At 31.0% G+C, this 117691-nt stretch overlaps 5 protein-coding genes across 16 annotated transcripts; 2 read left to right on the forward strand and 3 right to left on the reverse strand.

Moving 5' to 3' along the window:
• Positions 1-332: 332 nt before the first annotated feature.
• Positions 333-18302, forward strand: LOC113394513 (uncharacterized). Of its 2 annotated transcripts, none has more exons than XM_026631849.2 (7): positions 333-496; positions 4522-4711; positions 7390-7560; positions 7948-8048; positions 13685-13846; positions 17069-17283; positions 17789-18302. In XM_026631849.2, exons 2-7 carry the CDS (start codon positions 4531-4533, stop codon positions 17985-17987), a joined length of 1029 nt encoding a protein of 342 aa, XP_026487634.1. In that variant the 5' UTR covers positions 333-496; positions 4522-4530; the 3' UTR covers positions 17988-18302. The 2 variants fall into 2 exon arrangements, with proteins under 2 accessions (XP_026487634.1, XP_026487635.1); XM_026631850.2 differs by lacking the exon at positions 333-496 and adding an exon at positions 4055-4313.
• Positions 18303-21038: 2736 nt separating this feature from the next.
• LOC113394511 (rho guanine nucleotide exchange factor 7) lies at positions 21039-35495 on the reverse strand. 7 transcript variants are annotated; one of them, XM_064220724.1, is made up of 11 exons: positions 35243-35396; positions 34789-34999; positions 34539-34701; positions 34169-34387; positions 33867-34065; positions 33444-33665; positions 32841-33053; positions 29854-30118; positions 29168-29368; positions 28374-28449; positions 27414-27640 (listed from the first exon to the last, which is right to left on the reverse strand). In XM_064220724.1, the coding sequence occupies exons 2-11, from the start codon at positions 34970-34972 to the stop codon at positions 27613-27615; spliced, it is 1770 nt and encodes a 589-aa protein (XP_064076794.1). In that variant the 5' UTR covers positions 34973-34999; positions 35243-35396; the 3' UTR covers positions 27414-27612. The 7 variants fall into 7 exon arrangements, 4 of the variants coding, with proteins under 4 accessions (XP_026487632.1, XP_026487629.1, XP_064076794.1 ...); XM_026631847.2 differs by lacking the exons at positions 27414-27640; positions 28374-28449 and adding an exon at positions 21039-21346; XM_026631844.2 differs by lacking the exon at positions 28374-28449 and having other exon boundaries at positions 21546-27640; positions 35243-35397.
• Positions 35496-36179: 684 nt separating this feature from the next.
• Positions 36180-42525, forward strand: LOC113394512 (ankyrin-3-like). The gene is made up of 9 exons (XM_026631848.2): positions 36180-36373; positions 36456-36942; positions 37014-37171; positions 37256-37431; positions 38377-38527; positions 39049-39173; positions 39257-39386; positions 39683-39866; positions 41636-42525. The coding sequence occupies exons 1-9, from the start codon at positions 36292-36294 to the stop codon at positions 41991-41993; spliced, it is 1851 nt and encodes a 616-aa protein (XP_026487633.2). The 5' UTR covers positions 36180-36291; the 3' UTR covers positions 41994-42525.
• LOC113394514 (ankyrin repeat domain-containing protein 39) lies at positions 42380-45504 on the reverse strand. 4 transcript variants are annotated; one of them, XR_003368584.2, is made up of 5 exons: positions 45258-45504; positions 44972-45075; positions 44689-44871; positions 44138-44261; positions 43814-44027 (listed from the first exon to the last, which is right to left on the reverse strand). XR_003368584.2 is itself a non-coding variant. In XM_026631851.2 (3 exons), exons 1-3 carry the CDS (start codon positions 44247-44249, stop codon positions 43300-43302), a joined length of 519 nt encoding a protein of 172 aa, XP_026487636.2. In that variant the 5' UTR covers positions 44250-44261; the 3' UTR covers positions 42380-43299. The 4 variants fall into 4 exon arrangements, 2 of the variants coding, with proteins under 2 accessions (XP_026487636.2, XP_026487637.2); XR_010309978.1 differs by having other exon boundaries at positions 43814-44036; XM_026631851.2 differs by lacking the exons at positions 44689-44871; positions 44972-45075; positions 45258-45504 and adding an exon at positions 42380-43484 and having other exon boundaries at positions 43815-44036.
• LOC113394516 (uncharacterized protein) lies at positions 43814-44691 on the reverse strand. 2 transcript variants are annotated; one of them, XM_026631854.2, is made up of 2 exons: positions 44138-44691; positions 43814-44027 (listed from the first exon to the last, which is right to left on the reverse strand). In XM_026631854.2, exon 1 carries the CDS (start codon positions 44634-44636, stop codon positions 44325-44327), a length of 312 nt encoding a protein of 103 aa, XP_026487639.1. In that variant the 5' UTR covers positions 44637-44691; the 3' UTR covers positions 43814-44027; positions 44138-44324. The 2 variants fall into 2 exon arrangements, with proteins under 2 accessions (XP_026487639.1, XP_064076797.1); XM_064220727.1 differs by having other exon boundaries at positions 43814-44036.
• Positions 45505-117691: the final 72187 nt, after the last annotated feature.

The raw sequence follows: 117691 nt of genomic DNA on the forward strand, positions 1-117691 counted from the left end.
GTTTATTTTCCATTGCTAAATAAGCAAATAATCAATTTTATCAAGAACATGTTTGTCAAAAATAAAATTATATTGACATTTAAATACAAATACATCACTTCCATTGTAGTCAAATTGTAATAAGACAGAGATATATTAAGTGTTAATATATGCAGTAGACCCACAAACTTTGGAGGCCATTGTCCTATTCAGACATCTATACTGTATTTAGTGTATTCATCGTTCTCTTTGTCACTAACAAATAAATGATTAGTAAATGAAGTTGATATTGATATTAACATAAAACAAATATTATAACGGACCATTTTGTCTGTAAAGTCAACGATAAACGTCAGTGTTCAGTGTTGATTTGGTGTTGTTGTAGGTATAACGTGCGATACGCGTGTTTTAGTGATTGTTTGCGCTTCTTAACGATGCGATCTTAGCGGGCAAAGTTATAATATTTGTCCGGTTATAATAATAAAATTATATAATAGATACCTACTGTAGGTAGCATGTGAGTATAAATTATTAAAATTAATATAATTATATTATTATCAGAGACGATCGATGTTCATAATAAAGTTTATGGAAAAAATAACTTCGATATTATTGAAGGTTAAATAAAACAATAAACGTGTCGCCTGTTTTTGTGAATTTGTTATCTTCTTATATATTTTTCATCGTGGGAATCTAAATGTGGTTATTTATGGATTAATGATCCATTAAAATGAACAGTTCTGTTCGTATTTCGTTTGTATATAACTTTTATTATTTATACATATGATACTATCGCTTTATTCAATATATCATTTGCATTTAAAATTATGTCAAATAGTATGTTAGGTACTTTAAATGGTGCTTGTATATCGTTTATAAACTAGTTGTCTTTCAGTGATCGGAATTCGGCCATAAACATTATTGAATGTTTGTAGTTATTTTGCAATAAATATAAAGCATTATGAGGGATCGCCTCTGCTCATCTTGGTACTTGAGCGCTCAGGTGGATGTCGAGAGTCGAGACATTTAAAATATTGCCTTCACAAAAAACAATATTTTAAGTCTGAAAATATTCCGCCTTTTAACAGTAACTTTCGTGTGCTATTCTAGTACTGATTTATGTTTTATTAAGGCATTTTTATATATTTTCGTCACTTAAGTATACAGTAAATAAAGCGAAAGTATCCTGAGAAATAGGTAACAAAATATTTTAAAAAATTCTGCATATCTAGATATATTTAGAGTCAATGTTACGAAAAAATCTTGTAGGGTCATGAACATGTTATGAGAAAAATAACCTCGACGACCTTTACGTACAGCTACACTATTAGTTTATGAATTAATATAAACAACCATAATGTAATGTCATCTCATGCTAGCTGTACCCAACTGGTACAGCTAGCACGTGATGTTACTCGAGTTCAATTTAAATTATATACACATATGATGAGTACAGAACCAATATAGCATCTCATTAACTAAATACCACAACAGTAAGCTAGATTAATTGATATGCTATTGCTATGTTTGTTCCTCAGGATTGTAGCGTGAAATTTTATAGCCCATAAATTGACTCAATAAACGGGCTATGTAATGTCTATGACAAAAACAATTTATTATTTAAATGTAACTGATAATTCCTGAGGTGAGCGCTTTCAATTATACAAAGTCTTCATTTATAAAGAAAAGCAATTGAAAATAGACTAAACTACCGATAGAATACTTACCTATATAACAGACGAAACAGAATTTCAAATAAAACTGTAATAAACATGTGTCGAAACGCCACCTAAAAATAGTAACATTAAATTGAATAAGGCTACAAGTAAATCTTACACGTTCACATATTTCTAATAGTTAATTACATTTTTGTTTTATTATTGGATTAAATTTGCAACAACGAACGTCGCGTCGGAACGTTGATTACTCTGGCGGTGCCGACCTTGTGCACATTCAACTAATAACGGCCTTTGTCAATGAAAGCGCACCCTCCGCCTTCCATTCCATTTCAGAACCCGTAATGATATTGATCGCATTACTCCGTGAGAAGAAACTTGGGAACATCTCAATATTTCACGTTTCTAATTAACGGGGCTTCCACAAACCGATAAAACTATCGCAACATATTATGAATAGCGAATGTAACTATTTTTTTTAAGAACAATGAATAATTTTGAATGCTTTTTAAGTAGAATATTATAAAAACTTTTATAATTAAATTAATAATTGATTGTTAAATTCAACAGTTTTAATTTTTTTATTTTATTTATCATATCAGGTAACTTTATATAATTTCGCGACTAAAACAAATATTACATTTGTGATTTTGTATTTTTTTTGAAGATTTACAAGAAACTGGTACATATTAATGTTGTTATTACAAAAGTCGACGATCAATAAAAAATAACTTTATTCAAGGAGGCTCCTACACGCACATTTGAATAATCAATTAACAATATTATTTAATAATCAAATGTAAACATATCCACCGGTTTCGAATGTAAATTCTACCGCGAATAACTGGCAACTTAATATGTACTCTTCTCACCCATCAAATTATTAATAAACATAAAAAAATTACATTTATAAATCGAAACGATTCTACACTTTAGTATACTAATATAATAAAGGACTGTTGTAAAAAAACGTTAAAGCAGCGAGGAATGCGAAAAGTGGAAGTTTTGTAGAGATTGAATTTTAAGATAGCAATCATAGCGAGGGTTGAAACGAACGAAAGTTTAATGTTTATTATCTGACGAAATAGATTTAACGTAAGTAAATCGATCTCGTCATTAGTCGTAACAGAAACAGAGCGTATTGATTTCATTCGCTACAATCATGTGATCAAAATTTTTTTTATTCGTTGCCTTTTGAAGTGTACTCTTAAAACGTCTTTTGATCATTAATATAACTATAGTTTAACGTTATCGGCTTTCGTATATTGATTCGACTTAAGTAGTTTCTTATACGGTGAACATCATATTTATTGTTCATAAATAAATTCATTTCGGAGCTTTTACCCCCGCGCTGTCCCGATGTGGGTGTACACATGGCAGATGTATTGCTATCCCGTCGTGCACTAGATGAATTTTAAACACAAATTAAGTACATGAAAACTTAATGGTTTGCCCCGATTTGAATCCGTAATCTTCTGTTAAGATTCACGTATTCTAGCTACTCCCCTCGCCCCCTTCACAAGCCCAGCTTTTTAGCTTCTCTGCAGGAACGGTTACTGCTGTTATTAAATAAACTGAAATATCGATGAACTTGTGAAGACCTAGTTTTTTCAATATAAGTCTCAAAGTTATTTCAATAGCTATAACATAAAAAAAAAAACATCTAAACGACTTTATTTTTGAATTTAATACCTTGCTCTAGGAAAGATGAATTGAATTTGCAAAGTCGGAATGTTGGTGATACTTTATCTTTACTTCTCGTATTTATATTCTTTTTTTTTTTATGTTAGAGGTGGCAAACGAGCAGGAGGCTCACCTGATGGAAAGTGACTACCACCGCCCATGGACATCTGTAACACCGTATTATTATTATTATTCTTTTCGTCACATTGTATATCAATATAATTAATATAATATGGAAACATAAAAGGTAGTTTAAAAATTAAGGTGTTGTATTGTATGGTTGATAGCAACAAACTATCATCGTACCTATATATGTATATATAATTCGAAGTGTTAAATGTCATATTACAAAAAGTTATTAGTTATATTTACGTACAATTGTAATTGAAAACCAGGAAAAGATAGAGTAAGTAAGACTGTAAAATATGGCAATAATTAACTGAGGATATGATTATAGAAGCACGGAAGGAGAAACACCCATTGCGCCGAACACAACTTAATCAAATAAGAACAAGCGACTCATAGAATGCAAACAGATACCATCTGTCAACAAGCAATCTTAAATGATATTATTGAATATAGTTAATAGTACATAAGAGAATACACACACATCATTATTTGATTACAATATTGCTTTAGGTATATGTGTGTAATCGTCGTTTATCGGGGTTTTGAGTAGAGCTGCTGATAAGTAGTCGGGTGACAACTGTGCGCAGTGCTGCTCATTGTCAGACAAACACGTGTCTGTTTCGCACGCGCTTGTACTCCGCGTGTTTGAACAATATTCATAAGTTGAGATAAATTAGTATGCATTTTAATATTACTAGATATTTCTCATGTTTTCTCCTCGTGAAATTAGCTCATAAATAATCATTTTTATAGGAAAATGTTCGTATTATATCAACAATAATTACACCCAGCGTTGATCTTTATCGTAGCGATACAATAGCGTACTGCGGTAACAGACATTAGTTGGTAAATATATGCACAATAAAATAGTGGTGATACTAATAAAACCATTCCTTAAATACACGTTGTTCAATTGGAAGTTGAGTCACACTTAATTAAAATTTAAACAATATTTAAATTAATGTAAAGTGTAAACAATAAAATTTATGTTATGTTTTATTTAAACCATTTAAGTGCTAAGTAAATTAATAAAACTAAAGCTTAATTGTTATAGATTTGGATCATGTCTCCGATAAATGAAGACGGCTTAGAGCCTCCACATATAGATGTTTTGGACGGCGGATTCTCCACGCAACTTTCTTGTCACGTAGGTCACGTCATTGACGGTGACCCTCTTTGGAGCGCCCGCTTCTTGCATACACACCCCAACGAGGTCGTGAATACTCATCTTGACTTCCTTAGAGGTGACCGTTTTAAATATTGCATGGTAAATAAAGCAATTATTAATGTTTTTTTTATTACTATGACCTCTCTGCGATATATCTTTGTTATTTACGTATATTTTTATCTAAAAACAAATGTCATCGGTACGTTGAGGTCGCAATCGCTTTGTAAAGTCTAACAATTTATTTTATATATTTTATTGGCTCGGTAAAAGTATGACGTGGCCAAGAAAAATTGCGTTGTTTATGTCTCGTAAATGAAGTGAAATGTGTCGTTGAAACCAAAACAATGATAAATAAAATAGGTACATTTTGTTAGTATAAGAAAAAAAGTTAAGCGTATCACTTCAATTATACATTCTCTTCTAGCAAAAGAAAACAAAATACCTATAGGTTTGTTTTGTTGTTTCCAAAGTATTTCTAAATACTTTGTTCATAAAAAATAACGAATTATAAATAATATATTAATAACCCTATTTATTAAGCCATTTAAAGAGCTATTTTAAAAATATACAAGTTTAAAATACACATTGTAGATATAAACAGAAAATTTTGATGTAGTTTCTATTTTACAAGCCTCTGAATTATTTATTATAATTCGTTACACGCTTTATATGGGTATGGTGTTTATTGTGGGTGTACCACTAATACCTTGAATACCTATTGTAGTGTTATTTTTCTAATGGCAAAATTATACGAGAAACTTGTACGTGTGTTCTATAATGGTGGATTTTGTTTGCGTATATCTCAGTTGTTGGCTAATAATAAAGCCATTCACAGTCCATTGTTTTGTTAAAATTTAATCAAATTAAAATATTTTCTATTATATTCAGATTTAATTATTTGTTAAGCTACCAGCGGTTCGAAATCTAGATTCTATCGAGAAGTACCGACAAGAAACATTTATAAACTTTTTCTTAAATGAAAGTGTATAGTATATAAAATATAAGTATATATATATTATAAAATGTTTTGAGTGATATGTCTTATCTATTAATGTTTTTTTTTATTCAAATTATTTTTTTGATTAGCGAAGTTAAAAATATCTGCAAAAAGTAATTATAGAATGAAGAGTCGGAAATTTGGTATTTAAAAATATAATCTTATTAAGAGTATGGTGTTAAATACACATTTATTACTTCAAAGTGATAAAATTATTCCTCGTTACGTACTTAATGGAATCAAATTTTAGATTCAATATATCACCGCTCTCACGTCTGTCTTCTAATTCGGTTAGTCTCATTCAGCAAGGCTTCTGAAGTACAAAGTAATTGCGTTGTTCCCTGTTACAAAGGCGCTGTGCGAATGAATATCTAGACACATTACACAAGCTCGCTGTTGAATACACATACACATAGGCCCAAGTGATCTGTAAGTACGTAGACACATACGTGCATGGCTGTTTTGACGAATTACACGTTAGGTCGCTTTTAGCTTGTCATTTCCTTGCATCAGAGGGTGAGAGTGCGACCCCGTCTCGTGTCATCGTCCTATGAAAGCGCTTTTCTTCGCCACAAAACGGACCGTTTCTTTTCATAAGGAAAAGCTGAAAAGTGTCTGCAAGCAAATAACTCCCTGGAGGCGAAAAGCCTACTGCCTTGCTTTACCGCCCGCCTCTGTTGGGGAAATGATACGAATAAATATAAAAAATGTCACCGTTCATTGTGGAAATATTATTACATCGCTGAATGTTAAAACAGTTATTGATGTAAGCGATCTTAGGACAAGAAAAGAGACATTAAATTTAGTTATTTTATACTTAAGAATTCAAGTTAAAATTGCTATTTGAGGAAATTATTAATCGTACTGTTTAATTATGATTGCGGCTATGTAGGTTACCAAGAGTAAACGCCACTGTTGTCTGTTCGTAAATATACCTAGTAAATGTCTTACATTTGCATAGCAGAAGAGAAACAAGGCGCAAGTACCTAGCCGCGTTTTATAGTAGGTGATCGTCGTTGCTTTAACGCCGAATACATGACGCCAGCGTCATTAATCACCTTGTCTCTCTAATACGTTTCCATTCGGAGCCCGTCTACTGTTTATTACAAAATTAATTTCTTCAACCCAACAAATATTGTATTTTCAGTCATGGTTCTTACTAAACTAAAGGATCGTGTTGCGTTACTAAGTTTTAATAACATTAATTGTTTACGTCTCCAAACCGAACCCTTCTCCTCGTTAATAATAGTAAATGAGTCAAAAGTTTAATTATTGAATTAGTTTATTATACAAATTACACTGTAGTGAAGTTCATCAGAAAATATGACGGAATGAAATGAAGTTACTAATTAAATTAGTTTCGTTAAAAATTTCCTACATTATGGAAGTGGATGTGACTGCACTTTTTGGTCTTGTAACTAGCGTATATGGTTGCAGATCTCGAGGTCATAAGTTCAAATACCAATTTTATTGAATTTTAATAAAATTGGTATTTCAACATTTTATTGAGTTTTTGTGGTAAGATTTCGCACTAGCCGGCAAGAGGTTGGATGTTGCCAGTTTTTATACTCTCGTACTTTGAAAAGCACCTAAGCGTTGGTCTTGCGCTCAATTATGTCTTGTATCAATGACTTCCTTCTCATCTATGAGGCAAGAGAAAAAAGAGTGAACCTGTATTTGTGCACTATAGTATTTCCTGTGTTGTGGATATTATCAAATACTGGAAATGTGTTTTTAAGTGTATTTTTATTTTGCAGCTGGTGCAGATTTAATTATTACGAATACGTATCAAGCGTCAGTTGATGGCTTTGTTGAACACTTGGACGTGACGCCTGAGCAAGGATATGAGCTCATCGTCCGCGCCGTAGACCTCGCCAAACAAGCGAGAACCTTATATCTAGAAGAATATCAGGATTATATTCAAAACGGTAAATACTATCACTATTTAAGTAGGTACTTCTCATCTTAAATAAAATTTTCAAAGTCATAAAATTCTTAACCTTCGTATGAGTAATTAATACAAAACAATAGTCAACTGTTCGTTTGACATAAAATAATAATTTATTTCCTCTTATTTACATTCATACTTAGCTTTATTCTTTTTTATAAATATTTCAGTAAATCACGTGACCCAAAAAAAACCTACTCATAAAATAATAAAGTCCTTTGCATTTTGGTATTAACGAAACGGGTTCGTGTCCCACAAGGGACGGGTGCAAGCACGCATTAATTACACTACGTGAGGGCTTAAAGTAATTATAAGCATAGAAAATGAGCTGTCAGCGATGATCTTATTACGTTATTTTTTTATATAGAACACATTCCACTAGTTGTGGGATCAGTGGGACCATACGGGGCTCATCTGCACGACGGATCAGAATACGACGGCAGTTATGCAGATACAACATCCGTTCAGGTAGGCATAGCTTTCGCTTAATCTAGTGCTCTTAATCCCAATAGACAAATAGGCCATGAATATAGAGAACACCGACCACTACATATATATTTAATGATAAATAGACTTCAATGTTAATCAAGTCTTTGTCTGTTTCTATTTATGTCTCGCCGGGCACTTTTAGACGGTCAGGTCGACCGATCGATTTTGCATTAAAGCTTTTCTTTTGACAAAGGCTATAAAACTTGAACATGAAATTTTTAGTGTTTCTATAAAATTTTCTATACTATATATTATATTATATTGCCACTAAATTATATGGTATACTTAAACCGTTTTCCTAACGAAATACCTTGGAGTAGGTAATAACAGTGAATCATTTTTGAATCTAAAATCTTCAAGTTCCGAAAAGCGTAGGTTAAAATTACAATATATATTATTGTCCGGATATATTACTCTGTATTATCTGGTGGTAGATCTTTGGATACAATCCTCTAGTGATGGGTGAGTGAGAGAGCCAGTATAATTACAGTTCTGAAGGATATAAGTAAGTAAACTGTAAAGTATGATCTTAACTAACTGATATTTAATTTTGTTTTTATATTTCAATTCAATTAAATAGGACATAATCATAATTCTTTATCCTCTTGGTGGTAGGGCTTTGTGCAAGTCCTACTGGGTAGTTACCACCATTCACTCATCACATATTCTACCGCCAAACAACACTACTTAAAATTATTGCGTTCCGGTTTAAAGGTGAATTAGTAAGTCAGTGTAAATACAGGCTCAAGAAAGAATACATCTTTCATCTCAAGGTTGAAAGGCTATTATATATTTATTTCAATACCGATGGACAGTAGTGTTGTATAACATATCTACACATAGATATTGTTTGCTTTTATTTAACACTAGTTACGTTAAGTATTCTAATACAACAAAAATATTGATACGTTATTTAAGTGACAATTTATATGACTAAATATTCCGAGCATCGTGACATTTCATTTATCAGTAACCGTGTCACTATAATACTATATAATTATATACGAGTATCATTGCTCTTATTTTATCTGCTCACGTAAATATGTACATACATAAACATTATCATCATGTTAGGTATAATCACTCCTTTTACGTTTAATAAAGTATGAAAATATTTTACCGAAATGTGGATTATTATATTCCTACAGAACCCTCTGGCTAGATGAATTCCAATACAGCGAAGTAAAGGTTAAAAGCGTCGGCTAAATCGTAAAGAGGGTCGTAAAGTTGCCGGCAAATTAAAATTTACATCGGCTATATGAAAACTCCCTTTCCATTTCTATCGTCTTTTTTCTCTCGACCGATATTTGACTCGGGTGGACGGTTAATTAATTAAAATTTAAATAATAGAAATAAATGTAATATTCACTTTTTGTAATTGTTATTATTAGTAAATTATATTCGTATATATCGGCAGATTTTTAAAAGATTTTTTTTACTAAATGGTGCATTTGATACGACCCAAGAGTCTGATTCTGTTTTTGAAAAGTTTTCTTTACTTGTGTATGTAGGTGTCTTTGCTTTGGGTGTGTGTGTGTTTATCTTGAGAACAAATTACAATTTCAACTGAAAACTTATTTCATTCGACGCGTAATAGCATAATGAACACCTTATTACGTTTTTATTAAATTGGTTTCAGCAATGTTTTAACAAGTTTAGCAAGGGTGTTCTCTTGTTTCCAACATATACATATAGTACATAAAACTTATACATATACAAATACTTCTTGTATTTGTGCCCGATTTATTCGGATACAAAGCGACAATTTTTATGATTCTTTCATTTGAATATGTATATTAATGGGAAGCCTTTAATATATTAAAATTACTTAGATACTAATCATAAACCAAAACATATATGAAATTGTGTTTAAATTTTCGAATATTTAATGAAAATAGTACAAAACCAAAACTGCGTAAAAAGTAGATGTACATAAAGAGATCAGATCAAAGATAGTAAAGACTTGTTTAAAAAAATGACAAAAAATAATATTTGAAATATGGCGACCATATAAACATTTCGAGGAACCAAACATTAGCGTGATTTCGATATTTACTTTTATCATACAAAATGTATACAAAAAAAGTATTACATTCCAGTATGACAGTATATGAATGTTCTATCTAGAGGGTCAAATGATCCGTTGATAGCATGGGCAGGTCAACCGCAGTAGTACAACATTATATTTAAAAAAAAATGTAGGCTTAGTACTTTAGAGGAGTTTAGGTACTAGTACCTACACCGTGACGAGTTGACTTAAATTTAAATCGAATTAGTTCGGTTGTATAAATCATTGTAGTATGTAAACAATTAAGTCATTATATTTCTATCATATTTCCTCTTATAACCTGGGTCCTTATTCCTGGTTTCCTCTTATGAACGAGACTGGAAGAGAAGTCTTGCACGGCACGGCGAGGGCGGCTAGTGCAGTTCATTCTCCCTGACTGTACTGGCCGTTTTCGTGTTTGGACTCCAATTCCACTTACCATCAGGTGGAGTGGAGTCACATGCCTTGCCTGCATTACATTTACATACATATTATAAAAATAAATAAAATAAAAATAGCGTTTATTCTACCACAAGACATGCTCACAATATTAAAATTATATTATATCCAGTATATATATTTCCATTTTATTTAATATCAATTTCATTAATTTAATTTCATATATATATATACATTTTTTAAACATACATATTATAAAACTTTAAATGCAAAGGGTAGAGATATTCTGTTTAAATAAATCGAAACTCAATGAAACTGAATGCGGTACGCGATGTCTGAAAATAATACGTGACGTTGACTAAAATAATTGTGATATTTCAAGTATTGACGCATCAACATAGTGTATCATTGTAAGTCGATTTTCAACATTTCGAGAGTTATGTGTGCATGTACATATGTATTTCATATCAATATATACATATATATAATTTACGATCGTTTTTGTTTGCGTTCGCGTACCGTTCATCCGAATGAATTAAATTGTGTAGTTGTTGTTGGCACTAACTTGACTATTTCTATTATAGTATCATCAATGTAAATTTTATGTTTGCGACTTGTATCAGATAATTGTTTATAAGAAAAATACATTCTAAATACTAACAAATACAAATTACACTATAAAAACTATCGAGTATATAAGTTCTATAACTGATATAAAATATACCAACGCTAGTAAATAACCGTCGAAGATTTATAGATTTATTTACTAGACCTCGTAAATTTACGTATAAACTTGTATTGATACTACAGTGACAGTCCATGTTTCAAAGAGAATTACATATTAAAATCCTTAGTAAGCGAGTCTACAGCACCTTTATATGTGTATAGATATATATCTATTCCAATATGAACGAAATTTCAATTCTGTAGAGTGAATTCGATGAGACGAATTCGTATTTTAATTAACGAGCGACACTGATTTAAGGCATGTAATCAGTAATCAACGTTAATGTATTAACCGCGTTCATTTTATTAATGTCACTGCCATTATTCCGGGATTTGTTTGTAAGTTTGACTACAATTTTATTTGTAATTGTTGAAATGTATTTATTTCGTAATAATAAATAGGCTTTTTTTTCCTTATTTGCTCTTAGAAATCAATGTTCAAAATTGGATTACTTTTCGCTATACATTTGTAATTTTGTTGTCGAATTTTGTATAGCAACATTTAAATCAAGTTTCAAATATTTCCGTCTAGTAGATTATGAGAAAATAGTCTATGACAGAGAGATAAGCAAGGGAATAATCCTATAAGGGTTTGTCTTATATCATCGTATGTACGAAACCTTGTAAATTACATTGTGTACTTACTGCAAAATTATAAAAAGTCTAAAGATCCAAAAATCCAGCCCATTAACAATAGCTGATCATTAATACGAAGCTAAGATGCTTAACTTACAACCATATAATAAAACTATGTCGGAGGTAATTAAGAGAGATTTCCTACAACTAGAAATATATATAACTCTTACACTAGCAATAGTGATAATAGACTGTCCTCCTGCAATGAACCCAATAAGCTGCCGCTATTTCCTCTCTGAAAAGGGAAATTCAGTCTTTGAGCTAGGTAAGCACCAGCTCTTGGATTACAAAAAGTGTGAACAGTCTCGCAGATAAGTCTTTTGAATATTTTTTCTATCCAAAGACCACAGACCAAGCGTTTCAAAAGCCATCAACCTAAATTGATATCCTTTAAATTATAATGTTTAGAATTATTTTTTTATTTAAACGAACAAATCTCCACAAAGGTGTCAGTCTTTTTGGTGTTTATCTCTATTATTTCGATTCGCTTAATTATTTATATGTCTATAGGTTTTTGCACAATATACTAAGTATTTAAGGCGCTTCAGTAGTAACATATATTAATTTATGAACTAAAATGATTCAATGTTTTCATTTTGTTAATCAAACGCGTTGCAAATGGGACGACCACGCTTTGACATAGCTGCGTTATTGGAAGAACTAGGTTAGCGCACTGCTGTATCTAGATATGAAATTCTAAGCGATATAAAAGAAATAACCTGGAATAGATCTACAATCAAAATAAATGTAGAAAACAAATGTTACATTCATATTATTCATAGTATTTTATCAAAAGCATAGTTGAATAGCAATTCGCCTTAACTATAAGTACTGACGAATTATTTTGGTAATTGAAACCGATTAATTTAAATTATATTGTGTATTATTTCTATTTAGCATTGTGGTTTGTTTTAGGCAGGTTTGATGGTCAAAAATCTTTTATCTAGTTTGAAAGACTATTTCAATTAAATATCAAAACATCAATCGTATTCTTCTAATAAAAGTAAACTAGCTATTTAAAAACGGCGATTATTTTAAGATATACCAATTATTTTTTTTAAAAATATAAGTGTTTAAGATAATCTAACATAGACATACATTGCATACTTTTACTTACTTTTTTTTTATTATACACTTATTGATTACATGAAATAATTGACCTACAGATTATTACGTCATTGTAATATAGTATATATCTATTTAGCTAATAAGTAATAATTGTATTAATTTATCTTCTAATATAGTCTGAAAGAGAGCTATCGGCCTTACGTATATTGAAAGCATAATATAATTTCATATAAGTACCTATTTTGCTCTATCTCATTACTCTCGTAATCATATTTACACTCGTCTTACTTTTCAAGTAAGCGTATCAAGCCATGTCAATGTGTTAAAATACCAAATTACAACATCAATCCTTTTATGTCTAACTAATTATATACGTGGTTTATGAACTGGGCTTTTGCGAACGTAATATCTACTTACCAGATAAAAGCTACTAAATATAAATATTATTTAGCTATTAAATATGTTCTAGATTGTTCGAATTCTAAAAATTTGGCAACTGAAATTAAATTATTTTTTTAATAAAAACGTACAGTTTATTTGCTTGCATCTTATAAATAAATAGACGTGTTTAATCCCTAATTAACTTTGTACATATTTGGTAATGCTGAAATACGTTTTATAAATAAATTGAACTGACTTTTAAATTATTGATTTGATGATTTTTATAAGTAAGATTGAAGAAGTAAGGTAAGAATATTTTGCAAATGTAATATTATAAGTTTTTCTAAACATTTTACAGACAATGCGGGAATGGCATAGACCCCGAATTCAGGCCCTGGTGGAAGCAGGAGTTGATTTATTGGCGCTAGAGACGATACCGTGTCAGGAAGAAGCGGAAATGTTATGTGACTTGTTACGGGAATTCACTCCTATCAAAGCTTGGTTGGCTTTTAGCTGCAAGGTAAGCTTATATTAATAGCTTGAATACTCGACTTTATTAACATAGAATAAGGATGATATTAGGAATTACATTGAAGTTTAACAAATGAATTAATAAATAAGGATTTTTAACATACTGATTTGCATCTAATACCGCGCTTAGTCGATTCAATTTCAGTCTATCAAGTACTAAATTGGGAGCGAATTGAACCCTCTGACTTTCAATTAGAACTCGATTCAGCTTTCCTTCTGTTAGGAATATAACAATAAGTAAAACTGTCTATGTCTAAATCTCATTGTCCGCGATTAGTTAATGATTTTTTTTATTTGTTATCGATTCCACCCGTTTGTCTGTACCTGAGTCATGATGTCGATATTCGTAATATGCGGTAATCAAGAATGTTAAATTTTAGCACGGTTTCGTATTTTATAATAATTAAAATGATCCATAACATTCATAGTATAATACATTTTAAACACTCAAATTCTTTTTTAATTCATCACGTATTTACTTGTCTAGATATATATATTAAAATAACGTCAATGTTCCTTCGTAAGCTACTAATCTAGAGGATGCAAGTCGGCTCACGTTGAATATGAAGATCACGTTGAGATGAGTATCTCTTGATAATACAAACTGTTAATTACTTTTACAGCTAACTCCTTACTAAATATCAATAAATCTGTGATGAAATAAATTTCTTGTGACGTTTGATTTCCGAATTATGTGGACTTTCGGAAACGTACTTTTTTTAATTTACTAAATACCTAATTTTATATGTTATACAAACCAATCGCCAAAGGTGTAAATTGTAAGCATAAACAAATAAAAATCAAATAATAGTAAGTATCTATTTAAAAAAATGATATAATTCATTAATATATTGCTTATATATTTATTTTTACTTTTTAACTAAGTCTACGTTTTATGCTGGATTAGTTAGGTGACAATAACCCCAGAGGTCATCTCCATTTATACGGTTTGGTAATATTTTTCTATGGATCTAAATTATATACATATAATGTATATTAATTAAAAAAAATAAACATAAAAATGAAGTTGCAGCTAAATACATATAGTTGTCTAAGCTTATACGAATACATAAAAAAAGTGTTAAAAAAAGTAAAATAGATTTACCTTGTAGCCAAATAATAAAAAAATGAAATTGAAAAATGTCCTATTAAATTCGATTTTTAAAATTTGAATAAAAAATTATCTTAAAAAAAAGTTTCTGATCGTATAGTTTGTTATTATCTATGCGCACGCATCGTTCATCCGATTGAGTTAAAGCTGTTTAGATGATGTTGGCAGTTTCGTTAAGATTTCTGGCGTAGTACCATCGACGTACAATAGGAGGCGCACGAGTTGTATTTGAACATTTGTTTAAGAAACATTGTAATACATGCGGGCATTAGCTAGTAGGTATTTAATATAATTATGTTTATCAATACTAGTTTGTCATTGTGTTGACTTTAATTAAGACTTTTTATCATAAACAAAGAGATTAGCGTTTATAAACATGTTAATTACGTGATAAGTGTAAGGTCAAAGATACAAGACAGGTCTGGACAATTTTTTATATTATAAACCCGTCCAACATTTATAATACCTTATATAACTATTATAACTGGAGGACGGGTTTGGGTAAATTTGAGTCGCTTCTTTTCGGGAAAAATCATGAACACCCATTTAATTACAATCAAAATAGTTTTGATAAATTCAAATTAATTATAAATCTTTAAAATATGCAACTTACCGACTTGCATGCCTAATAGACATTGACAAAAAACAAGCTACTAATAAAATTTATGGATAATATGTTTAAAATGGATGGATTGATATTTATTATCTGTGGGTCTTTCATCTTAAAACCTAATTATAGATTTTGTGAATGAAAATGTTTACCGTACCCAGTACAGCTGTCTCGTAATTTCCATATTACTTGGCTTATTTTGAGATATGCTTAATCCCAAACTATAAGAATTTAATATAACCAAAAACCAAAACCAACTAATAATTATTTCCATAAGAGAAAATGCCAAAAATTTCATCATTAATTTATTAAATTTAACCGATTTATTAAATTAAAAAGTTGATGTTTATTCCAAAATCACCATTCTCTACGTTAATTGTAATATATATAGGTACTCACATCATTTAATTTTACGTGACAAAGAACAGTGGCTAATTTTAAAACGTTTTTCTGTATATACTTACACTAATCGATGCTCTTGATACTGTGGAAAAATCTAATAATATCATAGGAAGTCGCCCATGGCCGCTTTTTATAAATACCTTTGAGTTCTACGTTCGTTCAATCAATCCTAAGCCATCAAAAATAGGAAAGACTTTAAAATAACACGTTTAGAAAAATTAAACACAATAAATTAAATTAGCTAAATATCTTATGTAAGAGCAATATATATTCGTAATCTCGCAAGTTATTCATAAACCATTATAAAATTGTATGAGAATTATTTAACCTTCCTCAGGTTAAATAATTCTTTAACAAGTATATACAAATGAAAAATAAAAATAACTACTGCACAATCATGACTGGCGTGGAGTGGTAGCTATAATGCTAGCCGCGTTTCTCAGTTGAATCACAATTCCGATTCTTTGGGCGAAAAATGAACGAACTCTTGTCACCAGAGGAGGCAATAAGACGGCGTGATATAAGTTTTTGTCATATTAATGGTAGTTTTTTAAAAGCAAACGGTACAAAATATAATATGGAATATAATGAATATCTATTGCCGTAGTTTGTCACTTCAACAATTGTATTTGTTAATAAATATTTATGCTAAAAATGTATTATGATAATAAATTGTAAACACTAAATTAATATCATTATAATTTTAATTATAGAATCATCGTAACACTTACGGTTTGAAATTACGTAAAAATCGTGATATATTCAATTGATGGTAATAAAAAATCATCAAAATCATGTTGCTATAATACTAGCTTTTATAAATTTGTTATTTAAGTAATTAATGGCTAGGAATTTGAATATTAGAAAGTATTAAAATTTTCATTGTAGAAGTTTCATTGTCTCTGATTAGATGGGTCTATGCCGAATGTGTCATAATAATTACGAATATAACGAATAAATAGTTGATTACGATTATTAACTTTGTGGTAATAATACTTTTTTCTTTCGCAGACTATTTTATACAACCAAATACATACAAATGATACTGTATTTGTTCTGTACGACATAACATTTCTTTTTTATTACAGGATAACCAAAGCATCGCACACGGAGAGAGCTTCCAAAAAGTAGCAAAAAAATGCTGGGAAGCAAATCCGGATCAGCTAGTTGCTGTGGGAGTGAACTGCTGCGCGCCATCGTTTGTGTCGAGTCTCCTAAAAGGGATCAACGACGATCGACCACATGCCCCTATTCCGCTAATCGTTTATCCGAATTCAGGCGAAAAATACAACCCTCAAATTGGGTACGATAATTTTCAAATTGTGTTTAATTTGTTTTGATATTTATATATTTATTTAGTGACTGTTTATACATCTCAACAGGAGTATAATCAGTTATATAAACATTAATATAACATTCTATATCATATTTTCGTAAATGATTTGACAAAGGATGATTCAAACATATCCTACAAGTAGTTTTTGAAGTAGATTTACGGTAATTTAACTGATTTAAATTGATTAGATTTCTTATAAATTGCCAAATTAAAACATGCAATCAAATAAAATTCATGCAATGAAAGCATATTTTTTACTACATATAGAATATTTTCTGCAATTGTCTTAAACTAGCAACTCTAAAGAGAACTATTTCGTCGCGCGGCTGAAAGCGCTCACTGTTGATTATTGTAGCTAGCACTAGCGATTTAGTCGCCATTGTCTTTATATTGTGATATAAACGTATTTTATATCAAAGTACAAAGCATAAAGTTTTTATTGTAGTCCTTAAATTTATAACATCTGTTTTAGATGGATCGACCGTGATAAATGTGAACCCGTAGAAGTGTTCATCCAAGAATGGTTAGATCTCGGAGTGCGGTACGTCGGGGGATGTTGTCGCACGTACGCCGCAGATGTGTCGCGCATTCGCAACCAGGTGCACTGCTGGCGTGACCGCTGGCGGTTCCAGCATAAATATGATGCAAACACGTCGCCAAATGCCAATTGAACTTTACATTTTGATAAATTCTGGACGAAAGCGATGAGATGTTTTAATACGGACGCTAATAATAATTATATTCAATCGCTATTTCGTATATATCATGACTATTAAAATGTACAAATTTTTTGTTTATTTCGTTCGTAGATATTTAAAATATATTTGTACGAATAAAACATGTGAAAACTTAACTTTATTTATATTGTAAAGTTTTTTTTGTCGAGTAAATAACTACAAACAATACTAATAAGACTATTTAAGATGTTAATTTGTCGATACTGAGGAATTGATTTGTAAATATTTATATTTTAATTAATATACATACATTAAAATATTATGATTGTTTTATTGGTGCTTTCTCTATTTTTGAAGAAATAGAAAACTAAACTTAGTAGCTTTTGTTTTTCTTCAAAAATGGAGAAAGCTATATGAAATATAGATCTGTTAATAAACATCTAAAATATTTCATTTACTAAAAAAGTATTTTATTAAGGCGGTATTTTTACATTACAAGATCTAGGTATCAAAAGACAGTAAAGAAAAATATGAATAACATTTATACTCGTGAAAAAGTCGAGCGAACAGCGATAAGACAAACAATAATGTAGAACCGAGCTGACATGTAGACGACGGTCGACATTCGGATGTAACCTGTGTACATATAACAAATATTTATCCCCAGTTGATTCCACATACTCTTCGGTTATTACATTTTTATACAATACATAAATAAAATAATACGAATACCTATCGAATCACATTATTCAAATATTACTCAGAGGTATTTATGAACGTTCAGATATTTACCTCGAAGCTAAAATACATCGTAAATATATAATTTTGAAATATTCAGAAATTAATCTCAGCAAATACCTTTCTAAAGCGCTATTAATGTAGCATCTTTGTCAAGTTACTTTTTTTTTAAACGGTTTTAAAAATATTTTGATACTATTTTAAAATGCTTGTTAAGTACCTACTAGTAATATTTTATTCAGAACGATGTACAGTTCCTTTCAAACTAAACATAATAGTTTAAATTATACAATCAGTTGTTTTGTCGATGGTCGTAATTTAATTTTGGCGGGAGGCTGAGAGCCGTCAGTAAATTGAAATTTAAAATATCAACATTTGCTGTTCCCAATACACCGCATCCAGTCGGACGACGCGATCGACCCAAATTTTCATCGTTATGAAAGCAATAAAACCATCTATTTATTTTGATGTTTTTCAACAGAAGTTGAAAATGGAGAATCAGTAATTGAAGTAAGTGAAAATCACAAAAAAAGAGTTCTGTTTTAACGTTTCGTCTGACTATATTAAACTTTAATATTAATAAGTAGGTACTGCAAATATCTATATTTATTTTATAGAAGATGAACTTTTTCTTTATGGTACGAATAAATTTTAATTTATGCGTACATAAAACACCTGTAAATCTTCAGTAAAGTTAATTTCGCTTTGATTAGTGAGTATAAAGTACGTGAGGAGTACTAGAGACTTAATTACTCGAAGCGTCGTAGTACCTAGTATGTTTAAGAGGAATTTTTAATACATACCTATTTTTTTAATTGATATTTAATTTATTTAGAAGAATTTTATGTAGATTCGGAAATAAGTCTGACTCTTCGAGGCAATGTTCGTAGTGAGTGATATTTCATATTTAATTTGAAATCTATATAGTTATAATCAATAATAATTTGCATTACACTGGGTTTGATTCGTAATAAATTTGCATGACTCTTAACTTATAGACGTTGGGTAGCGGCTTTTTAGTACAACAATGATTAACTAATGACCCCCTAAGCAACATTTGTAGATGAAGCTTAATATTTGTAGTATTACCGTTTACCTAACCCAAGTATCTAGACAAATTACATGTAAGTACTAAGGGATTGGTTTGTACAAAATATTGAAAAAAAGTATAGATAGGATATGTCACGTGATCTAAGATTGTCGGGTGAAAGGCGATAGAAATCATTTCGACTCAAATCGAATGCCTTTGTCCAAACCCGCATTATACCGATACACCTCATTCAAAGTGCTGTTCAGATTGATAGTCAAGAACAACAAAGGAAGTAAGAACATAGATGTCTTATACTTGGTTTTGTTTTGAGAATACAAGTAATTACAAAATACCATACAATGAGTTTGACCATTTACTGTGGCACTTGGACTTGTTAAAATTTGTGGGCTTGTTTAAATGCCTACGGTTAAAAATATATATCATATCTACTCATACATAGCGCGTCCATTCGCATAGGTATATGTTATATATTATTTATTTTATTATATTGATGTCATTCTTATTTTTATGTTAAAAGATATTTTAATCTAATTGATTAAAAGTTTACGCTACAATAATATAAAACTTTATTATACTTACATTTATTTAAGAAAAAATCTTATACAATTTTACCTGTATTTTTCAATATTTTCTTTTGCTGCAATGGAACAGTCGTTTGCAGTGAACCAAAAGAAATTGTGGGCATTTTTATCTCGCCCACAATACTCTGTTACCCTTTGCCTTACACCTACATGTGGCGCATTGGCTATTCGCTTGAATGAGCAGCCAGTGAGTCGGGCCAGCCGCCAGAGCCCAACGTACTCGTAGTTTAGAATAGTTGAAGTTATATATCGCCTAGTACGATTTCGCTTTATGAATTGCCATAAGACGGGCGCAGTTTCATTACGTGTGCATTCAGAATTATAGTAGCATTGTGGGCGGATTGGGTGAGCTTGATATAGTTTGCTCGTATATAATCTGCGCTTTGAAGCTTACCCGAAATCTGTTAAGATTAAACTAAACCTGACCCCATTTGGTGGAAACATTTTAAAGTAAAGATTTATGTACGGCGAGTCCAATTGTTGCACTTTTTAGTTTAAACCGCAAATTATTTTACCTCCATTTAAGTGAAATATGTATATAATTTTTTTTCATTAAGTTTTTTTAATTTAAATATTTAATACTTAAAGATAGAAATAGAATACAGCAATAATAGACAATATTTCATATTTTATTTGCTTTAGACATGACTTGAGTATTAAATGAGACGCCAAGAATGAAAATAATAAAACAAATTTATTATAATAATACTTTTTCGAATACAAATTACTCAATTAACATTTACTTTCTTTAGCGTCCTTAAAAATATTGCGCGACTGTAAAGCGGCGAAGGCAAGAGTTCGATCGTGTTTCTCTTCGTTCAATTGCACTTGTAAATTTTTAACGTCTAATTTCAAAGTTTTTATTTCGCTTTGTAGTCTCATGACAATAGTCCACAAACTCGGCGAGCCGTGATTAGATGTGGAGTGGATTGGCAGCGACGGCGATCTAACCAGGGCTTCTATTGGCGAATCGTCATCACATTCTGAAAATTAACATTATATCAAACACGAATCATGTACGATTTATAATAATATAAGTATGTTCTCATCTAAAATACCAACCTTGTTTAGAAGTAAGGCGGTTTTGTTTTCATGTGTGCTAAGTTTGAATAGTTTCGTTGTGTTTGTGATTGATATTTGTAGGTTAGTGAAGTGCCGTCGTTTATGTATATAAAAACTATATATTGGTTTATAATATTTATTTTAAATACTTATACATACAATCTACAATAATTTTCGTTATAAAAATAAATATACGTATTATATTATAACACACGTAATATTTGATATATTAATAGTATTAAACAACTAGACACTGAATATTATAAGTATATATACCACCTCCTTTTCACTAAACATAGCTCTTCAAACTCTATAAGATCAAATTATATGGCTATTACCTACATTATAACACATTAAATTTACTTGTTAGTTTAAACATTTTACAAATTAATATTTTGTTAAATAATTCAAATATTTCATTTCATTATCACTTGACATCATTCATTTCTCTTCATCATTTACCTTATCCTATATACTTTGACAGTAAACAATTTATTAAAAAAAAAAAAACAAATGACTAGATAATTAAAATAGGATTTTACAATGATTTTGTAATATCAATTACATGTTTCCATTAAAACAAATGTTACTACCGTTGAGGTATTAAATAATTTAAATCAAATTACAAAACACGATTAATACTCGACATTCGAACAATCGTGATAAAGCCAGTGAGGAACTTTGATAATAAAGTTATTATGATAAAAATAAACGACAAAATATTATGTTCATATATGAGTACGAAAAGGGTTAAACAATAGTTGCACAGATTACTTGCAGATCCGTTACACCTGTTATTAGGAACTCGTTGTGTTACGAGGATCGCTCAGTAGTACCGATTACAAAACCTCATTAGTTTATGTTCGTTGCAAGTTGAGACCATAGCTAAAGTTCACTAAACCATAATATGTGTTATGGATATTAAGGGAAATGTTAAACTTTAATTGTTAATACTTCATTCGTTGTAATATAGTTTAACATAAACACAAGTTTTGTTTTTTGTATTATTTTAACATATGTTATGTTACGTGTTATTAATAATAATAAATTAATAATGACTGTTTCTATGTATTCTATATATCTTAGTTGAAAGACAAGTGTGAGTTTTTTTTTTGTAGTATATATTAAATCTTGTTTTACATGTGAATTCAATTTTAATCACTTCTTATATTAAATACAGATAAAAAGGCTAAATATTTCAATGAAAGATATGACACCTTCCATTTGTATAAATGATTTAAATTAACAGACGAATATTATATAACACTAGTTGCCCGCTCCGGCTTCGTCGGTGATATAAGAATTCTATTTACTTCCCGTTCATAGCGCCACCTACCGGGTCCAGTCTAAACCATCTGAACTAACTACTAACTCTCCACTCAAATACATACAAAATATCCAACCGTTTAGGATTTCAGTTACATATACACGCACAGAAGATTTATATAAAGTGAAATAAAATCATTTTGTTTTTAATAAACAACGATACAAAGCTTATTTTATTTACAACTGCTAACTAGAATGATACAGATGTATCATCACTATAAAATTCTTTAATATTTCGGAATTAAACGTATTACAACGAAAAATGTACAAGACTTTAATCGTAGGACAAACGAGCGGACAGTTATAACGTGAAAAAACGTTCTTTGTTTGACTTGGAATTCAGAGTGTTTTTTTTTTTTCACTTAGGAATACTCATTAAAAGTGGAGGTATCTTTATATAATATAGCGAAGCCGTCGCACGACTCTTTACATTAACTGCTCTAGATTTATGGAAACCGTTTCAACGCGACGCGACGCATTAAATAAGTAACCAGGTGTAAAACGGTTGGAATACCCACATTCACTTCTTTTAGAACTTTTAAAAGAAAAGTTATATATTTATAAGTATTGAAAAAGTTAAGTAAAGAAACAGAATATAATTACTCTTTTTTTTAGGGGATTCTTACTCTACCACGCTGTTTTATGCATCAATACATGCAGGTTTCCTCACATTTTTTCCTTTACCGAGCACAACATGAGTTATAAACACAAACTTAGGACGTAGGAATTCAGTGACACTTGCCGGGGTCTGAACCCGCAATCATAGGTTAAATTTCATGTGTTCTAAACACAGCTGTCTTGGCGTTTACAAATATTACTCATACAAAATCGGTTCAAGTTCTTACCGAGTACTTTTTGTATAGAAATGAATAGTAAATTTACTAAAAATTTAGTTAAGTATTTATAAAAATATATACGCAGTGCCAAAAACTTGGAGTATCGGGCTGTTCTTGACTCTCAACTATACCACAAACTTTAAATTCTTCTATCCATTCGTAGTTCATTAGCCGGAAAAAAGGGTCTCATCTCATCATCATCATCAAAAAGGTATATACCATACCATAATATATTTGTTTTCTTACATAATCCAATTTATTGGTAAAATAAATGTTAAATAAATAAAAACCGATATTTCGCTAATAATTAATGCTCAGATTATTTTTTTATTATTCATGTAACATGAGTGAACTGAACGTGCAATTTTGAACTTACCGAATTGTTACTTTCGTCAATTTATATATAACAATAAAATTGTACTTGAAATATCTAAAACTCTTAATAAATATATATATTTTAGTTCTGTAAGAATATAAAGAAGAACATCCACGACTACTACGACGCCATTATGCATGTATTAAATATGAATATCTAATACATTCATAGAAATCAACCGCATTGTATACAGCACAGATAATATATACAAAGACACGGTCAAATAAAAAATTCGAGTGTTCGACTCAATTTTATAAAAAAACTTTTCCATGTAAACTAAAAGCAACATATGATTTTACAATATAATTAATTACTTTTATTATTTTTGTCGTGAAACCGTCACTCGTATGTTTGTCAAAGTTTTTTTAGGATATATACATGCTTTCACATTTACGATGATTTTAGAGATCATATATTTTTGTTCATCATGTTTTAACAATGACATTATATGTCTAGACTCTAGACATACTCAAAAACATTAAGGACGTTTAAGCCGAAACGAATGTTCCTTTTTCATTTGCAAGTATGGTGTCGTACGTGTTCATGCATATGTATATACTGCAATATTTTACTATAACTATCCTTTATGTATGAATAATCGATTATACATATAGTCTCAAAATTAATTTTATTCGATCTCAACTCGTCTAAATACAATAAACACATTAGGTATATATATACGACATACATCATTTCAACACTAGCAACCATTCCATTTATGCACAAGGAATACGTTGGAAATTAAATTGTATTTTCATGATCGGCCCAATTTCCTAACTAATTTCGAATTTAATTATAGAAAAGGCAAGTCGCATATGTTACCCGAATACAATTTACAAACAGCAATCCGGTATCGAAAGGCAGATAACTAGGTTTTATATACGGGATAAGTTGTTTGAAGTAGACGGCTAATGTGAATTCAGTTTAGGTACAAAACGTTCCGCTTCAAGTGCGCTAAGGTTATTAAATATTTAACTAATGCACCCGACGGCTGTACCCACGCCGTCCGCTGTGATTACCTCATGGGGCACACGAGTAGCTACCGTCACTCATTTCTATTTACTTTGCCTCATTTTCTACTATGATACAAATTTGATGTGAACAACGTAAATACACTCGTGTTTAAATATTGTACATTGAAGCATTATTAATTGGTAATGGTAATAAATAAACTACTTTGATTTATAATGTAGAGTAAAAAGCCAATATTGTCTAATGGTTACATTACGTGAATTTTAACCGAAGATCAAGGGTTTAGAACTGAACAATGAATTTTCATGTCCTTAATTAGAGTATAGACTCATCTCGTTCTCAGCGGTAACGAAAAACTTCGTAAGGAAACCTGCATGTGTCAAACGAAAATCTACAATTGTATATTTCAAACATCTTAAAAAAAAGGCTTTAGTCCAGCAGTGGGATATAACAGGCTGTAGAGGCTTACTTACAATGTAGAGTTTATTTTTCAACAGAAATCTATTGGGAAAATTATTTTCTAAAAACAAAACGACGTAAGTATAATAACGTACGTATTCACGGGGTATTTATAAGCTTTTTTTAATATATATTTTGTAAGAATGAAAATAAATGTCGAAAGTAAAAGTAGAATGACTGTTAAATTAGAAAGATATCATCTGTAACATCACAAATGCTTCTGCTTTTTTAACCACGATTCAATGTAAGATGTTATATTGTTAAAGTGAGACGTCCCAATCAGAGGCCGAGCTCATTCAATAGGAGACTACTTTTATATCTGCTTTCTTTGGAACGCTGACGTGAATGAATATCAGGGAAAAAAAATATTTCATATATTATTCCTATATTTTTTTTATACATTGTATACAATTAATGAAAAAATGATTGAAAATACATCCTGAGTTTCTTTCGTCGGTTCTTATCAAGTCTGATTTATTTCCGAAACGGTATTAGATTTTTCCAATCAATAATAAGTAATTGAATAAAGATTTTGAATTCGAATAAAGATATTATTATTCATATTACGTTTAAGTAACGTAGTACATATTAAAATTAATTAAAGAAAATCTATTTTAGTATCAAATAAACCGTATAATATAATACATTAATACTATACTTTCGGAATACGCGACCAGGTTAAAGCATTTAAATTGTGAACTCTTTTAAACTGAGAAACATTTGTTGAAATCGTAAATCTATTGTCACTATCAGTTTGAGAATACGAATAAACGGGATTTATTATTTGAAGAGTATCGGTGGCGATCAGGAAAGAACTACGATAACTGTTTCTATAATGTCTAAAACCTCTAAAGAGTTTCGTTAGATTCATATTTTTTTTCTATATTTCGAGACAAATTACAATAAATAATATGAAGATTGTTAGTGACAATGTTCATTATATGGACTCGGTAACATTAAAGAGTATTTAAATGTTTTGATTCCACATTTAAATTCGCTTATAATTTTATAAATAACAAAACAATATTTCAATCACGTACATATATAATTTAATTTAATATTGCTTCTGTTCGATAACAATTATTTTTTTTAATTAAAGTAAACAAGAATCGTCGTAGCGTCAACGTATACACTTCACTTACGTATATTTGATTAAATATTTAAAGACAAAAACACAACTCCGTAAGCCTTTTTACACTAACACTAATTTGCATACTAATATTACATACATACAATATAATAGATCAACTTATTTGGTAAAGATGAATATCAGCTGTCGAGAAAATAATAGTTATGATATACAATGCACTTGTATTTATATAAAAGCGTAATCTTGTAAATATATAATGAGTGGCACTTAAAATAGGTATATAAAAATATTTTATATACTTAACCATGCGTATAGTCGTTATTAATGCACCATTTTTAGTAAGAAGCAACTATTTAAAGTAAAATTGAATAATACTGGAAACATGCACTACAAATACATCCCAATATACAATCTACATTCGGCACATATAGAGGAATTTCGTCGAGCATCGTATTTTAATGGCACGAAAATAGCATCGGAGACATGCATCTCAATACCATGAACCTAACGTATGGTACGAACGAAAGGTACGTATTAGTTAACGGCAGAATTAGGACATTAAAACGATTAGTGAGAGCGGTGAACGAATCAAAAGCCAGACGGTCACTCGTCACGAACAATCGCGAACACCAGGATTCCGAATGCGGCGTCGATGGACGACGAGACGGGCGAGCGGAACGGCAGGGAGTCGAGAGGGGAGGAGGGGCTCAGTGTCAGTCGAAGTGGTGCGACTTGGTGAGCTGCTTGACGAAGGTGCCGCAGCACCAGGTGGAGGAGCGCGCGGCGGGGGGCGCGGGGCGCGGCGCGGCGGGGGGCGCGGGGCGCGGCGCCAGGCTGGGCTGCGAGCCGCTGCGGCGCTCGTGCGCGCCCGCCAGCGTGCGGCGCCGCTCCGAGCAGTCCCACAAGTTGGGGTTCGACCTGTTCAGCTGGAACTTGCGCTCCGATATCAGCTTCCTCGCTTCGGGCGCGCGGTACAGGTAGGCGTCCGCCGCGGAGGAGCTTTTGTTACGTTTGACTCGCGACGCCCCGGTCCGGCCCGTTAGATCCGGCGTTCCGCACCGCTGGAGCGCCGGCAGTTTAGTGTGGTTAAAGTGAGGTATGTTAGTGGCGGGTGCGTGATATTGTACTTTACCGAGAGAAAAGTGGCCGCAGTCCACTGCAGGTGCGATATAAAGGCAGCCGCATGTAACAAAATAGAAATATTCAGACCACCGTTGTAGCGGAAAGAATCGAAGGGATTAGTCGAGTGTACAGTATAATATACAGATATCCTTTCATATTTATATGAGCGATGGCCTCAACGGTGAAGTAAGAGTTTGTTAGTTTATATTTTATTTAATAAATTACGTGTCTAACTAAACATGTAAGATTCAACAGAACAACAGATCTATGATCCAAAATAAATAGAATAATAATTAAATAATTCGTATACCGTATTTAATTTAATAAGCTTTGTCATTTGGCATACTAGCAAGCCTTACCGAATTGAAATAATAATATAATTTAACTATATAATGATATCAATCACGTTTACATAACAACGATGACTAGCTACTTTGTACTAGAATAATTTTACAAAAGTAAAATTAAATAAACGATATTTATGTATATATTATAGGGAGAGAAAGAGAGAGAGCTACCATTAAATATTGAATATATGGCTAATAGGATAGATCAAGCATGCTACGTCATGCACTTACACCTTGTGCCTCTTGTAAGATCTACATTATATGCAGTTATTATTGAATAATATGAATATTAAACAGTGATTATGCATTTCAATACACGAACATCGAATATAACAACATATATATATTATATAGCAAGCGCTATCGAAATGGTTAGTCATAATTTATAATGTTTATAAACAGATCTTTTATTCTAATAACCAACTGATAATACGATTCCTTGTCTTTGCGTGTCTCCTCCTTGTCGACTCGAATATCTCCAGTGGTATATTGGGTACTGCATAATAATTAAAGCTATGTTAGTAGTATAACCATTTAACTTTTATACAACTACAGACCATTCCAATAGTCTAACGTATATTTGGTAGCAATTATTATCAAAAAGATAAAATATAAATATAAATATTTTATATCATTTAATTATATGTAATTCATTATTGATTCGAGTTTAAACCATTTAAAGAAATCTAATTACCGAATTAAATTTAACCATTTTTTTTTTAAATTATATTATGAAGCTTTTTATTAATGATATTAAATATATGTAAACAATATTTATGGTTCTTGTAGGCAAAAAGTGGTGTATTTTACGATTCAAATATTGTATTTTTTTTCTAAGGTTTTGAATTTATACGCGTTTTTCAATAACACAGTTAACATTTAATTTTTACCCACGCACACATGCATATAATTCCCAGACATTTTCACACAACACTGAATCGAAATAGAAAGTGTAATGTTTATGAAATATTGAAAGGTTTTAAAACGTAGACCACATAAACACAACGTCAATACAAATAGCTCACCAATAATGCAGCAAAAAAACTGTACTACATTTTTATGTCAAAATATTTAACTTTATGGTAATATGTATTATCTGTGACGTTTAGTTACGATAACTTATGTCAATTCTACAGACTATTTTTTTTTCAATTAACTAACATGTATATAAGTTAGGATGTTAGTTTAAAATACGTATTGGTAAAATTACTCACCGGAGCTCACGGCATTCCTACAGCGGGCCGAAGTACAATACGCTTCGATGACTTTCAATATGAGCGCATCTTCTTCGTAGGAGTTCGACTTTCTCTGGTGAGGCGCGTAAGGGTGTGTGGGGCCGATGTTCTCGTCGGAGCCGACGGTGAAGGACTGCGGCCGCAGCGGCGGTGCGGGCCGGAGGCAAGTTATACTCCAACCTAAACCAACAATATTAATATTAATTTATAAAAAGTTGTGGAGAACCACTATAAATTTTCATGTGCGTAATTTGTGTTTATAAGTCATTATGTCCTCGGCTTGCCATGCCATGAAATTCTGCCATATGTGTTTTCACAAAGACGCATTGGAGAAGCTCGGTACGTGGTGACCAGTAATTCTATCTCCGGAGTTACTTTCAATGAGACATTTTATTGAACTTAGTGCTGTCACATACCTAGTGGGATCCTATAAAGTGCATGAGACTACAATGGCTGTAAAGTCAAATCAAATTTAATTTAACAATCGATTATTATCCAACTTTAAAAATGTCAATAGTATATTATACTAAAAGTCGTGATTCATAGATTTATTTCGAGAACGATAAACCGACATCTGGCGAAAATCTTGAACTGTTGTTTTTCAGTTATTAATAGCTAGTGAGGCAGCCGCATAAACATTATTGAATAATTAGGACAAAAAATACCTTTATTACTAAATGATGAGTCAGTTGCGTCGATGAAATCAACCGACGAGAATTTCTTTCCAATTGGTGTTTTACTAGATTTAGCGGGCGATTGATCGAGCGAGTCGCAAGAATTCAGAAGCCAGCGCGCCGATTGATTCTTGTGTTTATTTTTTTGTGTTTGTTGAGTATGCTGAGTGTAGCTTTGATGGTTGTTGAATGAATGGGATCTTTTATGGTTGCTGAGGCCCGACGATAATTCATTACTGCTGTCGCTCATGGCCATCTGAAAATATTGATAACGTCAACAAACTATTTTAAAACATTAGGGTTTTTATACTATCGCGCATTTAAAGCCGCTATAAACTAAATCACACAATATATCTACTATTTTTACATTTCAATATCTCTAATAATATTACAAGGAGAACATATTTTTGACTAATCAACAGGGTTAGTAAAGCACAGTCGACTAAAATTTTTAGTTCCAAACTAATATATCTTTAAATTGTATTCAGCTGAAATATTTTCTTCATTAAAGACTTTCGGAAATATTCTGACGTCGGCTTGCTAAAAAATCTAGCTTTTTTTTCCCATTCAATTGGGTCTTTATATAAAGTACATGGGAAAACGCAGATTGTGAAAGCCTTTCCATGCACGACATATTTTTAATTGGTTAATGTAATAAATGTGATCTACTAGCAGTGATTGTTTTTCTGTTAGTATAATGAATAAACACAGGCAAGGATGATCAAGTAAAGCACTGTAATATTGGGGTAACTCTAATGACAATATTAATCTAATGGTTATAAATTTCAAGGCAACATTATCTTCAAACCAGTGATAACACAAACAGTTTTCTTTACAAAAAAATTATCCTTGCCTGAGTCGGTGACCACGGTAATGGGTAATTTGGCTTTCATCCACCAATGGGCATATAAATCTGAACGATACACCATAAAGCCCGTTTTCTGCGATTTCGACATATCTTCGCTACGTGAGCGAGATTTCTGAGACATTAACGAAGACTTTTCATCTTTGTCTTCGTTTTCTTTTTTATAAACATCACATTTACGTGAAATATCTTTTCTTGATCTTCTATTGACATTGTCATCTGGTTTTTCCCTGTATATGCGCATGTGGTAATGCAAACTAGGCTTCGTGCGCTCCGTTATGTTTAAAGTGCTCCATTGACATGGTATTGGCTGTCGAACATTTTTGGGGACTTCTATGTGAGTACTGGGTTTTCGATAAACTCGCGGTGGAACTTCAGGTTTTATTTTTATTTCAGGAACATACCGGTCAACGTTCCTACGTATGGATGTTCTTTTTATTTGTGCCGAAGACAAAGGAGGGCTAGCAACGAATGTGGATTTAACGTTCGTATTTGATAAATCCTTCACGTCGAAGCTGGTTTCTGAAGTAACGCTTGTAACGCATGAAGTTCTTGCAGTTGAGCCAAAGGGTGATGTACACCGACACTGCTCTTCAAAAGTAGCCGCTTCGATCTCCGATAGAGTCAGTCTTCGATTTTCAAATGTATTCTCAGATAAATTATTAAGAGAGTCCTTTAAATCGTCCGATGTCTTATCATGACTGTCGGAATCATTGCCATGCATGTTCAATTCGGGCGATGCTAAATTGCAACTCCCAGCAACTCCGGAATCCGAAGACCGGGGACTTGGGCATAGAGACCGATTACAACATTCACATTTCCGACGTGATTTTGACGTTTCAGATTGAGAACTCATTCTTTCTAGGTGTGCATTGTTGTTCTTCTTATTCTCGGTCTCCACCATAGATCTCGACATAGATCGCCTAATTCTTTTATCGGAATTGAGCGAGTGTTTACGAAAGGGTATATTAGCATTCAAATTGACATTTATTATTTTCAAATCTTCGTCTTCATTGCGGAACATAGGAGGCGGTTCTATTATTATTGAATCAATAGGATAATCACGACTGTATTTCGGTGAGGGAGGATCAAGAACTTGCAGCAGATCTGACATAACAATATTATTATTATATTCATCTTCATATGAACATCTTTCTTCAGCGGACTTCCATAATTTAGGAACCATATCATTTCGCGCACTATAATCAGGGAAACTTCGCCTTGTTGGAATAAAATCGGTTTCATCATTAACCAAGTTACCCATTTGTGTATTTTGATCCATATTGACTAAATCCTCACAACCCATGTAATTCCTTACTTCAAAACTAGAATTCTCTGCACTATCGGAATGTTTTACATAGTTACAAATATTTAAGTTATTACCTCGGGATGATCTTTGCAAGTTGTAATCTAGTAAATTAGCATTCATATTTTCTGTACTTGTGTTCGAAGGATCAGACATGAATATTTTTTTTGTACAATCACCTTTAATTTTAGACTGTGGCACATCGAACTGCATGTCCGTAGAAGAATCGAAGTACCGAACATATCCAAAATTACTGCCCCAACTGCTACCGGACGATGATATTGTTCTGGGGCCCATACTATCTATGGCATTTTGCCTCGTGATTTTAGAGGAGCTACTGACTTCAGCATCCGTACAACTCGAATTTGAATAAGATTCAATTTCTCTATCACTATCTTCTGACTCTCTATCACTGTTGGAATATTCAGTGTCAGTTGCAATTGTACCGTCATTTTCTATTTTAAGTTTAATTAGATTTTTATGTCTTCGTCTAACCGGCAAACCTGTTAATTCGAGTGCCTTAGCCCATGTTTTTTCGTGTAAAAGTTTACGCAACATTTGCCGCGTTATAACCTTTTTCTTAACGAGTCTCGCAAAATATTTTGTGAGCGAATAATATGGTGAGGCCGAAGGGTAACTAGACGGCGGGAGCGTAACATGATATAGACTACGTCGACTAGAGTTGATGCTAGACAGCGCCCCTTCAGAAGGAGAACGGGTCAACTAGATAAAAAATAAGTCTTATGAATATTGTTATCTGTGAAAATAATTTAGCTTTGACACAGATAGTAAATTTAAAAAACTTACATGAGGTAAAGACTGTGGCTGGGCAGACTCGTGAGTAGGGCTGCTATTGTTGGAGTGTTTCTGAAGTAAACTGACCCAGTTGTCTGCTTCGGCCCTGGTTTGGCAGACTGCAACTATTTTATCAATCATCGGCCCACTAATTTCAAATGCATTTTTTCTTGTTTCTGTATCATCTAATTTGCAAACCGTAATACCAGTTAGTGGAAGACATCCCTAAAATAATAATAAATGATAGTCACTGATAAAATATTCCAATTATTTGTTGTTAGTATTCAATGCACTTATGGATCATACATCTTATTGAGATAAAACTTTATTGTTGATATTGTTGGCAACTGAGTGAAAGCTTCTGAAATAATACCAACATACATAGTAAAATATTTATAGACAAAAAGATAAAGTTAAGGAATATAAGAGATTTAATATGAGTATTTCTTTGTGTATTCTGCATAATAGCAACCTGTTGTGATGACAATAGGCTTTTTCTTTCAAACAAGTCTAATAGTTATATTTACAAAAATTTGTAAATAGAATAATGTATTCTAATAAATATTGCAGAAAACTTTGATCATAGTCATTGCTATGTAATTAATTTGTAATTACCTCATAAACAAATGCAGACACACGTTTGCTGACTGACAAAAGAAGCAGGGCAGATGGAAACAGTACGAGGTACCGGTCTTGATGGGAGGGACCAACTGCCACACTGCCCATATGAAGTACATCACCAAGGGAGGTTAGTTCACCTCCTGGCCAGCCTCGAACTTCTCCTGTTACCACTTGAAGCTCCAGCTCTTTTTGGCGTCTTAAAGCTGCACAACCACTCTGGAAATAAAGTTGTTATACCACAAGGAGATATTTGTGTTTTTTGTTAATTTTTAAATGCTTTTAAATTAACTGTACTGAGTATATATATACAGTCCTTGATTGTCTTATGAAAACTAGTATTATTTAATTATATTGTTTACTTGTATACCTAAAAATATACTATAATATTTATTTTTTTATTAATTAACTAATACTTACAGCAATATCTTTATAAACAATTGAAGCTCTATGTGTATCTCCTCTATCGGGGTGAGCTTCATGCACATGCCTGGCTAATTCCTGCAACATTGCAGGATATTTCCCAAGACGTCGGAATGGTTTTGATAGACCTGCAGTGAGTACCAGTACTCCTGGACAAACTGCCCCTGCATTTTCCATCCATGTATTAAGCTCTTCTCTAAAAGTGATAGGAAATATTAATAATTCATTTTAATATGTCAATATATTTAATATATAGTCATCAACTTGTTATACATATATAGTATTTCATATATACTCACTTGTATTTATCAAGTATACAGACAGCTTTGGGGTGACCAGCACAATATATTTGGTGCACTGCTTTTATTTTAGGTGCCCACTGCAGAAACAGGCCACCGACTCTTTGGTCTGGCCCTGTCTTCATTGCACATTCTTCCAATAAATCAAGAAACTGTTCATGCACTTGTAACACTTCATTAATATTTCCTGTTAACTGCTTGAATTCATCTTTAGTGAGCCTAAAAATATTTCTTAATCTGTATTCCCTGATTCCAATATATATAATAAAAAAAAAGTACAAATGTTACTATTTATTAATTATGGCAAGTACCTACAAACTACACTACACTACTTAAATAGCATTATAAAGTGGATATTAAAGAAACTCACATGTCACTTTCTTCCAAGGGATGTAAAAAGTTGCTAACTAGCCCTTGCATCTCAGCTACATGGGCTTTTTCAGAATCAATTATATCCTTGAGTACTACATTTCTAAAAGCTTGAATCTCTGAAGCTGCTCTTATTGGAGAAGTAGTTATGGAGCCAGAAGTGTCTGGTAAACATTTAAAAAATATATATATTTATTTTATAGTTTTAAGAAAATGTTTTAAACATATAATTAATCTAATTTTATAATTACCTTTATATTCGGTCACATAGTTACTAGGAAACCATCCTGTCGTTTCTCCTAGTGTGCCTTCCCACCAACCTCCTTCTTCTTTTTGAGTGACAGTGATAATGTCACCTTTTTTGAAGCATAGTTCATCATTGTTTTTACCCTTGAATGAATATATTGCTTTCACTAAGCAATTCTCAGTAGACATTCTGGCGAAGTTGTGCTAACATGTTTCCTAAAAAGAACATTCGACGTAAAAACATCATATCATATCATCATAGATAGACATTATGAGTAAGATATTTCAAGACGCCCACACCCAAAAGTCCAAGAATTTAATGTTTCTTTAAGAGAAATATGTGCTTGACCGCAAATTTGATACAATAAGATTTAATTAATGTAATATGTACTTGATGCTTTCGTTTTTTAATTTAAAATAGACTATTAAAAAAATTGCTTTGATAAAGAAAAGATTTACGCTTAAAACAGAAGCACCAACAAAAATTTTCCTTTTAACAAAACCACATTGAACGATATGTATTCATTTGTAAAACTAGCTTTTATAGTAGAATATAGTAAGATTTTGCGTACAAAAAAGTATATAATTATATCCGCTTGACTCCACTCACGGACTTCCAAAAATAAATATCACAGATTGACAATAATAAAATACATTCGACAGATTAGCTGCAGCTTTACAGATGTTGTTTTTATTTTAAGCTGTGGTTAATATTGTACTATAGCATATAAAACGTTTAATGTTTAACAAAACTTTTTTAGCTTTTTCAAATTGAAAATGGCAGTGCTATTAATATAATACGGTGTTCGTATGCTTTAATATTTTGGTAAATTATTAAAAGTTACATGTGAAAAGATGGACTATTCCTTACCTTTTACCATATTATTACAGATTTTTACTGTATTTCTAAATTTACAACAGGTAGATCGAGCAGAATCTCTTTGTGTTTATAATCGCAAATTACACTGTTCAAACATGATTTATTAATAATTTTGCATTGCCTTTGTCAGTGTCAAAAAACATAGACTATATCGTTTTTTATGTCAATGTCAAACAACAAATATCCAATATCCATAACAAATACAAAAACTCGTCTAAGGGTTTCAGTTCTCAATTCTCATTTAACTAGATTTTGGATGTGGATTCTACTCTAGTTTGTAGTAAATATTCTAGAAATTCTATTTCTAGATCTGTGTATGAAATAATAATAGACATTAAAATGTATTGATGTCAAAATTCATGTTACAATATCTAATTGGTATAATAAATGGATACAAGATTCATATAATTTTGTTAAAAATAATATCAATCAAATTTTCTACATATCTCTATTCCCAAGTATAATTATAATTTAAGATAACATTGATGTGTAGTAATTATTTGTTTAAGATCACTGTTCAACTTTCGTAAATTTAAACAAAATATGATTATAGTCTCTTACTAAAATGTGAAATACCAGTAAAAATAATATACTAATACGATAAACGATATCTTTTACTGTGTAAAAAATGGATACGCCATTAGAAGATATATTATATGAATCAGTTCTAATACGAGATCAACGTTCTATATTAAATTTATTATCACAAGGTATTTCGAAATTTCCCATTATTTAAAAAAATATGTTTATTACACTTGTACCAATAATAAAGTTGGTAATTTTTACACATAGGTGCTAATCCAAATAAAGTAACAAGTCATGGAAAAACATGCCTGGGAGAAGCTGCATATATTGGCAACATGAGGATTGTAAAAATATTGATTGATGCCTGGAAATCCACTTGTGTACCAAATAAATCTGAAATTCATTCTAAGAAGAAAAATTATAACTTACACAAGAGAAAGCTTCAGAGTGTAGGTCATCAAGATGCAACAAATGTTAAGTGTAAAAATGTTAATGACAAAACACTTAAAGGTGAAACTTCAAATGAAAATATGTCATCATTACAAGAAAGCCATCAATCTGAACATAATCAGGGCTATTTCGTTTTTATACATAATGAAAGTTCCAGCAGTGATGAGGGTAAAAAGCCTACAAAGTCACCTGTCAGCCCTACTGCCTCAGTTTTAACCCTTCAACCTGAATTAGAGTGGGACGAAGAAATAGTTAATGTTGCGCCTACTACTAGTGAAGATGAAACTTGGTCCTCTATGTATAAGTGAGTGCAGTTGTTATAATAGTATTATAAATTTATTTGAATTATTAAATTCATAAAAATCATGTACGCAGATGGTATGCTGACATATTGGAAAGTACAGGTTCAGCTATTGCCTCCGCTACAGTAGTTTCAAATGGAATTGATCAGCATGATGCTTTTATGAGGACGGCTTTGCATTATGCTGCTGAGCAAGGCTATGGAGGAATTATTAAATTAATATTAGAAGCTGGTATGTTAGTGGTTCTCCTTGTGTCATGTTTAAATTTAAAACATTGCTGAAATATAGTATTTTAAAATTTACTACTATTTTAAGGTGGTAAAATAGATGTAGCTTCTGGTGATGGACTAACATCTTTACATATTGCTGTAATGAGAAATCATAAAGATATAGTGGTACAACTTTTAGCAGCTGGTAGTCATGTTAATTATAAAAGTCATGAAAAAACAACACCTCTACATTTTGCAGCAGCCAGAGGGAATTTGGAATTGGTAAGACTACTAATTGTTTGTGATGTTATACTTTGTACATTTTATTTCATTTACTTTATTTTTAATGTTTAAGTGACCCTGAACCTGATGGGAAGCTATCCCATATAGACACTGGCAATGTAAACAATTTTCTCCTATACTATTCAATGCCCATCTGCCATCATATTGTTTAAGATGTTTTTGCCTAACATAATTTAATCTGATATATAGCAATACAAATCAAACAGCAATAACTGATTCCTGGGGTCTGCAAAAAGCCCTAGTAATGGTATAATAGTAAAAAACAAAGTCGCTTACCGCTATCTGTCCCTGTGTATGCATTTGATCTTTAAAATTACACAACGGATTTTGATGCGGTTTTTTTAAATAGATTGATTCATGAGGAAGAGGATTTTATATGTATAATACATGCACTATAAAGGAGAGAAACACTAATAATTTTAAAGGTTTCTAAAGTGATGTCCTAAATAAACGCAAATTATTTTGCGCTTACATTGCAAACGCTGGCTGAACCCTACGAGATAGATTAAAATAATGTAGTACAGTATTGTACATCTTAAAAAGGTCTTCAAAAAAAGTCCGCGATGGTATATATCTCTTAGTGATAGCCCACGATAACCATTTTTTATCCTTTACTTTTTACGAGAAGTAATGGCTTATTCTCGAAGCGATTTTAAGCAATACAGCATTAATCCCTATCCAATTAAGTACCTTAAATACATTGGGCATTTAATATAGATCAAGGTAATTTAAATGAATGTTTTTGAAGTTATTACAGATTTAAAACGCAGGGACATAGCTGTTTGTATTGTCTTATGACTGAAAAGCTGTGAACGTTGTAAGACATTCCTTATATTTAGTATGAGCACTGCACCCTTGCGAAGCCGGGGCGCTAGTTTAATTATAAAGCTTACTTTTATTTATTTAGACTTTTTATATTTAAAGGTTAAGATTCTAGTCAGTAATGGTGCTTACTTAGAGGCACGGGATACAAGTGAACGCACACCCTTATATTATGCAGCTGGAAGAGGTCATTTGGATATTGTCAAGTTTTTTATAACTCACGGGGCAAATGTCAACGGAGAGGAAATCCACGGTAATATTCATTTAAATATTAAAACTTTCTATTCTATTTTTTTTTACAGTCTTCAATAATATACATATTTACCATTGTACTTCTATATTCCATACATATACTATATTTCCAGCCAATTATATTGTATGATAATGTTAAGCCATAAACCTCCTCTGAAATACGATGAATATAATGGTACAAATTTCGTGTCAAAATATTTAGCTCATTTTGCGCAATGTGCATTCAAAAAATCAGCGATCTATTTATGAGTAGATTGCTATTTGTGTGTGTTTGTTTGAATGGGCTGATCTAAGGATTTATTACTCTGTTTTGTTAAATAAAATTATTATTAAAATATATTCACATTAGACAGCCTATCTTAAATATTGAGAAATGACTCAAATCGATGAATTGAAGTTGGCTGGAGCATTAACATTTAACCTCACAGAGAATTTATTTAAAAAATGATGATGAGTGTTAATTAACTAAATTGTGATACCTATATGGTAATTGTGATAGTTATGGATGTAACAATTTTTCAGGTTACACACCACTATGTCAGGCAGTGTGGCACAGACATACTAAAATTGTTGATATCCTCCTAGCCAGTGGAGCTAGGATAACACATTCACACAAACTTTTACACAATGCAATTTTTCATCATCAGGTAAACCTTTAAAATATTTTATGCCCTAACGTAACATGATTAAATCAGATTGCAGTGAATAAAAATAAATCTTGCTATTTTAGGAAGAGATTGTCAAAATGCTTGCAAATATGGGAGTTGGTATTAATTTGCACAATGATAATGGAGACACTCCATTGTTATTATCAGCTAGATTATCACAGCCTGCCATTGCTCTAATCCTATTACAAAAAGGTAAATACAATTATAAGAAGTGCTGTTTTGAATTGCATGTATAGGTTTAGCTTTCATATAGCTTTATGTTTATCATTTTACATAATCAATTTATATTTTTTTAAATTTTGTTTTTTAATGTATCATATGAAATTGTTTGGTTTTAAGCCAATATATTAGGATTAGTGTAATATTTTCTCTGAAATAGGCAAAGTAATAAATATCTGTGCATATTTATAATATAAGCGAATACCTTGCCAAATGAATGAATATTTCACCTAAATTTGTATTAAATTTCCAAAATTTTAAAATTTCAGGTGCAAATGCTAATTCTTGCAACAGTATAACTTGGGCCAACGCACTACATATCGCTGTGGAAAGTGTTAACTACTACACGGACTTTGAAGATCTACTTGTGAGTTTGATGGATCATAATATTGATTTAAACTATACTGCACTTACAGGAGATACTGCTCTTAATAGAGCTTTGCTCCTTCACAGGTAAGTCTCTAGTCTAAATATAGTTTGCAATTTATTTTAAATATAAGTTCAGATTATAAATACATAAGCTAACAGCACTTTAATGTAGCTCGCCCATCTGCCTTTTTTTGAATACATTACATTAACAGCCCGTAAATTTTCCACTGCTGGGCTAATGCCTCCTCTCCCTTTGAGAAGGTTTGGAGTATACTCCACAACGCTGCTCCAATACGTTGGTGGATACACATGTGACAGAATTTCGTTGAAATTAGACACATGCAGGTTTCCTCACAATATTTTCCTTCACCGACGAGCAAGAAATGAATTATAAACACAAATTAAGCACATAAAAATTCAGTGGTGCTTGCCTGGATTTGAACCCATAATCATCGGTTAAGATGCATGCGTTCTAACCATTGGGCCATCTCTGCTATTTTTATTAAATAACTTGAGTTTAAATGTTAAAGTAGACATAATGCTCTAACATCAGCACTAACACTCAGGCTTCCTACCAATTGATAATAGAATACAAAAACTACCATGTCTATATTTACTAAAATAAGGCCCTCCCAAAGACTACCATACTTATCTTTTGGATAGGAGCTAAAACAAAGGATGAACCTCTGAGAAATCTCTAGTTCTCACAATTCATAACAAACTATATACGAGCTCCTAGAGCATTTTTAGTCTTATTTCCTTCTGCATAGTGTTCAAATCAGATATTTTCGCCCTACACAAAGCAGTGAAATCCTAAAGACATTAATTCTATACAAAGGTCATCAAACACAGCATCAGAAAGGTCAGAGGTCAGTTTTCGGCTTAAGAGCACACGCTGGAACGGCAGGCAATTAAAGAGCAGACGAGCTTGCAAAACAAGCTCTATCCCACTATTCTAGTAAAAATGAGATTCGCCAGGAGTCTTTTCGGACATGCAAGGCAGATACAAAACCAGAGCACGAGCATAGTGCCACCAATGAAGTTTACAACTATTCCAACAGTCACACTTACAGATAATGGAAGCATAGCCGAATAATAATAATAATAAGCGAATGCGACCAAATTATCTCTGAATCAACTTTGTAAATAATCCTTATCTGTTCGCGTTTTATATCATATCGCACACATAAAATAACATACGGTCACTAATTCCATCCATTGCTACAAAGCTGTGAAAAGGTACACAGGAAAAAAGGTACATCTCTTCCAAAAAAAAGTTCCCAGCAAACCACAGCAACATACCTCAAAAACCCAGCCAGGCAAACAGATACACCGCTCCTCAGAACTCAATCGATAAATTGGACAGCGGTGTCTAAGAAGATCCCAGGCCTTTATACAAGAAAATGTATTTTCCATTGACACCAACTAAATAAAATACGGAATAAATATACAGTACCACAAGAAGAAGCATAAATGCACAAAGCCCGACGCGCTAGGCGATTTTCTGTTTGGATTGAAAGGCGTCTACATTGCATGTTCCAACAAATAGTCCTCCTAATAGACAGAAACGCAGACATGTATTAGCTTGCACAGGCATGTCTACTATTCCTCAAAGTAGCAGAAGTAATTTATCAACTCCCCCAATCACTCCCTAGGATAATCAGAGTGGCCATAATATGTAACAATAAAAACAAACAAGTCATTCACCTCGCGAATGACGCATCATGTCACGTTTATCTGGGTTGAAACGTTATATCACCCGCAGAAGGGTCGTGTACACTTGATGTGCCTCGCTAAACGTCGTCATTTTAGTTTAGGTCGGACTTGTTTAAATATTTTGTTTTTTTTTTTAGGGATTGTGCAGCTTCTTTGTTAATACGTCATGGTGCTGACGTAAATGGATGTGACTTGCGTATATGTGGCTTAGATAATTTATCGATAGCTAGTAGAAGACGAACATCAAAAATCGCGAATCTGCTCATAAAAGCAGGACATCATATTCCTGTGTCAGATCCAAATTCTCCAATACCAAACCCAAATACTACATTACATTGGTTGTATTATATGTGCAGGGAGCCACTCAGTTTATTGGACATTTGTAGGATAAGAATAAGGAATTGTTGTGAAAATATGCCTATGCATCGTTATATCAGTTCATTATATTTACCTAACAGCTTAAAAAGATTTCTTATGTTAGAAGGTGAAGATTAATTTAGTATTATTGTAATAGAACAATATAAAATATACATTTGCAAATGTATGTGTGTTATACTAGAATACTTGTCTATTTACCTAAATGGATTTTGATTGTTTTTACAAACAATCGTGTATTATTTGAAATTAGGTTTGTAGTGCCTAGTCAAGTTTATTAGATCAATGTCTATATACCAAATGTAGCATATAATAGAAGACTATATAAAATATTTAACTAAATAATTCTAAATTATTGAATGTACTGAATATTTATTAACAAAATTAATAAATATGCAATACATTATAAAGTGATACTTTGCAATTGTCAGTAATATTATATAATACTCTTTTTCTATTACATTGTATACATTCCACACTTGATATGAAAAAATAAAATAAAAGGTTTTCTTTTTTTTTTTTAATTAAGATCAAATCTAGATATACAAAGGTGTACAGTAGTGAAAATATAAACATTTTTTATTAAGGAAACTACATCTAGTGATATAATATAGTAATTTATGATTTTTTCTAGATGAAATGTTTTTTTTTTTTCTTTAAAATACATTATCTCGAAAAAACTAATAAATTGTCTACGAAAGATAGGTTTTGATCTCAGATTATTTGTTATTAATGGTAAGAATATCCTATATGCATTCAATAATAACTAAATGTTGTAATAAATACTGTATATAACTATAAATGTGTAAGCATTCATAAAAATCCTTTGAGAATACATAATAAATTAGAAGATCTATTTGTTGTTTGTATTAGAATCATCAAATATCCTTAAAAAGAAAAACAGGGTTTTTCAATTAATGTGAAACAGTCACTTTATAATATTCATAATATAAGCGATTTTAAATGCCTACCCATTTGATAAATTTATTAAATTAATAAGGAAATAGTTTAATATAAAGCTAACCAATATATTAGGATTATATTCTTTTTATAATATTAAAAATATCACTTAGTCGATTTCAATTCAATTTGTACAGAATGTTTATAAAACAAGACTCCTTACACAATATATTGCTGTTTAAAAAATTATTAGTACATTTCATTTACAAAATATGAAAGTAATTTAATGTCATACCAAGACAAAGTAAATATTGCTTTTCAAGTGTTTATACTTTTAAACTTGTTTTAAAAAGTAAATTAATTTGACATTTCTATTTATTAATCTATAGTTCGTACAAATTGGATTGAAAAAAATAAATACACTTAGACATATGCATATTTAAAAAAATAGATGATTTGAAATTGTTTTAAGTGGACATGTAATATTATGAATGATAAAGGGTCATATCAAATGATTTTGTTTCAATTAAACGGCCAAGTTATCCTTATTATCCTTCATGTCTCTTAATTTAGGACAAGCATTTAGTAAAATTTTCACTATGTTAGGATTTTGATTTTCTGCCGCTTTATGGAGTGGTGTTTTACCATCTGCATCTTGAATGTCTAGCTGTGCTCCACTCTTAATAAGGAGAACTACTGTATTCTCTTTCCCTTAAATCATATTTAATTATTATTCACATATTAAGATATTTACTACAATACAGTAGCATGATAAGTATTTGTATTGAAAGATTTATAATCAGTTACGCTTACAATGTTGATTTAATGGATAAGCAGGCTTTAAAACAGTCGATTTTAACTATTTAGATAATAAACATACAATTATGTATTTAATTTGAAGAAAATAATAGTTTGCATCTCTTGCTGGTTATTTTCACTAGAATCTAGATTTTTTTTATTTTTGATTTCCATTAAATAAAATAAATCAAAAATAATTGTAAGATTCTTGAATAAAACTATATTATGATTTTATTTATGTACCTGCTGCAGATGCTCTGTGTAGAGCTGTAGCTTTGCCACTCCTAGTCGAAGCATTGATTTGTGCTCCATATTGTAGAAGTAAACTACATATATTATCATGTCCATTACGTGCAGCGTAATGTAGTGCAGTATAACCAGAATTGTCAACACTGTTTACAAGTTCCAAAATATTGTTTGTTTTGTCAATCAATAATTGCACTCTATCAGTGTCTCCTGAAAATGCTATAAATTTTTATTGTTATTATAATGTCTGAAAAGTATTTTATGTTGCATTTTTTTAATGATTCAATGTAACAATTTTTATTTAGAAGTTTTAAATTTACCTGCATTCCATATTCCCCTTTCCCAATCCATTTCTGAAAGTGTCTGGTGCACAGATGCATTTGGGGTAGTTATATTGCAATTTGAATGAGTACAACCACTTTTATGATCCATAGCTTACTTAAACTATAAATAAAACATCAACAATATATAGATTTCTTTAGTGACATTTAAACAAAAAAAGCAAAATTAAATATCTCTTTGAAGAGTCCAAGTGATCTCGGCTTCCCCAGTACTACATACAATTTTATATCCCAATTGACACAAAGCATTTATGGCTTGTAGTACATTTGCTTTTATCATGACTCCATTAACAACATTAGAACCAGAACCAGGAAATTTTTTAGTAATGGCTTTTATCTCTTCGTTACCTAAACCAAACACCGAGCAATCACTAGCATGGAGAGAACCTTTGATGGCTATATAAATAACACCATCTTCTGCTATTGGAACGCTTGCCAAGTTACAGGCTGAAACATTTTGGCTGCCCTTTGTTTCCATTTTTTACAATGTGTGCAAATAAAAAAAACTTTATGCTATGATATGCTTAAACCTCGTCGTCCTTATTAGAATGCTGGAAGTGCATAGCTTCTTTACTGAAGTTAGTTATGTTATCTTGTTCAACAATTATTGAAGGTTCAGGTTCAGAGAATTCTTTTCTCATAGTCCACATATACTCATTGTAATCTTGTTTAACAGCAGTTGAACTTGAAGCAACAACTTTGTAACCCAAAACCTGTAACAATCATTGATATTATCTTATTTATACTTAATACAGTTGTTATCAAATGACGCAGCATGCTATCATTTATCTCATTTTAGATAGAATTAGTTACCTCTAGAGCACTGAGAATTACACAAGGATGTTGCAGATAAACAATCGTAGAATCATCACAATAGCCACCACATGCAAATCGTTGTAGTTGTTCAATATCTCCCGCTACATTAAAGTAATAAAATATATTTAGTAGTAATAAAACGTATATTGTTATGGTTGTATAAGTTTTTATTACCTAAAAATGGGATTGCACATACGTATTCGTAGATATGATAATTTGAAGGTAAGTTAATTTGATTAATTAGACACTTCCCATTTTTAGATAAACTGTCATGTTAAACTACCTTTTAAGCCGGACACCAATACACGCCAAGGATTTTTGTGCCCATACGATGCAAGATTACCTCTGATCAAAATGTAGGGCATTGATTACAGATAATTTATTCTTAGTTGTTTAATTTAAAGGTTATGCTTATAGTGAAGTCACAAAACTTTATCAAATTACTTACGTTACGTCTAAATAAAACTAGTTTACACTTTTGTTTTCGTCGCAACATAAAGTACCTAATACCTATATAATGTAGTTTATCTACCTATATCGTCAAACTTCAAAGTCAAATTGATTATTATATTATACTAATAAAGGAGTACCTACACATTTCTTCTTTATCTTGTATTTTGCTTGAATTCGAAAGCCTAATCGATCAATATATTCAAAATTTCTGCTGATTATTTTTATGAGTGAAATTATAGAACGTTGTCAATTATAAAAGCAAAAATTCGGTAGTACTAGTAGACCATCAGAAACCGACCGGCTGTGCTTATGTATATTATGTTATATTTAAAAAAAAAGTGTTTATGCCTGAGCCTTTCACATGATTTTAATTTAATTGGTATTTGGATTTAGAAGTTGACAACCTTGTAGGCTGCATCAACGACAATATATGAATGCGGTTCGCGCGAAAATTTTAAATGTGTACATAACCAATCTAATGTGTGAAAATGTAAATATGATGTTGTCTTCCTAACCAATTTCTAGATGTGGCTGATTATATGTTTCCAGATACTGTGGACCTGAGTTCAAATTCCGAAACTTGCCGATAAAATATAATATCTACTTATAAATATAGAATAGATGTTTTCTGTTAAGACAATCTTCTGTAATATACATTCGGGCAAATACAAAATACGAGGCGTCTAAATTGAGACCACTTAGCGATTACAAAACAAAATTATGATTTTTATAATGAATGGAAGCATAAATAATATATTTATCAAATAGTTGTTTTTGTTTTTGCAGAATACAAGGAAATTCCTCTAATTATTTACCTAGTTCACATTTGTGAACTGTAAATCTGTTAATTCGGATAAATCCTGTCATATAATCAATAAAAAAATAATTAGTTCAATTCAATCAGTAGCAGTAGCTCTTGAAATTTGTTATACTTAGGTTACTCGTCTTGATGCCTAGACTGACATATGTAAATATTTTACAAGTCCAACAAAACATACAATCATACTTCTCGTAGTAGCTTTTTTTATTTTTTTAAATTTGCTCCCTCTTCGAAATAATATCCGAATGTCTTATTAGGTGCCCGCGTAAAGGGCGGTGAATATTATTTTAGCCCGGAGCGGCAAAATGCCTGTTTACCCTGCCTCTGGCAAAATCTCACCGGTCTTTCTTTTGAATCGGCTACAGAGATCAGTTATACTACATCACGTTTTTGAGGTACTTAACAGACCTTCATCATTGTCTTATAAACTTTCTTTGACACCGACGAGAACAATACCTTTCAGTATAGTTGTTTGGAGTTTATACAATAAATGTATGTAGCTAACCAGCAACTGCTCGGTCCAACCATGTTTTAAAATGACTGATTGATATACAACACTAACAGGATGATATTTTGCAATAGAATTTCTTACGAAACGTAGGTGAACACTAAGGGTTTTTTTACGTTAATTTTTACTAATGATGTTAATTTGTATGGAAATTCATCGTTTATGTTTTTAGAAATATGAAAATCTAAGACATTTGTTAATTTTTATTTGAAAATTTATCATCTACGAGGCTGAAAGTTTGTATACAAGTTCGATCTTAGAAAGTTGGAAATATTAATATCGCTTTTGATGCATTTGTTTATGATTGAAAGACACCTGTATATAACGGATTGAATATTCATATATAACGAAGGGTTGGGTATTAATTCGTTATCAGACATATTTATTTCCAAAAATATAAGTCTCGTCGTTTTCGTTCGTATCTTTTCTAATCATCCATCCACTCTGACACTTTTCGATTTCTTTCTTTTTAACGTAATAGTGACGTTGTCAGATTGTACAATAAAAAATAAAATAAATTGTACATAAACTTTTTGAATCTTCGACATATATATATAAGTATTTGGTTAGGTAGGTTAACTAAGTATAGATCTTTATTTAAATTGTTACATACATATATATCTATTATTATCGATTATAATGGCCACATACACGATATGTTACTCGATTTATTCGTTCTAATGACATTTTAACAAACATAAAAATAACCAGGAAGTATTTTGATATTGGAAACATAGGGTTATGTACGTAAGATTTTTTTTTAAATAAAAAAAAATTATTATAAGTGAAAACCTCGTAACATTCAGATACTGATATGTTAACTACCACAATGATTCCGTCTGACACGGATATCGGTATTTAATTTTACGTGAGATAAATGACTACCACAATGATTATTTATATTTTTTGAAATAATAATTATGATAGCCTCTGAAATTCTTTGTGTAATTAAACCTTATCGATGAGCACGCTGTACTTCATTTTCGTAGAAAGTCTCTCGTGGATTATAGTTATTGATCTAAATTCTAAGCCGATAACGTATTATAACTAGTTTAAATAGAAATCCGCACGCTGACCTTTCTTCCTTGTTAGTGTTAATAGATCGATTTATTTGCTTTTTAGTTTTGTTACTAGTTTAATCTTTTAATTATCGTATTCTCATTAGAGCGTTATTTTTTTTTAATGGTCTTCCCATGATTGTTTAATGTTATTTCATAAGTGCCTATTTATTTATATTATTAAATAACAATTAATAATCGAAGTGGGTAATTATATTATTTAACAGTTTCTTAATAGAGTTAGAGTAAGGTAGTAAATATCTTGATAGCAAATATAAAAATAATAATAATAAAGTAATATTTTCTTATATAAAAACAAAATATCTGAAACTTAATTGCTTTAAAATGATGGAAACGGAATGCGTTGATGATTTGGGGATTGCCGAACGTTTCGGAAGTTAATACCAGTGAGACAGATAAATACACTAAACACAATATAATAACTACTCTTTTTTTGCAATATCGTTGTTCCACCTGTTGCGAAAAAGTGTTTTTGATGTTTTTTATTTTACTTGATTAAGTAATAAGTACGTAATGCAACGTCTCGATTCACACTTTATGTTCAGTTACTATGTATTCTTCTTCAGTTAATCTTTGAAGTCAAAATAATTTCAGTCATATTATTCTTCATACACAGATGAGATTTCTTCCAAGCTTGGAAGAAATCTCATCTGTTTATGAATCATCATCATGCCTTGGAAAGTAGATTCTACCGATAAATTTACATTCCATGACATTAACAGCGTGTAAATTTCCCACTGCTGGGCTAAGGTCTGTTCTCCCTTTGAGGAGAAGGTTTGGAGTATATTCCACTACGCTGCTCCAATGCGGGTTGATGGAATACACTTGTGGCAGAATTTCGTTGAAATTAGACACATGCAGGTTTCCTCACGATGTTTTCCTTCGCCGCAGAGCACGAGATGAATTATAAACACAAATTATATATCTACCAATACAAACTGACAAAAAACTCAGTAGTCACTTTTTTCTAAAATCAACATGACGTGATAATCGACAAACAATTCAATTTATGTAACCTGTTTGAAAATCAAGAAACAATAACCTCTACTAAAAAGCTAATCATTTAAACAATATTGCACTGTGTATATATTTAATTTTTAATAGTTTTTCAACATTTTTAGATTTATTTATAAAGGTCTTTTTACATTTTCTAAATATACTGCAAGATTTTATTATAGAATCGAATGTCCCCAGTACGGATTTTATTGACTTTGCGAAGTTAAAAACTTGGTGTTACAAGTTTATCTTTACTTCTCGTGTTTATACAATATTTGTTAAATGTTTGTTTCTGTCAAAATCATGGCTTTTATAATAGATACCATTAGTATAGAGTGATAGTAAATGTTTTTATTTGCCAATGTCATTCTATTGAAGTACTAATATTTAAATAAGTTGTAAAACTTTTCAGATGAATGAAATTATATCATAAAAAAATTATTAGATACATATATTCACAGACAACTTGACTGGATGATATTATGTAATAGATAAGCATAAAATATTTGAATATTTGACTATCATTCAGTCTGAGAAATAATAAATATTACATATATATTACAGTCATAAATATTATATGAATAAAATATTTCGAATAAAATTTAATATTGATAGTAACAAATGGCCTATTTTATATACAATAGAGAGAAGAGTAAATATTTTACTCTTCGATATTTGTCTCCCTCATAAATATTTATAGCCAACAATCCTTTTTCAAATACTATTTGGTAAACAAATAATTCCACTGATATCCGTTTTGAAAACTTGGTTTTACATTAAGACTCATTACTTCTTTTGTTTTTTTAGCCTGGAAGTTATATTAAACTAGTTGTCGCCCGAGGTTTCACTCACGTTTTAGGGGTTGGTTGTCATGTGTTAGGCAAAAAAAGTAGCCTATATCCTTCCTTGGAGTTCAAGTTTGCTTCATACTAAATTTCGTCAAATTTGGTTCATTGGTTTGGCAGTGAAAGAGCGACAGACAGACAGAGTTACTTTCACATTTATAATATTAAGTATAGAAGTATAGATAATGGAGCACTGTATAGGCTATAACTATGTACGGGAATAGAGTAAACATACTTATTGTCCTTTTTAATTTTTATATCAACTACTAGCCTTTTAGGTATCAAAACTATCTTCTCTTATATGCTTTGGTGGCGCATCTTAGGAACTATACTTTATTCCAATCATAAGAGGAGTAAAGCCAAATAAACAACATTTGACACGAAATTGAGATATAATTGGCCGAGAGCTTAATTAATCTATGACATTCACTATGGATTTGCGAAAAAATGGCGTTTTGAACATCGACGAAACTGTTATCGGAATTTTGGAAGTAAAATTAAAATTGGAAATAAGTAGCTAAGTGTAATAGCGTTGTATTATAAATAAAGATATATGAATCATTAACTCTTAGCAGTGCACAATATAGCTGAGTTATTAGCAAATCGCATGAAATACGTGAATCTAAGATTTGTTTATCTTTTTTCCTACTTCCATTGGAATTGGCTATAGGATGTTATTCTCTTTTGCTTGTAGTTACCCTGACTTTCTCAACTTTCACATCGGAACATACTTAGTATTGCTGTTTGCGGTAAAATATGTATTAAGAAGATCACCGCCCACACACGATTACCAAGCAAGTCCGTGTGGTACCCACCTACGCGTTTGCACAAATCCTAGATTAGGTTATTATAAAATAAATCGTTTGTTACAAAATTATAGTAATGTTAAATGTATAATAAAATAACTCAATTCTATTCAACAATTTTTAGATTATTTAATTTAATAATAATTCTTTTCATTCTTTCATTCATTCAGTATATCTTACTTTGTTTTACGGTGCATGCAAATAATTAAAACGAGAACGATTGATTATGCCTCTTATGCCTCTTTCAATGTAATCAAATTGGTTTGGATTAATGCAAATACGCGAACACACTACGGCACTAAGCCAAGTAAAACGATGTTAAATTAAATCATTTATAACTTTCATTTATTTTCCTTAATATAAGCCCAAATGGGCTTTAGTAAAAGTTATGTTCAAAGAAACAGAACGATAAAGATTTTTTTTTAATAACACTTAGGAATGTTATTTTAAATAAAATATATTTTGGTATATATTAAAAGTTTGTCCTTACATAGTAAATTTGCTCTTGGAAATTGGGATCTTAAAAGTATGGTCATATTTTAAGCTGTTTTTATATCCGGCCAGCGATACGTTTTATTTCATCATATAATATTATTTCTGTTTGAAGCTATTCTGAATTTTTATATTCTTATTTTTTTGTTTATAATCTATCTTGTGCTCGGTGATGAAGGAAAACACTGTAAGAACATTAAAGTGTTTAAGGTAAAAATATGAAATCTACCGAATGTGTCTCCAGAAACCCGATTGAAGCAGCGAGATGGAATAAAGTCTAACCTTCTCCCTCTCCTCGCATTTAGATATTATTTTGATAAAATAACTAAATCTATACTAATATTATAAATGAGAAAGTAACTGTTTGTCCGTTGTACTTTCACGGCCAAACCACTGAATCGAATTTGATAAAATTTGTCATGAAGCAAGCTTGACTTTCAAGACAGGATATAGGCTACATTTTTATGCCAATCAATTATGGGCATAAAAAAGTAGTCTAGCGACCAACCCCTAAAACACGATTGAATTCGCGGGTGACAATACAATAGATTGATGAATATATCACTATCAGGTACATACTATATTTACTATCTTAAATCACCAATTAAAGGGGTAATGTGCAGATTTTATATCGCACATGAGCAAGCTAACTATTCATTGATTGCATGAATGAAATCAAACTATTGAACAACATCACATACATTACTCTGATCCCAATGTAAGTAGCTAAAGCACTTGTGTTATGGAAAATCAGAAGTAACGACGGTACCACAAACACCCAGACCCAAGACAACATAGAAAACTAATGAACTTTTTCTACATCGACTCGGCCTGGAATCGAACCCGGGACCTCGGAGTGGTGTACCCATGAAAACCGGTGTACACACTACTCGACCACGGAAGTCGTCAAACTATATGGGTAAGAATACTATTGTACTCAGAATATTAAATTTGTTCCTATAACAAATGTCTAAAAACAATTATCTTGGTAATGTATTAAAAATTTCTTAGGAACATGTATAATCGTTTAAAACTGTAATTTTAGCTAACCGTTGGATAGATATTCAATGTTTTCCTTTCATCAGCTCGTTGCTAAAACCATCCTGACTGTTATTTTATTATTTTGTTTATGAAAACGGTTTTTTCCTCAGAGATTGTGTCCGAGAAATATGCGACGTTGGATTTCACCTAAATTGAAAACCCTTGAACAATTATCATGATATGTTGATTTTGTTATATAATTGCGGTTACGTCATAAATATTTATTGTAATATTTATAAAACTTAAATTGACTGTTTCTTTTGAGAATGATTCGAAATGAGGTTTTTGTATTTACTCTAGTTTAAGCTTAGGATAAGCAAGAGAGATAAGGAGAGAAAATATATGTTACATGTTATGACAACAATGTCACAAGCGAAACGTACTTAATATTTACGATAGGAAGATTCTGTTACGAATTTAAATCCAAGCTAAATCGAATGCATATTTTATAATAAAAACAACAATCGCGACGTTTACGGCGTTTATTATATATACATTTAATAATGTTCATAAAATATATTTATAATATATTTTTATAATATATTTTATGAACATTATTCTGTTTTAGGTGTTTGTTATAAAACGGAAGTACAATAGCAGCTTTTGTACGGTTGCACATACGTACGTTCTACGTTCGGCGTCAGGTTCATAATGAACACACGGCGTTAGTTAACACTTTACTCGTAGGTATATTTTTGGGCGCAATGAGGCTAATGATTACAAGGAACAGACATAATAGTTTTGCCATTTTATTCATACAATTTAGAAGAAACCGAACAAGTGGTTAACCTAATCAGTTCAAATTTAAATAGATTTGCCTTGCTTTGGCTGATATTATATATTCAAATAATAACTGTTAAAATTACAACACTACATGTACGTATATATACAGCGTAATTTTAACTTAATTTACATATTTTTGTGACTGAAAAATATTTTATTTAAGTGTTATAATTTTTGTCCTAATTTATATTGCTAAATAGTCTTTTTAAATCGTTTGAGAAGTAAGTGATATCTGAGTCTCCTAGTTACCAAACATCGATAAACTATTCAATAAAAAAAGTACAATGGCTTCTTCTTATTATTTTATATCTAACCTTAAATAAAGCGACGATCGTGTAGACTGTACTACTAAAATATAAAACTTCATTGCTTTTAATGGTAAGTCAGACAGAGACACATACAGAGAGCGACAGATAAATTGTTTTCTGAAAATGTGATACTCATTTAATTTTCTGCGTAGATGGTCTATTAACATCGAAATTCGATCAGAAGGCGTTATTTATTTATTCATATTATTTTGATAAAAATCTGTATTTAATTAAACACCCGCTCAACACCTTTTTAAGTAAAAAAAACCATTAACGTTTTACATAATATAACATTGTTAATGTATAATAGTATGTAGATGTATGGAGAGGTAAGTTCTAATAATTTATTCACACTGAAAGTACTTTTTAATGAAGAAACTATTTTCACTAAGCAAAGGTCAGATTGTACCGGAGGAAGTTCATGCTATATCTAAAAACCGTTCTAATTACAGTGCGTTTAATGTTTGCAGGGCAATCTGATATTTTCCGAGTCAAGCCATATAATTAAGACTTTCTCGATGTGAAACGAACCCGCTCAGAGGGCCTTGTAAAGTCACCCTAGGTTGGAAAGCAAATTAGAATACTCTGAAGTTCCGCCGAAGGCAAAAACGTTAGGTTCTAGAATATAATTATATACGAAGGTTTGAACAGTTCTAGCTTCTGAATGGTATTTGTCTTGATATTTTGCCTAGGAACTTCGAGTATTGGGCCTCGGGATCGAAATTCCCGAAGAAACCGAATTTTTGCAGTTTGATTTTTGGTTTGGGTATTTAAAACATATTAATAATTTTTTGAACTTCAAATTTTTTCTTAATTTAGCCAGCAATTTAATGTACCTTGCTAAAATATTACTAGCTTGCAGAGCAATTTTAAAATAATGCAGTATCCCAATTCTGTTTTATCCCAATATGTTACATTAAGAGTCTGGAAATTTCCCACTGCTGGGCTAAGGCCTTCCTTTGAGGAGAAGGTTTGGAGCATACAAGCATTCCACCACGCTGCTCCAATGCGGGATGGTGGAATACACATAATAATAGCAGAATTTCATTGAAATTAGACACATGCAGGTTTCCTCACGATGTTTTCCTTTACCGCCGAGTACGAGATGAATTATAAACACAAATTAAGTACATGAAAAGTCAGTGGTGCTTGCCTGGGTTTTACCCGAAATCATCGGTTAAGATGTACGCGTTCTAACCACTGGGCCATCTCGGCTCTCCCAATATGTTATCTTTTTATTTATTAAATATACTACTTACAACTAATTATATAATGTATAGTATGTACTAAATTGTAATCATAAATGTGCGCGAACTTTCGACACTATCGATTATGTGGAATTAGAAGCAGGAAAAATAAATATGTATTGCTCTTTAAACACCTTTATATCGTGATAATTATTAATTTAATGTTTGAATGTCAAAATACTATTTGCATGGAATGTATATTCTAACAGGAGTGTGTTCTTGTGTTTTTAATTATTAAAAATATCTAAGTACATTATTAGTACTCAACTATACCTACTTTGTTATACACATTCCGAAAAATGCAATGTATATTAGAATCATGTAGAATTACACAAAATCTTCAGTATTAACTATAACATGTATTGAAAGAAACAAAAATGAGCGAACTCTGAAATAAACTGTTTCTACAAATTTACTATTGTGAGCTATATATAGTCTAGTAGCCTATTTAGAATTTGGGTGAAACAGGAATATCATTTAGTTGTAAGTTTTGAGCTACACATACGGTCATGTTTATACGGTGGTAGTGTTTAATTTGACACTCAATAAGTAAGTGTAATGCTTCTATATTGAATAAAGGAATTTGAGTTAAACAAAATATTGTAAATTATATACGATTATTAATAAAAAAATAAAAGTGATCGATTTAAATGAATGATTATTGAAGGGAGCAAATGTTTTATATATTTGTATAAATATAAACAAATCAATGTTTAAAAAAATGTTACTATATAAATCATTAGTGCGTAGAATAGTGGCAAGAATGTCACCATATCAATATTGTATCGGAAATATTATTAATCGAGACATTAGAAATTACTTTTCTGAGTACCAAATTCTCGTCATGCTTTATGATGTGATTGTGATTCTGTAATATATTATTCTAACCAATATCCAATACGACTTATAGTACGTACTGTTTGTAGTTCTTTTTTTATATAAAAAAAGCTTGAATTTAGGCTCGGTTTCTATCACAGTACTGTTTGAACAATAATTGCGAATAATAGCATTGTAAATCATTGTATTATTTGAATACAGCATCTATGCGAGTTTCTTGCCGTTTCTTCAAGCTAGAGGCTGTTTTCCGAAACGGCATTAGTGTTTAAATATTGACGAGTCAAAAACGCTTTATTATAAAGTTTACTTAAATAAAATACATTTTAATTGATTTGATTGGTTTGTACCTTGATGTTCCTATTTGAAACCTTCACGTAAGCTTAAAAAAAAAAAAATTCATATTCATTAGAATGTATTTTAAATGATTCTTGGTATTTTAATTCTCTTACGGTGGATGTAGATTCTATTACTGGCGGTGCGAGTTTTGAATGAATTCGTGGAATTAGGATACAAAAGGATCACTATAATCAAACTCAAACTAATTATCTTCCTAACGAATTTTATGATAACAGAGGGGAATTCGGCGTCGGTAAGTTATTACATTAATTTGACTTAGAACTGTTGTGTATTTACTGCATTTGTACAGATTTAAAAACATTTTTCAGTGAGTGAAAAAAACAGAGTTTTATTGCGACATGCCTAACTTTTTTATAGGCATTCTAACTTTACGAACATTTATATCATTAATCTGTTGTCAGGCTGAGCGGTGGCAACTTTGTTAAAAATATATATCCGTTAGTTGTCAAATTATTAACGTATTGCTAACTGTTTGTTAAGAATCTAATTCATATAAATAAACGTTTTAAATCGTTCATAAATACTGATCGATACATTTAAATTGATTCTCAGATCTATCCTTTATTCAGCAAATAATCGTAATAAAATACTTAAATAAAAACCGTACCTTTTTATGCGCAAATATGTTTAGTTCTTCATAAACACGTAGTTGTAATATACTCTATAGTTTTTGGACACAAGTGTAATTCAATTTTGGTATTTGTTCAAAAATTACGCTTCATTTTTGACGACAACGACATGTGAATATTTTAAGAAGTAGTTTAACAGAAATGTAATATTTACTAGCTATGTTTGATGTAATGTGAAAGGTAATTAAGGGGTCAATTGCTTAAATATACAATAGTACATTATTTATGTGATACACACGACTTTCCATAAGCACGCTACGTCGTACGTCCTATGGCAGTTTATCGAAAATCTGTAGCCTTTTCGGCCACAGAGTATAAACGCTGTTAGTTAAAATTGAGCTGAAGACAATGACAGAATTTTAACATGTATTCGTTTATTGATTCACAAACTTAAGGGAAAATTTATTATACTTAGGTTGTTTTAGTTTTTCCATTATTTTGGTTACAAAGGTATGCCATATTAAACACCACAGAATAGAATGTGTGCAATATTGTTTTAAACGTAAGAAACTTTGCGTAGCCGGAAAGGAAAATAGAATTCTCAGCGGACTCGATAGTCACCACGACAATCAGCAAGTCTACTTCGTGCTCGTCCGTTTCCGCAATAGCACGTGAAAAGACAAATGCTGGGTAGGGTATAGTTAAGTAATTGAAAAAAGCTCTCCAAAAGTATTCATTCGTGGGAAGGGGTTCAACAAGCAGAGGACGAAAGATATTTATCATGTTTTTTTTTAATCTCCTAAAAGTTGAAGTCAAACATCGGCAGCGATTTTTTTATTATGTCAGATGCAGCTGTATCAAATATAATCAAGTCATAGTGGACCGATGTAGTGGAATAAGCTGCAAATAATCCCCTTGACAGAAGAGGTGATTTTTGCCACCAGTTTTATAGAAATTTAGAGCTACTATACTATTTTTAGTATACACAGCACACTGTACATAAACATGAGAAACATGACACAATGAGACATCTAATAGATAGCATGCATTTTATAGCATTTTATTTCATACATTTATCCCAAGTTTCTTATTTAACTAGAAATCTAAGATATCTGGCTTATATTGCTTATATAGCTTATATTTAGATTACATTGGTAAAGAAGGCATATTATTCAATACAAGATTATATAGATGATAAAAAAGCGTGGAGTTAATTCTTGTTTACTTCCAGGCAGGATACATAATATACATATATAATTGTATTTAACTAACATGACTATATTTTTAGATGTTGAAAACGAGTAACTACTGAGTTTCTTGCCGGTTCTCTGTGGTAGAATCTACATTCCGAATTCCGAAGGAAAGGAGCCACCTAAGAATTTGTTTTGGGTTGTCAGCATTTGGCAACCTTTGTCAAGCGTTTACGTCATCTATGACGAAAGTTCTCAATCAATGCATTTTGTCTACCATGACAAACGGTGCCAAAAACGTGCGATTGAACCACTAACTGCGAGAAGAAATGATAAAAAATTAAGCTAAAATATAATTTCTTATAATAAACACATAATACATTCGATATGTCTTTGATTTCTACTTCGAAATACATTTTGTTATTTATTTCATAATAGTAAAAAAATTAAGCGTTAAGGGCTCCATTTTAAGAAAATATCTTACATATTTCTCTCACGTCAAGTAAACCTTAGCCAAATTTGAAATTATGCTACGGATCTATTATAGTTTGGGTCAGGGGCTTGTTGAATTATAATCTGTTCAGTCTCGGTCAAAGTGACGTGGAGGACGTTTATTTAGCTATTATATTATGACACAAGTTTCTTACTCGCACTTGCCCAATTGACAAATATGACTGAAGTAGACGATATAATCGTTTAAAACTGGTAATAATCTTCAAAATATAAAATCCAAGTTCTAAATACAAACTCGTTTTAAATTTCTGGTATTTTGACAATTTATGAAATGTTAAATATTAATTAAAGTTTAAAAAATTCGTCAATGATCCATTGCTGGGCAAAAAAACCTCTGATTCCGAAGACTTCTAATCTTAAAGCTTATTTCTAAACGCTGTTCCAGTAACAACACAATGTGTTAAGTATCATTTGACACATGTAGTTTTCTTCGCGATGTTTTTCATTTTTTTTAAATTATAAATACAAATTTTAGTCGAAACTCAGTGTACAGATAGTAATCAGTGATCTTCGTTTAAATTTGACGCGTTCCCTCCACTGACACGTATTGGAGTACCGTTAATAATATAAAAATTCACTGAATTGGAATTCATTTTGTTCAGGTTTTATGACCTATATATGTGATAGTTCATAGGGTACATTTATGTTATTCAACGATATTTTATCCGGTTGCGGTCGTGTCAGGTTGTTACAGTTTCAAATATAGGTTGCAATTATTTTCGTTCAACTGAATTGTAACAATTACGTAAAAATATAAGATTGCTTTATATTAGTATTTACTATTAAGGTACTGCAGGTAAGAAATGTTCCTATGTCTATGAAACTGCTTCGTTTGACTAGAAGCTAGCTTCCAAGATTGCAGATGGTCGTAGGTTCAATCAATCCGGGTTTCACTACTGTAAATTTAATGTTTTTTGTATTAAGTATTATAGTAGCAGCACAGAAATTGGTTATTGTTAGTATTTACACTCGCGTGCATATAAAAACAAATAAAAGCATTTTAATCCTGCGCCTGCGCATATACGGATTATAATATGTCCTGCTATTGTCTTAATATCTTTATGTATGTATTTATGGCAAGGTTCGAAATGGTCCAAGTGGACATCATCAGCATAGCAACTTATTATGTATCTAACATGTATAGTTATATGAATACGTGGTAGTTTTAATTATCTGTCTGTTTGTTTGGGCCAAAGCCAAGGCGTAAGTAATAACATCGCATGTTATAAACTTTTGTACCAAAATATTTGTTTATAAAAAAAAAAAAAAGAAAACATCTGCTAATTAAACTAGCGTGTCTAGAAGACTTGGTTCAGATTTAGAATATATTATTTTATCGACTTAATGTACGTATATTAAAATTTCGGTTCAGTTGAAATGTTTAACATTAAAATTTCTTATATTATTATTATATTATTTTCATTTTAAATTGAACCAATTTGTTCAACTGTTTCTTTAGAGATTAATAAAATTACTCATTAATAAATAAATAGCTATACATTTAGATTAACTAGAAGGCTAAGTTTCATAAATCAAAAAATATTTAATATAAACAGACACAGACATTTTTTTAATACCATTACCGCTCCGTTATCTTTGCAATATGCTCGAAAACTTTAATTCACCTAAATTTTGAGATGAGTTATTAGTATTATATAAGTAACATCAAAAACATTGAATTGATGATGTTTATTCTCTATAAAACACCCCATAAAAATTTGAGTCTCTTGTGTGTAAAAAATTTCATTCGACAAATTAATTTCTTCGTACGTAATATATTTCGAAGAAAAGATATATTCTACGATGGATGTATTTTTCAGAAATCTTATTGGAATTTAATAATGTTCTAATCAACGTATTTTAAGAACATATTTTATATGATTTAAGGGCAGTAAGTTTTTTTTGTGGATGTTATTTGTGTTTTTTCGAGGGTTCTATGTATTACTGAAGGCCTGGTTTTCCTTATTGTTCAGTGCTTGTTCAGAGAGGCATCGACGCGGTCGTTGCGCGCGGCCTCTTCGCTTGTTTCGGCTTCATAAGTGATTTTTCCGAACTATATAAGCGATAGTAATAATATAACTATATAAGCGCTGAAAAAGTGAAAATTATTTGAAAGTGTTAGTGCTCTCCGTGGTTATTTTGATTTGTAATTATTCAACCTTATTCGTCGTAAAAGTTTGTTTTCAAGTTTCCTAAGGTAAGGTATTATTTATTAATTCTTATATTAAACGTATTTAATCATTTATTTCCAGAGAAACAAAAATAATAATAAACTTTTTAAAGTAATATAAATGTATTTTTGTTTTTTTTTTTAGATATTAAATAAACAAATTACTTTTAGTTTAACTTATTTAATTAAGATCAGTTTATTATTTATTATGATTATTATTTTTCTTATTTTCAGTGATTTCTAATTTTTATTTTGCCTTTTTTAAATTAATATTTTGATATTATAAAAAAATATGATAAAATACTCATAATCTAAAGTATTAAATATCAAAAGTATTTCTTGGTAAAACAATTACATTGAACAAATTTTCTTTTGAATGATAATATATATGAAGATCAAAAATTTTTTTTATTTTAAATATTCTATATTCAAGTAGGTTTATAAAAGCACTGAATCGTCATGTTACAAAAAGTATATAATAGATCTTATGTGATTTTAATACACAAAAGCCATTGCGTTTTAATGATCTTTGTGCATATTTTTTTTCTTTTCCAACTTCATAGGAAAGCTATCTTTCATGGCTTTCTCGAATACCTATAATATACTATTTGTGTTAGACGCATCAACATCGATTATTTGTAAAATAATCGATTTTAAAGAGGGGATTATAAATATGTATTTACTATATATTATATACATATTTATATATTACAAAATATTATATATAAATATTAATATTGAGAAATTACTGTTAATCAATTATAAATAATTATTGTTTTTATTAATTTTAGAAGAAATTGAGAATTATATAGAAACATTCGTATTTTCTAATTCCGTAACTAGATTGTACCAAATTGAAAAATGGATTCGTTCGTTCGCAAACAATGTCACACGGGGTATTGCGATTGAGGAGAAATATAGAGATAGTAACAACGGATGCTACTAGATACGGATACGGAAATAACTACTTGCAATCTATTGCCTTTGTCGAATTTGAGGTTAAATGCATTTCCATTTATATACTTAACAGCATTGAATTGATTTAAAAGTTATTCTTCTGATTCTTATAGTAATATACATAGTATATATTTTTTTCAAAATCTGGTATTTTACTCAAAGGAGATTTAAATAAAATACATTTTGGAATTATTTTATAGATTTTATGTGAATTGGTAAGATTTAAAGCCTAACATACATTTTAAATTTTAAATATACATAGTAGGTATATCCTGTTTAAAATTCATAAATGCCTAATAGTAATCGTGGTTATATTATTAAAGAAAAAATGTGTTTGTTGAGCCGTCATCACTCAACAATGGGATCGGAAGATAATAGTTTTTCTCGGAGAAAATTTGAAAGTATCAAATATGTTTAATTCTTTAATTATGTATTAACACATATGTATGTAACGTAACACACATACCTATTTACATAACCGTAATACTAACACTTAATTTCGACATATGATATTTAATAATGTCACCTCAGCTACAAAGACCGATAACTGTTATATATTACAAGCGTTTAATCTGTTTTAACAAATCGTCTCGTATTCCCTGATAAATTAAAACGTCTTAGGAATCTATACGTACCGAAATGAACAAAAGTCAAGTATATTGTGTCGCTAACAATTCGAAGTAATTGAACTTCTAATCATTCTTAATCCGACGACTTTAAAGAAGAAAACATTTTTAGACTAACTAAAATAGAATGTAAGTATAAATTGAACGTCTCCTGCGTAATATACTCGAATATGATCGAAGTATTGCCAAAAATTCTTCAACCATGTGTTACGTATTCGAGATTTGGCAATTTCAATGGGGATATTGCTACAAAAATACCTAAGATTTATATTCATACATATTATGTAGTTCCTTAAATATAAATTATCCTTACAAAATGACAATATAATAGGGTTTACTTGAATAAAGTTTATTTTGATTACATTTGTTATATTATTCCTTTTTAGTGGCTTTAAGTCAAGTGAATCAATAGATTGATTGATTCGGTGGAGGACCTTTAACTAATCACGACAGTATTATTTGATGGCTTGTGACAGTTATGGACTAATTGAACACAAACAGCAATCACAGTAACGAATTATAATTTAATAATATTGATTTTATGAAATACAATGTACATTACATAGTATTGTGCATGAACTTATACAATTTTACATGAATTTAAATGATGTGTTTGACATAATGTTTTTTTACGACATGGTAATTTTATGACTCGGCACTTCGACGCCTTCGGTAAAAGTTTATACGAGTGTTTAAGCATTCGTAGCTCGCATTTATATTTTTGTTCGAAACGAACAAAAAACTGCCGTTGGTTGTCGGGGAGTATCCATTTAAATTTATCTATTCATAATGATTGTACAGAAATTGATGAAAAACAAATCCTAAAAAAATAAATTAAACTACTCAAATAAAACGAAGTTACTTTTATGGTGAAGGATGACAAAGTCTAATAAAATTGTCTGTACAGTACAATGTTTTTTCTTTCCAGGCAGCATTTATTTCTGTACTAAAAATTTAGACTTTTTACTACTAAATTAGTCGAATAAGACTTCTTTGTCTTTAGTATATATGTATTTAAAACAAATACCAACAGTTTTGCTTCGTAAGCATCACAGTTTATGGAAAATATAATTAGAAGTTTAAATCTTACGTGCCTTATATCATTATAATGTTTCGTATTCAGTCTAATATATAAATGAGTGTGATATATTCTGTGGTTCTTTAGCCTCTTTTAAAAAACAAATTCTTACATTGTAAATATTTAGCTAAGTAGTTTTCTCTCTCTTATTTTATTATTGCAGTTGTATTATTATTTTTAGTTATATATTTTTATATAAATGCCTAGTTTAGCTTTAGTTATTTAAAATTTTAATTGTACACCACATGATACTTATATATATACGCATGCTGTGTTCATATCAAGAAAGTTTCAATCTATGTTCATGTTTATATTAAGTCCATGTTTATATTAAGTTTAACATTTTAAGGATTGTAACCAGTTATATGAAACAAAAAAAAAAAAAAAATAAAAACAAAAAAATGCATGTTTTATTTTCATTTAACTGACATTAAAAATACACTCGTTAAAACTATCAGTCTGATACTTATAAGCAACAATGTCGTACATGTGGATTCGTATTAAATTAGTTAATACAGATCGCAAGATGCGGCAACAAATAAAGATTAATAAATGGGTTCAATAAGAATAAAAATATGTATACTTTATATTAGGCTCTTATAAAAACTTTGATTCATGATTTACAAGAATATATTACGAGTACCTACATTATTGGTGCATTTGTCCCTGTTACTACCGATTCGGAACAGAACTATTCGATTAGGTTTAAAGTGACAAGGCATGGATTAATTAACTAATCAATTACTATTACGAATAGATTGAGTAACTACAAGCTTTCATTTAACTTGCAATGTATGTATGTACGGGTGTAATCTGGCAACTCAATTTAGAAGCAGATATATTTAACCGATTGAGCTGAAATTTTGTATACATGTTCTATTTAGATGACAATGTACGGTTTAAAAAAATGAAAAAAAAATGCTTAATTTAATATAAAACAAGGTTTTTACCAAAATATGTAGTGTAGAAAAAATATGATTGCTGAATATATACAAAAAATAAGATTGAAATATTCAAACCTGCATTATTTAGTGGTGCTATTAAAAAAAAACGTGTTTATGAAAAAAATACAAAGATTCCGTTTACTTCCGGGAAAATTTCTACATCGTAATAATAATCTCTTTAAAAACTAAGTATCAGTTTTAAGTGATTTTATTCTATGTATCTTATAGTGGAACAGATTTTGTGCAAAAAAAACTAGATTGAGACAGAATATATATACACTTATTATTATTGTTATATACTTATTATTGTATATATTTTTAGATATATTTTTTATGTCAGTCGAGCTTAGACCCCTCATAGATTGACACTCCAATAAGTATAAATCATTCTATAATATCTGATATACTCTGTGCCCAATCTGAACACGGACACACAAAGTATTGAAACTCGTATTAGGCGACAGATTGACTGATGAGAAGATATCATCCAATTAGGCCCACAAAGAGCTACTATCAGTTTAAATATATGATATAATAATTACATAAGAGTCGAGACGGTCCAGTGGTTGGAAACGAGTGAATCTTAATTGATAAACAATAATTGATTTTCATGTGTTTGTTTTGTGTCTTTTGCTGCGCGGTGAAGCACTAAAGCAGAGAAGGTCTTACCGGTGAGATATTTACAGGCTGTTAATATTTTTTATTTTACGTAGCTTCTTTTTGTAGCTAACTTATTACTGTTCTTTCCTTCCTCTTCTGGATCCATGTTTCATTAATTTATTTACCGTAATTTTCCGCCAACCGTGTCCGCCTAAACGATTGCCAGATGCTTAAAAGAGAACCAGGGATTCAGCGTCGGGCGAAAAAAAATCACTTCTTTAGTTTCAATCATTTAATACATTATATATATACAAAAACATGTTTATATGTGCATTTGTAAATGTGTTTAATTATTTATATATTGTATGTTTTTATAAATATTTTTTTTTTATACAGCATCCAACTTATTTCGTATCGTCAACATGCGACTTATTTTTGATTGGCACGTGAAGCTGCAGCGTTAAGCCCACCTTTAGTGCTATAATTACCTGTGTAATTTACTTTTTAGAAAAAAGGAAATACTTATTTCATTGCTTATTCTTCACGGTATAGTCACATCTGAACAGGTAGCTCTACCTTTAATTTGATTCGTTTAATTATGATTCGATAGTATTTCTAAATAGTAGTAATTCCTTAATTCATTTGGGGCTTTGCTAGTAACCTTTTATTTATTTTTTTAAATATTTTATTTTTATTAAAGTTTGTTTTCGTTTACAATTATTTGAAATATAGAAAAAAAAAACTGCTCGATAGCTAATCGCACAAGATTACAAGATTCTCCCTACCATTAATGCAGAGTGCAAGTGCAGAAGCCACGACATAAATGATTAATGTTGTTTTAACAATGTAGGCGTCCGATGTAATTGTGTTCGGCTGATGTCGTTATAGCGATTCATGCGGTATATTTTTCTAATTTGATTGCTTTTCTGTTAAAATCAAATCAATCATCTGCATTTTATATTTACCCGCTTAAAATATTCATGACTTATTTATCTATACATGTAATAAAATTGGAGTGTCTGTTTGTAATATTAAAATAACCCATTTTTACTAAATGCATATGTATGTATACACGGTACATATGCATTTAGTAATTTTTTTTACAATTTTTGTCTCTCTGTCTGTATGTCTGTTTGTTCCGGCTAATCTCTGGAACGACTGAACCGATTTCGACGGGACTTTCACTGGCAGATAGCGGATGTAATAAGGAGTAGCTTAGGCTACTTTTATTTTAGAATTATATATAGAATACAAATAAAATCACGCTACATTATCCAAATAACTTAAATTCAAACAACGCGCACAAAGTCGCGGGCACAGCTAGTTTTTTAATAAAACAATGTAAATGAAAGCCTGCCTAAAATGAATACCACACTCTTGGGAAGAATGTTTTGAGTTTAGTAGACATTGACGACTGTAACCGTGACAGAATATTAACCTACTCTTAACCTAACCTCGGTTTACTCATGATGTTTTCCTTCGCCACAGAGCAGGAAATGAATTATGAAATCAAAATAAGCACATGAATACTCAGGGGTTCGAACCTGTGATCTAAGCTTAAGGTTCACGTGTTTCAGTCACTGGGCTATCTCGAATCTAAATATATGTATTATTAATTACATCTCGTGCACGGTATTTACGTAAGATTATTACTGAGGTGTCTATTTTCGTTTATTCGATGTGGTTATAATAATATTGATCAGACTGAGTATTAAGCCAACAGGAGATACTAGGCGTAAATTCTCAGTATAACAAGGTCTGTCATAATTAGCCGGAAGCGATGGAGGTCATATGTAAAAAAGTTACTTCTAATGCAATTTTAAACCACGTCGTTACATGATACACATTAAAATTCGGACATAGCCTTAAATATGGTACACGTGCTTAGTGTCTATCTTTATGCTCATGGTGTTTATAATATATTTATTTAACAGGGATACAGGGAAAATGTTTCAGCATAGCATTCAAAGTAGAGTCAAATTATGAATGATCAAGCTCTTGTCATGATCCTTTAGCTCTACGCAGAGATGTTGGGTCATGCATCTTTCACGGTGAATGTTCCACGGAACATTTTCATAATGAAGTATTACCGTGGAATCATCGTGAAAAAAGTTTTTTAATGGTATCGTATTAAATTGTATTGTGTGTATATTGTATCAACGGGTGGGCAATGTGGTGGAATAAGCTCCAATCAAAAAACAAAACAAAATATTACAGCAAATATTTGATAAACATGTACATAGATACGCGAGTTGCATGATTCGCAATTACCATTATTATAATTTTCCATAATACCATTAACAAATAATTCATTTTAATAATGAATTTACATTATGGCCTTAATTATATACAAATAAAAAATAATTTATTTATTGTACAACTCATGGCCGTGTGGAATGTTGGTAAGAATGCTAGCAGCATTTTCCATTTTAATTGCATTTTTGATCATCTGGACAAAAAATTAACCAACCCTTTTGTCTCCAGTGGAGGCAATAAGACGAGGTGTTATACTTTTAATAAAGGTTTTTGCACTATCACTCCAAGGTCTAAGTGTAACAGCAAATGGAACAGAGAAATAATTTGGAATAACAGACGGATATTGGCATCGTTTGGTCTCTTCAACTTTTTATGCAGCGGTTCCTGTTCTTAGCACCGTAACATTTTAACTGGCTTAAAATTTTATGGCAATATAAACATAATTATTAATATTATTATGTTTATATTTTTATATGATATGAATTATAATTATTTTAAATATATTATTGTAAATTATTTAATTTCAAATTTTAATTTAATGAGAAATAGAAATTGCTTGCTTATATTTTTTCCAGAAAGCCCTACTGAAATTTTAACGTACAATTTAAAAATAGCTAAATCGGGTCACCCTTTCTTGAGTTATTTACCAACGACAGTATTTTTTATTATTTTTGGGAACGCCTGCCAAACAATTTATTGTAAAATAATGTTAGGTAAAGAATAAGTACAAAAATGCTCAAATATTTGTATCACGAAAAGTTCTCGAGACATACGAAATGAAGACTCCGTAACAAGTTATTCTAATCAAGAATTTAACGAATTGATATAAAAAAAACAAATTGAATTTTATTTGATGTTATTGGTTAAATCAAACAATTGTGACGTCATCGCTTGTTAATAAAGTATAATTTTTAATATACTCTTATGATAATTGTTGTTTAAGTGTGAAACATTGCACCATCTGGTTATCTTTTTTGATAGCAATGTGTCAAAAAACTGCAACAATTTTCATGAGTTAAGTCAGTTATGTTCGTTTCGTAACACACACACATGTGCTTATAACGTACCTACATTTTCATTTTACAAGCAACACATAACCTTTTGAATTTAACAGATTTCTACGTTCCAAGTATATGTGGTCGCATTTAATGGATTTGAATTTTTATTTTAAAACTCTAAATTACGTGACAATCCAAAAGTGCTTCGCAATAATAAATCAAAATGTTATATATTTTTTAAAGTATGTACGCTGACGGACTCATAAACTGCATCAAAGTTCAGGATTACTTTCGAATTAATATATTTGACAAGCATACAATCTTTTTAGACTAAAAAAAAAATGAAATGTCGAGACTTTCCATTAACTATAAAAAAAAAAACTATAAAAAAATAGAACTGCAGTAAAATATAAATTTTAGCCAAGAAAATAAAATCTCAATAGTCTCAAATTCGTTTGTTTGTTAGGGGAAAAGGGTAAGCTTAATTATTTTTGTTTATATTTTCATTTCAGATTTAAATTATTGTAGTAGTAGTGATTATTTTTAGTCTTTTAAACTCAACAAAAGTTTCGTAACCATAAATATAAATACTTTGTCCAAACAAGCCGCTCAAATAGTTCTATTTATTGTTTTAACTTCCCTATGAAATCGTTTCCTCACGTCAGTAAACATCAAAACAGATCTGGATGAAGTGCGTGGAGTATGAGTGCGTAAACAATAAGAAGGAGGCTTAAGAAAGCGGCAATCACCTCTTTTAGACAGTTGAATGTTCCAAAGTAGTCTGCTGCTCACAAAGAAGCTCCTTTAAGATTTGCTCGTGAACGTCTTAATTTGTCTGAAGACAATGGACCTACATATTATTCAACGATGAGTGTAGAACATGTTTTAATTTTGCAGATGGTCGCATCAGAGTGATAGTCGACATGGGGAGACATATGCTTAAAGTTGCATTGAGGAGCGTGTACCTTTTGGAGACGGTTTGTGTATGGTGTAGGGTGGAATTTCGATGATCGGGTGAACGGAACTTGTGTTCATCGATATTTTTCGTTAAAACGGTAGATCTGATTTGACGGCACAACTCTGTATAACATAAACTTCAGAAGCTCACGTATCTTACATGTAATTAGTAGGCGAAATTTTTTCTGTAATGCTAAATAATGCCCGACTCCACGCCACCGCACAAGACCGACAATATTGCGAAGCTTGGGATACCTACAATGAGTTGGCCAGGACGCAGCCCGGACCTTAGACCCATTGAGTATGTTTGGGACACTCAAATAAGCTGTGTATGCGAGAAATCCTGTGCCCACAACAGTGGCAGCACTAAGAACAGCAATTTCACAAGAATGAAACAATATATACGCAAGACCAAATGGGATTAGGATTATTAAATAATAATCCTAATCTATATACACGCGGAACCGATTGCAATATGTTATAAGGGCACGTAGTAGCGCGTAATTAATATGCTCTCGTTATTATATTTATTTATAAATACAAAAATTACTTTTAATAAATGTCAAAAATTTCATTTACTAAATTCTTGTAATCGGTATAAAATATGGATATGGAGGCATTCTCTTCTTCTTAATCTTTAGGCTAATTCAAAAATTAATAAAAAAAAATTGAATTCAACTGTCTACTCCGAGTTTCCTTTGTTTTAACTGTTTTCTACTCCGAGGTTCCTTTGTTTTCTTTGGCTAGTGGTTAATTAAATTAATGGATATCGAAAAAAGTTAATTGATACCTGCCTTGAATAAGTTTTTTCTTTTTCCATGAATATGTAATATTTTGTTTAATAAATATTGTTTGCTATTTATATGTTTGCATAAAATACTTTTTTGGGAAAAGCCGATAAATCAGATTTATGATAATAGTTTTATTTAATACGTCAATAACCTCTTAGAAGCTGAGTTCGTTCGTATTTTACGGCAGCTTGACTAATGTAGCGGAAATATTCGCTGATGCATTTTAGCCAATATTAATGGATACAATCGCAGTAGTATCGAGCTTGTTAGGTATTTATAAACGTCCTTTATAAAATTTTATCAAATCAAAACATGGATTTTCGGTAAAATGGACATGAAAAATTATATTTATGAATATTTGTGACAATGTACGAAACAGATTCAAGAAAATGAATATAGGTTTTTTCTATTTAATTGGAACCATTTGATTTTAGTGCTGAAAATCTTGTTTTATATCTTTTATTTGTCCTAGTTAACATTATATTATGAGTCCAATGTAAATGATGCAATGTAACATAATATATGAATGTTTGTAAAATAACAATTTTTGTTCTATTGATACATTACATTACATTCGGATGTACTCATTTCTTCCATCCGTGGTAAACGACCTCCGTGGTCGAGTAGTGTGTACACCGGTTTTCATGGATATGCTACTCTGAGGTCCCGGGTTCGATTCCCGGCCGAGTTGATGTAGAAAAAGTTCATTAATTTTCTATGTTGTCTTGAGCCTGGGTGTTTGTGGTACCGTCGTTACTTTCTGATTTTCCATAACACAAGTGCTTCAGCTACTTACATTGGGATCAGAGTAATGCATGTGATGTTGTCCAATATATATATTTTTTTTTTTAAAGAACGAAGAATCTTGTAGAATAATACCCCAATTTCCACTGTAAACCATACATTATATTTTATTTATTGTAACGACTGCTTTGTTAGTCCAGTGGCTAAATAATAAAGTTGCAAATCCCGAGGGCCATGGATGAAATTCTGTGTCCTCGAAAAAAAATTGTATTGGGTTTTTAGGTCGATAAAATATCAACAGCAACTCGGAATCAGGAATATGGCAGAGTTTACGCTCCCGTACCCAAAGGTCTTGCATGTAAACTTTTTCGTGTCGCATTTACCGACACGTCCGATTATGAGAGAGGGAATAGAGAGTGTTAGTGTTTGGCACACTTGTGCACTAATAATTTGTACTCCGTAATTGGTCGAGTTCCCTTGAGGCCACCGCCGTGGCCGAAATCGGTCAGGCGGATGTTGTTTACTTTGCACATTCGAATTCGTATACCTATTATTTAAACAAACAAGAAACTCACAGTAGAACACGATCGTCAAATGTCTTAAGTGATTTGCATGCGACATTGAATATTATAATTGTAACATTTAATTATATTAACATAGACTATTTAGTTCTTTACTGACCTACTGATAGATTATTATTTATTATTGTTGTTTTCCCTAGTGTAAAATGTGTTAGGACTTTATAATCATTATAATTTTTTTAAACTGGTTTTATTTTTTCTCTCAAATAACGTAAAAAATATTAGTAGTATTATAATAACCTGTAAGATAAAAAAAAGCTCATAATTTCATGTAACCTGGTTCATTTCACTTGAAAACATATTTACTTACAATAATCAAATAATAGTTTTAACATTTAAATTCAATCTAAGATACAAAATATATAGACCATTACTCGTTATTTAAATATTTTTACAGTTTTACATAAAACGCTTTGCTTTGCTACAGATGTTAAAATTGTATTTCAGTTTGAGAGATGGGAAAACATTTAAAATTTATACTCTATGGCGGTGCAGCGGCATTGTTCAGCATGCCTAAGCCGTTTACATTTACAAAGTCGTGTATCAGACGTGTCGTGATGGTACTTACATGATTATTATGATAATTCGCCACCTTATATAATAATAACTATGTACTGCTTGTTTTGTCTCTTTCTATTTTATACGTTTACGTGTCTTTCGTCCAATTTAGTTGAAATTCATACACTAAAGCTATTCTGTAAGAAAAATCTCGAAACTCATCGTCAATTGTGACATGTCAGAAAGTTATAGGGAGGACTTAGGAGTTTCTGATGAGCCTCAATCGAGACGGAGCCCAAGAACGGAAACGCTGCCGCCAGAACTTCTTTTGAGCATGGTTGGGGAACTTTTCCTCATATCGAGCGAGAGATAGAAATGGCTCACGGCTGCTTGATGGCCAAGAACACAGCGCCCGGTCCGGATGGAGTTTCACGGTGTCACATCCTATACATAGGTGCAAGAATTCGGGAACTATTCGATGAATATCTGTGCAGTGGGCAGTTTCCGAAGCCTTGGAAGGAGGAAACATTGGCACTGTTACGGAAGGAAGGTCGACCGGTGGATTCCCCTTCGGATTCAGTATATCTTACCGTGCTACTTTTAAGTTATTTGCGTCCATTCTTACGATATGGTTCAGCGATGTAGCACGCTTTTGTAAGGCCAGAGATTTTCTGACAAAACGAAAAAAAAAAATGTAAAAAAATTTGCAGAATTCGCGGCTAGTATTATAAATTCACCAAATACCTTTTGATTTAATAACATAGAATTCGTTTTAATTATAACTTTTGTGATGTTTAAAATATTGAAAAAAAAACTGATTTATGACATTATTGCAAGCACGCACACATATTACATATTGTAAAACAAAATCCTCCCGCCGCGTCAATATGTCTGTCTGTACATGATACATTCAAAATTACCGAACGGATTTTCATAGTATTTTACCAATGGACGACGTTATTTCTGAGGAAGGTTAGCGCGTATAAATTATTTATATAAATTGGCTGTCATATGATATAGATTGTCCAAAATATCGGGAAAAATCATCACGACATAAATCAAACCAAATGTATATTTCATCGTCGTTAAACATTTTATGTAGATGCTTTTCTACCCGCGTGGAGCCTGGACGAGTAGCTAGTATTAGAATATTAAATATGTAGGTTAAAAATACCCCTCCCTGAGGCAGGGTATTTGATTTTATAATAAAATACCCCGAAACATGTTAAATTTGCCTATACCTAAATTTACTTATGTTAACTTTAACTTATGTTAAAAAATGTATTAACAATTTTTTTTTCCAAATTATGTTTTTCATTTCCTGTTGAAACATTTGGCCTTGTATTGGTAGTATAACACCTCACCGCATATTCTCCACTGGTGAGACAGGAGAACTTTTTCGTTTTTTGCCCAGAGGATCAGAATTGCGATTCAACGGGTAAATTCTGGTAGCATTCTTGCCACCATTCCACGCGGTCATGAATTATACAGTAACAATTTTAAATTTTTCTATATTTAAGGACTGTTAATAATTATTATGTAAATAAAATTTTATTTATTTACAAATAAGGTAAATTATACTGAACAGGATTATTTAAATGATACAAGAAATTGAGTTGATATTCGTTGATGTTCAAACAGGATACATAAATATAAATAAATATTGGACAATATCACATATATTACTCTGATCCCAATGTGGGTAGCTAAAGCACTTGTGTTATGGAAAATCAGAAGTAACGACGGTACCACATACACCCAAACCCAAGACAACATAGAAAACTAATGAACTTTTTACATCGACTGGGCCGGGAATCGAACCCGGGACCTCGGAGTGGCGTACCCATGAAAACCGGTGTACACACTACTCGACCACGGAGGTCGTCAATATATATATATATATATATATATATTTTTATACAATCATTATTAATGTAAATTGTTTTTAATTGAAAAGTAATAACAAGTTGAGTTCCTTGTTGGTTCTTTTCAATACAATCAACATTCTGAATCGGTGGAAGCTTGATATTAAAATTAATAATGAGAAATTACGATTCAAAATTGGTTGTAGGAGACTGTTTGAATAAAATTTTGATTTTGATTATGTTCGTCAAGTAATCGTGAGTCTTCAGACAAATATGAAGTTTCTTATCGTTAATAAAATACGTATAAAATGTATACAACAGAAAACGACGGCTGCTAAGACCTTGATGCTTCACTTTTTGACAAGGATCGATGTAATGTATTAATTGACTCGATAACGAGCGACCCGCCCTGACTTTTTATTCCCGAGATATATAACTTTCTTTTAAACATCTTTCAATATCTTTGAAAGTATCCAAATGATAAGTAAATTCTTTATTCAAAATTTACAAATAAATTAATCTATGATGAATTTCATCATAAGAATTATAACAGGTTACAAAAATTGAAGATATATTTCTAGTGCATCACTCATTTTCATCAAAAAATCTCTTTATAGAGTGATATACGAAACGTTAAAATATAAATTTCTAGATTTCTATTCGATAAACTTGCAGATCTTTTATGTCCCCAAAAAGAAACTATAAAATAACTTCTTCGCTTACATATAACGTATGAGTGAACTCGAGTATGCATATAAATCTTACGACAAACGTCTGCCCGAACTCCATATTTCGTATAGTTCGAGTTTCTAGGAGCGGTCGACATATTTTATATGCATTGTTGACGTTGCTTGGACAATCTATGGCCTGTGTCGTCATATTGAAGTTGAATATAAACTGTTTTTTATTCATTTATTACTAAACGTTGATCATAATTACTGTATTTATCAAATTTATTTGGGGTCGGTGCAATGTGTTTTACGTTACATGAAAAAGAATTTGGGAAACCCTTTGCTCATACTTGTCCGTCTTTACTGTCGTGTCAGAGCGTTGGTTTCGAGATCATAAGAGTAGTTGAGTCCGTTAAGTGCAGAATTTATGTTTGTCCTTATCAAAATAATCGACAATATGCCTCTACGGGTAGATATAGGATAGTTCTATTTCATTTTACTCTAGACCGACATATATATTTTTTAATTGTTAAATGTATCTCCACAGCCATGTTAACCGTGCCTTTGATGAATCTTTTTTTTTATTTGATTTGATTTTATTTTTGTGCGCCTATATGTTTTTATTACCAGCCAGCAACACAATTTAATTTACATACGAATGTTTATAACAGAATGTTAGTGATTTACATACAGCAGTGAGTGTTTGGTAACATGATATAGTTATCTTTGCAATTATTTTCGTATTATTACAATTTAAATATAATAAAGACATATGTTCAATACGTTTGACAATATGATGTTCATTGTATTTATTATAAATAAGCTATATTGTTTACTCGAGTCATAATCATTAATCAAGTGTTAATGGGTTGACTAGCGATATTGTAATTATTAACATAGTTAGTCACTTGAAAAAAAAAAAAATGTACATCGAAATGTCATCAGCAGTCTGTAAATGGAGGATTAATATATTCTTTGATAACTTTTGTTGCAGTTTTACGTTACAATACAGTGAGCTTACAAAAGAAAGGCGTCACTATTTACCTTTCAAATTGTCTCCGTATAAAACGAAATAAATATTTCTTTCCTGAAATTATTATCAAAAATATCCAATAAGCAGTGAAAACTTTAACGTCGTATAACACGAACAAAACAACGTATCATCTTTGATCTTTTTTAATATCTTTAGATCGTCATCTTGGCATATATTGAATAGCATTTGTATTATCGCTTTATACCCTCGTAGCTCGTAGTTTTTAGGTATAAAAAGTAGCCTAAGTCCCTGAAGTTCAAGCTTGCTTCATACCAGACTTCTTCAAATTTGGTTTAGTTGTTTAGCTGTGAACGCGGAACAGGCAGATACATAGTTAAGATGATATACTTTTTCAAAATGAAATAGTTATGTAGTGTTTATAAATATTGTCGCATGAGTTTAAGTCAATTGTGAAGCTATTGTATATGATGAGTTAGTAAAAGAGTTACTATGGTATTAGAATGTATGGCGTATGCTCAATGGCTAACATTCTGGTAAAAGTTTGTTATGTTAATCATATAATGCTCCGGAGTCCGGATTAAGACCGACCCGTATGCCGTGACGGCAAATGGCATGCCCCTCTCCTTTACCGCACTGAGTTCCCTTTGCGTGTGCGTGTCAAGAATACAATATTTAAGTACTTCTTTATACATTATTAATCTAAAAAGAAATATATTTTATTTTCTCTTTCATATTGTATTTCTTTTCTTCGTATTTATTTATTGGTTTCATTAATTATAAATTATTTCAATAAATATCAGTTTCGATGTTTCATATCTGTCTGGTGGTAATTTTTTCCATCTATGGCTATTTATACTGAGATTTTAGGCCACAATAATTCCTCCTAGTACCTAAATATATGTTAGACTCAATTACAATAACAAAAATTTGTTTTCTTAAACACTATTAAAGACGAAATAAGGATATTTATCGTCAACCGAAAACCAGACTGTGGACATGTGGACCTGTGTGTATCACGTCTAAAATACTCACCTATTTAAATGATTTAATGTGTACAGATCCACATATTTAATAGATATTTAACCATTGTGAAATATTTGGACGATAAAAATTTGATCTTCAAAAAGCCTTCGATACGTACTCTTAACAAAACCATTGTGAAGGGAGACGGTTTAGGCATAAGAGATAAACAACTACAACTTTTACAAAATTATTTGCAAGATCGCTCCCAGCAGGTTAAAATAGATGATGTTATTAGCAAAGAGAGTCCTGTCACCTATGTAGTTCCTCAAGGTAGCATTTTAGGACCAATTCTATTTATTTGCTATATAAATGAGCTCTATAACCTTAACCTAAGTAATTGTAAAATAAAATCAAATATCAATGATACCACTTTTACATTTCATGGTGAAACATGAAATGAGATATTGAAAATTTCACTAGAGGGTTTAAATACGATCAATCACTGGATGGCTTTAAGCACCTGCACTCTGAATCCAAATAAAACTCAATATACACTTATATTAAATACTTTTCTAAACGCAACACATATCAATATAAACAAACAAACAAAACAAACAAAATTAGTTTTAAACAAGTATGTAAAACTAATTTGAATTTGTCACGTATCTTTTAGATTTCATGAAAAAAAGTACCGACATTTGTAAACAATCCCGTTCGCCAAACCGACTTAATTTCAACGCCTTCGATGATGGCGCTGATTTGTTTTTTTTTATTTCCTCACTAATTTATTTAACAAATTAAAAATTCCGTATCTATAAAGACGTACAGATTCGTCGAATTGCGAAATATTTACTCGAATAATTCATGATTACTTTGAGAATCATCAGTCGTGATACTGAGACTCATGTGTTATGTTGAGTAAAATATAGAATAACAACAATTATCAATTTAATAATAAAATGGTCATCAGATATTTGAAGTTAAAAGTTGGAATTTACATCCAATTTTATGAAATTTAAAGTCTTATATTTTATCAGGGAATCGGTTACTAATTGGGATTATTTTTGTGTGCTCGCATGTCCATACAAAATAATATAAAACGATACGGTGTAGTTGAAACTATATACGTTATTTTTACGTTTAATAATAATGATGAATCGTACAAAGTCATTCTTTACCGTTCTATCTCCGTTCACTCGACGTAGGAGAAAATTCCAGCGTTACCTTGTCGATATTCCAATGACGAGCTTTCCATCTTCGCTCCGTCTTGGCTCTGAGTGGCTCTAACAATTGGAATTCCTTTACATTGCCATCGGTCTGTTTCCTGTTTGTTTTCTACGTATTTCCGTACGGATTGTACTGTTTTATTTAACAGTTTGTTTTAGTACATACATATTTGATATAGTGCTGAAATTAACCAGTGGCTAGAACACGTGAATCTTCAACGAAGTTTGAGGATTCAAAATCGACCAAACAACATTGAATTTTCATGTACGCGATAGTTGTTTATAATTCACCTCTTGCTTGGCGGTGAAGGGAAACTTTGTGCGTACGCCTATACGTGCAGATTGTAATTTTTCGAAATGCGTAACGTGTATTCATCATGAAAATAGATGTTTGGATTGAATTATTTTGATAATTATATAAGATCAGTTTTACCTTTCTTTACAAACACTCTAGCACAATTCATAATTCAAGTATAGGATAGTATGTCGTAGATATCCCTACCTACCAAGTTTCTCCCCTGTTTGTAAGCCGATTTACCTTTTTTTGTTTGGTAATAATTGACGAGCTATCAAGTTATTAATGAAAAATATGAACACATAAAATATTTTAGGTTAGGTTATTAAAGCATTATCATGAAAATTTGTCGATCGTCTGAATACCTTTTAAAGTTAATTAGTCGCCTGTTACTGTTAGTGTCTATATTTTTATTTCGATTATTATATATAATTAATGAATATATATATTTTTAAATTTATTAATTTAATTGATTCATAATCTAAGCCATATAGAAATTCTAAAAAAATAAACGAACATACGCCCGCGATTCAACCTAGACGGTCGAGTGTTTCGTCTGAAATGGATGAATAGTTTTTAACTGTCTTTGATTTTGATACAAGACTTTCTGGTCAGTGTTTAAAATTGATTATACAAATACTAATACTTTTGCCATAAAGGCAATAAAATGACGAATGTGTCAGTCGACTGTTTTCGATCCATCGATTTCGTTGTGTATAGTTTTATTTATCTCTACAAATAAATACCGATTATAAAATTTCAATTTATATTTTAAATGGCAGTAATGCGCCATAACCTTTTGCATAATAAACATGATATGTATCATCAAGTAACCACAGTATATTATGTTAATTTGGTGTATGGAAATTTAATTATTCTACAACATCTGTATACCTTTAGTGTGTGAGTAGTAGCTACAGTAGTATAAAATTAAACAAGACTATAAACTAATTTAGAACTTTTGTTCACCCGTTTTGCAAAATAAACAAGCCGACGTGACCCAGTGGATGTAACGTAGGTAACACATTTGTCATGAGTAATAAATTTGGAATATGCTATATTTGTGCAATTAAATGTCCTTCAATACGACAGTAGCGACCATTCGCTTTTACTCTTTAAATTATGAAATTTAAAGAGTAAAAGTCGTTAGTTTAACACTTTAAGACGTTTTTTCTTTTAAATTTGAATCTTTGGGTCAGATATCTCTTTACAAAAAAAGTTACAAGATACGTTTATATCATGTTTCGAATAAATGAAGTTGTTTTTAGATATTTGTAATTCTGCCGATTTATAAATTCAAGTTAACAAAACATTTATAACTAAGGCATATTATTCAACAAAATATTATATAGATAATAAAAAAGCGTGGAGCTAACTTGTTGTCTTTCAGACAGGATAAATTTATAAATATATTTAACTGATATATCTTTATATTACAAAAATTGGAAAAGACTAAGTATTGAGTTTTTTGCCAGTCCGATCTACATTCCGAACCAGTGGTAGCTTTGTAAAATGACTATTCACAAGTGCTTGTAAAAGCCTACTTGAATAAAGTATATTTTGATATTGATTTTCTCTGAGTGCGAGCATTAAAGTAGGTATATATATTTATTAAGCAGTATTGAGCAAAAAAATAATTTTCATTAAACTTAGTCACTATTATACTGTGTAATATTTTGTTAGTTAAAATTATCACAATGGCTGATGTTACTTTCGAGAACTTGTTTCCTTTTAACGAGATCCGTTTCGATCTTTATAGTTATTGGATTACATTTAAAAAGTTCCTTGGACAATTTTATTATTTTCTTGTTCAGCTTATAAAGGTACTGTTTTAGAATATATACATATATGCTGCGTGTCCAAATAGTAGTATTATGTTATCTTATTACAAGATAATATGCAGATTACCTCACGATTCCTTTTACGCAGTGAATTTCATAAATTACAAAATAAGTGATGGAGTTTTTTAGAATATTGAAAGCAAATTAAAGTGCTTTAATGTTTTTTTAAATATAATGATATCTTTCTTCGGCAAAGATATTATTGTTATTGATTTTATTATTGCGAATTGCCGAAGAAAGACCACAGTGGCGTGCATTTGCAGAGCCCTATGTCCAGCAGTGGGCGAATGTGTGCTGATGATGATGATGATGATAATATAAATAATATAATGTAAATTAATGGATTATTATTTATCATATGCTATGCTTAATTATTATTTTATTAAATACAGTTTATTCTTATCCCTATTTTGTTAAGATGTAACAAAATTCCGATTAGTTTTATCCATACATCGATCGGCACTTGCTGGCAGGACTTTATTTATTTTATTTTAGTATTAATTATATTTAAATAAATGCTAATAGGCATAACTAATATATGCAATGGAACAACAAATCAATTGTGCTCTACTTTGAAAGACAAAGCGATTCAGTGTAAATTACTGACACAATATGCATAACATCTTACATCACTTTAGAATAAGGTAGTTGGCAACGTATATATATAAAAATGAATATATTATTTATACATCTGATTATAATGTGTTGATTTGCTGACATATATCGAGTATAATTAAAGTAAAGTTAATCATGACTACCTTCTTTATAATTAATGTTTTTTTTATATTATATTTAGAGTATTCTAAGTGGAATGTATAATAATTTTGTATGTAAAAGTAATTTTGTTATACTATACTTATAAATTCATAATATCAATAGATATTTATGAATTTATAAAATTGATATTTAAAAAATGTCTGCCTTGCACACTCACTCTATGGAATCAGTTTTCTCCGGCGATTATTCCGATTCGATACTTGGAACCTTTAAAAGAGCGTATTCATTCTAAAAAGACCGCAACGCCCCCAGCAAGTCCTTCGGTGTTGGCATTTTCTAAAATAAAATAAATAAATATTGTGCTTTTTTCTGCTCTCAGTCTTTTTATTTGTTTATTGTTTTTCACCATTCGTAATATAAATATATTTTCATTCTTCGACGGCCGTTAAGAATAAATAATAATTTTAAATAAGTGTTTCACTTTTTTTGAACAGTTACCTTTAACAACACAAAACTACCAAACTTAATAAATTGTTTAAATAGCTCTTTTTGTATGTTCATTGATCACTATGATCACACACTATGATGTAATGACATCTAAAGATTTTCGAAAAATCATGTTAAGATAAAAGTGTTACTAACATAGAACATACAGACTATTGAAATTAAAGTTTGTCTATGAGAAATAGCAAATATGTAAGAGTAAATATGTAATATGGTCATGCATTTCATGTTTTTTATTTAAATATATGGACTACACTAGTTTGGCAAAGGAATAATATTAATTGCAATATTACATCAAATATTTACTTTACATTTTTTTTAAATATATTTTTCATCACAAAAATTTGCGTGTAACATGCCAGCATTTTTGCAATACATAAAACTATATTTATTTTAATTTAATTTCTTTGTTTTAAAGTCTTCACGTTGCACACACAGTGCAACTTATGATAAAAATAAATATTTATATTTATATTAAACATTATATAAAGCATGCAAAGTCAGCCATATCGCTTACTGCTACCTTAACTAAGAGAGTAGTGCGCACTTAGAATTATCATAAATAAAACATACATATATATAATTTGTATGTGATCGTAATACACAAATATAATTAATTATAATGTAATATTATTCACTAATTAGTCATTTTCACCAAAAATATAACAAAACTATGTTGTTAACATACAATTAAATGTATTATAATAATTGGCTCTATGAAGTATTTATTGACATTATAAAGGGCTTGTACATTGCAGACGCACCCTCCGCAGTCTAATTACGAAAAAGATTGCTGGTATACGTGATCAAATTAGCGTAGTCCTTATTCTTCGTAAAGTTAATTAACTGTTCTATTGTATCCTTAACAAAGTGTATAGAATACTTTTATCTTAATTCTTATTGGATAAATAAAACGAGCGTAAATAATAATTAATTCAAGAATTATTGAAATACGATCTCACGTCAACAATTAATCAATATTTTCTTATGTTTACACAGATGCGCATGACCGCTAAGGTTATGTATATAATAATAACTAGATTGAACCCGTTGAGCAAAACTTATTTTAATTCATCGTCACGAAAAAGTTATGTTTAATTAAACAATAACTTTATTCGGTCTATTATTTAGATAGGCTCTTAAGTTTACTTTTTCAATGAAATCCATTAAAATACGAAAATAAAAAAACATAAATAAAACAATTTATTTCATGAACAATATATTAAACATACTAACTGATAAAAATGAAACAAATGACTTAATTAATTGAATACTGTATACATATATATATTTATTCTTACTACTGGAATTTTTAACTTAACAGAAAAAGCCAATAGCCTTTCAGCCGATATTTGAAACCAGGCATTGAGACTCATTAATGTTATTAAATTCAAATTGAACAGAAACAAAAAATTAACAGTTATTAATTGTAAAGGTCTTTAAGGGGTCTATTTTATTTATAAATACACCCTTTATGCTTTCGTTCGAAGCCAATATATCAATTATTACGTGGGTTGTTGTATCTCAATCTTATAATTAATTATCGGATCTTTAGACTTGTATAGAAGTTTACAGCATCCTATTATTCTCGAATAGTGATCATGATGGAACATAATATCATAATTTAAATTCATATTTCGAACGTAATTCAGGTTTTAATTTTCAGGTCTCTGAATATATGCATTAGTTTTATTTATTGTTTTTGTTGCATTGTTGTTACTACATAAAAAGAGACGATGATTTATTTCAATATAATATAGTAGGTTATTTAAAGGAATTTAAAAAAATTACATTTCTTTTGGATTAAACTAGGAGGTTGGCGCACGAGTTGATTAATTGTTGCCGACGACGCGGTATAGGCATCGTTATTCCATTACCCGTAGCCACGTATAAAGCAGGCTCGACGCCCTGATTCTTGCGAGATTAACAACCTCCCCGTCAATTAATAAAGTAAAACATTAAATAGTCTGGGTTAGGGAGATTCATGGCTCCCCCACTAATATTCAAACACCACGACCTTAAAACACGAGGGAACATTGGAAATTATTTTGCTTTTTTGGTGATTTCTTCTGACTAAAAATAGTCGGTAGCTCTATTGGTAAAACACGTGCTCTTCCTTATACTTTGTAACCAATTTTCCAATTTTATTTTATTTTGCCATGATAGATGCTCAACTCGCCTTAATGTTGAACAGCTGACGTAATATATTAGGATTAGAGAAATGAAGCGCATCGCCACTAATACTTTAAAATACTCTCAGAATTTAAAATTTTTCGTTTAATATATTAAGTACATAGTTTAAAAAATAGCCTTCTATATTGTCTTCAACGACATTTTCACGTACAAATATAATAAGTTTATGGGACGGCAGGGATTATTTTTTTCTTCATTAGACTTAACAGATTTAAGTATGCAAGCCCGTCTGGGTACGTACCACCCACTAATTAGACATTCTACTGCAAAACAGCAGTACTTAGCATTGTTGGGTTCTGGTTTGAAGGGCAAATGAGTGAGCTGACTACAGGCACGGGGGACATAACATTTTAGTTACCAAGGTCGTTAGCGCATTCACGATGTAAGGGATGGTTAATATTTTTTATAGTATCAATATCTATGTATAATGGTGACCACTTAATTGAGACCGCTTTGCCATCTTTTGAAAAAAAAAAACAATTTTAGTTAATTTAGGAATTTCATATACTATTTGATAGTTTGAAGTATAAATCTGGTAATAAAAATACAATACGAGTTTTGAAATGTTATAGTCCGATTTCCGATGTAAATTAAATAATTTATTTAGTTTTTGCAGAAAATTAAGTTCGTTTAAAATTAAAAATAGATGTCTAACGCTTTTTATTTTATAAAGATTTAATCCAGCCTAAAATTATTTTAAGAATTTGTTAAGAAGTAGTGAAACTTTTCTTAAAGACGCAATCCAAGTTTGTGAACCATACTTCAGAGGCAGCAGCTGATACTGGTGTTTATCGGGAAGTGAGAGTCAGTGTTTTAGGGAAAAATAATTTACAAATGGATTGGGAGATTAAACAAAAAGTGCCTTTGCTTCTAGTTTTATTAAAACTCGAAAGTGTTGTTTATTGGTAAGCTTACCTTATTTTTTTTGAGTTTTTACTCCCCTATAGAGTTAATCAATCTCAAGAAAACTTAACAGCCCGTATTTAATTTCGATTTAATACACAAAGGGATAGAAAAACCTTTGACAAATAATTTTTAAGTAAGTCTATAGAAAACGGTGTAGGTCCCACTCAGTATAAAAGGTGGGAGGCAATTTCGTTTTTATGGTTACGTGGAAGGTTATTCTGAATAATGCTTTAAATGATAACACACGTTTTTTTAAAGAAAAAATGACATATTACTAAAACAGATTTAATACTTTAGATAAAATGTATTGATTTTCATTTATTATTTATTATTTATTTAACTATATTGTAACTCACCGGTGTATAGCACAGTAGCACATCAACTCCTACACCGTCCGATCGTCATGGCAATTGATATACATATATATACCTATATTTAGTATATAACATTATTATTAAAGTTAAGGTCAACATCTGCCGCAAATATTCTACTGATGTTTGAGGAGAATTTTAGGACTTTATTCCACTGAAGATTTTCAATTGTCAAATACAGATTTCCTCACGATGTTTTCGGAATTATAAGCACGAATTATGTACAAAATTTTTACCTATAATACACATGGGTATCTACTGGACCATCTCGGCTCTGATATAGTATATATACTAAGGCATTCATCCGATTAAGTTGACACTGGACATTTTTTATTGAAACTTACTAAGTACTTACAAAGTACTGGCCTAGTATCAGATATAGACAATAGGCAGCCACAAATTTATTTGGAAAATTGCTTACAAATACTCGTAATGTTAGAGGCATTGCAACGAACGCGGCCTAGTACAATTGTACTGATTGACTGTTACAAGTATACGCTTATTCATTAATAGAAGATATTGTTTTTTAATTTTTTAAAGTCAAACTCTTTATGCTTTTATATTATTATGATTTGTGGGATTTTTTTCTTTAAAATTAATAAAAGTTTTATAACTATTATCAATTTTAAACGTTAAAATGAATTTAAGCTGTAATATACGTAGTTAAAATTTTAATTTTATCAAATGAAAAGGCTTATTTTAACTTTGATCAGAGATTTCACTATCGTAAAAAAACGTTGAATATAAACATCTTTTGCAATTTTTAAACAAAATCAGTTGAATGTAATAATAAATATGTTTCCTAAGTAAATATTTCGACGTTTTTAATGAGAAAGCTTTGTTAGATTTTCTTCATTTTTATGCTTTATTTTTTTGCCAGCAGTAATCAGCAAATTAATTTGAGAATATTTTTAAATATGCAAACTTATTTTTGTTTTGCTTTACTTATATTTTGTAAGCATATTATCATACGCATAAGATATAGTACAAAGATTATACCTTAGTAATAAAAATATACTTAATCAATTTAATATATTATATCACACCATATGATCAAATGCATTTATGGAAATACGCTGACTGACTTTCACTTGAAACAATGCCGAGAAACATCAATTAATTGATTGTTTTCGAAATATAATTTACTTTAGAATATTATACAAGCGAATCCTTTATTGAATCAATATTTTGAAGTAAATTAAAATGATATACGCATATAGTTTATTGATTATTTTATTTCAATATACATGTAAAAGTAACAATTAAACAATGCGTTTTCACTAAATATATTCTTTAGAAGATTTTTTAAATTTTTCTATGACTATCAATGTAAGATAGTATTAAAATACCAGCAATTAATTTCACCTGATTCTTTATTCAGTAGGTCAGTGGTCACTTTTATTTGAAATAATTATCCAATATATATTCGGGCTCGTCAGGCACTTCTACACGCAACGTATGAAGCGACATTATTTTCGCATAAAACAACATTTTTCTAATTAACGTCGATTCGTTGTTCAAGTGATTCCTTAATTGATAAAATAATAGAAAAATATACATGTTTTGTTATTCCAAATACAACACTTGTAATACAACGCTCATACATTACAAGCGTCGAGTTATTTTCGTTTCCCATTAAGACAGTTTGTTTTTCTACTGCGATGATCGCGTCAACAGATTTGTTCACGTATACAAGCTTTGAAATTGTTTTTTATAACACAAGCTACAAATATGACTAATTTAACTAGACATAACATGAATGTTTGGACTGTGGCTATTCGATGTGGCGTATCAGGAGAGTATTGATACGACTTCATAGAATTTATTTTATTAAGATCAACGTTAAATTTTTAATGGAGTTAGATCTATAATACAAAACAGTGTCATCTGCATACTGGAGTATGTTACAAAAATTGTTAACAGACAAATCGAGATCATGAGTGTATATGCTGTAAAGCAGAGGACTGAGTACTGAGTCTTGAGGAAGACCTTTCCAGACAAGTCTGGGGGGAAGTGAGAGTGTCTAACCATTATTGATCTGCAAGTTAACAGATTACATATGAGATGAACTATCCTCGGTGGAATACTCAGCTGTTGCATTTTCTGCCTGAGCAACGGAAGAAGGACATTATCATATGCAGAAGATATATCTAGAAAAATTCCCACAAGGTACTCTCCTTTAGCAAAGGCAATTCGAATCTCTGTTGTGTGTATGCTTAGATTATCAATGGTGCTCAACCCTTTCCGAAAGCCAAATTGAGAGGGAGCAGAAAGTATATTTCTGCTTTCCATTAACCATTCCAGGCGGTTCTTCAACAGATGTTCAGTGATCTTTGCCGAAATTGATGATTATGCTATCGGTCTATATGAGTTGCAATCTGAAAGGTTCTTATCCGGTTTAAGGATCGGGATAACAATTTGTATCTTCCAAGATTGCGGGACAATTCCTTTGATAAAAACCGAGTTAATTATATTTAAAAAACATTTTTTTCGCTTTATCATTTAATTTAGAAATAAAAGAGTAAGGAATGCCGTCTTCTCCAGAAGTAGAATCAGATAAACCATTTAACGCACATTGAAGTTCGGAAAAAGAAAAGGGGGCATTCATTTCATCCAGAGTGGATGTGGATGCTGGCGTAGAATTTAGAAAACTGTTCTCATAAGGGACAAATGGGGGAAGGGTCAAGCTTATCAGCGAAATTGTTAAGCCACTCAGAAGGAGTATTTGAGGAAGGGTCGACAAAATTAAGGCACCGGCGGATTTTTTTAAATTGGGACCAGACTACAGAGGAAGAGGAATGAGGACTCAGGGATTCACAGAAATGAATTCAACTAACATTTTTTTCTTTTTAGGAATTAATTGTTTAAATTTGGCGTCGATTTTCTGATAATTACAAAAGTTATACAAAGACATACACAATGAGTATGATGCTTCAACCTCTAGTCTCGCTTCAAATAATCGTTTGCATTCCTCATCCCACCAGGGGCTGAAAAGCAAATGATTTTTTGAGGTGTGTTTTTTAGGGAAGTGGAGATCAGCTGCAGTTAAAATACCATTAAGGAAAAGATCATAGCAAAGAATTACATTTCCATAGTCTTGTGAAACAAAGAGGGTGTCGATCATGGAATCAACAGACTCAGCATATGCAGACCAGTTAACATTTTTTAATTTAAATTTTAATAAGGGATTTGGATTGATATGGGGAATGAATCGGCGATTTAAAGAAAGGAGGATAGGAAAGTGGTCACTGCCAAAAGAGGATGAAAGGACATTCCAGGATATTTGAGAAGCAAGGACTGGAGAGGTTAAGGATAAGTCTACAGCGGATTTTGGGTTTTGGTTAGGATATACTCTACGTGTTGGTGAGCCATTATTGAGGATGCAGAGGTTTGCATCATCAAATATGTCCATCACAAAGAGAGCAAATGGGTCACTGAAATGTGAACCCCAGGAGGTGTGATGGGCGTTAAAATCCCCCATGACTAGGATAGGACTAGGGAGAGAGGAAATGATGGCAGATATATCAGGAATTAAAGCTGGATTAGGATGAGGAATATACAGGGAAAGAAAAGAGATGTTAAGGGCTCTAACAGCAACAGCATTAATATGCTGGCTGGGAAGGGATAAAGGAATTTGGGAGAAGGGAAGGGAGTGCCGAATAAAAATGGCACTCCCAGCATAACCATCACTTCTGTCATCCCTCAAACAGGAGCAGTAGAGGGACAATTACTAACGATCGATTGATGGGCCTGTTTATCATACCCTTTCCCAAGAGGTGATCTTGGGCGAGGAGTACTGATAACAGTCTTCCGATAGGATCTGGTAGTTGTAGGGATAGGTTGACTATGGAGAATTGGAGAATATGTGGGAGGGGTAAACATCTCCTTTGCAATCTCTGCATAGGATCTACGTACAGGAGGGAACCGAGAGGATGCTTCAATGTATGATGTTGTCCTGAGACATAACAATTTTGATCGATTGTTGGCGAGAAAACTCTGGACAGTCCTTGTCTGTTGTGAAATGGTTACCAGAGCAATGTAAGCAAGTGGCGTTATCCTTACTTACACTGCAAGACTCACCTGTGTGGGATTTGGAGCACTTAAAACACCTAGGTTGAGATCGACACTGAGTTTTAATATGACCATAACGGCAGCAATTAAGAATAGTGGGAAATTTGTAAGTTTCTACTGGAAGGGAAGTATGGTAGGAATACACTTTTGAAGGAAGAATTTGACCTCTAAATGTAATTACAACAGATTGGCTGTTGTAATTACATTTTTTTTAACATTGGAGTCGGAATTAATAGAATCGTCACCGAGGCGTTTTCGAGAAACAAGTACAGAGAGAGGAGAAATAGTATCGGTAACAGTTTCTATTGAGCCACCTGGGTTCAGGAGGAGCATGAACCTCCATTATAAAATTTAGAAGCTAAAGAATATTAAAATATGATAAATACTCACAAGATTTACAAATATTAGTAACAGCACTTAACCCAACTACCAACTAAAGCACTTTTAACGATAAAATATACTACAAAATTAAACGAAAACACTCAAAATCTCTTAACACGTGTGTGTTAACCAAAGCTAACGCAATGAAAAAATAAAAATCTTTTGGTTATTTACTTGATTATTGAACCTGTATATGTCGTATTGCAGGAGGTTTTTTTTTATACCCACCACATGGATTTGAAATTTTAAGCTTAAATATTAAGTGTGGACGGCTGTAGTTTCATGGTTGAGTATGTTCAGATAGCTGCTGGTGCAACTCCAAGGATGGCATGCCTGTTCCCTTAGATATAAACAAAATCCACGTGTAGCTGGAAATTTGGTGATGTACCCACTCTAATTTTTTATACAAACTTAGTTACACCGGCCTGGCGAACGGTGTACTAAATAATTAAATATACAATCTTTGAATCGTCAGTGGCGCCTAAGTTTTAATATTTAATAAGATAAATTATAATGCATTGAATTTTCAAACATTCCTTTTATCCCAAGTGACCCACGCTGAGTCTAGCTGGCATATTTTTTTAAATTATCTATAGTACAAAAGCTGTAACTAAATTAAGTAACTAAACTTATTGTAAGATTTATATATTTTGGTTTCTACAATTAAATTGTTATATAACAAAACTGTTTTCTTCAAATCCATACCCACAGTAAAAAGGTAACATTATAATACTATTAAAGTTATATTTTGTACCTATCCTCACTTATCTCAGCTATTATATTCAAGAATAAATATTGTGCAATATCAAACATTGCAAACAATCATATTTTGCTGTACATGGTGTGATAATACGGCAACTCAACATTATAGGAGTGAGTTCTGACTGTCTCCTTTGGTTTCAGGCAAAGATTGTTGTTACCGTTGCGGACGTTGATTCTAGATGACTTAAAGAGCTTTTACACAGATTTTATAATTTATAATATTAGACCCATTTAAAAATCTGCGGAACCTACACCATACACGTGCTGAATCGGTCTTAGTACATTGTAATTTTATGACGGTGCAATATATTATTGACGTTCTAATGTTTACGACAAACATAAACTATGATTGAAGTTTCCTTAATGATTCAAAAATCATAATATTTGGATAAATGTTATAGTTACTATTTAAAGCGCGTCTCGTTTAATATAAAAAAAATATAGCCACATAATAAAAATAAGATATATTTTGTATTAATTATTACTTTTAATTATTTTTAAAGCCGAGATTACCTCGCGGCTAGATAGAAAATGTTAAACGAATGTTGCGGGTTTATATCCGGGCAAGCAACATAGATTTGTGAAGTGCTTTATTTGTGTGAATAAAGGAAAAAAATTGAGAACCATGTCCTCATCAACTACATTTAATATACCCGAGACAAATGCCGCGAAATATTTCGCACACTAGTGTTTATAGAAACGTTCCTCGGAATCACTTGGAGACCGTAAGATTTACATCATTCATATATTTTTGCAAAATCATCATTCAACAACTCAATAGTACCAACCTCGTTGATTATTTTAAGATCATGAGCATTTAGATGGTAGGATGAAGCGATAAGTGTAGAAATAGTATTAAAGAAAATAGAAGGCAAGAATAAAAGAGGCACGTTGGGTACACGACTATACTCGGTGAACAATGCCACGCCAATGACGCGGGCACGTGTGCTCGCTCTTGAAGCAGGTTCAAGCTACATGTTTTGCGTCTTCTTAAATGTTACGGGGCATGTTGCACTGTGCAATGATTGTCGGATGAAATTCTGCCATATGTGTATCGACCCGCATTCGCAGTATGATATAGTGATGAAGCTTATTCATTTTTCGTTCAGAGGCTCAGAATTGCGATTCAACGAAGAGATGATGATGGTAAGAATGAAATGGCAGAAATGGCAAGAATTATCATAATTTCACACGATTTTCTGATGAACAGATTTACAAATTTCAGTCCTTAATGTAAATAAATACAACTTCATATTAATAATTGACATACGTATTATATAAAGCGTTGAGTAGCATAGCGCCACCCGATCTTAAATCTGGGTCGTAAGAGCGGACCAATAAATTTGTCGTTAAGCGCATCTTTCAACATGGTATACCAGTATCGTGGAGGAGGTTGGTCTTAGGTAGCCGGTCCGCCGTTTAAGGCCTGCCTAATCCTATTTCACGCAATGCAAGAAACACTACCCAAATTAATGAAATATAGGAAAGCGAATGATGAAAATGATGCACCGATATGTGTGTATTATGTATTGGTGAAATTTTACATTACGATAGACGGATTGTAACTTTATGATACAAATCGTTCTCATTAATTAGAGTACGGATTAATAACAAGTTTGCATATTCCATGAACATATTTAATTATTTCGGCTGAATGCATGTACGTGTTATATTTTATAAAACAAGTAACTCCGGATGTTTGCTTCATTAAAGTGATTAATAAAATCTTTGTTTACAGATTACAGAGAATATCTTGCGTCAGTTTGGCAGATCATTCATAAGGTGAGCCGGTGATGTATGGTTTCCGTTGATCCGTTTTGATTTTAATTAATTTGTCTTCCAGCGAAGACGTTTTTGATAAAATTACATTAGCACAACAATGAATGGCTGTTATTGTTAGAAAATGTATCTCTTCGGTTTAATTTGTGTAATTATTTGTTCTACGGTAGATGTATTTGATATTTGACTGAATTGTTTACATATAAATAGTTTCAGAAAACTAATAAACGTCGATGTTTAAAAATGTAAAAGATAATTTTGTAAATATTCTCATATTGGTAAGCATTATTAAAAGTTGAATTAAAAATTAAAATAATTTACAGTTTTATAATAATATCGAATCGTATAATAATACATAATTGTAATTAATAAATAAATTTGCTGTCGAAACTCTTGGACCTTGGAGTAATAGAGCAAAAAGCTTTATTAAAAGTAGAACCCCTCGCCTTATTGCTTCCTCTGGTGACATGAGAACTAGTTCGTTTTTTGTACAGAGAATCGAATTGCGATTCAATGGAGAAATGCTGGTAGCATTCTTGCCACCTTTCCACGCGGTTTTATACAGTAACTATTTTTAATTTTTATTTGTATGTAGTTATTATAACCGGCATTGGAGAAGCGTGATGGAATATGCTCCAAACCTTCTCCTCAAAGGGAGAGGAGGCCCAGCAGTGGGAAATGTACAGGCTGTTAATGTAATGTTAATGTTATATAGTTAAAGACTTAATGTTAATAATTCTATTGTAATAAGTCAGTAATGTCAATTTTAGATATAGCTTCTCGTGCCTGAATAGGCAAATTTGATTGAAGTTAATTGCTTAGTCTTATTAAAGGCTTCTATTTAATTCAGCCTAAATCGAGGCTCCGCGATGTACATAGTCAGACGTATAGCGTTTGTGAAGTTATAAATTTGACGTGTTAAAAATTTTGACTCGCATTTCTATTGTTTTTTAGGGTTTCGTACATATTTTTAAAACGCCCTGTTGTAATATTTAATATTGTTACCCCACTTTCAACATATTTGTTGTAAATTAATTATTTATTGTAGTTACAAACAATATTCAATAGACAATATTTAATATTCATCAAGTACTGCGGCTTGCACTTTCATGTTTATGACGCTATATATTCGTTATCTCACAGCCTGCAGGAAAGGTTCTGTATGACCTCTTTACGATAGTGCATAGCTTATAAACCTTAAAGGCTATTTAGATTAGCTTAGTTTATTTTTATAATTTTGGGTTGTATTTCCGTAGCCGCATAAAATAAAAGGTCTCTACTGATAATTAGCACAGTTTAAATTTAAGACATATGTAGATACGTATTTAGTATAAACCTGGCCTCCACCTAATCCTACTCAGGTGATTATATATATAAAAAAAAAACACTAAAATATTAAAGAGGAATTACTGAGCTTGTTTTCTCCACTCGCAGTTTTACGACTGAATGTTACAGCTATAAGTTTACATTGATGTATTCAATTCAATTTTTAGTTTAATGGCTTTTAATTGTGCCGACAGGGCACAGATTATTGATATATTAACACAAGCCAGGGTAGGGTATTTTGTTAAATACAACTAAGAATACGGGTATTTTCAGTTTTGCCTTATTTATTTTACTTGAGTAAATTATGTTTTCGAATGTTTTTATAAATATTAGTAATGACAGTTTTGCAATAAGTAAAAGATATAATAACGTACAATAATAAAATTTGTGGATTTATAAGTTTATAGACATTTTATTACCAATTTCAGGATTATTCATGATCAGTAGGCGTATATTCAATGGATTATTTGCAAATTCAACAGTCATTAATTTAACAAATTACCAAGAGAAATCATTGAATCTACTACAAATGAATGAAGATAATGTCGGAAATTAGCGATTCGTCGTATACGTGGTACGCGGGAAAACTTAAATGTATCTGTACAACCAAGATGATTGCCCCGCTACTAGGCGCTGTCCAAATCCCGTAGATACTATTTTCCGTCAAGTATATGAACAAAATGGCGTACCATGCGCCGTCAAGTTTTACAAATATGTAGTAGTTAGGTTACCTCATATACATATACCTCAACTATTGTTAATACCTCAAATATTGTACACGGGTATTTGCAGTGAATGAAGACATCATTTCATCTTAATCAGGTCGTAGATATTTGCAATTAAAACACGTAACTAGAACAATAACCAAAATCTAAGTATAATCAAGTCAATAACATCAAGTATTTAAAATATCTTAACAATGTCTCAAGGTGTCAAAATCACTCCGTATAAAAAAAGCAATGGTAGTTAAAAATTGAAAATAATTATTACAATAAAACAGCGAAACGAACTTTGTCGTGATTTGTGATACGTCGTAAATGCCAGATAACATTGCGCTACGTTTCATTATTTCAAAGAAATAATAATATGAACGTAACAAAAAACTGGAAAGAATAATATATATGTATATGATAAAAATGTAATTACAATAACGTAATTGATATTTTTGTTATAATATATTAAATTATTAAATATCGCTTCGGTCAGTAAATTCTTAAGTTTTAAATAAGACAATTATTTTTTCTTTTCTTTCATTTTCAAGAAACATATAAATATACAACAATTTATAAATATATTTTTAATTATCTTCATCCAAACATGTCAATGAAATTATTCCATTAAGTGCTGGGCCGAAACAGGCCATGTCATTTTTATATGCAGGTGTATCAAAACTAAAATATTTGCTTTAGTTAGTAGTAACTATACTAATGACTAATTATTAGTATACTCACTAGCTTTCCCGTTTACTATCCCTTATTTGTTAGTAACATATAATTCATACATAAATAATTATGTCTATCATATAATATGAAGCTTAGTACGTTTGTATTTACTTTATTAGAACTAAAATTAATTATTAATCCTTATATTTAAAAAAAAGGAATGCCATGCCATGATAAACTAAAGAAATAAGTAGTAACACTCAAGATAGTTATATTTTTCAAGAGCTCCAACGTTCTTGCTAGAACAGTGCCGTTAATTCCTTATTTTTATTGGTATTTACTTAATTAACTTGTGCGTAGACCGAACGGGTAACTGGTTAATAACAAATTGCTATGAATTATTATGTTTTAAGATGAAGGTCTTGAATGACTAATTTCACTGAACCTTGTTACTCTTTTTTTTTTGTAATTATGGCTTTTATTTGTGCCGAGAGGGTACCGAGAGAGATTATTTCGCCAATGTCACGTGCGATGGCGAAGACACGATGGAGATTGAACGGTACGGTCGAGATTACAGGCTTAATTTAAATACATTTTAATTTTGAACGGATAATAGTAGTAGGCTCTTTGTTAACCCATAACCTAAAACATCCCAATAATAAATAATTAGATGAACATAAATTATTACTAAGACAACATATAAGAACAATCACAAAAATATTTACAACGTAATTTTATTACGCTCAATGTATTTGCATAAAAAATTACAAAGTGGACTGAACACAAAGATTAACAATCAGTCAACATTAATAGGGCGAGAAACTTTAAGAGGAGGAACGTCGTATACGGGATGTAGGAGTTTGGAGCAAGAAAATAGTATATGGGATAAGGAACCTTCGTCTAGGCCACATTTTACATAGATATACATGTTCAAGACGTAGTCGACTGATAGTTGTTGTGACCCAACGATTAGCTTGCCTGTGAAGAGAAAACCAAGGTGGCCTTGGAATGTCTGGTTGTAGAGATGCGTATAGTCTACCTTCAGATTTTGATGAAACTTCCCAAACAGAATTCCAGGGTTTATCCAGATGTGTTTTCGCTAGAGCACACAAGTCCTGAGTTGAATTTTTAAAGTGATCGAGTGAGCCAGTTGTTATAGCAGCTCTAGTGAACGAGTCTGCGGCGTCATTATCGGTTATACCAAAGTGACTTGGTATCCAGACAAGCGATATTTCCACCCCTTTTTGATGACAAGAAAATAATGCCTCCCTGATCTTAAAGATGAAAAAATTTTGCCTACTACGAAACGGATTTTCCTTAATTGCCGTCAGACAACTCAAAGAATCTATCAAAATTACCGTATGTCTAAGGTCGTGAGTGTGGACAAATAGGATAGCTTCCTAAATCACAATCGCTTCTCGATAGAGGATTTAAATTGAAGGACAATTTTGAATTTGAGGATCCAACAGGCTGACCCGACACGGCTATCAGGGATAGTTCAAAGGCATCAGTAAATATAAGTAGATGATTTAACCAATTTTGATTTATTGGCGTTTGGATTTTCTGAATTGAGGGAAGGGCGAAATTTCTTAAGATTTCTCCAAACTGTTTAAGGGGGAGATCGAGGACTAAGGGATTCACAGAAATTGGTCCAACCCTGCTTTATGTTTTTGGAAAATAGTTTTTTAATTTTGGCATCTATTACTTGATGAAATTCTTGTAGTCATAGATACAGTATATGACGCTTCGGCTTCAGATTTCTGTTGGACCAAGGCATTACACTCCATCCCACCAAGGTGGAGAGAAACAACTTATTAATATTTTTTTGAGGAAAATGGTCATCAGCGGAGGATTTGATAATATTAAGAAAAAGTTCGTAGTAAGCAACAATCTTTTCATCATTCAAAAAATCATGGAGGGAGTCTAACGTGACATTAACAGAGTTAGAGCTAACCAGTTAGTATTTTTAAGCCTATATTTTTGGAGAGGGGATGATTTGGTTGGACCAATGGATCTGTTGTTTAATGAAAGAAGGCCCAGCTTGTTATAAGTACCCCACCAATTCTCTATATTTAAAAGATTCATGATGGCAGGGTAGATTTTAATCAATGATATATGGATAGGTTTTCTTTTTATTATACCAAAATGCCGGCCATAAAATACAAAATGGCGTTACGAGATGACAGAAATAAATTGTGTATCAAATTGACTGGCATGTCACTGAAGAGGCATTTGACGTGAAATAGACAGGCAAAAAAAAAAATATTTTCGATATTTGACTACGTTGTACCTCCATATGGCCGAAAGGCAGACACAAATTATTTTTATCGTGCCATGTCAAATTAACAAAATACGAGTCTGACTATTCGACTTACCCTAAGAATGCTCGTACCTAGTTTAAAAAAGCGGTAGAAATTATATTACATTAAATGGCATTCTTAATACGATTTCATTTTGTTGAATGTAAAAAATAATGCTAGTACTAAGCAAAGTTTCTTCGCGTCTAAACCTCATAATTGCGCGTCGCGCCTTGCACAGCTTGCTAACTTTTATTGTTTATTGAACGGTATTTTTTGCCTGTATACTTCACGTGAAATGGTTCTAAATAGTTTTAAAATGTGGTGTGTCCTCCTAGTGCAAAAATTCAGTCTTAATCCAGAAATAAAACGATGTTTAAGGTTTTCTATATAATTAAGAAATGAAAAATATATATCCGAGAATCAATTTTCCCGCCATGACCAGTATCTCTCGATATTAATGTTGCCAGAATAAAAATATACTCTTATAATAATTAATGTACAAAGTGACAAATCTGACTATTCTGTAAGATATAGATAATAATAATAATTAATATATTATTTAATATCAAGTATTATATTCTAATTGAGTCTACGACTTTAAATTTTAACAGCCATAAGCATTTAGGAATGACCAAACTGTTATACTATTGTAACTGGAAGGCTGTGTAAATAGGGTCTCATCTTTTTAGTATCTACTTACGTTTTACCCAACAACGAGTTTATTGTTTTTTTTTTTTTTTAATTTAAAATAATTTATACTTGCGAAAATAAGTTTCGCTCTAGTTTTTAATATGGCTATCGATTGTATTTTAAGAGTTTAAAAAAATGGCTAATTTAACTTTTTCATTGTCTCCATGTGTAAACGAAATTAAATAGAAATATTTTGATATTATTTTAATCTACTTATTCTTATTTCTTAAAAAAAAGAATTCTACAGGTTGGATTTTAAAGATGTTTTATAGTTCTAAAGAACATTTACTGGTTGAAACCTATGAATGTTCCTTAGAACTATAAAACATTTCTAACCAAAAAAAATAAATGGAACGAAATGTAGCGTGCATCAATAATATTAATATTATGCGTTAAGAACAACACTAACTCCGACCGCCATGGATGTAATGTTTCTCAATTCATGTTTATGTTTATTTTGGGATATTGTGTTTAAATTCCATAACAATATCAAACATTGATGTAATCTTACCATACTGCTTTAACAATGAACATGCAACTTCTAGGAATCACGTACCAATTAGATTCCTTGAATGACTACTTGTATCAAAACCTTGCAGAAGTTGGGCTTCTAAAGAATATTCCGATAGTTAATCTAATGTATATACACTCTATAGTAATATTATAATTACGAAAGTAAATAAGTCTGTTTGCATGTCTATCTGTTGTCTACCATGGTCAAACCACTGAAAATAATTTGATAAAACGATGTATGAAGCAAGCTTGAGCCTCGAGGAACTTTTTTTATGCCTATCACCTCATGACCTAAAACGAGAGCGGTCGATGTCTAGTATTATTTATAATTTAAAAGCATTTATGTCACTATTCATAGCATAACTGTTTTTTTTTAATGATGATTTATAAAAATAAATAATAAACAGCATTCAATGTAAATTAAAAATGACAACTGTAATTCTTACAAAATTTTCGATTTGACTTACTTATTCGAGACTCAAATCGTTGACTGCTTATATAACGTGGCCGCTGCATTATGATTAGAACTGTTGTCTTCCTAAAACACTCAATAAATTCTAGATAAATATGGCAAATGAAATCAAAACGTTTAATAATAATAATAAGCCCATGGGTATTTCTGCAAATGCTTTGATCAGTCAGTTCCGCTCAACATCTAAGACGGCCGCAGTTCCTCGGCAGTATGCTCTCAACCAAGATGTAGAAAGAGATGCTGTTAGATTCAACTAATATAGCTTGTCGGCCCTAACCCCCGGCAAGGTCAATTACGTCTAGTATATACGTATAGTACGTACTTTACGAATAGTATACGAATTACGAAGCAATTCTTGTCCCGCTACAAATATTTATTTTTGTAAACAATATGTATTTTTTTTTAAGTGTATATATTTATTTAAACTTCGCATACGGGCTAAGGCCTCCTCTCTCTCTTTTGATGAGTTTATTCTACCATGCTGCTCCAATGCGCGTTGATGGATACTCATATTGAATTTCATTGAAATTAGATGCGAATCGGCTAAGACGCACGGGTTCCAACCATTGGGACACGTCGGCGTGTAATTAATACTAATATGGTGTTTATCTATCTTGCATGCTCACGCACATGAGTGTTTAAATTATCAATTTATTAAAAATATTGTGAGCTACGGCGCATTTAGTACTAAAATATCATTTTTATATCGTTTTAAGACAACAGAAAAATAGGATAATCTCGAGTATAAATTCCTCTTTTCAAATTATAGAAGGGGTCATATTTTATCAAAGTGCCTCAAAGCATGATCTACTTGTATATGGAAATTTTATGGCCCGCGGGCCTGAAATTACACAGGCTCACAAACACTCAGCCTCACGTTAACGCACAATCTATGTTAGCAGTATAATAATTATTTCAGCCAGAATCAGTACATGTATGTCCAATATAAGGGACAAGCCTCCTCTTCTGTTTTTACTTTATTACACTACGCTGCAGGTTAGTGCATGAATGTACTTGGGACATACTTTCATTTGATACAGGAATAGTTAAAGCGTTCGGGCAAATAAGCTACCGCCCTTAGATAATGCCGCTGTAAGTAATATTATCCGCTCCTTACATCGCCAATGTGCCACCAACCGTGAAAACTAAGATGTTATGTTGTAACGGTTTAATAGTATATTATGAAAATGAATTATTGCCCGCCTGACGGTGCACTTGAACTGGTATGAGAAACAGTAATTTAATGCTATGATAATCCAGGGTTTAACCCATTGGTTACAGATTTCTTCAGCTATGACTGATTGACTAATTATGGGACTATGATCCTTATTTTTATTATTATTGTTGTGGCAGTGGCTAATATATAAACACCGCAAATATGACCGTGAAACTCACTGGACCACGGTCTAGGTTGTTGATTTATTGATAAGTGTAATAGTTTTTCGTCGATTTAAATACGGCAGTTATTACTATACTATCCGCTGGACAATGATCTAGTTTATTAATAAGGATATTAGTCTTTTTTATACCTCAGCTACGGCTTGTGATACTTGCTGGACTTTAGTTCTACTTCATATATTATTTAAAAAAGTGAGGGCACTATAAAATTGCACGTCCCTTGTTCGAGGAAGGTTCACCTATCTTTGGTTGGAATCTACAGTTGATCTCAGTGGGAGGTTTTAGAGGATTTCCCACTCTTATATTTTTCAAAAACAGTTAAATATATAAAGAACGAAAAGAGCGATATCCTTCAGCTACTCGTAAGAGGAGTTAAAGGACATGGGACCGGTATCTCATACATCCGATTATTATTATTATTCAAATAAATTATTTATATTAAAAGCGTATTTAAAAGATAAACCTGGTTTTATTTGGTATTTGGTATTTGGTATTCTCTAGTCGATTGAACTTATAATCTCTGACGCTCAAAAAGAACACGGCTATTACACGAAAACAAAGTTATATGGATCCTAACTAACTAGACGATATCACGAGCCAAACCGATATTTAAATTTTAAAAATATAAAGCTAAAATTATATTTTAACTAAGAATGGCAGAGAATAGTTACAATGTCCCCACTGTAAAACAACAATATTGAGTACTGCTGTTTGCCGGTAGAATATATAATCTATCTACTCGTTTTATCCACTGATCAACTATGGCTCATTATTTAATGGGTAAATCTAATTGAGTACTAAATATACTAAATTTTAAATAAGTACTTAGTCAAAATATCTCAAATAAAGGTAACAAGAATTCCAAAGACAAATATAAAGTTTTATGCGAACTGAATACGTCGTTGTCTCGACCTAAATATCTCTGAACAATATTCAACTTTTGTCGGTACACTACAAAACAACAAGTATTCGGTAGTCAGGCTGAAAGGCTTAATACAATTGGATACTCTGAACCGTAACGACTCTTGTCTGAAAATCTCTAAATTCCACTTTTATTAACAATTCAAGAATCGCTATTTGGAACATTGAATTCGACAAAATCTACTAAGTTTAATATCCAACAAAAGTAGCAAAGATATCTGAATTCTAAAAACGTTAATAAAATACGACTTATGGTAGTGCTTTGTGTGAGCCCTAGGTTGGCACCTCCCACTTATCAGTTAATATACTGCTAAGTTGCTGTGTTCCATTTTGAATGGTGAGCCAGTGTTATTACAGACACAAGCGACATAACATATTAGTTTTTATACTGTGTCGGTTAGTACTGAAATTGGTTATACGGAATTTCTTACATTGTGTTGCTTAAACTTTGTATGTCCATGATCAGAGATAACCAATTATTATCAGCAAATGGGTCACCCTAATGTATATCTATAGTGCCTCATAGAACCTCATTATTTTACAAAATAATATTAAGAATAGTTTTGATTTTGATTTACGTAAACTTTATTGAATACTTGCTTTCGATTTTCGAACGTATAAAAATATTATTTTATGCTCAAACATGTTTTTTTTTTAATAATGCGAAGAATATTAGGTTTATCTAATAAAAATCAGAATTTATACCAACGATTCGTCTTCCTTTCACAGTTTTAATGGGTCTTCCGAAGCCCTACATATTTCTTTCATTCGGTTTTTCAAATGTCTTTTGTAATATTTCTAAAAGTAATAGGGGAAATTACAAAGTCCAAACGCAATTTGAATTTAAATAAAACATTTATTTTTGAAATTTAATCAAATAAATGAATATATTTAAAAACGTATTTAAATTTATTTAATAAAACGATTTATGAATCAAATATTCTTTGTAATAATAAGAAATAATCCATACAATCTATTTCATATAAAATAAACCTATTACAGTTTGTGTCTTCGTTTATTTAATAACAGAGGTTATGGAGTAGTGCAAGGCTATGTAATACGCTTTTGCTGTTCAGTTGATCGAGTATATCTGCATGTATTTCATCTAGCGTCCTATACAAACAGCGCTGTTAGCAATTTTAACATATAAATAACTTATAATATGGCTTCTCAAATGTATTGCACTGATCCTTCTATTTATTATCAAGTTATAATAGGTAGACATTTCTATATTTCATATATTTTGTACTTACTATATTTTAATCATTTTAGCATATTAATCTCTTATTAATAATTTTAAGTCATATGTTAAAAACCATTAATCAATACCAATATTATAAATGTGAAAGGATCTCTGTCTGTCTAACTGTTTGTTGTTCTTTCACGTTCAAATCACTGAACCGAATTTGTTGAAATTTGGTATTGAAGTAAGCTTGAACTCCAATCAAGGACATCCTAATGTCTGCCGACCAACCCCTAAAAGCGAGTGAAGCAACTAGTTGATAATATAACTGTAAAAATATATAGAAGACTAGCTGTTACCCGCGGCTTTTCCCGCGTAGAATATGAACATATTTACAAATTAACTTAAAATATTACGTTCATGTAAGATCTCTTTGTATACCACATTGGTGTGTATTTCAGCCCTTAGGGTAGAATATTCAAAAACGTTTAAATACGTATCAACTCATTTTTAATCAGTGGCACAAAAATAAAGTCTCATGCTTCTAACTTCAAAAATGACGGTCTTCCAGACTACCTTATATACGAAATGTCAACCCGATTTCCCTCCTTAGGCGTAAAATATCCAGAAACGCTTAAATACGGTTTTACTCATTTTTAATAAGTAACATAAAAATAAAATTTCATGCTTATAACTTCAAAAATGACGGACTTACAGACTAACTAATATAAGAAATATCAACCAAAAATTAAAATATTAGTTTTTCAGAGGTAGAATATCAAAAAACACTTAAATACCTATTTACTCATTTTATATCAGTATCCCAAAAATAAAGTTTAATGATTTTAACTTAAAAATGACTGACTCCCATAAAAACTTTCAACCCTTATTTCATCCCCTTAGGGGTAGAATATGCAGAATCACTTAAATAAGTATCTACTCCTTTTTAATCAGTATCCCAAAATTAAAGTTTCATGTTTTTAACTTAAAAAATTACGGACATCCATACAAACATTCAACCCCTTTTTCACCCCTTTAGGAGTTGAATTTCGAAAATCGCTCCTTAGTGGGTGTCATGACATGTTAGTTTACAGCCTAAAGTATAAGTTTTATGCTACTAGTTCTAAAAATGACAATACCTTCAACAACTTACAACCTTTCATCCCCCTTTTCAACCCTTTACAGCACTTTTTTCAAAATAAAAAGTAGCCTATGTCCTTTCTCTGGCTCTAAACTATTTGTGTACCAAATTTCATTAAAATCGGTCCAGTAATTTTGGCGTGAAAGCGAGACAGACAGACAGACAGAGTTACTTTCGCATTTATAATATTAGTATGGATAAAGCGAGGAGTTTACATACAGGACATGAATTTTATTGTATATATATTGTACTATGTATTTGTTTTGGGAAAAAAATTTACTACTGAGTTTCTTGCTGGTTTTTTTTTCGCTAGATTTCGAACTAGCGGTCGCTTCACATTCAATTAAAACGTGTAACATTCAAAACAGCGCATTTGAAACAAGAATATTTTAATTTTAATGTTATCTTTTATTATTGCAAGTATATAATTATAACATTATTTCGCTTTTTTATTGTTTTAATGATAACTTTCTTTAATGCTTGCCTTGGTAATGCTATTTCAATACATATAAGAAATACGTTTTTATATATGCTAAAATACGTAGCTACTATCGCCAGATATAGAAAAAAAGGAATAAAATATGTCTACAAAAAGTAGGCTTACCGATAAGGCATTATATACATACAAATACATTTTATATTAAAGTTTTGAAATTTTATGTCACGGTGAAATAAAACCGTATAAATATTTTCTTTATGGGCTCTTGAAGTAATAGAAATAAAATATTAATAGCAAGAAACTGTGTGTTGGTTTCCAGGCAGGATATATGTAAATTTGATTGTACTTTATTGACATAAACTCTGTAATTAAAATGGAAAAGAGTAACTACTGAACCTCTTGCTAAGTTTTCTGAACCGGTGGTAGCTTTAAATTTAATACAAAACGACGATTCAAAAGTGCTTTTATGTACCAACTGAAATATTGATGTTCTGATTTGATTATTTTTAAGTTCATGCGTGCGTGCGTGATTTAGTGCTATATTCGAATATTCAAATATGTTCATTAACATTTATACCTCCACAAAATTTATGAAAATGGATGGTACCCATTAAAAATCGACGTTGGGTTTCGGAACTCAACTTGATACACCTATTTGGGACACGATTACATTAATTGTTATTTATATCTTTATTTTCTTTTTATTTAAGTGTAATGATTTATTAGCGTATTTATTTTCTATAAATATACACCTAATAAATAATAGAAAATCTGATGTGAAAAATAAGTGATGTTTATTTGAGACAAACTTATTGCATTTAAATAAAAGTTTATACTTTTATTTAATTATATATACACATATTATCGCGGTGTCCGAGTTTTAGGTACCTACCCTATGTTAGTTTTTATACTCCTGACAATGTACACAAAAAATCACGAAGTCATGAATGCGAAATCAATAAATTTATTTCCCGCATTTATGATTTACTCTGTTATTTAGGCTTATAACACATAATTGATTTTATTATCAACACGACAAATTTATTAAAATACTTGGAACAGTTTCTGCGTAAGACAAATATCCGATGCTAATAAATTGCCAATTTTCCCGCTATCGATATAATTAATTATTTTCGTAGTATTAGATACCAGTAAATCTGTTAACTTAGGTTTTTTACCATACTTTTATTATCTTCGCCTGTATTTATCTGTCTATATATGTAAAGGGCTCTTTGAACAATTTTCACACACTTCAAAATGTTGGATTAAATTGAAAGTTTGCATACCTATCAATACCGATGCTGATAAAATAATAAGGTACCATCGAGCTGATGATGGAGCTGGAAAGTGCCTTACCGAGTAAAGGTACTCCGAGTTTGGTCAGGTAGATAGTAAGCCCACCGAGACTGGAAATGGATATAATGATATCCATTTTTATAAATTCTCTGCAATTTATTTATATGTCTAAACTTTAGTAAAGAAATGTTATACATAAGGAGGATTTATTGCTCTGTTCAGTGTCCAGGGAACAGTCGACTTTTGAATCTGAAACAAAAAAAAAAAGTGATTGTATTAAACCGCGATTGGATGTGCTCGTGACTTTTGGCAGAGATGGTAAACATTTCATTCAACATCGAAGCATATCGTTCCCGGGAAGGATTTATCAGTGCACGATTTCCCGGTGGATCACACGGTAATCAAGACATTCTTATGTATTCTTGAGACAAGTTATTATATTATGTAAAATTGTAGCTAATAACGGACTTTTTAATTTAATTCTTATTGAAAATTTCGAGTCTGCGCTGTCAATTGTTGAGGAGTTCTCTCGTTGGGAGTCAATTCTGAGTACAGTAGCTTTGTCATAGTAGCACTTATAACGAGCCTTCTAAATTGAATGTCTATTCCTAATTTTTGTGTCTAAGTGTTGTGTCTGTACTGTCAACCGGGAGTCAACCCTCACTACAGCAGTCATGTCATGGTAAATCTTAGAACGGCTTATTATAATTAAATAGTTGTACAAAATGTTGTCTTTTGACTATTAACTACTAGGAGTTCCTTAGTTCGGATCAGCCAATCCTGGGTGTAGTATCAGGTTAGGTTTCACATAATGATGCATTGTTAAATCAAAATATACTTTATTCAAGTAGGCTTTTACAAACACTTTTGAATCGTCATTTAACAAACTATTTTAAGTAAAGCTACCACTGATTCGGAATGTAGATTCTACCGAGAAGAACCGGCAAGAAACTCAGTAGTTACTCTTTTTCAACATCTAAAAATACAGTCATGTTAGTTAAATATAATTATATATGTATGTTATGTTATGTCTCCTGCCTGGAAGTAAACAAACATTAACTCCACGCTTTTTAATCATCTATATAATTTTGTATCGAATGCCTTCTTTATCAGACCTGGCCCAACATGTAAAATTTCACTTATGTTGGACGAGGGGAAATAGATCAAATTTAACCTGCAAGATTCGATTAACTACATCGGGACCGGTTAAACTTAATAAAAACTTGTAAAAAGGCTCAGACGATTGTGTAAACCTTCCTTATATTCCGTTTTCCAAATCCTTTGCAATTACCCAAAGATTTTCGCAATGATCCGATTGGTCGTTTTTCGTTTGTTGAAATCGGATTTTTTACACCATTTATAGTCATACAAAGTTTCTTAGTAGGGCATTAAGACAAAATATTTCCGAGAGCATCTTCGGGTAACTAAATATCTAATATGTTTGTAAATATCTGTATGTACTATGTATTTTGAGGTTTGATTTACATCAGATGGTAATATTAAGTGAACTATTTCACCCAACTCAGATTGTGAGACATATGCTCATTAAATTTCCGGCATCCCTTCCTTTCACTTTCCGGCCAATTGATATTTTAATATGTTTTCTCTATATTATCTTACATTGCTTATGTTCGTAATTTTATAATTAGAAGACTGTATATATGTTGTCTACCTCGTTATGGTGTTATTCGAGAAAGTTATATTTACAATTATATGATACTGAAAACAAATTTGCGATTTGTTGAAAAGAAAAAAAAAACAAAAAGTAATTTATAAAATTTTCTAGAGATTATCTAATTCCCTTGAAATTAAATAAAAATAATTTTATTAAATTGGTCTTTATATTTTCAAGCTTCCTTTCGTTAAATTCGTCAAACTTGAACAAGTTTTCATTGTAATACCTACACACAAAAAGGACGCTTTAGATATGACTTAAAAAATATCTTCCATTAAAAACTTTACTTTAAAATTTTGCTGTTGTTAATTAAAGCCAAAATAAATATTACGTTTAAAATATTAGCCATTTCTAGTTATCTAAATTTTCTATATTACAAAAAGGTAAAGTTAGAAGTTTTGGGGGATCATTTCCGAACCTACTCATACGTTGTCAGAATTCGCTGACCAATTTTCACAATGGACATTCAGGATGGATACACTATATATTAGACCGTTAAAATAAAAGGGTTTCACGTGGAGACTATTTTTGCAACGTAAGTCGCCGAAAAAACGGTCAAGTTTTCCTTACTAATGATACCTTAACAGTAAGAGGTATTGCGATTTCTAATAAATTTGTAGAGCTCAAAAAGACATATAATCGACGATGTACCTACATATATATTTAATTCACAGAAATTGAGAAAATATGACTAAAACATATAATAAAATTGGAGTATCTATTATTGTTTGTTCCGGATTATCTCTGGAACGGATGGACTGATTTTGACGGGAATTTTACTGGCAGAAAGCTGATGCAATAAGGAGTATCATGAGCTATTTTAATTTTAGAACTGGCTGTGCCCGCGACTTCGTGCGCGTTTTTTTGTCTAAACGCGGACAAAGTCGCGGGCACAGCTAGTACTTAATAATTACTAATCACTTCATGAAGATGGTATGAAAAAAACTCGATTACCGCTGTCTGTCTGTGCCTATGTATGTTTAAATATATCTAACTACACAACTGATCTTGATGCGGTTTTTCTTAATAAATAGATAGATGATAGGTGATTCAAGAGGAAGCTTCATATGTTCAATACATGCATAATATAATAGACAATGATAATTTTATAGGCTTCTAATGTTATGACATAAATAAAATCACAATGTCAGTGTCAAAATAATGTACTACAGTATTGTAGGTGTACAATTAAGTTCTTCTTATTTAAGGCGTTAAAAGGATTCTCTTAGAGATAACCCATAATAAATATTTTTTATCCTTTACTTTTTAATAGAAATAATGGCTTATTTATGAAATTATTTTAAGCCATATAGCATTAATCCTTATCCAATTAAGCACCTTAATTAAATTGTACATAGGTATATACATAAATATGACCCTAAACTGGCTGAAAAAGCTGTGAACGTTGTATATCAGTAGTATATTTTAAGCCTTTATCATCATCATAACTTCTAATTTTGATGACGATGCAATTCAAAAATTAAGATAGATAAGAATGGTGCCAGGCAAAATTACATGTAGGCACATTAAAATAACATCAATCAAATTATAAATAAGATGCAACAACGGACAGGACGTCTGTGGACAACTAAAATAACACAAAAATATGGTAATAGAACTATAAAAGTACAGTAGCAAAAGTCTGTAAATGCTAAGCTAAGCCCTCCTTTCTTTTCTCCAAAGAGAGAATTTGTCAATTAATAACGTGGAAACATCTGGCATATTTTTACCGAACCGTTTTTTGCTGTTGGGCGACTTCTAATCAATGCTAATATTATAAATGCGAAAGTAACTCTGTTTGTCTGTCTGTCTCGCTTTCACGTCAAAACTACTGGACCTATTTAAATGAAATTTGGTACACAAATAGTCTAGAGCCTGAGAAAGGACATAGGCTACTTTTTATTTGGAAAAAGTACTGTAAGGGGTTGAAAAGGGGGATGAAAGGTTGTAAATTGTTGAAAGTATTGTCATTTTTAGGAATAGAAGCATAAAACTTATATTTTAGTCTGTATACTTATAAACTAACATATCATGACACACACTTTTGGAAATTCTACCTAAAGGGGTGAAATAGGGGTTGAACGTTTGTGTGGAAGTCCGTTTTTTAAGCTAGAAACATGTAACTTTATTTTTGGGATACTGATTAAAAAGGAGTAGATACTTATTTAAGTGTTTCTGCATATTCTACCCCTACGGGGGTGAGATAAGGGTAAAAATTTGTATAGAAGTCCATCATTTTTTAAAATAGAAATATGAAACTTTATTTTTGGGATACTGATTAAAAATGAGTAGATATATATATATTATATTTTATGTCTAAAGGGAAAAATAGGTGTTGACGTTTCGTATTCAGTTTAGTCTGGAAGTCCGTCATTTTGAAGTTAGAAGCTCGAAATTTTATTTTTGGGCTACCGATTAAAAATGTGTTAATTCGCATTTAAGCGTTTCTGGATATTATATACCCTAAGGGCTGAAATACACACCAATGTGGTATACAAAGAGTTCTTAAATTTACGTAATATTTTAAGTTAATTTGTAAATATATTCATATTCTACGCGAGCGAAGCCGATAACATTTAGTACTTACCTAAACAAAAACTTTTGTGCAATAATTTTTATGCAACCATTTTGTTACTTCACCTTCAATATAAATTTATGAATTTAATACAACATAATATGAACTATTTTTGAGGAAAATAAAATTCATACGATAAGTAAAGTAGGTTTTTTCAGTTGACTAATATTAATATTAAGTTATTTAAACATCAGACCTTCAAACTGATTTAAAAACTAGAATGAGATAAAAAGAAGCAATTTATTTCCTGTTAATTAGCACTATTACTTAATCCTACTTTACAAATACAATGAGATGTTAATTCCAAAGTCCGTCTCTTTAGCTCCACTTATTCATTTCTTTTTTTCCCGTGAATCGTTCAAACTGTTTTTTTATTCGACTATTTTTTAAACTCAGTCGTACCAGTATACTAATTTGATTTTATTAACTTTCGTTTAAGTAGCTGATTATAATAAAATACCTAAAATTTACTATCGCTGGAAATTATGTAATTTTTGATTTATTATCTGTATCAATTATGGAGATTGGAGAGAAATTAAATTCATTGTAGGATTCATTACGTCCCGTATTGAATCCTCCTGAATTTAATTTATTCAAATTTACAATATCTTAATTTGTCTCAATTATTTTAAAATAATTCGTAATACTTATTCGAATATATTATTATTGCTTCCTCTGGGGTTGTGTCTTCTTTGAACACCAACGGTCAGGGATTCAATCACTTACTTGGAGCTGATAATAGCCTCGTGGATTGCTGGGTTATCTATTTAGGTCTATCTAGACCTTTTGGCCACGTTACTAATATACATTAAACGTTCAATGTTTTATTTTTACATCGGTTTTTAGATTTTAATAACACTTACTTGAATTTATATACAGAGTTATTTCGACTTCAGTAATCTCGTAGAAAAAAATACCTTTATTAGAAAACAACGTTAATAACTAATTAAATTAAATTTAATATTTGATATTACACAATAAGTAATAAAAGATATAATACAGCCGTTTCAATTTCATTTTCAAATGAACATATTTATATAGAAAAGATATACCGAGAAAAGATCTTGTTAAATTGATAACCGTGTTTATACAGTCACTAAGACAAATATTCTTTACTAGATGGTGCCCGCGACTCCGTTCGCTTGACTTTAAGCCTCAAAAGTAGGGGTTTTAGATGGTTGACATATTTGTGTATCTTTGCGTCTGTCGTGGCATTGTAGTTCCCAAATGGATGAAAAGATTATGATTTTTTTTGATAGATGACTGAAGTTTCCGAGATTGGCAGAAATAAACGAACAGATAAACAGACAAATAGACAAAAATTCTAATAATTATATTTATGTGATCTACTATATTAATTATTATTACAGTATTTTTTTTTCTCAAATATCTTCCATGTACACATTTCGATCAGTTACGATTTTATTATATGTATAGATGAATCATCGTAATAAAAGGTAAAAGGTGAAAAGGGCAAATATTTCATTGAAAGACGTTTTCGCCAAATCAGAAACAATGTTTAATTTTTTTCTGAATCATCTTTTACGTACAAGATTGTATACGTTCGTCTTTGTTTAGTCTCCTTAACGATTGAATTAAATATTAAATTATAATAAGTGCTTCTTTTTTTAATATTTAAAACCTTTATTTGAAATTCGAAACAGTAAAACAATTCCAATACCGACTTGATATTCTGTTCGTTGTGTGGTCGACTAGAATTCAAATAACGCGTATTTATATTTCTATAGTCCTTTTCGTGCAGAGTAAAAACAGTTATTGTTTTATTTAAATATATATTTTACCCATTTATTGGTTAATTTAAAAAAACGTTTTTTAAAAATTATATTTGTTCCTGTAAACGTTTCATTAAAATATTTTTATATTGAACTAAAATAAATCAAAGTATAGACTTTATTTTTACAGTATTCTCTTTGACATACATATGTATATATATTATGACTTTTTCCTTTGTGCTTCGATATAAACTAATGAACACATTGGTTTATTTATATTATAATTATATTTATTTATATATAAAGATTTGAATTACAATTACTAACAATGATGATAATCAATAATGAAACAAGCATGAATGAGGTAATGACAGCAGATATACCAGTTGAAGTATGTATGTATGTATGTATGTATGTATTGACGGATGTATGTGGTTGACTTTATTGTTCAATAAGTTGTTGCATGAAGAAACCATCCCACAAGAATGGTGCAGTAGTTCGCGAGTGCCCATCTTCAAAAATAAAGGAGATCTACAGGATTGCAACAACTATAGAGGGATGAAGCTCATGTCACATGCTATGAAAGTATGGGAGAAGGTGATAGAGAAAAGATTACGAGAAGAGAAGCCAGGTCGAGGGACAATGGACACCATCTTTGCACTTCGTCGATTGTGTGAGAAGTGGTCCTTCCGGTATGCTCCGACTTTCGGTATTTCGGTTTACTCATTCAAGGCGATGGTGAAATAGATCGAACAGTGAAGTACAGGATTAACACAGGTTGGATAAAATGGGGGCAGTTTGTGACGCCCGTATTCCCCTTAAACTTAAAGAGAAAATCTATAAGACCATATTTAGACCTGCTGTCCTATATGGACCAGAGTGTTGTGCCACAAAAGAGATCAATGAAAGAACTGCATGTAGCGGAGATGAGAGTGTTGAGAGGAATGTGTGGTGTTACGCAAATGGATAGAGTAAAGATTTAGTACATACCTGTTATGTACTAATTCTTCTAAGTTGTAAGTTTGAAATTGGCACCGATAACTGAGAAGTTATGTGGAAGCCGGTTGTCATGGTATGGGCACAATATGCTGAAGAATGAAGACCATGTTGTGAGGAAGGTCTTCAGCATGAACGTGAATGGATATAGAGGTAGGGGACGACCGAAACGATGGATGGATTGTGTGAAAGACTATATGGCTGGAAATTCCATACTTGTCTGTCTGACGTCATCTTACAGAAGAATACTTGCTGCGTCGACCCCAAATAAAATTGGGATAAGGGCAAGAGGATGATGATAAACAATGATGATTGAGAGAGTCAGTGTAATTACAGACTGTGTAAATGTAGGTGACTAAAATAACATTTAGTCACTTACACATACAAGAAAATGGAGTAAGTTTAAATACTAAAATCGATTAATCGAGATTCGTTCTCTGAGGAATCAGAAACGAGAACATATTATTTGGGCAATTTTTATCTACCAACTACTTCATTATGTATCATGAACTAGATAGACTAGAGATAATAATTATAAAAGATATACATCTATATGTTTAATAATAATTATCCATTCACCTTGAGTTAAAATAAAAATTGCGCTTGCCTTTAATGATAATGAATGCTGAAGAAATTAAATGAAATACAATACTTCATCTAATTTCTTCATTCAGCATTCAGCCTAGTGGCCGACTGGACGTATTACGTGAATATTAACTCAAATTACTCCGTCGTATTTTGTTGTATTTATAATTTAAGGAAAACTTCATAAATAAATTTGCACGTCTCTGATAAAATTCTGTTTCATGTGTAATAAGCACCTACTAGACCTTAAAATAAGATCCAAACATTCTCCTTAAAAATAAATGCCTGTGTCCAGCAGTGACACATTTATTGGCTTACTTAATTTTTATTGTAAGCATTAGTTGGGATAAAAATAGCACAATTACGACATTATCGCTAAACACGATAACGACTAATAAATTCAGGTAACAAAACACGAATGCCGAATGTATTTACCTTATGATATTTTGATTAGAATATACATAGTATACATATACCATTTATTTCAGTTTCAAATGGTAGTTTTTTTTTATGGGTTCGATTTACAAAATAAAATTTTTAACATGCAAGCATAAATTTTTATGTGTTAATGCAATAAATTTGAACCAAATTTAAGTTTAACTATATGCGGTAAATTTTATTTTTGCATTTTACACATTTATACATATATTTTTCCTTGTGTATCATAGCAATAATATTATTAATTGTTACAATATTTTATAGTAATAACATTTTAGAGTAATAACGTTAAGTTTTAAAGTAAGATTATACTAAAGTTATAAAGTAATTACAGTAGTCGGTATTGTTGTGTTCCGGTTTGAATGGTGAGCACTGGTTCAGTGTACCTAACTACAGACACAAGGTATATGACATCTTAGTTCCCTGGCGCATCAGCAATGTAAGGAATGGTAATTTTTTGGTGTGACTAAATATAAACCAACAATACTTTCACGAGAAAAAAATTCCATGTAAAATGAATATAATTCATTAATTGAATTCAGATTTTCACCAAGGTTTTCTAACCAATCAATATGGCATGTGTTTCTTTTTACACCGACAATAATAAAAAAGCTTTTATGTTTTGTCATAAAAATCGTTTAACGATAAAATAAATTTGAAACAAGGAAAATTTATTTTGGCATACAAATAAATTACTACACCTACTAAATTTTTTTAGGTGTACGTTTTTAAGTAATTATTCAGTAATAGGTTATCTTAGGCGTGGTTCAAACATTTCTGTAATATTATTCTTAAACAATTTTGAATATTGAATGTAAAACATAGTAGGGGAAAAAAAAAGGTTTTTATGTATGTATGAAATGACATAATTATATATATTTTTTCTTATTGTATTTGACCACTGTTGTGAATATTGATTTAATTATTATTCAGTTTCTATTTAAATGGCATACTCTCTATTATCACCTTTTTCAATCTTATTGGACAACTTCTTTGTATATTGAGAAGCGACGGTCAATATTTTGATATCTTCGAATTAATCTCTTAATTAAATTTTAGTTTCGTGGTTTATATTGCACTAACTTATTAATAATCTCGGAATAGGGTTAATATTCCGAGATTATTAATTGTTGTGGAATTAACCTAAATATATAAATAGTAACAGTCTTAGTTTTTTTAATTGTAGTAATATTTAATATTTTTAATTAGTTTATAAGCGTTTACGTCGACTTATTATTATTTTTTTATTTATTTACATCAGGTTATGTAATAAGTATATGGATATTTTATTTATATATTGTATTGCAGGAAAGGTTCAATTATAAATTTCTTTTGTGTTGACTTATAATTCGGGAAATATTAAAATGTGTTCGTTACAGAATGCGCGGCAGATGAGAAACATCAAAATTGATACTTATTGAAATAATTTGTAATCGAAGAACCAGTAAACCAATATGAAGTAAAATAACTATCAATCAATCACCAGCCAATCGCAATCCCCTGTTGGTCTTACTGGTTCATCCGGTCAGGCCCGCCACTTACTTCAGGTCATCGGTCCACCTGGATAGCTCTGCGCAACGTTTATCAGTGAAGATACTCATCTGCTAATAAAAACACGGAATTTCGTAAATAAAATTAATATATATTTCAATACATTTTATAATTCTATATATTACACAAGCGAAATATATTGACCCATCACGAGATCTCCAAAAGTATAGGTCCGATTGACTGGAAAATTAGTATTGTGACTCTTATCACAAAATAGGCGCTCACTAAGAAAGTTTAAAATACTAAAACTTCGAAGTGAGGAAATCGGAGGGTTAGCATTGTTCGAATTTTACCTAGACGAGCTTAGGAAGTATATATTATACGGACACACAAGGGAGTAGAGAGTGGCAACGAACTTTACCGGCACAGCTTAAAAACCTTACCAGAAACAAAACTTTATACTATGATGTCGCCTCGATTAATAGTACAATCCGTTTACAATTTAACAAGTAATTTCCCAAATTTTATACATCACCGAATTCTTAACAGATTTCATATCCACTTGATTAATATTCTAATTTAAATAGCAATACCCTTCAGAAACATTAAATAGAAGGGTTGGATTTGACTTATTCGTTTAAATAATAAATCGATTCGGCCCTTGGAGATTCAAAAAATAATTTATTCGATGAAAAAATATATCGAAACTAACAGCAAATAGGTCTACTCGATATATACAAATTATTTTGTGAGTGGAAAACATTTGCAATATTATCTTACATTTAGTCATTAATGAAAACATTTAATATTTTACACTAGTATTCGTGTTCGCTTTGAACGCAGAAGTCAATTATTCCACTCGTTAAACTCTGCACTGTGAAACATATATTATGTTTTGAATTCAGAAATAAGTGCGAAATTAATAATAGTTTTGGGCTTATGAGTTATTAATGCGATATCGTTTTTTTGTTTCGAGACTAAAAGACTTTCTTTTTTTTATAATTTGATTTGCATTAAAATCTGGCATATTAAATAATTCAGCGTGAAGAATCAATAAAATGGCTGGTAATTACAGGCAAAAGGATAGGATAGGATAACATCTTAGGTGCGAAGATTGATGGGGCATTGGCGCTGCAAGAAACGCTTAAAATTTCTAACGGCACTTGTCTATAGGCAGTGGTAACCACTTAAAATCAGTTGGGCTATACAAGCCCTTAAAAAAAATAACAAAAAATGATGTACGCGTAATTATATTTTAACTTAACCTGTGTAGATTAAATCTTGCAATTGAATTTTGAACCGTTTTCTGTTAGGTGTCTGAGATACTATACTAAATATTGTATACTATACTATACTTGTTTAAAATGCCCGTTATATAAAATCTTTCATACTTTTAAAACGTTTTTTTTTTTAAATTTTATTATTAATACTGTCAATTCCTCACGTGAAGAATGATTCAAGTCCGAAACCCTTGTTTAAAGAATTATTTAAAATTCAGTTTTTTCCTTAGATTTTCTTAATGTAATAATTCGCTTTAGAATTACTTAATAATAATAAATGATATAGGTGTATATTATTAGCCACATTAAAGTTTGTAATGTGTGTAATAATAAAAATTAAATTGGATCATTTGACACAAATATTATATTCGTGTTGAATGTTTCATGTTTATGTAAATATCTGATAGCGTTGGAGCTAAAAATAACAAAAACACCAGAATTATATGTATGTTTAGAATAAACGAAAAATAACAACGAGAGATTTATGGGCGTTTTTTGAGCTAGTTACGAAAAAAACGTACATGTAATATACACATTACACATTATGAATATAATTTACGTAGTGTTTACGAAATCAAATTTAAATATTTGCGATTAAAAGGCGTTTAGTAACATACGTTTCATTATCTTACTAATTATTGAAGGCCTTTTAGCAAATGACCTTGTAATGAGTATTGGTTATTTTCTCCCATAGGCTCTGGCACTTTAAGGAACATAAGCCACTTTTTAGAAAGACAAAGCTATATCAACAACGAAAGTAACTACTATATATATATAATTACATCGGCCTCGCCTCGGTAATCGCCATTTGTACTAAACAAACAACCAGCAGCAACAATACAAAATATTATACACTAACTATTATGACGCTAGGATAGCAGATATTATAAGTCTGAGTTAAAACTTTACTTCGGTATCATTTTATATCAAAACGAAAAAAAGAAATGAGCATCTGCTGCAATTAGGAAATGAATTGATAGTTTCCGTAACACGTTTGGAATGTCCGTTTAAAAGGAAAACAATATTCTTCTCATAGTATTTAAAATTTTCTTAAGTAACATTATATTTTTCTTGAAATGAATTGTGTAATAAATTTGAAAGCCAATTTGTTCTAATACTTCTAGAAAATAATGTATTACTAGTAATGCCTTAAGCTGAAATGTTGGTATTATTCATTAATCATTATCTTTAAAAAAATTATAATATTTTCACGATTTACATCTGTCAGAACCAATTGAATCCAATTGCGTGTATATATAATATATTTTACTTAACGGTGATCAGAATCGTCTTGACACGAGTATGACCAGGTAATAGGAACTTCTGTTTTAATTAAAATGGATTTTGTATTGAAGTAGAAGTATTGTAGTTGCATAGAGCTATACGACTTGAACCTCCACCTTACTTACATGCCTGCCGCATATAGCAATATATGCAATATTTAAATATAGTCAGATAAAAATCCATGAAGGTCTACGCCGTGGGAGGGGTTTATGTAAGTTCGCCTGGCTAGCCATCACTCATTCATCATGTTTTCTTCCGCCAAGAGCAATATTCAATATTAATGTGCTCCGGTTTAAAGGATAAGTAAACAAGTGTAACTACTACAAGGGACATAACATCTCAGATCCCTAGGTTGATTCATTGGCGATGTTAGGAATGGTACTTTTTTAAGGCAGTTGTGATCACTTACCATCCCATAAGGCCGTCCGCCTACCTATGCCATAAAAAATAATAATTGTAAAATGCTAATGAAGTTTTTAGCATTTATATAGGTGGAATACAATCACAAATGTTTGCTTGAATTATACCTAATTTATCTTTTACCAATCATATCTAATGTATATCTATCGTCTAAAATGTATTAATTACGAATTGCTCCGTATCAGTTCATATATATCAATTTTTTCTATGGAGATTGCAGTAAATTATATTTATTGCAAGATCCTACTGGATCGTTATTATTAGAAGACAAGCTATCTATCCTATCAAACTATTTTCTAATAGTAGTTGTGATCTTCTACAGAGTTTTTTTTTTCTACTAAAAGACCTTCTGTTATGTACTTCTTTTATTTGATATTTTTAGAGAAATGACTTCATTAATTCTAATATTATCTTATATTGATGGCAATCCAATTTTTTTAATTTTTTTTATGCGTGTTTGATTTTTTTTTGTTGAATGTTATATATGTATATATATACATTAAATTTGTTTAGATAAAGTCATTGAACATCTTTTGAACTAAACAGTCTGTTTAACATTAGCATCATTTGATATTTATTTGTTGCATATATATTTTATTGCATATATATTTGGGTTATTTTATTTTAATAAGTTTCATAATATATAGGATATCTCTGTTATTCTAAAACTAAGTTTTTTTATTAGATTATATACTGAATAGATGATATTATATTAGAAATATTATGGAACCAAGGGCCCTGCATTGAAGTTCATTTCCTCTTACCTCAATGAAAGAGTTTTGAAGGTTGTTGTTAACGGTGCAAAGTCAAATGGCGCTCTGGCGCAAATGGGTGTACCACAGGGTTCAATTTTAGGACCTCTCCTGTTCTTAATATATATAAATGATTTACCTTATTTTGTAAATAAGACTTGCGACATTGTACTGTTTGCAGATGATACATCCTTTATTTTTAAACTCGACAGAAAAATAAACAACTATGACGTTGTAAGCAGTGCTCTGTCGCGGGTTCTTGGTGGGTTTGATATAAATAATTTGGTACTAAATGCCAAAAAGACTAAATGTATTTTGTTTTCTCTGCCAAATGTCAAATCAAATTCTTCTGCCGTCATTTTGAATAATGAAAAGCTTGAGTTTGTTGAGTCGACGGCCTTTCTAGGAATAACCCTTGACTCCAAACTTCAGTGGGGCACCCATTTGTATGCCCTAGCAGGGAAACTAAGTAGTGCCATTTATGCAATAAAAACAATAAGAAAATCATGGACATAAGTACTACTAGACTAGTTTATTTTAGTAATTTTCACAGTCTTATGTCATATGGAATGATGTTATGGGGTAATGCAGCAGATATTGAAATAGTATTTATTCTGCAGAAAAGAGCTATCCGAACTATTTATAATATTAGCTCTAGGACATCATTACGAAAAAATTTGAAGAAATAGGTGTATTAACGGCTGCTTGACAATATATTTATGATAATATAATGTTTATACAGAAGAATATACAAAAGTATTCCATAAAAGCTCATATACATACTATTAATACAAGAAATAAGAATAAACTTGTAACCCCCTACTTTCCGTTTGCATACGGTACA

The sequence above is a fragment of the Vanessa tameamea genome, chromosome 4 (assembly GCF_037043105.1).
Source record: "Vanessa tameamea isolate UH-Manoa-2023 chromosome 4, ilVanTame1 primary haplotype, whole genome shotgun sequence".
NCBI classification, from domain to species: Eukaryota; Metazoa; Arthropoda; class Insecta; order Lepidoptera; family Nymphalidae; genus Vanessa; species Vanessa tameamea.

What these genes read in the sequence shown, in the direction of transcription:
- LOC113394516 (XM_026631854.2), bottom strand. Translation starts at nt 44,636, where the DNA reads ATGGAAACAAAGGGCAGCCAAAATGTTTCAGCCTGTAACTTGGCAAGC.
- LOC113394513 (XM_026631849.2), top strand. Translation starts at nt 4,531, where the DNA reads ATGTCTCCGATAAATGAAGACGGCTTAGAGCCTCCACATATAGATGTT. An exon ending in TCAGGATTATATTCAAAACG is followed by an intron (nt 7,561 to 7,947) that starts GTAAATACTATC and finishes TTTTTTATATAG; the next exon opens with AACACATTCCACTAGTTGTG. An exon ending in AAATACAACCCTCAAATTGG is followed by an intron (nt 17,284 to 17,788) that starts GTACGATAATTT and finishes CATCTGTTTTAG; the next exon opens with ATGGATCGACCGTGATAAAT.
- LOC113394512 (XM_026631848.2), top strand. Translation starts at nt 36,292, where the DNA reads ATGGATACGCCATTAGAAGATATATTATATGAATCAGTTCTAATACGA. An exon ending in TAAATTAATATTAGAAGCTG is followed by an intron (nt 37,172 to 37,255) that starts GTATGTTAGTGG and finishes TACTATTTTAAG; the next exon opens with GTGGTAAAATAGATGTAGCT. An exon ending in TCTAATCCTATTACAAAAAG is followed by an intron (nt 39,387 to 39,682) that starts GTAAATACAATT and finishes TTAAAATTTCAG; the next exon opens with GTGCAAATGCTAATTCTTGC.
- LOC113394514 (XM_026631851.2), bottom strand. Translation starts at nt 44,249, where the DNA reads ATGGATCATAAAAGTGGTTGTACTCATTCAAATTGCAATATAACTACC. An exon ending in AAGGGGAATATGGAATGCAG is followed by an intron (nt 44,037 to 44,137) that starts GTAAATTTAAAA and finishes AAAAATTTATAG; the next exon opens with CATTTTCAGGAGACACTGAT. An exon ending in ACACAGAGCATCTGCAGCAG is followed by an intron (nt 43,485 to 43,814) that starts GTACATAAATAA and finishes ATATGATTTAAG; the next exon opens with GGAAAGAGAATACAGTAGTT.
- LOC113394511 (XM_026631844.2), bottom strand. Translation starts at nt 34,972, where the DNA reads ATGTCTACTGAGAATTGCTTAGTGAAAGCAATATATTCATTCAAGGGT. An exon ending in CTATGTGACCGAATATAAAG is followed by an intron (nt 34,702 to 34,788) that starts GTAATTATAAAA and finishes AATGTTTACCAG; the next exon opens with ACACTTCTGGCTCCATAACT. An exon ending in AGCCACAGTCTTTACCTCAT is followed by an intron (nt 30,119 to 32,840) that starts GTAAGTTTTTTA and finishes CAATATTTTCAG; the next exon opens with ATGGCCATGAGCGACAGCAG.